We start from the raw sequence: 144,179 nt of genomic DNA on the forward strand, positions 1-144,179 counted from the left end.
TGCTATAAATAGTCTGGAAATGTTTTAAAATAGGAGAGGATATGGGTAGATTATATGCAAATATGATCTGGGTGCCTTTGAGTCTCTCTTAGGCTGTCTTGTCTGTCTGTCTGTCTGTCTGTCTGTCTGTCTGTATCTCTCTCTCTCTCCCTCCCTCTCTCTCTCTCTCTCTCTCTCTCTCTCTCTCTCTCTCTCTGTGTGTGTGTGTGTGTGTGAGTGTAGTGAAGGAAGAAGCATTGGACAAGACCCCTGAAACTTAATTTCCTACAGATAACTGGGGTTGAAATCCTGGGAAAATGTTTTTCCTTTATTAGCTCTTTAGTATCTGTAGAAATAGTTCAACTCTTTTCCTTTTCTGGTTCTATGGATATTTTTACCCATAATTCATATAAATTTCCAGGTCAATCCTCTATTTGTGTTAAGTATGATTTGCCATCTAAAGTCAGAAGAGTTCAGGACCATAGTTGGCCTCACAGAGAGGTAAAATTTACTACAGCACTTGAAAGCATAGTACATGCTATAGTTTCAGTTTGATTAAAATCCTACTTAGGAAATCTAGACCTAAGTTTGTACTTCTTTTCTTCTTCTAGGTCATTCCAAGAGCTTCCATCTGAAGATAAAATATTTGGTTAGTGATTCTTAAGGTGATTTGTGGAAATGTGCTCAGATTCTCCAAAGTTGTTCTTTTTTGCTCCCATGTCCACAAAGCCACAAATGATCAATGAGAGTCAAATCGAGTTGTCTTTGAAGCGTGTACAAAAATTAAAAGGAAATATGCTTCTGTTTAACATAAAACAACTAAAATAAATAAATCAGTGACTTATTCGGGACAATTTCTTTGTACACTTAAAAGGAATACTTTTGTTGGTGGTTTATCAGCTAATTATCTTCCAGCTCTCCACTTTTAGCTTGGTTGGCCCATGGTCAAGGTGACCTGTTAGGGAGCTTTTCAGATCTATGACTCTAAGAATAAATGGAAAAGAAACAGAATAGTTTCATATAAAAATTCTTTTATGGTTTTTCATGTAGAAAATCTGCTCAGTTTCCACCACTGTAACATCTAAAGTGATGACAAGGAGTAATTGGTTTGATTTGACTTTCATTCTAAAGTAAAAATTAAATTCTATCAATGTCTTTTAGAGAGATTATGGGCCAGTGCATCCTCTCTCTCTCTCTCTCTCTCTCTCTCTCTCTCTCTCTCTCTCTCTCCTCCCTCTCCTCCCTCCCTTGGAACACACACACACACACACACACACACACACACACACACACACAGCGCACACGCGTGTGTATATTTAGAGACAGGGTTTCACTATGTAACACTCTTAGCTGTCCTAGAATTAGCTTTGTAGATCAGGCTGCCTTCAAACTCACAAAGATCTGCATGCCTCTGCCTCCAGAGTGCTGGGATTAAAGGCACACAATTTTAATACATTCTCAATAGCAAACCATCTGGATTATACAGTAAGGAATTTATTTTGTACAGAGGGGGATACATCAGTGGCTAAAAGCCCCTGCTATGCAAGTATGAGGACATGACTTTACATCTCTATCATTCATGTTACAACCAGGCATGACCATACCTGCCTGAAACCCAAGAGTTGCAGTATACAGAGATAATAGGTTTCCTGGGGCTTACTGATTGCAGGTCTAGCTCCAGGTTTGGTGAGAGACACTGTTTCAAGGCAATTTGATGGAGCAGATATTCCTCTGGCTCAACATGTGTATATAGGTGTATGATAGATTTGTGTGCATAACACACACACACACACACACACACACACACACACACACACACACACACACACACACAAACATATACACATACACCTTGCTATTCCAATCCCTAGCAACAAGAAAAGGGATTTCTTTGTTTTACTGCAGTGGGTGAACCCCTGGGTACCCCTTCTTTCTTTTCCTCTGCAGAGTATAGGAGTTTGAAGTTCATTTCCCTTTCCCTCTCTTTTCAAAATCAATTTCCAGACAGTATCTAGAAGTTTCAACTGACCTAAGTGATGATCCCAATCTTTGAAGGACATCTGCATTTTAATCAGCTTTGATGGTCTCCCAGCAGTGGTGTCTACAGACTAGGTCTTGCCTCATTTGTCAGTGTCCAACAACACCAGTGACTTTAGACATACACAGAATGTTGAGTTTGTGTCTGTCCTCCATTTTAATTGCACAATTTATAACTCGTTTATATCATCATGTGACTCAGATTGTAGAATGGATAATCTTTGGTAAGCACCTTAACAAATTGGGTGTATATTTTCACATGTCAAGGCTGACTTCAATATACAGAGGCCATCACTGATCAGATCTTTGTAGCCAAGGATCTGATGGTTCACGAACCTCCACAACTCCATGTTCTTTCTGCATGCTTAATTGTTTTTGTAAATGATGGGGCATATTGAAAGTAGAGTTACTGTAATGTTGGATGACAATGATAGGAAGTTCAAGAAAACACTAAAGCACAATAGGAACATAAGCTACCAGGAAGTTCCGGAGTACCATTGTTCTGCCACATCTGTGTGAGTACTTAGGAGTTTATTCACATGAATGAGCCCCTGAAGTAGTCATTCAGTGGCTACAATTCATTACAAGAGGCTAATGTCTACCAACATACAACTGTGTGCTCAAATTGTTTGATGACACACTCCTTACATATTCCACAGTTATTACTGCAAATATTGGTAATAACGCTGGCTAATCCTCTGCCTTACTTCAGAAGGAACAACTGTGAATGACACAACCTGGCAGGAACCTGGCGAGGATGTGCATGACTGCCCCCTCAGGAGATCCTGGGAGCTGACAGGTAATTGCTAACCTCAGCTCAGTTGACTTTGTCTTTTTCTAAAGTAGTTTAAAGGGCAGTTAGGAAATTTTTCATGTTTTACTATGGAAATAAACTCGATATTGTAGTCTAGAAAAAGGAAAAGCGAACATGGTAAGCTAGAATAAATATGAATGAATTATTGACATATGTGTATAGCTATGCATGTATGTGTACAAAGAAACATACAGATCCATATGAAGAAGGGGAAGAAGATCCAAGAAAATTATAAGGTGAAGGCAAAGGCAACGAGTCAGTTTTAAATAACATGTGAAAGCCTTACTGGTTCATAAAGGTAAACAACGATACTGTGAAATTTGGCCAGCTAAGTACCCTACCTCTCAAAGTTATTGGAACAAGAAACAGCGCTTTTGCTATTGGTAAGTTAAAATTTTCTGATGATGGTTGATTAAAATTTTAAAAAATATTTTAGGACAAAAGAAATTTAATATATTTTTAAGTAGGTGCTTAATAATTCAATTGTACATTTTTAAAATTAATTTACATAATCAGACCAGGCACATACTATTGGATCAAGGCTGGATGAGCCAACCAGTAGGAGGAAAAGGGTCTCACAAACAGGCAAAAGAGTCAGAGACAGCCGCACTCCACTATTAGGAATCTTACAATAACAACAAGCCACTCAGCCATGACATATATACAGAGGACCTAGGGCAAGCTCCCTGATGTCTGTGAGCCTCCATGAGTCCCAGTCAGGTGATTCTGTGGGTTGTGTTCTTGTGGTGTCCCTGACCCCTCTGGTTTCTTGGATCATTTCTACCCATTGGCACAACTCCACATGCTCCACCTAATATTTGGCTGTGGGACTCAGCATTTGCTACTGTCCATGGCTGGATGAAGTCTCTCTAGTCTCATTGATGAGGATTTTGCTAGGCTCTGGTCCCAGAACTCGCAGACAGGCAGGACAGATTGTAGGTTGAAGGGTTTGTGGCTGGGTTGGTTACAGAAGATGGCCCAGTCAGGTTCCATGTCTCCCATTACTAGAAGTCTTTGATAAGGTTACTCTTGTAGATTCCATGGAGTTTCCAGTGTGCTAGGTTTCTACTTCTCCCCCAATTGCTCCCCAACTCCAGTAGTTTCCTCCCAGTATTTTCTCCCTCCCCATCTGTTTCCTGTTCCTAACCCCATCCACCTCTAGTTCACTGTGAAATATACTCTACTTCCCCTTCCCAGGGAGACCCAAGGATCCCCCCCCCAAAAAAAAACACTTAAACTCTCCTTGTTGCTTAACTTCTCTGGGTCTGTGGCCCTTAGTATGGCTATCTTTTACTTTACAGCTAATGTCCACTTATGAGTGAGTACAGACCATGTTTATCTTTCTGGGTCTAGGTTACCTCACTCAGGATGATTTTTTTCTAGTACCATCCATTTGCCTGCAAATTTCATTATGCCATTGCTTTTAATGCATTATATAAATATACCACATTTTCTTTATCCATTTTTCAGTTGAGGGACATCTAGAATATTTCCAGTTTCTGGCTATATGAATAGAGCTGCTATGAAAATAGTTGAGCAAGTGTCCTTGAGATAGGAAAGAACGACCTTTGTTTATGCCCAGGAGCAGTTTAATTGAGTCTTGAGGTAGATAGATTCCCAATTTTCTGAGAAACCTCCATATTACTTCCAATGTGGTTGTACAAGTTTGCACTGCCACCATCAGTGGAGTGTTCCCCTTGCTCCACATCTGTAGCATAAGCTGTCACTTGTGTGTTTTATCTTAGCCCTTCTGAGGAGTCTTGGAGTTGTTTTGATTTGCATTTCCTGTCATTTAGTAAGTATGTGTTATACTTTAGATCACTTTAGACTGATCTGTGGAAAAGGAGGCCAGATCTGTGTTGTGAATGCTTTTAGTATAAAACTTTGTTACAAATAAAAAACTTTATCATCAAGCATTCTAATTTCTACAACTGTAAAATGCTCTTTGTTTACATTTTGTAACTTAATGCTGAGAGGCAAATTGATCACTTAGAGCTAGAGTGACAAAGTTTCAAAGGTTCCTGCCATAGGAGAGGTGTTTCTGATCAGCAATCTTCACCTTTTCAAAAAGAAGCTTTTACATACTCTTACCAGCCTTCAATATGTTTCAAGTTATTTCAGGACTCTGTCTCTCTGTCTCTCTGTCTCTCTGTCTCTCTGTCTCTCTGTCTCTCTCTGTCTCTCTGTCTCTCTCTCTCTGTCTCTCTCTCTCTCTCTCTCTCTCGGTGTGTGTGTGTGTGTGTGTGTGTGTGTGTGTGTGTGTGTGTGTGTGTGTGTGTGTGTAGGAAGCTCTGCAGACACAAGAAACACCTGGGTCACAGGACATTACCTAGGGATTAATGCTCGGGAGAGTTGATGGCCTGAAACCAAGGCTGTCTGTGCCATTATAAATTGAAGGGAGAGATTGAGAAAGGGAGGAGGGTTGAAAGCTGCAGGCTCAAATTTTATGGGTGTACTAACTTCATTTGGAAGACTAAGAGTATTTCTAAGCAATTAGTGCCCTCCCTATCAACCCATAATATTTCTTTCTCATTTTAAACACTACTTTTGAGCCGTTAATTGCATAATTACTTAAGAGTGGTTTACTGTGCCTGAGGGTAGGCAGGCTGTGACAATGCAATAAGATGCACATGGGGGCATGCATGGTGGCTGTCATCACCAGTGCCTGACTTTATAGTACACCAAGAAGGAATTGGAAAGACAGCTATCACAGAGCAGTAGGAAATATGTAGAGACTGTTAGAGAATGGCATTACCACTTCCAGAATTGCTTACCAGCTCTAAGACCAAAGCAACTACAACCAAAACCATTTGCCTCATTTTCAGTTCTAAACAGCATTTCTATATGATTTATAAGTAATAGCAGTAGCATACTAATCCAAAGATTATTGTTGCCTAATGTTAAACATTTTTAATTTAATTTAATTTTATGTGCATAGATGTTTTGCTTACTTGTATGCCTGTAGCCTGTATGTCATGTGCACACTTGGTACCTGTACCTAATGTTAAACATTTTGTAATTTAATTTGATTTTACCTGTTTGGGTGTTTTGCTCATTTGTGTGCTTGTAGCTTATATGTCATATGTACACTTGGTTCCTGTGGAGGCAAGAAGAGGGCATCTGATACCCCGGACCTGGAGTTATAGGTGGTTGTGAGCCACCATGTTTGTGGTGGGAATAAAACCCCATTCCTAAGAGCAGCCAGAGCCCTTCTTACCTGCTGTGCCACCTTTGAAGGTCCTAATTTATAAACTGTACTTAGCTGAGGATTTGTGTTTGATAGTGTACTTGGTGATGACTTGACTGTAATGCAACATTAATATACTTTAGATTTGAAAATTATCATGAAAGTAAGTTTAGAGCTAGTAGCAAAGGACTTTAGTTTATTCCATTTCCTTTCTCTAAGATGTGTTTCATCTAAACTTACATCTGTGCTAATAAAAGACAACATCTGTAAAATAAACATGAGGAAATTGATTGCTTAGGGATTCCAACTGAAAAATTATGTTAGGTGTCAATCTAAATTAATCGGTAATTTAGTTTAATTGTATTTTTAGCTTCATAAGAAAGGGAATTATTCATAGTATCCACTTATTTTTTGTAAGTCAAAGTCAATTTGAAAGTCTTTACATTTATTGTGGCATTTGTTTTACGGATAGAAATCTCAAGAAAAACTTTGAAATCTAGGAATTGGAGTTTACCTAAAATCAAATTATGGTGTGAATAAATTTGCTTCAAGAACCACACTTCCCATTTTTATAGCACAGAGTATAAGTACTAGCCAGCCTTTACAAAATAATAAACATGAAATAAAAGAGTTTGGGGGATTTAGTGGTTTTATATCAAACAATCAATATAACTGTGATAGAGTCATAAATCATATTTGATAGGAAATTGACATAGGATAGTAAGGGTAGCAAGATGATAAGAAATAAAATCCAGAAGCCTGGTTATCAATGAAGTGAGTTTTAATTCCACCTACACCTTTAAAGAGTTAATTTTGAAGTAAATTTCATTTGCATATGGTTTTGTAATATGTATTATCAGAGACAACTCAGAGAGAAAGGTAGAATTCTTAACATCTTCTAAGATCTGTTTTACCACCTGAATGCTATCAGTTTGGAACCTTCATTTCTCCTGAAATTCAGCTAATATGATTATTTAACCTTTTTAAAGTTAACCACAGTTTTACTTGGCATCTTCTTTTTAATTCTTGAGATTGTATTATAATCACATTTCTCTTCTTCTTTTTTCCCTGCAAACCATCCAAAAATACCCTTCCTCACTCTCCTTCAATTCATGACCTATTTTCACTAATTGTTAGTGCACAAATATATGTTTATTTAGACACATACATATTCCTAAATATAATCTGTTCAATCTGTATAATATCACTTGAATCTGTATTTTCAGGGCTGACATTTTGGCACTGGACAACCAGTTAGTATGCTTTTCCTGGAGAGGACCACTTCCCCCAGATTTTCTTAGAGTATAAATCTCAATGCTGAATGGTGCATTCTTACACACACAGACACTTGCACACATGTTCTCATAATCTAGTATTCTAAACTAATGACCCTGGCATTTGAATGTTACAGAACAATGATTTATTGAGCTCATCAAATGCAGTCAGTGTCAAGAATTTAGTCAAAGGGTTCTTCACGTCTGATGCCTGAAGCTTTATTTGGCAGATGTTGATGTTTGGAAAGGGCTTCACACATTCATATATGCAGGCAAAACACCAATGCACATAAAATAAAAGTAAATAATTTTTAAAAAGTCTGGTGGTTACAATAGTAAAGAAGCTCATGTCCAGGATAGACTAGCCACTGCCTACACTCTACACTGCCTGTGCCCATTTCCTTTTAGCAGTATCTCTTGCTAGTGGTTGGTTTTCAAGAGTGAGAAACATACAACCATCACATGAGGACATGGCTAGAAATAATGAGCGTGCCTAGAGAGCAAGGCAGTACCCTCTGTCATGGGAGTCACATAGCGTCTTCTCCATGACACCTTGCTGTAAAAAGTCACTATGATTCGTCTAGATTCTCCATTAGTTGAGTCACACTCCATTTCCTGGTGAAGGAGAGAAAAGTTCACACCTGAGAAGAAAATATGACATAGAATGTAATGCTGCCTTCTTTGGGGACTTTCCCCTGCATGCTTCCTGATTTACTTATTTTCTTTTATGCTACTTAGTCCCAATTACTTAATGAGTCTTCATGAGGGTTTTCTCAGTGGAATAATATTTAGGTCACGAATGGGTAAAATACATACAGTAGACATATAAAATGGTTAATCATCTTTAAAAAGCAGTTATACTGATGGCCCACCCTTACTCCTGAACTCTCACAGGGCTCTCATTTTGACAGTAGAGATGTTAACTGGTACCAGTACATGGAAACTTATTCTGAAGATAATCTTATTTGAGACCCCTTAATATTTTTAAAGTAAAATGAGATTAGATCAAAACCCATAGCATTATCTTGAAAACATGAGAACATTCCTGAACTCAACTGTCAGGAGATTTCAGATGAGGGTCATGGCTTCCCTCTGATTGAGCTGGTGGTCCACTGGTTCATTATGGAAATTCACTGTCTCCTTGGTTAAAATGAATTGATTCACTGAAATACTTGTTTGAGACTTGTAGATACTTATATTTGCTACTCCAATCTAGTATGTCATGCTCAAGTGCTTGTACCAGATACTCAGGGCTGAGTAATAATTGGTCATAATTACACAGGAACCCTATATCCTCTTACATTGTATCAATAATAGCTCAGGGATAATCTTACTCTCAAACTTGGTCTAGCTCCATTTGTCCTGCAATATAAATCAGAGTACACCTCCTTTGTCGCTGTATGTGTAATGTCTGTCTTTCATCCTTTACGTTGAAGAGCACCCATTTCTCACTCCTTTGTGACCCTACTTCTCCATAAGAACCACCCACAGTGCCAAGCATTACTTACTCTTTGCTAGCTTGTGTTAATACACAAGCATATTGTAGCTAGTCATATCTTATTCCGCTAGCTAGATTCCAGATCTGAGAGTCTAGGCAGCCACTCCAATATTTTCTATACCTAGAAAAATGCCTCTACAATGACCTGTTCAAAGTTCATGTTAAAGACACCAAAGGACAGAAAACCAACAAAAGACTAATGAATATAAACAGAAAAAATATTTTGTTTAGGAACAGAAAAGAAAACCCATTAGTTGTAAACTTTAACATTCAGCATGCTGAACTTGTGGTGGAAGATCTTTCTTCACTGAATCAAATCCCCTAACTAGGTCCTTGTGAAATTCAAGAACCTCTTAGGATTTTGTACTATAGTTGCTTTGATTTAAATCCTGTTGTTGGTTCAAGTAAGTCTGGCACTTACCTGTAAGTTTTCTGTATCTTTTTGAACAAGGCCAGAGTTGAGTAGAGTTGGTCACAATCTATGAGCATGGATGACAAGGCTTGAGTGTGAGAAAGAAGAGTGGAAACTGTAAAAATGAGTGAAGGTGAAGGAAAAAGCCACCAGCCTGGTTCCTGGTGCCTGGTTCCAGTACTCTCATCTAGAAAATAAAATAAGGCCCTGATTAAGTGACCTGTGACATCTTTCCAGTTTTTAACACATGGTGTTTCAGATTTAAACAAATGAAGCCCCTTTTTAGAGAGGCTAGAAGACACTTGATACTACTTTTGAAAAGGTTTCATTTAGCTGCAAGCACATGGATGCCCAAATTCAAAGCTTTTACTAAAGCCTGTCCAGAGTAATTTTGACATAAACCATTCAGGTTTAGAAGATGCAGGTTCATGAAGCTCACGCTACAATAGCAGAAAACTTGTTTTAATAGAAACAGGTGAGGAGGTTAGTGCCTGGACCACAGTGTCTTGGAGCCAGAAGTCACTTTTGAAGGAAAAGAAAAATTGAGTCCCAGTGAACTCGCAAGGCTTTCTTAAGGACCCAGATGAGTGGTGACAGTTTTGAGTTGTTAAACCAGTACACTGTTTCTTAGGAAAAGCCATTCATCTTCATTTAACTAAAGAGAAAAACAAGAGCAAAACAACGCAATATCTTAATTGTTTAAATAAAAGTGTATTAGTAAATCACACTTAAACTTTCTACATGTGGACATTTTTCTTGCTTTTGCTCTTTTTAGTGCAGAAGCCTCTCGAATTCCAAGCCAGCATCCTATAACTGAGCTAGTCTCTCTCCAACTGTAAGTGCTGATATTTCATGTGTAACTTTTATCCCTTTTCATAGCCCTAACAAATGAAGATGGTTTTCTTTTGAAGAAAAACATACATGCTGTTCAAGGAAAAGAGTCACAGGGACCTTCACACCAGGTGAGAAATGTGGAATAGTTGACATTTACATAATTTGTGAAAACTGTTCTATTATGGAGCACCACAATATGGGGAGTACAGTGTGTAGGACTTAGATAGCCAGGCTGCTGTTTTGTGTTTTGATGTTCTTGTTTTTTGTTTGTTTGTATGCTTGTTTTTTTTTTAATTGCTATGCTTATGTCCCTGTGAATTGGGAAACAAATAAAAAAAAAATCAAATGTTGTCCTGAGATAATAAACCAAAAGCACTGTGCCCAGCAGCCTGTTGCCAAGCAACTGTGAGCCTATTAAATTAATCCTCAGGGGTGTGTCTGCTGAGACCTGCATTAAGGGCCTCGAACTCTTTGGCATCCTTCAGTGTGGGGCACATGCCTCCTTGTGTTCACACCTGACATAAACACATATACTGTGACTTCTGGTTTAGCCCTTTGAAAATTGCTTTGACTAACACAAGAATTCAAGCAATTAAGCGTGTCTAAATGTTGAGTCTCCTTAATAACAGTATTAGTTAACAGACAAGTAGTTGCTATTCACTCTATCACAAGAAAAAGGACATGAATCTAGGAGTCAGTAGAGCTAATTCGGGCCTCAGGCTGAGTTTTTGATATTTTTTTTTCTAACAGCCTTGGACCCCTTCTTCATCATTGTGATAGTTTTATTAGAAAATTTAGAACTGGCCTGCTTGGTGCAGTTGATTGATCAGTAGGCAGGAGATAGAGAGCACGTGAACTATAAAGGGCTGAGGTAGTGAGGAAAGAAAGCTCACATTGCTAAAGCCAGTCTTATTTCTTAGGCAATTAGAAGCCCTCCAATGAACTAGATAGTGGATCACAACTTCCAGTCAGCCAAAGCTTCCCTGTGTTGTTCCGATTCTGCTGGGATGAGTGCATTATACTCTGAGGCTTGCCAACACATTCTTAGAGCCCCCCTTTCCCCCCGGCCCACTGTCTTCTGGTGAATTCACCCTGAAGTGTCTGGCTGAGAGTGCTAAAATCAAAGCATTCCCTGCATCTTAGTTTGGCTCTTAAACCCCTATGTGACTTTGGGTAATTTATTGGATGCTTTCGGCCTCGGTTTTCATCACTGTAAAATGGTCCATAAAGGACCCTGCATCCCAGGGCTGTCACAAAGATGAAGTGAAATACTTTGCCAGGGCACTTTAGCTCCTTGGCTGGTATTTTGTTGATGCTTGAAAAAATATAGTTGGTGTCATTTCTTCTCTTTTCTCTTCCTCTGCTTCTCCCCTCCTCCCGCTATTTGTGCTCCACGATGACGCTTTCAGAAGGACAGCTGGTAGATTGTCTCTGGGATATGTAGCCCAACCTTCCTAATTTGTGATGAAGATTCTGATGTAGTGTTAAATGAAACATTGTCTAATGGTCAATAGGAAATAATGGCTGCCTTACAGGAAGAGCCATGGGCCCCGGGATGCACCGTGTGCCAAGGAAAATCTTTCTTTTGGATTTTAGTATCAACAGCACTATCTGTTAGAAAGGACAAGATAACATAGTAAGTCCTTAGAAGGAACTGCTGAGATATAAAGCTTTGTTCTCCTACCAGTGTCTCTGGAGGCTTTAGTTAGCTGCGATGTGGTGCTGTAGAATCTCCTCCTTTCAATTGTGCCACGTAGTTTATTGCTAAAGATTACTTGAATGATTCCTATCCAGCAACATATAAGTAGGCTCCATCTCATCCTGAAATACTCATTTGGAAACTTATCTATCTTTAATAATTCTGTTCTTATTTGTAATAGGCATTCAATTGACCTTAAGTAGGAAATATTTATCTGCATGATAGTATGTTCTAGCTTAAAAAAAAGGGGGGTGTTATATAAACTATTGGTTTGTTAACTCCTTGTGACTGAAGACGAAGATGAGGGAAGATGATCCATTTGCAGCAGAGAAGCCAAATCTGGGGTGGATGTGGATGCTGCTGTCACTGGCGAAAGTTGGGGGAGCAGCATTGACCCCGGGTCCCACCACTGTTTCTGTAGAGGAAGCCCTGGCATCCTCTGTATCAGACGCCCATGGAGACATCTGAAGACAACAGAACATTGAGACAGACCCCAGACAAGCTTCATTGTCATGGTATCAGCTTAGGCGGTGAGCTCTATGTGAATCTCCTGCTGAGGTTCAGGAGCTGAACCATGAAAGTCTTTGGGATTGGGACAGTTGGTGGCACTTGTCCATAGACATAATGCCAATACATTTTCACTGATCAAGATCAAACAGGGCTCAGGTCTGATCTTGGAAGACAAGAGTCTCCAGGAAAAAAGTGAAGTTGATTCTTTTCATCATCATGAAAGTTATGTGCATCTAACCTTTGGTGGGGAGAAGCAGGAGGATTGGGAATCAAAGTCATGCCCTGGACTACATGGGACCTGTTATTAAAAACAAGAAGAAAGAAAGAGGAAAAACCCCCACAAACTACCTAAAAAATAGAAGACCATTATTAGCAGAGCATATATATTCATACGAGCATTTTATTTTACTATCAGTAACATGCGGCAAAGTTCATAAAATGTTAGATACATATTTACAAAAAGAAACAGACAGACAGACAGACAGACAGACAGACAGACAGACTGACTGACACACACACACACACACTGAGGCAGGGTCTTACTATGTAGCACTTGCTAGTCTGGAACTTGCTAATTAGCCCAGGCTGGCCTCAAAAATCACAGTAATCCTCCTGCCACTGCTTCTTGAGTGCTAGGGTTACAGGCATGGCCCATCATAAGAGATTTAAACATAAATGAGTTTCTCAAGTATTTACTTCCTGTCCCCCCAATGAGGGGGAGGTCTCCAGATGAAAGACATTATGAAGAGCTGGGCAGCATTTGGAGAAGATGCCTTTGAGTGCTTGCTCTAGCACCTGCTGCCCAATGAGGCTGTGTGCATTCTTGGCTTGGGTTATGTTTGCTGGAGAGCCAGATTTTCGGAAGTGCTGATGGTGAGAGTTTGAAGCAAAGCAGTCTGCTCAGCTCTGTGATCATTACGCTGACCGTAAAGACCGTGTTGCAGGGACTTGGCGCTCAGCATTTATTTTGTATCCCAGCTCGTGTTTGTTCTTTTCTGGCAGCCTTCATTTGATGGCTCAAATCTTTTGTAGCATATTGAAAAGGGCATAAAATATGCAGTAATGCAGACTTTGGGCTAATATATTTTCAAAAATGTTGCATGCCTCATTTCTCACGTAAATTTTTAGGTTACATTCAGCCTTCAGAACGTCATTCATATTCATGATAGAAACGAGGGATAACATTTATTACCTTCATTGCTGGTGATATTAAACACTGTCAGGCACCCCCCCCACTCAGAGCAGAACCAAATATCTTTTTCCTGGAGCTTCTTTACAGGGTAAGAAATATCCCTAGGTTAATCAACTAATTAAAATTACATGTGCATGTGTATGTATGGATATATGCATGTACTCACTTACTCCCTTGTACTGCAACTATTAAAATATTAATGATTGTAAGGTGTGTTTGCTCATGGATGCAATCCCAGCACTCTGAAATCTATGAGTCCAAACACAGCATGGGCTACATAATAAACCAATGTCTCAAAACATATTAAGGATTAGATCACACTATACCCCTATGAAGCTATTTTCCTTGAAGATGGAGGCCAGGGTTGCAAGGTTAAATATGTGTCTTTTTAATCTGTCTGATGGTTAGAGGTGGCCAGGGGTATTAGTTCTAACCAATGAAATTCCCAGAAATTCCTTGGGAGGTCTTTCCAGGGAAAAAGTAACCAATCTCATGAAGATGAAACTGTTTTTCCTCTTTCTTGCCCTGGAGTTGGGCATGCTATCTAGTGAGTTGACAGCCATCTTCTGACTGTGAGGTCAATGCCACAAGAGAGTGACGGTGGAGCAGGCAGAGCTTGGCTGCTCCTGGATTGTGGAGTAGCAGCAACAGTATGTGTGACCCAGGTTTGCCCTCTGTTCATGGAACCCTAGCTCCTTACTTGTTTCCTGTCACTGTTGAGGTTTCTGTTTCCCAAAGCTGAACACATTCCGAACTCACCTACCTTATCTTTAAAAATCGTCACCTTTTGACAATTTTGAAGTTTGACAGTTGCATCCATGTAGAGGTTCGTCTCTACAGAGTGGAGGGTTGAGATTTCTCTCTAATTGCGAAAGCCAGACCCACCTCCTGCTCCGTGAGCTATAATCATCATCTGGAGTCTGTCATTTGTTTCTGAAGGGTAAAATTAAATCAATAACAGAATATGGACAAAATGCACCTTAGCTATATTCAGTAGGAAAGTGATTTCTATTGACACATGTCATTGCTAAGAAGGGTACCACTGATCAGAGTGGGGCTGGTTTTGGTGAGCTTAACTGATGTCATTGCCCTAGGTTACTGTGGAAACTAGAGATGTGCTGTGATGCTTTAACAAGCTGCCGAGAGAGGCACATCGATGGATTTTATCAGACAAACTTGAAAGATGAAAAATGTATATGGCAGAAAGAAAAACAAAAGATGCCAAGTTACCAGTTGTTCAGATAGCTAATACCTGCAGATGCCCAGGGCACTTTTTAGCTGCACTATGATAACACTGGAATATAATAAAGATATTGCACATTGATATATGTTTCTTGTATCAAGTACTTTTCTTAAAAAATCCTCTCTGTAACGGCAGCTATTGTGGTAGGAATCCACTGAACGTGGCAAACTGACCTAAACTGTGATAGATTAAAACACATTCCTTCCCAGGTCCTAAGGGCAAGGAATTTTGGAGTGATGTAATAGGCTCTTGGAGTCTTTCCTGTGGTTGCCAAGAACTCAACCGGGGCTGGAGCATTTGTTAGCAACTTCCTGTCCTGGTGTAGGCAAGCAACTCAGCTGTTTATTAGGAGCTGGTTAAGGGTGGAGGTCCTTTCCCTACTGTCCATTCCTTAGGGCTGTCCAGTGTCCTCATCGATGACTTTTGGTTTTTCCCAGTGTGATACCTAACACAAACCAAGGAGAGGCCAAAAAGTCTGATGATAAGTCTAAGTGACTGCAAACATCTGCAGACATGGGATGATAACCACAGGGATGGGAGGGGAAACCTGCAGGCATGCAGTGACTTCCAGGAGGAGAATCTGCAGGCATGCAGTGACTTCCAGGAGGAGAATCTGCAGGCATGCAGTGACTTCCAGGAAGGGACTCTGCAGGCATGCAGTGACTTCCAGGAGGAGAATCTGCAGGCATGCAGTGACATCCAGGAGGAGAATCTGCAGGCATGCAGTGACTTCCAGGAGGAGAATCTGCAGGCATGCAGTGACTTCCAGGAGGAGAGTCTGCAGGCATGCAGTGACTTCCAGGAGAGCATGCGATGACATCTAGCAGCAATGTTCTCCAGGTCAAAGAAGACCATAAAGAAAGGGAAGTGAGGAAGAAGGAACTCAAATAGCCACAGGGATGGCCGGAGGTCTACTTATAGGTGCTTTCTTTAGTAGACACACACATACACAGAGCAATGAAAAAAAGTTGTTCATTCCTGAAGTGAAAAAATCTAATCCCAGAAATTACACACCAACTATTCTGTCAGGAGAAAGAGCAAGGAGCTCACTCTAAGAGGGGGTGTGGTGAGTCACTGTTAGAGGACAGTTTGAAAACACTTGTGGATACATTTAAAAACTATCACATCTCCCTGACACTATTTTGAAGTTAGGACTAGTACTGTGTGGAGGAATTTTACCACCCAGGAGCCAGGCAACACTAGCAAGTAGAAAGAATGGTGGGCAAAATGTGCTAATTAGAAAGAGATTTGAATCTCTCTGAACAGAAGATCAAGGAGGAACTTCAGTTGGTAATTGTATTAGTTACATTGTACTAGTAATGTAATGAATTGTATCAGTTTCATTGTACTAGTATTATAATTAACCCTATTAGTTACATTGTACTGGTATTGTAACTAATCCTATTAGTTACATTGTAACTAGTATTGTCTTAGTAAGATAACTAATTGTATTAGTTACATTGTATTAGTAATGTAATGTATTAGCAAGGTAACTAATTGCATTAGTTATATTGTATTAGTAATGTAACGTATTAGTAAGGTGACTGCATTGGTTACTTGTTGCATTGCTGTGAAAATTCCTCACAAAAGCGGGTAAAGAAGGAAGGCTTCATTTTAATTCAATCTGCTGATACAGTCCATCATGTGGGCAAGATAGCATGTCAGGAGTGCATCTTTATTTGCATATATCAAAATTAGAGTTCCTCTGGATTTCCTCTTCTCCATGTTCAAAGTTAAGCCACATCTACATAAAAAGTGCACGTTCCCCTTTAAAGCAGAATTTAAGCAGATTTTTGGCACAACTTTTATTCAAAGAAGAAATAGTTGATTCTGAGAAGTGAATTTTATGAATGAGCTACATCATTCAGTCAAATTCTAACTCTTAATACATGTGTGTATTTTCCCTTTTGGTCATTTTATTAAAGGCCTGGGGGGAATCTGTTGAAATTCCGTGACATTTTTCATACTCATATTTAAAATGACGAGTAAATATCTTCTATAACTTCCTTTGCACCAGACACTGGTATGCCCTCACAGTGTCACATGACAAGGAAAATGTGGGCCCAGTGATTGATGGTGCCACAGGCAATATCCGGTAGGAAAATGAAATTCAGTGTCTCAGTACTCACTACACTGACTTCAGCTATTCTGCTAGTTTTCTGTGTCCCATCTCTTACTCTCTGATAATAACTTTCCAGCTAGAAATGGAGACTTCTAGGTTTGGACTTTATAGTAAACGACTTGCTTTGTGCATTGTAACTGTTGCCCAGAATTTGTTGTTCAAACTCTGTCCTTCAAAATTGCATTGTGTCTAAGTTGCTAATAATAAAAATTAGTCAGGTTATCATAAATATTAAACAAAATAGCATGTTTACTGCTCCAAGGAGGTCTTCAAGAACCATTCATATTCTCCTCTCTCTAAATCCTTTATAATCAAATTTTGTAAACCCCCTTTCATAACAAAAAAGGAGGTATGAGTTTTAAGCTGCAAATATTCATTAAGTAAAATTGTGGAGGCAGGAAAGTCCAAGATCATGGATCTAACAGACTCACTGGCTGGTGAGGCTGCCTTTCTGCTTTAATGAATATGCTTTACAAAATTCAACCACTTAGGAGAAGGGGACAAATGACCTCTGCCCTTATTAATCTCAAATTCATCTTATTGAATTCATGGAAGAATCATTGTGTGACAAGTATCTGCTCTCGTGAGTTTGTCACTCCCTTAAAGAAAGAGCAGCTTGTTTTTCTGTTTCTGTTCATTTGTTTTGAGACAGGGTCTTAGAACATTTTGTTCTAGAACTCACTATATAGTTGAGCATGACCTTGAACTTTCGATCATCCTGCTCTCCCAGTGTTCAGATTACAAGCTTTCACCGCCAACTTCTACCTTGCTATGTGTTAGGTTTCAACATAGTCACTTGGAGAAACACCAACATTCAGACCATGGAATGCTTCTGTCTCTGTTATGAACTCCCACAGAGCCCATTCCTTCACTCTTGAGAGCTGGAGGAATGAGTTGAACTTGGTTCGTGTGACAGAATTTCAAAAGAAGTAGAAGTTGGCAGTAATGAGCTTATCCCAGGAAATAGCAAATATAACAGAAAAAAAATGTACTATGAATAGGGATATTATACCATTCCAAGTATACATCAGGTTTCTGTTAATCTCACTAGAGCTTAAAAATGGATGCCCATTTTGTACTAAGTAAAGTGTGTGCTAAAAGATTGCAGAGTACACTGATTCATAAAACATGTTCTAGGTCCATCAACCTTCTTTGGGATTTTGGATCATAGGCTGGGATTGATGTAAATGAGAAAGCTACCGTGTGTGTGTGTGTGTGTGTGTGTGTGTGTGTGTGTGTGTGTGTGTGTATGTGTGTGTGTATTCTATATAATATATATTCTATATTCTGATATACATATCCCATACTTATCTCTGTGTATATGGATATAACATTGAAACACTAATCTGTACTTTAATAACAGGGTGATAATAAACTACACAAGCATCACTTTCCAGATATTTTGGTAGCTCTGTGGCTTTTCTGTTTCAGGAGTTTTGCTTTCTAGAATATCAGTACAAGTGTATCCCTTTTCTCTTCTTATCTCAAAGGGGAAGACCTCTAAACCTAGAGTCCACTTCTTCCTCTGAAAACCATTTGTAGCTGTTGTTTCTCTTCATTCTTCCATGTCATGTCACTCTTTGCAACACAATGTGTTCCCAGCTGACTCATGAAAATGTTTCTACAGAAGAGGAAAAGAGTCTATTGTCTGTATTGAAATTTTTTATCATCTAACCCAAACATGAAACATTTCCTTCAAGGCATAGAATGCTATTTGAAAACCATCCCACTCAAATTCAATACTTTGGGGCTGGAGCAATAGCTCAATCAATAAGGCCTCATCTTGTAAGCATGGGGACAGAGTTTGATCCCCAGAAAACACATCCCCACCCCCCCCCACACACAGGCAGGCACACATGCACACAAAACCAAGTATTATAGTAGTACACTTGAAATGTGCAGAGGCAGAGACAGATGCCTGGGGCTCATTGGCCTAGGGCTAGCCTACTTGGCAAATTCCAAGTAGCAAGAGACCCTGCCTCTGAGTGCATGTGTGTAATCTAGTATTCCTGAGGCAGAGACAGGGTGATGACAAGTTCATGGCCAGTGTGGACTTAATGCAAACCCCTCTCTCAACAACAGCAAGATAGATCTTTGTGTGACCACTGTTTTTTTAATAATATTAAAATTCTAGATTCTGCCAGCCACCTTCCTATTTTGTGGAGCCATTGCTAGACAGGGATTCATGGAAGGGTATGTTTCAGAAGGTCTGGTAAATTTCCAGGACAATCATTCACATTGGCAAGGATTATAGATTATTAACTTGAGTAAACTCTATATCCTATTTATAGTCGGTGTTCCAGACAGGCTTGAGGGAACACTGCAAGCTAAATTATACAACGTATTTAATAACTGCTTCTCTTTTATGGAACTTGAATACAGACTTTTAGATTGTCTGCCAATAAATGCCATCAGCAAATCATGTTTCTTTATGTAAGTATGGATCTAATAGCTTCAAAATGTCTTTTTGCATACCTTCTTACAGATGGCTAACATGCTAACACCTAAGGGCTAGAATGGTTTTCTTCACAGTTGTTTTTTGAGGTGCTGCTGTTGTTGTTGTTTGGTCCAGGGGTTTGAGACCTCTGCTAAATAGGAAGAGATGATGAAAAGGTATGATTTAAATACCACTTCTCTTCCCTCGAGCTTGGTGCTTGCTCCTCTTGTGCCTTTTGAGTTTTTAAGAATAAATGGATCTCAGTGAGATAGGGTAAAAGCTACACAAAGTTTGTGATGCAAATGAAGCTCTGCACATGGGGGATGGGTGCCCCTCACCATAGAAGCAGGGAAACTGGATGAGAGAATGAATGCATCCTGGGCTCTTTGAGTACTAAAGTCAAATCACACACTCTCTGCTTTCCCGTGGTTTTAAAAAGTAGGCACTAGGAACAATTTATTGAAGTTGTAATGATCTATGATTCACATTAACTAATTTCTCCTTTGTCCTTCTGCCTTTCCCCTCCTCTATGCCCTCCCTCTCTCTTTTTCTCCCTTTCATCCATCTCTCCATTCGTTCTCTCTTTCCTTAATGTTGACTTTTGGGAGAGAGGCTAGCTGGGTAGCCCTGGTCTAATTGGCCTCAAGTTTAAAGCCATCTTCACACAATTACTGCTGCTCACCTAAGGACCAAAGGCTGGTGGAAAATAACAGAAGGAAGTATTTATGCGGCCTCATGTATCTGGACTTATTAGAGAAACAGTGACTTTCTCTAATGCAGTTTTTCTTTTGTACAATAAAGATGAATGATCTGTGGTGCAGACAGTGAAATGGAAGGGCTCACTTAAGTTCACATGGGCAGTAACAAAATAAAGCGTCAAGACAGAACAGATTTTATGGTCACACTAGGTTTTCCTCCTCTTTTAAATATTTTTACTATTACTAAATACCCGTAGGTAACTAATACAAATTCATTTATATTCCAGCTCCTAAATTCTTTGTTTTTAACATTGGGAGAGGAGGTACAACTAAAATGATAAATGTCTTATGAACAATTGTAGATATTTCTTCAATATTTCACAACAGGGAGGGAGGATCATCCAGGAAGTTAGAAACCAGTACAGCCCCCATTTGCATCTGTAGCTTGTGTAATCCTGGCAATTTTCTGCTATGTTGGGTGTGCCTTCAAGAACCCCTCATGTAAAGGTCAAAAGGCCCAGAGCAGTGCAGCTCCCCTTAAGGAGGTGTAGAAATAACATGAAGTTGCACATTTTGCATGGAAGAGAACACTGCTTGCCTGCGGATAACCCTGCTCTCCACTGTCTCCACAGAGGTGCCTTATTCTAAGATTAGATATGCTTGAAACACAGCAGAAGCAGAACCTCTACTGGGCCTTCATTGGGCAACTTGTGATAACACTGTTGGCTAAGACTGTCACACAAAGGACTCGGTTACAGATCCTAAATACCGAAAGCTCTAAAAGGCTTATAAATCCTCCAGCAAGGCACCCCACTCTCACCCATACAATCTTTCTCTTGTGTTGGAACAAACAAACAGCAATGAATGATGTTTGTAGTTCTATGACACACATGAAACTGTCCCACCCTGTGTGTTTGGGCTGACTAAATATATTCCTTGTACATACTAAGACACTGAGACATGTAAGACATCACCAGAAACCAAGTGTTCACCTTCTACAAGGGAAACACTGTAACAGACGCCTCTCATTTACAAGCAATGAGCTTCACAAATGGAGAAAATGTTTGTTTCTTCTTGCATTTTTCACAGATTAGAGCTCAGTAAATAAAGTTGAATGATAAATGGTTCAAAAGGCATATAAGAGCTTTGTTTTTACTAATTAATCTATTCCATTCAATTTTCTTTAATGACATTCTTTTATTGTGCTTAGCAATATTTTAAGTGCTGATCTAGACTTAGTTTAATTTCATTTTATATCATTAAATGATAAGTATATAATTATAATCATGTACGAATATCTAATATCTAGTATCAATGTGACATTTTTCCCTTCAGCTAGAATTATTTCTTTAATCAATATTATTTTGCATATATAAATAACTTTCAAAATGTCTTTGCAGTTGGATGCAATTCTGAGAAATAGTAGAAAATACCTTTGAAATGTGCTTGTTTTCATGAATTTGAATTAAATGATTGTGGTTGCAATCTTCATTTCATTAATCTCCAAAGTGTTATTAAATGTTAACTGATTTACTATGAAATTACAAAATAATTTTTAGAGTACGTTTTAGATCTTAAATAAAGACTCTATTTGGACAAAATGGAGATTTCAATTTGAGGGTCATAATTTAACAATGAAATCTTCTTTGTTTTGGTTTTTATCATGAAAACAACATCTGTGTTTGGATCCCAGGGTAGGAATAACTCACAACAGTAACCTCAGTTATTCCAGCCTGTTTAGCACAGACTGATTTGATTACTGAAATCTGAATCAAAGCCACCTAGCAATGTCGAATGTCTTCCATATAAAAGTAATACATCCTCATTGGAGCAAACTCAGAAATGTACAAACATGCTGGAATAACAAACTACTTGTAATGGTGTTCAGGAAAAATCATTATAAAGACCTTTATACTTTTATATACATTATTTTCATTTAATATTTATTGATTTTAACATAATTTCTAAAGCTCTGTGAACTGCTAAAATTTTAATAATCAAGCAAAGAGTCATAAGATGAGGCAATGTCCTGAAAACTGTCAATGGCAAGTCCATGAAAAGTGACAGGCAAGTGCATGAAAGCTGCCATGCCAACTCCATGGAAACTGTCAGGCCAAGTCCACAAAACTGTCATGCTAAGTCCATGAAAACTGTCAGGTCAAGTCCATGAAAAGTGTCATGCCAAGTCCATGAATGCTGTCATGCTAAGTCCAAGGAAACTGTCAGCCCAAGTCCATGAAACTGCCATGCCAAATCCATGGAAGCTGTCATGCTAAGTCTATGAAAACTGCCATGCCAAGTCCATGGAATCTGCCATGCAAAGTCCATGAAAACTGTCTTGCCAACTCCTCGAATACTGTCAAAGTCCAAGGAACCTGCCATGCCTGAGGATTCAAGTCATAGTTTGTATTACAGGTTCATTCAATATTTAACCAATATATGAATGTAATAAAATAATCCAATTGCCTACTTGAAGAAACCATATAAGGTAACTTTCAGATGACTGGGATTCTCTGTATCAATGCTTTTGAAAGGTAATGCCTTAGAGAGAAACATGTTTCTAAATCAGAAATTAAGACAGGAGAAAGAATAAGAATAAGGAGAAAGTTTTTATTTGTGCAAGGATTGCCACAAATAATTTCCAGTCTTGGTCCATTAACTGTGGTTCAGACAGTTCAGTGGGGTAGGTCAGTGAGTCTCTACAAGCCTGTTTCATCTCTGAAGTAGAAATGGGTAAAATCAAGAGATCTGAATGTCCTTCCAGCCCATGCAAATAGTTATAATGGCTATATCTCTATATTTAAAACTATGCAAATTAATGAGCCTACAAATCCAAGAATACATTTTGACTTACTTGTATTGGAAAACTGTTTAATTAACAAACAACACACTGAATTTGGTTAGTCTTAATTTGGATATTAACACTAGACCACTAGTTATGCTGCCTTATAAAAAATGTCTTAGAACAAACCCTGAACTAAGAGCTAGAACACTTGATTGTCATCCCAATTTTATTATTAATAAATCACCTTTCTTTGGTAAAGTCACTTAGGGTTTTCTCATTTTTTAAATAGTCTAGCAGACTTTTTGTCCAATAATTTCCACCTAAGTTCTTAAAATGTGGTTGTGTGTTCAACTCAGTTCAAAAATTGTCTGATACCAGTTTCTAATATTTATTCTGAAATCCTAAGTCAAGCAAAGTATTAAAAATGAGATACACTTAATTTAGCATTCCCAACAAACTTCTTACAATATATAAAAATGTACAAGCAAATGAACTAAAAGATTTTAGCATTCACATTTCTAAATATATATGAAAGAAAAAATTTTACATACTAAGTATGTACATATAAAAATCACATATAATTACCATTTGGATGGCGATTTGCAGCAAGAAGACTCTACATTACAAAGACAGACATAAGTGAAAATAAAATCACTTAAAGACCTGGCAAATGAGAGAAAGCTTTTAATGAGAGAAAGCTAAGCTGGCATGGTTGTAGTGAAGATGACAACTCAAGTTGGAGGAGAGGTAGACTGTGCTCTTCTGATTTACGGAGTGTTCAGTTAGATAGATGAAGATTGCACTCAGTGAGGTGACAAGACTGGATGGGAATCCTCTTGGGAAAAAAAGCTACCAGCGAGTTTTGATCATCTTTATAAATCATTTTAAAAGGATTGTCTGTGGCAGAAATCTGAATCTCTGAACAGAGTCTTGGAGGCAGGTACAGCTTCTGAGTCTCTGTCATTTAGGTCATAGGGACAGACTTGCATGTGGCTGTGCACATGTGAGTGCACACATGAAAAACACGGTGATGATGATGATGATGATGCTAGGAGAGGCTTCAGAGCTGGCCTGAAGGAATCTAAGCATCTAAGTACAGGAAAAGGAAGTTACCAACATATACCAATTAGGAAAGGAAAAGCTGAAAAAAGAATGCAACCAGGGGAGGATCATGTCACAGGTGCAGAAAACAAAGTATTTTAAGAAGGGCTGCGCCCAAGGTTACTAAAGCCAAGGAGCAGAGGAGCTTGAAAATGCTCCCTAGGATCTCATAGGCAAGTAAAGGGATAGTGACACAGACTGATTGACAAGTCACTAAGAGAGCTTGAAACAACAAGGGATTGAATACAAGAAAGTACACATAGTAATAAACACACACACACACACACACACACACACACACACACACACACACACACACACCTAAAAGAGTTAACTGAAAAAAACTGGTAATACAGTGAATATTTCAATATTACTAGGAAAGTCCATGAAAAAGAGGTCAAGATTCAAGTGTGATGAAACTGTATAAACCAAGTTGCGACTCTCCCCTTACAGTCTGAATACCCTTCAATGTGCTCTACAAAGACCTTCTTGAAGGGCTTTTGTCCATTTTTGGGATTTTTCCTTCTTTCTCTTCTGGGGCACACATGTAAGACTTCTCTTAGGATCTCAGTTTTTGAATCTTTGAATAGTAAAATTTTCTTCTGTCTGCTCTTTGCCTGGCTGACCCACTTCAGCTGGAGTCTTAGTTAGGGTTTTGTTGCTGTGAAGAGACACCATGACCACAGCAACTCTTATAAAGGAAAACATTTAATTGGGCTTGGCTTGCAGTTCAGAGGGTTAGTTCATTACTGTCATAGAGAGAAGCATAGCTGCCTGCAGGCAGACAGGTGCTGGAGAGTTCTATATTTAGATAGGCAGGCAGCTGGAAGTGAAAGCCACACCAGGTGTGGCTTGAGAACCTGAGACCTCAAAGCCAGACCCCAGTGACCACTTCCTCCAACAAGAATTCAGACCTGTTCATCTGTTGACTCCAAAATTGTCCTTTCATCGTCACATGTTGGCCACTTTTCCTCAGTTTGGTCTGTGTCACCATTAGTTTTGATTAAAAACCTGACCCAACCTAAAAATCACTTGGGAAGGGTATCTTAATGAGGAATTATCTATTCCTATGGTCATTTTTGAGGAATTGTCTTGATTGTTGGTTGTTGTAGAAAGATCCAGCCCAGTGTGGGCAGTACCATTCAGTAGGCCTGGGATCCCGAACAGTATGGGAAGAGGATGCTAGATGTGCAGAGTCAAACAAACGATGCGCATAGTTCACTCTGCTCTTGACCATGGAATGTAATGTTACTAGCTGCTTCAATCTCCTGTCACTATGATTTTCTTGCTATCATAGTCTGTAATATGGAATCGTAAGCTAAATAAAACCCACAAAAACAGCTGACCTGAACAAGGGAGATCTCTTGGTCCCCAGATTGATAGCTGGGAAACCAGCATGGGACTGACCCAGACCCCATGAACGTGGGTGTCAATGAGGAGACCCTGGAAATCTATGGGGCCTCTTGCAGTGGATCAGTACTTATCGCTACCATAGGAATGAACATTAGGAGCCCATCCCACATGGACGGATACTCCCTGAGCCTAGACACAAGGGGGTTGGCCTAGGCCCTATCCCAAAGAATATGACAGACTTTGAAGACACCCTATGGAAGGCCTCACCCTCCCAGGGGAGCAGAAAGGGTAGGGAATGGGTAGGGCATTAGTTGGGGGGGGCAGGGGCGGAGAGGAGGGTGAGGGACCTGGGATTGACATGCAAAATAATTTTCTTTCTAATAAAAAAGGAAAAGAATAAATAAATTCTTTCTCCTCTGAGTTGTTTCTTGCCAGGGCATTTGTCAAAGCAACAGAAATGAGGCTAAGACAGGCCTTAATTCAGAGAATATGCTGAATACCTAGTCTAAGCTAATGAACCCCATTCTCTGGCCTCATGTATTCACCCCCTTAGCTCTTAACAGAGTACTTCTTCTGTCACATTTTCTTTTTACTATTTTTCTCCAGGCTTATGTAGAATACAGATTGTCTGAAAGCAGTGATCTTATCTCCTTATTCAAAGCCATAACATGAAGAGAGTGCCCAGTGTATACAGATGTTGGACAAAGTTTTATTGGTTGGCTAAATATCATTAAGTTGATTCTATGGGGTGGTCTTCTTAAAGGAAAGATTATTACAAATTTGGATCATAATTATTATGCACCTAAAGGTAACAGATTATGAGATAAAGATGAATAAGATTATTTTAAATATTTTTATTAAATTTCTTTTTAAAAGATACTTTAGTATTTTAAAACTCTGGTAATAATGACTTATACTACCTAATAACAACAGTCCAGAAAGTATCTAGTCTGTGTAAAAAATTTACTAAGGAAAATCTATTTCTTAGGAAAAAAATATATCTAACAAATAGTACTGTCAAACTAAGTATGTAGGGCTAAAAACTAAATGCGGTAGACTGGAAAGTGGTAATTCAAAGATGAGTAAGTGAGCATAATGCAGAAAATAACAATACCTTGCTTTAAAAAGGCTATTACAGAGTGTGAAGAAAACAATAAGAGGTCAGTTTGTAGTCAAACCTCTGGGCCATAAAATCTCTCTTCTCAGAATTTGACACCTTGCAAATGCTTCTCTTTGTCCTGGGGGCAAATCATTAACATGAAGTTCACCATTCCCTTCTATACCACACCTTTCCCTAAATCAAATGAAAGCCTTTCTCACAAAAATGGGGAGAGGAAGCCTATGGAGCCAGCATTCATTGTCACAATTAAACTTTGGCTGCAATGGGAGGAGGCTGCCATAAGCAAAGAAGCACAGAGAAGAAAAAAATCCATCTATGAGATGTCAGCTCATTGTTTGTGGAAGGGGCTAAAGATGAGAAAATAGCTCTCTTCGAATTGTAAGAGTCTATAAAGCAGAGTGGCTCGGTAAGTACTGGGAAGGAAGACTGAGAAAATAATACCCAAAATAAATAGCAATGGAAATTGTGTTGAACCAAACATGACCTTTGGCAAGTGAGGGGGGATTTTGCATATCTAAGAATATCGCATCACAGCACTCTCTGAAAGATTAAAGCTATTTCAATATTTTCCCATTTATTTAATGTAAGCAGTATGGCTTGCACTGACAAAATGTCACATTTCTTCCTTAGGTGCTATTATACACATACGGAACATGAGGTTCCTATCGGTTGTTCAAAGTCATTCTTAAAGAGCAAAAGAAAATCTGATTATAAATATTGGAAATGCTTGTACACCCGACAGCCTTTACTTTCGAACACGTCTTAAAGCATATAGAGAGTGCCTTCTGAAGGGACAGAACGCATCTTCTGATATGCCACAGTCACACACTGATGAGGAAGTAAATGAGTCACTGCTTAAAAACTGCAGTATCTACTTAGATACCATGAGTCAGCTGATTAATCAGAAGAATGAGATGAAAACAGAGGGCAAAGTATTTTTCAGTCCAGGAAATCAATCGCTCTATCTATCTCCTATCTATTAGCTATCTACCTATCTCTCTAAATATATTCCCCACATTATGTTAATATAACTATATAGACTTAAAAATACAAATTACTATGAAACTTGGCATAATGAAGTATTAAATTTCAAACTCTTTCAAAATCCTTAAAGAAGAATATCCTTAAAATTTAATAAATAAAAACACCATGAATACAGATTGATCTACTGGCTATTGTTATTTTTTTTCAAAGAAACTCCAGAAGTCATTGGTTCAAAGCAGGTAAGATGGCTTAGCAGGTGAAGAACTTGCCACCAAGCCTGACAGTTTGAGTTTTATCTCTAAAACACAGATGGTGGAAGGAGGGAACTCATTCCTCCAGGTTGTCCTCTGACCACCACAGGTGCTCTGTGACAGTGCCAGGACTCTGTACCCCACATACATAAAATAAATGGATACAATATGAATTTAAAGTCATGCATACCTTGTTAATTCTTTTTATCCATACTTTGACATAATAAGAGATGCTGATACATTAGAAAAAATGGTATGACTATATTCTTGTTCTCATTCAGTGTGTATCTTTTGGAAAGCAAAGGTCTTTTCACGTGACTTATTTTTGAAAATATTTCATACTTGAAGTCAAATGCAATTTCTCCAGAAATTAATTGATTACTTGATTCATTTTTGAGAGCAGTATTATTTCTCCTTGGCTAGCCTGGAACTCTGTGGGGATCAGGGTGACCCAAACTCTAAGAGATTCACCTACCTCAGCCTCCATTGTCATGGAATGAAAGATATCATCTAAGTCAGCTATAAAGTAATGTCTAAATAGGAAACAAAGAAAGTTTGCACTTTTCTTTCCTCCTTACAGTGCCCTCCTGCCTTGTGTTCTCTCTGTTTCTTCCAACACTAACTAGCAGCAATGTGAAGCGTGACTACCCAAATCTTTTGTTGTGAAGGACTTAGTTCTTTCTACCATCTCACACTGGGCAAGAGTGAGGCATTTCTACATTTCTCTGTGCTCATCCCATTTTGTTGCATTTTGAGGTAAAAAACAAATTGCTAAAACTCCTCTGCTCTAGTTCACTAGATATGACATATTTGATGATTTTTGAACTCCCCCAACATGTGGTGGGCATTCGAGTTATTGCTTAAATTGTTCAGACTTCAGGTTTTAAGAACACATTATTAATTTCCTCACATTTATGATCTTGGCATATTTTACATTTAATCTTTTATGAAGAATAATTTGACTTTATCTTGGGCTGTGTTTGTGCTAGGCCATAAAATCAAGTGGTGACCCAGTGGGATCAAGGAGCACATTAAAGGGACTGCAGAAATGGCCATGGATCAAAAGAGCCAGAGTGCAGAGCCTGGAAGAGATGAAGCCGGTGTTAAGAGATCCCCGTGCGTAAGCTCAGCAAATGTTCCAATGTCTCTGAAGAGGGATTGGCCACTCTTGTATTCATGAAATCTGCTTTGATGAGGTCTTAACAGAATTATTGACTTTGAGCTTTCCTTTATTGTTATTTGAAAACAAATATCCTAGCTGCATTTCCTGACTATCACCTCATCACATCCCTCTTAAGCAGGGCCTGGGATCACGTGAGAGTACTGTGGATAAAACTCAGAGGGAAAGTAAGGGCTAGTGGTCCTCTGTTTCCATTTCTAGGTCATAGAAGACAGTATTTCTAAATGGTCTTATGTGAGTGAAGAAAGGTGCTATGCCTGTGCCATGCAGTGCTCCTTGTTCAGTTACAAAACCCTGCAAAACATATTTGTGCTTCTATTGAGATTCAAATATAGAGCAACTGTCTTTGAGTGATCCCCATTTTTGTATTTGTAACTATTTTACATAGGAGAGTAGTCTCTCTTGATCTGCAGTTTTATTTTCCACTGTTTCAGTTGCTTATAATTAAATTGGGGTAGAAAATATTAATAGAAAAATCTCAGAAATAAACAATTTATGAGTGCTGACATCTGATGATGCCCTGGTTCTTCCATTCAGGGTCACAAGCCATTTCTTTATCCAGTATATTTACTTTCTAGGCTATTTGTACTGGAGAGAGAGAGAGAGAGAGAGAGAGAGAGAGAGAGAGAGAGAGAGAGAGAACATTCATGTAACTTCTAATACAATATATTATTTTAACTTCCTATTGCATAAATATTTTAGTCTCTGTGTCTACTTCCTAAATGAAGCTTAATCAATCATAATCTATATAGGATTGCATACTACTCATAATTTTATTCATAGGTCTTAGGAACAATTGCCCATGGACACTGGCTCTTTCATCAAACTCACTGCCATGGTGTTCACATATAAATCTTACTAATGCACTTTATAATTCTGAAGATGTTATACCCTTTTCCTCTTTCCTCCACATTCTTCTTGCTTTTGCATAATATTTCACTTTGAGATATATACTATGCAAAGTATATCTGAAGAATAAAATTAAAATATAAAAATCTGACTGCAAATATTATTTACATCCCATCCACTGAGATTTCAGTTCTTTAAGTGAGTCAAATGATTTAATTTTTTCCTTATGATAATTTTTATACATATGGCCTCAAAAATTAAAATATTTATGAATAGAAGCACTCCAAGTTATGTTTTAAGATGTGGGAATCTGTTTTAATTTGTAGTTTTTCCTCAAGTGTCTTTCAAAATGCTTTTTGCATGTAGGACTATTCATTCAAATCTTATTAATGTTAATCAACAGATATCATTTAAAAATGTTTGAGGAAAATGTGACTTTTACAAAACAACTTTGCATCCCAAAAGTACTTATTTCTTTAAGGAAATATGATTGTAAACTTTGTGAAACTTAATGACCTCCCGGGTTAACCTGGGTGTTCATTCATTTCTATTAAACAGGAGAAAACAGTACATACACTTTCTACATGTGGGGAATCGTAAGTCTCGACTTTTAACTCATGCTCTTTTATCATTCAGAAGGTGATGATCACACATTGCTGTCCTGTGTGAAATTTACCAAATCACAAGACAAGAAAGATGTTAACAAGTATACAAGGAAAAGGGAGGAACCGGATGCTAGACCAGACTCTCCCTGGGAGCCCAGGGGTAGAAGCAGCACTTCAAATGGGCACATCTTGGAAAACACAGTGTCTTCTTATGAAGCTGGACTTCCAGTGTGGAAGACCTGGCAACCTTTTCCAGAAAATGCACTCTGGACAAGGGCTGATTTCCCAATTGCCCAAGGAGGATACTGGGGCGGATGTTGCTCCTGCAGTCATCATCTGAGTCTCAAGTCTTCTTACACCGATACGGATCTCTTCAATACATGGGTAAGTGTTTGACGTTAAACGTAAGTACACCATCGTCATCTGAAACTTTGTACCAGTGTGGGCAAACAGATAACTAGGGTGTTATCTGTTAACAGGTAAGGGCTGTCTACTGTCCTACTAACATTCCCCTATTGTTGCACAAGTATGGAAACTAAAGCGTAGAAAGATCTGGAAAAGTGTCAAGGCATATAATGGAGAATCCATTTTTAATTAATATTTTATTGTGTTTTCCATGTACTTAGCTACACTGTAGGATTATGGAGTCTTTGAGAAAGAATATAGATGTTGTTGAGAGACACATTTGATTTGGTTTCTAGCTCTGCTACTTTTTCAGTTTAGACAAATTACTCAAACCGTTTAATCTTAATTTTTTGACTGTGATGTGAAAATAATGTTAACCCTGCAAGGTATCTGAGAAGACAAAATCAAATATCATAAATCCTCTAGGATTTAGGGGTGTCTCATCTTGTTAGCGTGGTTCTAAGTCCCTTCCTTAGGTGTGCATTTTACGTTAATTTCCCTTGAGTTGGTTCTGTGTATTCATGCAGGATTAATGGGTGCAGCTCTGTATATCTAGGAAGCCTGTTCAATGTCATTTTCTCTAAAATTAATCTGCCATTAGATAGTAGCTGTATTTTATACTACAGTAACAATCTCTGGAAAATCCCATTTTGTGTGTGTGTGTGTGTGTGTGTGTGTGTCTGAAATTCTCCCCATATTTTAAGATTTGTTCATTAAATCTCTAAATATTGAAGCTGGAGAAAGGGTCTCTGGAATAGGACCCATGTTCAGTTCCCAGCAAACCTACTGGATACTTGGAACTCCACTCCAGAGAAACTAATTCTTTCTGGCCTCTTCAGAGACCCACACTTCCATACACATACACACAGAAAGACACCCATGCATACGTTTAATTAAATATAAACCTAAATACTAAAACCATCTTTGAGGATATAATCTAAGATCACCTGCAATGAAAGTACCATGATGTATCTCAAGGTCTCCAGTAACAGTTGTGAAGAGCGAAAGCAGCCGAATGAGAGGCGCTGCCTCTTGGTGGTCGCTTTCAGGGATGTATCTCATCCTGCTTCATTCATTCCCTTCTGGGGCAGCTAGACTCAGCAGGCACCTCTTCAGCAGCTTCTTCGAGAGGAGCTGTCAATATAATGAATTAGGAGCAGTTTTTGAAGACATTGATAGCTTCAGAAGCAAGATCAAGGATGTTGATGCCTTGGCAAGTGGCAAACCTGATAAATGGCACGACACAGAAATGCACAGGGCTTTCTTTCCAAAATAAAACCCACACCCCTAAGGCAGCCAGTTGTAGATTCAGCAGGCCAGGTTCAATCTAATTTTGCAGTCTCATCTAATTACTGTCCCTGACAGTTTTCCTGTTCTGTACTGCCTAAGTAATGATTTGGTATTTCTAAAATCTGCCTCACACTTCCCTGCCTCTGTATCTGTGTGATGGTCTCTTCCTGGTGTGTCAGTTTCTTTTAGAGCCATTTCTCCATCCCATGAGCTTACACCAAATGCATTGTCTTTTAGAAAGCCTTGTTGAGCCATGCCAGACTGGAGTCATTTCTCTTTCCTTTAGACTCCTATATCATCTAAGTACCATTACTGTTTTGCTATATATTTACCAGACACATATTAATACCTACTATGTGGCATTACAAAATTGAAAACTGCGTTAGAGAGCTAAAACATGTATATTTACTTCATGGCAGTTACCATATTCTACCATATATGATATTTGTTAAGCGTGTCTTTACTTCCTGTAAGTAATTTGTAAGTCCATTGTCCCTAGAATGGAATGAAATAAATGTAAGAGCAGCACTTATTGCTTCAATGAATATAGTTAAAAACAATGGACTTCGTTTCTAATTGTCTTCTTAAAAATTCTACACTATTTATTTTATGTGTGTGGATGTTTTAGGAAAGGGGGTCAGGTCCCCAGGACTGGTATTACAGATGGTTATGAACCACCGTGTGTGTGTGTGTGTGGGAATCAAACCAGTAACCCCTGGTGAGCAGCCAGTGCTCTAACCTCTGTATCTTTCCATGCCTTGTTTCTAAACATCTTGATAACAGCAATTCTTCTTGCTCTTTCATCCATACAACCGAAGTTTTTCTAATGAATCCAGTTATTTGTAATCTTGGCTTTTGGGTACATAAGAGTGCTTGCGGTAGGTAAACATAGGAATGTCGTTGTCTTCCTTTTTATTTAGCTGTTCTTGTGTGTCTTAGTATATGAGTGAATGGCAAGTTTATCTGCCAGAAGGTCAAACAGATCTTCTGAATACTTGGAATTTTAAATGGTAACATTGAGCATTTGTGACAGGATGGCCTCAGTGGATTTGGAGAGTGAGTCAAGATCATGTTAGAGTTAAATTGGTTTGAGAAACTTAATGAGACCACTTACACTCAGGGACTTACGGCACTATAGCAAAAGAAGTGAGATGAGCACGGATTATTACTTTTATATTCAACACCTATGACAACAAGTAACAGCTATCTCGCTTCATTTTAGCATAGCTGGTATTTTCTTCTGTAGTAATTGGGGAGTTATTATTTGGGTTATTTAACTTTTATTCTAAAGAAGGTGCAGAAGGTAGACAGCATTAAGGGAAAGGGTGTACTTTGGAAATGAATGTTACTATTAATGACAGGTAGTTAGAGGTGACACTTCTCAAATTTTAAAGAGTAAAAGTATAACTGTATCTATTTTTTAAGTGTGCCAGCATGCTCAGATATGGTGGATCTGGGTCTGAGTTCCACATTGCTGTTCTAACGCTTATTCAGTCAACTATGACCCTACAAAGTCCCTTTTAGGCTCAGGTCCTCAAGGATATCTCCAGAGACCCAACTTAGCACAGACATGAACACAAGAGGGAACCTGAGAAGACTTCACCTTTAATTTGTTAACTGCAATTATGTACAGAAGCTTCACTCCACATCTCCCCATTGTTTCTTGATGAATCTGCATATGCAAAGTAGCCATTTGCAAAGAAAAGTTGTCAGTATTTCCTAAACAAGACCACTGAGATGACTGAAATGTGTAAGATTTCAGCCAACAGCAACTAAGATTAATCCTCAATCGATACAGAGGCTTGTGCTGAGATTAGAAAGGAGCGGTGTTTTACTTGGTTGAGAATATGAGCAAACAGAATCAGAAGTGGAGATGTATTGTTTGTGAAGGGTCCTTCCCAGAAGTCAACAGGTGATATCTAACAAACAGTTTAGTTTCTTGCAAGATCTGAAGGGTCTTAAGAGTGGGAATAGATAAGTGATTATGAAATTGATCTATGCTGAGATGGGTAATGGATCAGATTTAGAAAAATGTGTACTCTGCAAGAGAAATATTAAAGTGCTTTTGAAAAGGGATTTTTTGATGCATATGAAGAGAGATGATGATTCAGGCAACCCCAAACGATGCTTGAAGCCAAGTGCTTTGAGCCAATTCATGAGAGACTGAAGGATACTTATGGTGCTTTGAACACTGACAGCTTGGGACATCTAGAGAGTGAAATAAGGGAGCATGAGCTAGAGGCTCCAAGAGAACTATGGGTAAGAAAGCAAAGTGTTCCTGTGTTATCAAAATGGTGGGACATGTAGTAGAATCTTATGACAAGAGCAAACATATGTTTGGTAATCTCCACGACATTTTCCAGATTGATAAAAAGAATAAGCAAAACATTTTTATCACATTAAAAAATAAAAGTGGCTTTTTAAAAATCAATTTCAAAAGAGAAAAGAAAAGGAAAAAAAGTGCTTTTACTATGAAATCAGAATGTCAGGACAAAATCCAGAGCATGGAATACCCGGAGCACCCTCTGACCCTGTTCAGGATTTGTGCTTTAAGACAATACAAGTGTTCAAATACAAAAATAAAAAGAAAGAGAGAGAGAGAGAGAGAGAGAGAGAGAGAGAGAGAGAGAGAGAAAGAGAGAGAGAGAGAGAGAGAAAGGAAAGTGGCTTGAGCAATATGGCTCAGTAGGTAAAAGCACTGGCAACCTAACCTGACTGCCTGAGTTTCGTTCTGGAACCCATAAGAAGGAAGGCAAAAACTTATTCTCACAAGCTGTCCTTTGCCTTCCACATAAACACTGCGGCATCCCCCACACACACTTACATACATAAGTAGGTGCAATTTTAAAAAGGAATAGAAGTGATCTAGATACAAGAAAGTAAGCTATATACAGTTTTGTCCTTACCGCTTGGAACAACATAGTGTCATCTAGGATGAGGGAACCAAAGTTGTAGAACTGTCTCATCAGATTGAGTCTATGGCCATGTCAGTGAGAGATTCGCTTAGCTGATGACTGATATAGGAGATGTCAACCACTGTGGGTGGACTCTCAGGAAAGTTGACTATATATGAGTCATAGAGCAAGGAAATGAGCTGCATTCTTCCACGGTCTCTGCTTCAGTTCTATTCTATCTCGACTTCCCTCCATGATGGACTATTACCTAGAAATATTAGACAAATAAATATTTTCCTCCCACCACAATACTTTTGTTTATGGTGTTTATCACAACAACAGAAAGCAAACTAGAATGCATGTCTAAAACACATTGAAATTTATTTCTATAGAAACAATGCAATGTGATTTGAAAGTAATAGCAAGTAATAAACTTTGACGAACAAGGAATTCAGAAGCAGAAAGAATCGAAAGGAAAGTGAGAGTCCATAAAGAATCCAAATCAGTAAGAGACAATAAGAGAGACCACTCAACAAAAGTCAGACAGGTAAGGTTTTGATGCAATATCTGAAGCTAGGAAAATAAAGCACTGTGTAAAGTGATCTGTGGATGACAAAGTCTTCTAGGATACATCACGCATGAGCTCACCAACAGTATAACAAACAGAAAGTATGAATAAGGATAGTATTTTTAATGAAGCAAATTCAGTGTCAAGAGTAAGATCTGTGCTAAAGCTATCCAAGCAAGAAAGTAACAAAACTAACGTTACTATTTGTCTCCTAGTTATAATGGGAAACAATAGATCAAATTTATCAACATGTGAAAGTATTGGAATACACAGCCCTACTCTCACATGCTATATACAACGTACAGAGTGCCAAGAAAACCAGTGGTCTATGAAAAGGAAGGTGTGTTAGCTAAATCAGTTTATCTCTAAGCCTGTAGTTGTCAAGGGAACTCTTTAAAATGTGCAAGGTTTCCCATGAAACCACCCACCATAAGTGATTTGTCATCCTCTTTGTTTACCTGTTTTGAAATTTTTGGGAATCTTTTCCAGTATCATTGATCTTTACTTGATCCTCCAACCAACACATCCCCCACCCCCGCTTTTTTTTACCTAATTAATTTATCTAATGTTTAATCTGGTCCATTTGATGGACTTGAGATAAGTAAAACACACCTCTGGGTGTATCTGTGAGAGCAATTTCAGAGATAAGCAGATCACAATTCTTAAATAATCAATGATTTATGCATTGGTGGATTCTACCTTTTATCAGACTACTCAAACATGACAGAATCCTGGAAGATGATGCCTAGATAAAGTAGGCCACACCCTTATATTGTGGCTCAACTTTTCTCTGGCTGCTATGGTGTGAAGTGCACTGCTCCATGACACCCTCCCAGTCATTGTGGACTACCTCTGAAACCACAGACAAAACAAACCCTTCCCCCTTGAGATATTTCTGTCACCTCTGTTAACCACCTACAAGAAATCTAATATAGCCAATTTAAGCTAATAATTTCACTTGACTAAAAATTTAGTCACATCTAATGCCACTGACACCTTGCAAAGTTTTAAGAGTGCCCTCAACATCTACAGGGCTCGGGGATACAAGAATTTATCAAATATGCCCTCTTACCAGGTCCTTTGATGCTTCACACAAAAATGCGTGCTATCTCTTCCAATTTTTAATATATGGACTACTTCCTCAGTTTGGCCTTTCATTTCTATTTATTTGATGACTTTTTAGGCATTTAATCTATTGGGCAAACACGAATTCAAGGAGTGCCCTGCAAATTAAAAACTATTGTGCAAAGGAATACCATTAAGGGGCCACACAAAGAAAGCAGAGTGATAGACAGGGAAGATAAAAGGACAAATCTAACTTCACAAATGTTTTTTTTTCTTATTAGTCATATTAGGTCCTTACCAAAAATGTCTGTGGTCTCATTGAAAGGAGTATTTTTGACATTATTTTTAACATATGATAGGAAGACAGCTTACACATTTGCCTGGGGGGATCACAGGTATAAGCCATCAGTGAATAATTCCTCACAATTTAACAGGCTATGTTTCAATTCTGCAGCATCAAAAATCATTTGTTGGCAGAGCAGTAAAATTTGTTTATGCCGGAATTCCATGGGAAGAGAAGTTTTGCAGTTATATTTGGAGAATTTGCAAAAGTAAAGGCATTGTACATTATAATATGGATTGAGAATTTTGAAAGGAGAATGGAAAAAATGCGATACAAGAAGATAGCTACTCTTCTTGCACTCAGCACTGAAATTAATGGAGTTCAAAACAAAGATTCTAAAAATAATTTTAAAAGCTTTCAAGGAGCAAGAACAAAGCAGCAATTATGAATAATCTACATGACAAATTTTTAGTTATAGTCAATATAATAATGCTCGATGGAGGGAGACAGCATTTACCCAGGAGAAAAAATTTAAAAAGATACCATATTCATTCTTTTTACTATTTCCTTATACACCAAATTCTTATCAAGCACTTTCCGGGCTGCTAAGTGTGTGATTCAGTGAGGTTAGGAGAATGTGAGTGTGTTTTGGGTGGTGTGGTGATTGAATGAGCTACTAGTTCATGTTTTTAATACACAATCTGTATTATCTCATTTAAAGGGAACATTTAAAACAGAGACCAAATAAGTACATTCCTTCATGTAAAAATTAATTGGGCTGCAAACACCTTGCAGTATTTGTATATAAAGTAACCCTAGAAAATATCTAGCCAGATGTGCAAACATATTTTATGATATTTAAAAGAAAGCCTATGAAAGAAACACTTAAAATACAAAGTATTGCAACAGTATATATTGTCAGGTTTATGGAAAATTCTTTGGGTGAGTTTGAAGAAAGTAATTTCTAAGAGTGTCTAAATTTTTTAAATGTCATTTCTAATAAAAATCTTTTACAATAAGAAATAAAGATAGAGTGAGAAAATGTAATTGCCTTGTGTGAAGTATTATTCTCAAAGTCCAAGATAAATAGAGATATTATTAAATTAGACTTTTGAGACATAACAGTAGAACATTCAAGTCAATGAAATATTTTGGGTTGAAACTTGGCCCTTGCCAACCACAAAATCCTTGTGGATGTTAGTTAGAAACACTTATCTCTGATGGAATTCTAAAACTGGTAAAGAAACCTAGACTTTCTTCCTCAATGAGCTACCTTTCCATTTTGCAACAGTTTTCTTGTGGTCATGACAAGATTTCTGGTAAAAGCAATTTAAGGACAGAAAGGCTTATAGTGACTTACGGTTGGCAGGTCCACTGTAGAGAAGTCGTGGACACAAGTGCTTGAGGAGGCTGGCCCATTATGGCCCTAGTCAGAAAACAGAGAGATGAATGTTAGTTTTCTCTTTTTCATTCACTCCAGGCAGCGGTGCCAGCCACTTGAGGGTGGGTCTTCTACCTCAGTTACCCAAGCCTAGAAACATTCCCACAGACATGCCAAGAGGGTTGCCTTTCTGGGAATTCTAAATTCTGTCAAGTTGACAGAATGGACCAGCACAAGACACCCCTTACCACCACTCCCATTTCTTGTTTCCTTATACAACTGAATTAAATTCAGGAGAAAGTTGAGTTGATATCCCATGCAACAAAATCTTTCTAAAGATAACAGAAAATAGCATGAATGGTATTGTGACAATTAACTGTAGCTATAATTTGGCTTCCCCAAGAAAGTTGAAATCTGTTTTGCTGTTGGCTCAAATGGAATAAGGACAATGACCATCAATCTGAAGTGCACTTTAGTCACTGGGAAATCGAGCCTCCTTAGCTGGAGCTCAACATTCTCTGTGGTCAATACTATAAAGCACATCATCAAAGGTGGATCTCAAGTTCTGGGTCTCTTGAGAACAATGAATGTGAGCATTCATTTAGGAGTGCAGTCAGCTGAACACATACTGTTAAATTTCCTTCCATAGACACATGGGGAAGGGCCTAGGCCTGGCCCAGGATTATGTGGTAGACTTTGGGTAGCCCCTTTTGAGGGCCTTACCCTGCCTGGGGACTGGAGGGGGGATGGCTAGGGGCAGGGATGTTGGGGGGAGGGGAGGGAGAGGGAGAAGGGATTGACATGTGAAGCAAGCTTGTTCCTAATTTGAACTAATAAAATAATAATAAATAATAATAATAATAATAATAAATTTCCTTCCATGGCACAGGCATTTCCTAATTCAATATTACTAAGCAGGTTAACAACAGTGGCAAATTGTGTGTGTGTGTGTGTGTGTGTGTGTGTGTGTGTGTGTGTGTGTGTGTGGCCACCATGGATGTTACCATCCAAAGGAATGAAATTTTCAAGAGAACTCAACTGAGTTTTTTTTTCTTTTTTTTTATTAAATTATTAATATTTTCACATGTACTTTCCCTCTCCCTCTCCCTCCCCCACCCCCATTCCTTCTCCCCCACCTCCAACCTACCCCCCACCCCATCCACCCGCCACTCCCCAGGCAGGGTAGGGCCCCCAACCAGGGCTCCACCAAGTCCACCAAATCTTCCTGTGCTGGGCCTAGGCCCCTCCCCATGTGTTCAGAGACAGAGCGAATCCCTTCAAGTGGGATGGGCTCTCGAAGTCCCTCCCACCCACCAGGGCAAAACGCCAGTCCACCTCCAGAGGCTCCCAGGAGTGCAGGGGCCTCCCCATTGGCATCCATGATCAGGGGGCTGGATTAGTCCTGTACTGTCCTCCCAAAGAGCATCTGGGGTCGATATGCTTTCCCTTTTTCAGGCCAACTGTTTCTGTGGGTTTCTCCAACCAGGTACAGACCCCTTCGTTCTTCATTCCTCCCTCTCTTCAACTGAGTTCCAGATTTCAGCTCAGTGTATTTCTGTGGATGTCTGTCTCTGCTCTCATCAGCCACTGGATGAGGACTCTAGAATAGCATAGAGAGTATTCATCAATCTCATTCTAGGGGAAGGGTTTCTAGGCCAACTTCTCCTCCACTGCCCAGACTGTCAGATCGTGTCATCCTTATAGGTCTCTGGAGATCTTCCTAGTTCCAGATCTCTTCTCGGACCTATAGTGACTCCCTCTGATATGGTATCTCTCATCCTGCTCTCTCTCCTCTATTCTTCCCCCAACTCAATATATCTGCTCCTCCATTTCTTCTCCTCTACTCTTCATCTTGTGCTCTTATTGTGGCAGCACCCACTTCCCTACCCTCATGCTCTCAATTAGCTCGGGAGTTCATGCCATTTCCCATTCCTGGGGTCCATTTATCCCTTAGAGTCATTCATGATTTCTAGTTTCCTTGGGGTAGAGGATTATAGGCTGGTAAACCTTTGCTCTATGTCTAAAAATCATATATGAGTGAGTACATACCATGTTTGTCTTTTTGTGATTGGGTTACCTCACTCAGGATGGTTTCTTCTAGTTCCATCCATTTGCCTGCGAATTTCAAGATTCCATTGCTTTTTTCTGCTGAGTAGTACTCCATTGTATAAATGTACCACATTTTCTCTTTCCATTCTTCAGTTGAGGGGCATCTAGGTTGTTTCCAGGTTCTGGCTATTACAAACAATGCTGCTATGAACATGGTTGAACATATGTCCTTGTTGTATGGACAAGCAGTATTTGGGTATATACCCAAGAGAGGAATGGCTGGATCTTGAGGTAGATTGATTCCCATTTTTCTGAGCAACCGCCATACTGATTTCCAAAGTGGTCTTACAAGTTCACACTCCCACCAGCAATGGAGGAGTGTTCCTTCTTCTCCACATCCTCTCCAGCATAGGTTGTCATTGGTATTTTTGATTTTAGCCATTCTGACAGGTGTGAGGTGGTATCTCAGAGTTGTTTTGAGTTGCATTTCTCTGATGGCCAAGGATTTTGAGCACTTTCTTAAGTGTCTTTCAGCCATTTCAGATTCCTCTGTTGAAAAATCTCTGTTTAGTTCTGCACCCCACTTTTTAATTTCATTGTATGGTGTTTTGGTGGCTAGCTTCTTGAGCTCCTTGTATATTTTGGAAATCAGTCCTCTGTCAGATGTGGGGCTGGTGAAGATTTTTTCCCATTCTGTGGGTGGTCGTTTTGTCTTACTGACTGTGTCCTTTGCCTTACAGAAGCTTCTCAGTTTCAAGAGGTCCCATTTATTAATTGCAGACCTCAGTGTCTGTGCTTCTGGCGTGATGTTCAGGAATCGTTCTCCTGTGCCAATTTGTTCAAGGGTTGTTCCCACTTTCTCTTCTAAAAGATTCAGTGTGGCTGGGTTTATGGAGAGATCTTTGATCCATTTGCACTTAAGTTTCGTGCATGGTGACAAGTATGGATCTATCTGCAATTTTCTGCATGTTCGAATCCAATTGTGCCAGCACCATTTGTTGAAGATGCTATCTTTTTTCCATTGTATGGATTTAGCACCTTTGTCAAAAATAAGGTGTTCGTAGGTGCGTGGGTTAATATCTGGGTCTTCAATTCGATTCCATTGGTCTATCTGTCTATTCTTGTGCCAATACCAAGCTGTTTTCAGAACTATGGCTCTATAGTAGACCTTGAAGTCAGGGATGGTGATGCCTCCAGAGGATCTTTTATTGTAAAGAGTTGTTTTGGCTATCCTAGGTTTTTTATTTTTCCATATAAAGTTGAGTATTGTTCTTTCAATGTCTGTGAAAAACTGTGTTGGGATTTTGATGGGGATTGCATTAAATCTGTAGATTGCTTTTGGTAGAATTGCCATTTTTACTATGTTAATTCTGCCTATCCAAGAGCACGGGAGATCTTTCCATTTTCTGGTATCTTCTTTAATTTCTTTCTTTAAAGTCTCAAAGTTCTTATTGTACAGGTCTTTCACTTTTTTGGTTAGTGTTACCCCCAGATATTTAATGTTGCTTGTGGATATTGTGAAAGGTGATGTTTCCATGATTTCTTTCTCATTGAGTTTATCATCTGTATACAGTAGGGCTACAGATTTATTTAAGTTAATTTTGTATCCTGCTACCTTGCTGAAGGTGTTTATCAGCTGTAGGAGTTTCCTGGTAGAGTTTTTCGGGTCACTTATGTAGACTATCATGTCATCTGCAAATAGTGAAAGTTTGACTTCGTCCTTTCCAATTTGTATCCCTTTGATATCCTGATCTTGTCTTATTGCTCTAGCTAGAACTTCAAGAACAATATTGAAGAGATATGGAGAGAGTGGACATCCTTGTCTTGTTCCTGATTTTAGAGGAAATGCTTTGAGTTTCTCTCCATTTAGTTTGATGTTGGCTATTGGTTTGGTGTATATCGCATTTATCATGTTTAGATATGTTCCTGTTATTCCTGTTCTCTCCAAGATCTTTGTCATGAAGGGATGTTGGATTTTGTCAAAGGCCTTTTCAGCATCTAGTGAGATGATCATGTGGTTTTTCTTTTTCAGTTTGTTTATATGGTGGATTACATTGATGGTTTTTCGTATATTGAACCATCCTTGCATCCCTGGGATGAAGCCCACTTGATCGTGGTGGATGATTTTTCTGATATGTTCTTGGATTCGATTAGCCAATATTTTATTGAGTATTTTAGCATCAATGTTCATGAGAGATATTGGTCTGTAGTTCTCTTTCTTATTCTTATCTTTGTGTGGCTTGGGTATCAAAGTGATTGTAGCCTCATAGAAGGAGTTTGGCAATATCCCATCTGCTTCTATTGTGTGGAACAGTTTGAACTGAGTTTGAGTTCAGCTGCATCCTTAGTACCTTCTCTTTGGGGAAAGTTTGCTTAATCTCTATCAGCTTCTAGCTCATGCTCAGGACAGGAAAGAGCTATCAAGTTCTTTTAATCTCTCATATTTTGTGATACAATGGTACATGGAGGAAAGCAGTCTACATCTTGAAGGAGAGTCTTAAAGATTTCCTCCTGGATGCGGGGTGGTGTTGGTGGTGCCCACCTTTAATCCCAGCACTCAGGAGGCAGAGGTAGGCAGATCTCTGTGAGTTTGAGACCAGCCTGGTCTACAAGAGCTAGTTCCAGGACAGCTTCCAAAGCCACAGAGAAACCCTGTCTCGAAAAACCCAGAAAATAAAAAAAGGATTTCCTCCTGGGCTTTCCAAGCGGCCCCGCCCACTTCAAATGACTGTTGTTGGCCCTATTCACATGTGAGTGTGTTTCTTTTTCTCAGGCTAATTTTAGGTTTAGAGTTTTATTTTTATATTTCACTGACAGACTCTACTTCCTCTGTCCTATCTTCCCCCCTCCCTTTTGTTCTCTGGATACAACACCGGTTATAACTCAAACAAGGTCAGAAAAATCAAGCAACCAAGCATGTGAATTCACTTCACTTGTGTTTAGGACTTCCTGACCAGGGAAACCCAACTGTCAACATTTCATTCTTTGGCACTAAGATGGGTCATGTCTCTGAGAGAAGTATGTTAAAATAATTGTGTGTGTGTGTGTGTGTGTGTGTGTGTGTGTATGTGTGTGTGTGTGTGTGTGTGTGTGTGTGTGTGTGTGTGTGTATGTGTGTGTAAGAGAGAGATTTTAAAGAAGTCAGTTCTTTGAAAACCAAATGACAGAAGCTAAACTGTAAAAGGGGATGGAAGAGTAGGAGTGTCATAGTGTAAAGTGCTGGATTGTAGCCACCACATCTACCATACACACATGCACACATGCACACATACACACATACACACACATGCACACATACACACATGCACACATGAACACATGAACACATACACACACATGCACACATACACACATGCACACATGAACACATACACACACATACACACATGCACACATGCACACATACACAAATGCACACATGCACACATGCACACATGAACACATACACACATGCACACACATGCACACATACACACATGCACACATGAACACACATACACACATGCACACATGAACACATATACACACATGCAAACATACACACATACACACATGCACACATGCACACATGCACACATGCACACATACACACATGAACACATACACACACATGCACACATACACACATGCACACATACACACATGCACACATGCACACATACACATGCACACACATGCACACATACACACATACACACATGCACACATGCACACATGCACACATACACACATGCACACATGCACACATGAACACATACACACATACACACATGCACACATGCACACATGCACACATGAACACATACACACACATGCACACATACACACATGCACACATGCACACATGCACACGCACACACACACACATACACACATACACACATACACACATACACACATACACACATGTACACATACACATGCTTACCGCTGCCACCTTGACTGGTTTGTATCTGTGCACTTTAGTTCTGATCACATGTGTGAACTGACACGATGATATTCATAGCCTCGAGAGACAGCATTTGCTTACTGTGCCTTCAGGGGCTTTCATGAATGTTTTATTTGTATCAGGAAATCAGTGAGGTGGGATTATTTTCCTTATTTCAGTGATTGAAATTTGGAGCTCAAAAACATTAAATAAATAATTCACACAATATAGGAACTGGTGGCAGAGCTGGAGTTTTAAGATAAAACTTTTAAGAGCCCAAAGGTTTCTGGAAAGAGTTTGACTTTATAATTTTTGAGATGTGGTTAACATACTTACTTTACTAGCCTGTAATAAATGAAGACATTCATTCCCAGCTTACTGTATGTAATGGAATGAAACAAGTGATCACACAAAGTCCACATGGTGTTTGTGATCTTTATAAACAGAGCTCCTACCTTCAAGGAACAATATGCTATCCCTCAGTCTTACACTAGCTCTATGAACTGGGAAAAAATGATTGCCTTTTACAGATGGAAAAATTGAACCCTATAAAATTGAATGTATTAACTGTAGTTCTATAGCTGCTGATGACAAAACATAAACCCAAATATTAGTCTAAAATATAACTAAATTTCCTGTAATTATACATTAGATGGGGACAAATATGGCATTAAGGTATACTGTGTGAACTCTGTATATGGAGATAAGTGAGTCTGGCCTTGACATATACCTGTCTGATTATTTTTAGGGAATTGGTAAATTACTTATGTCTCAAAGTTTCTATTTTCTACATATTGACTGGAAAGAACTGAGTAAGAACATTACATCTATGAGAGTTGGGGTATTTTCTCAGATGTGGGGCTACAAAGATGACTGATATAGTTACTATTACAAGTGTACCATTAGCACTTCTCAGCAACTGGCCATCCCAGACCTGAATGTTGCTTTGAATGCACAATGATGGGTTTGGTTAGTTTTTAAAATTCTTTCCTATAGTTTATCCTGTTTTCTCATGGGAGATGCAAACAGAATTACCTCACCATGAATGTTCAGAGTAAATATTAACAAGGTTGCTTTTGCCTTTCCAGAGTGCTCCAGTGACTTTATGCCTGGGTCTTTGGAGAATTCAGACAGAACACGGGACAGGGGAGCATGCTGGCTTTCCCATTGTGCCTCTCTGACATCCCAAATTATCACTGCATTAACGATGTCTTACACATGTAAAATGACTTAGCTTTTAAAAACTCATCTACTTTATCATAGTCTGATGTCGTTCGTACACATTTCACGGTATTTTATTTCAGGGTAAAGATATAACTCCAGGTCATAACAGTATTTTTCATAGGAGAATGAAAAATGAAGGAAAGAAATTCATGTTCCCCTTCCTTCCTGGGTAGTTGTAAAACAAGTAGTTGAATTCACTCTAAAATTCCTTATGAATATTCAGTGTACAATCTTTATGCATCTCATAGTTTCCTGCTATTAAATACAACCATACTGATGAATAATTGGGTTAGAAATATGTCCTTATTACAGCTAACATCAAGCCCAACCAAAGTCAAGCCTGCATGTCACCCAGAAAAAGGACTCTCAGATCATGTATAAAAATCATCCAAAGCAAGAACTTATTTATTTTTATGCTTAACAACTGAATATTCACATTGTTCCAGATAAGGATTAAAATATTGAGTACTTCAAATGACTCACAACTTAAATAATAGAAACAATGAAAATATTCACACAAAAGCATGAAAGGGTAACTGTGAGAGTAGCTATTCTCTCTATGTGGTTATGTGAAGGTCTTTAATGGGCAGATCTGACCTAGTGAAGGGATCAGAAAACTCTTTGACTATATAGAAAGTTAAGTTCAAATCTAATGAGTTGAACTTAATTAACCCAAAATAGAAACAAGAGGAAAGTGGGCAGAACGGATGGGGAAGAAATCTTTTAGGAGATAAGGCACAAAGTAAGACCGAGAAAGGGACGCAGTGGCCCTTGTATGTTGTCCCGAGTTCTATGGTTTCTCTTTCTAAAACAGCAGAGAGCTGTGTAAATGGAGGTGATGGCTTTGGTTTGCTTTTTCTTACTTACTTGTTAAGGTATGGAGAGAGGTAATTAAGCTTGCATTTTAAAGAGATCACCACATATGGTGAGAACAGTGCGGAGGGGGAAAACAGATGAAAGATGATGGTGACTTGAACAATGGTTGAATAAAGATAGAGATTAATGAAAATTCTCAGGCTCACAGACTATATCCCCAGAATATGCATTTCTCTAAATGAAGGAAATGTCAGGTTTAAAAGTCATCTTTTGTGATGTCAACCAAAAATCCCCATTCACTTTAGGACATATGGTCACAGATGACAGCAGAGAAGTGATACAATGACGTGACTGCATATTCTGATTCTGCCCTTTGATTTTTAAACTCAGGAGCTCAGAGCCACCATCATGGCTTAATGGAATCATTACCAGTGGATAAGGAAATGTCATCCATTTGCTTCCCCCATTCCACTTGGACATAGGCCATTGTTTCCACATAGTGGCTGGAAGCCATGCAGGGTTTCAAGGGAAATTGGCCTTTCAGAGGGGCATCTGAATAGATAATGCATATTGCCACCGTAAAATCTCTAATGAATATTAAGGGTGGCTTTCATTTGTGATGATTGAAATGAACTCATAAATTCTCTCTAGGATGCGGGAATTTTTCCCTCCCCGTGGAGAGATTTAATGGATTTGTGGCATTCTGAATGATTTGGCAAGAAATCAGAGGTATCAGTGCAGTCACCCGCAAAGGGCATTTAGTTTCTAGCATGTGATAGTCAACCGCCACAAATATTTTCTGTAAGAACTTAGAATGATTGATGCAACCCACCGTAAGTCATGACAGGGTGTCAACTGAAAAACTGGAAAAAGAAGTGGTTAAAGGCGCCACAGCCTTAAAAACAAATTTGACTTTTAGAGAAGGTTTATTTCCTCTTAGAGAAAAGAAAAGTTAGAGCTGCCAGTTGCAGGAAATTTAAATCAGTTGTTTGTGGCAAAGGACATCATATTTTGAGGCCACTGAGAGTTCCTCCTGCTCTCTCTGTGTGGAACAGATTAAACTGTTCCCACTCAGTGATAAATACATCAGAAAAAACTGTAACAGGAATACAGTACTTGGAGCAGTTAATGGCACAGCTTCCCGGTAAAACAATATTCTTTGGGTTTCTTAGGCCAGTTCCCATTTTATGTAGGCTATTTTTTCATGAGTTAATTTTTTGCATTTGCATAATCAATAACTTTCAGAGTTCTCTAAGACTGAAGAGGAAAACTGAAGGCAGAAATTCTAAGGAGCATTGCTGTCTGTGTGGAACTGGGAGAGGAGAAGGGCAAGAGAAATTCTTACTGTATATATGTGTACATGTGGAAAGAAAATAGAAAACAACCCAGAGAAGAAATTGCCTTCAAACATCTTTAGAACAAGCAGCAATTACCTAAAACTTATACTGCAATGATAAAAATGGAAAAACTCCTTTTACTATGCGAGAGTATTTCCAGAGAAAGCAAATTTGTATCATTATTATTTAAACTGTCAATACCCAGAGAAAGAATAGTCCCAGGGGATTTGATTCTCTTGAAGTGGTGAATTGTTTCCTTAATCAAATCTATGACCCTATTTCCTTGTGTAAGCAAATCCACAGGACTTCAACTCAAATGTTCAACATTTCCTTACGTGAAGAAAATCCACCATGATTTAAGACCTGACTTCCTTGGACACTGGATAACGAAGCATGGCTCACTGGGGGGAAAACTTTCTGATTGGTTATGTAGCTTTCAATGGGCTTCCCTTGAAAGGAAAACCCCTTCATTTGGAAAGATGCTAGGCTGGAGAATATGTCAGATAGTATTAGCTATTGCTTCTTTAGTTGTAACATATAACAGGTGATCATTAAGACCCCTCCATGGGTCATCTTTGTAACAGAGGGCATAACAGTTGCCTTCTGTTTCATTATTTAAAAATTACCACTTGGGGAAAAGAGCTTGATTGCCACAAAACCACTAACCAACAGTAACAGAATCACCTATGATTTTTTAATGCTTACCTGCTTATCCTGGTTTGCTTATCCAGAGTTTTGTCTCTGGACATTTTTCACAAGTTCCCTATATGACATTGTTTGCTTGTTTGTTATCAAAGTTTGCTAATAGCCAATACTCTAGAATATTATGATTAGCTGAAAATGGACCCAGGCCTCTCATGGTTGCCACAGATGAAGGCCCGAGGAACTTTTGTGCTTTCCAACTGCTTGGTTAAAAATCCCATCAGAGTTTCTGGGACTTTTTATAAATCATGAAATAGAAAAATTTCCAAGCTAAGGGTAAAATAAACCACAAGGCTGTTCACCACATATCTTGCAGGTTTTGCAAAAATAATTTTGGATGTAAGTAGCTTTCCTAATTGTAATAGTTATTTTCTTTGGTTCCTATGTAAATGAAGTCTGGCTCTCTTGAACAATTATTGGCTGTTTTCTGATTTAGTATCTAAACTTAAGAATACCCTCTAACTCTATTTTGTAACTTCCTGCCTCTTTCATTTTCCTAGCTACTATTTCCAATCTTCTCCATGAGTGCATCATTGGACTGCCTTCACTGGTTCTAAGAACCATTAAGACTCTGTCAGCACCACTTCTCTATGACCAAAGGACCCTAAAACTGTATCCTCCACAGTTCCTGAAGAGTGAAAGTTATTCCCTCTTTTGGAGAGCTAAAGAAACCCACGGTTTGCTAATTATAAAGCCTGATTGCTTAGACTAAGTCTTTAACATGGTCTGATCATGATCTTTAAATTCCAAGATGTTTGCACCATCCCTTTAGGTCTGAATGAGATTTTGAGGCTGTGTGCATACTGTTTGTGGTGCTTTGCACTGGATAATACTGTTACCCCAAAAGGCATGTGCCAGAGATCTCAGTTGATACAATATGGTCCTTACTCTGCTTTAAATGTTTTGTTTATCTCATTCTTTGTTTTTAATTTCTTCATTGAGCATTTCATACAGCATATTTATATCAAATTCTTTCCTGTCCTCCAGTGCCTCCTAGATACAACCTTCCCCATGCAACTCTCTGTTCTCTTCCTTTAAACAAAAACAAAATACCAAGTTATAAAAAGACCGAAAAAGCCTGGAATCAGATTTGTGTTGGCCAACTAATCCTAAGTATAGGACCTGCCTGCCCTTCAGTGTGGTTAATATACTCAATGTCATTCCATTAGAGAAAATTGATTTTCCCTTTTCCAGTAGTTATCATTTGGCAATATTTTCCTGGTTGGAAATAAGACTTTGTGCCCATCTCCCCCATTCATGCTGGGATTTTGTCTGGCTTGAGCTTCTTGTACAGGTCTCGGCATGCTGCTCCAGTATCTGTGAGTTCCCATGTTCATCAGCCCTGTTATATCTGGAAAATGTGGCTCCCTTGATGTTATTCACAAACCCTGGCTCTCATAATCTTACCACCTCCTCTTCTGCATAGATCCCTGCACCTTAAGGAGAGGGGCATGATAAAGACATTCTGTTTATGGCTGAGTAGCCCAAAGTCTCTATTTTCTGCATGCCATCCAATTGTGGGTCTCCATGTTTTCCCTGTGTCATTTCCACCATTACCCTCTCCTGTAAGAAGCTACTCTGAAGACTACTGAATGATGCACTCATCTTTGTGTACAGTGGTATTTTATTAGGAGATATTTTATTGCTGTGTTCATTTGCAGAATCACAGTAGTAGGTCTCCTGAACTATCGAGTCCAGGTTGGTGTCCTCAATAACTGTATTAGGTATGGGTCCTCTCTCGTGTAATAGTCCTGTGGTGGTTTGAATAGGACTGGACCCCATAGACTCATATATCTGAATGCTTAGTCATCAGGAAGCGGCACTACCCATGAAGGAATAGGAGGTATTGCCTTGTTAGAGGAAGTGTGTCACTGGGGGTGGGCTTTGAGTTTTCAAAATCCCAAGCCAGGCCAAATGTCTCTCTCGACTGACTGTGCATCTGGAAGTAGAACTCTCGGCTACTTCTCTAGAATCATGTCTGACTGTAATCGACCATGCTCCCCACCATAATGATAATGGACTAAACCTCTGAAATGGTAATTAAGCCCCAGTTACATTCTTTCTCTTATAAGAGTTGCTTGGGTCATGGTGTCCCTTCATAGCAATTGAAAACTGACTACGAAAAGCATCAATTCCAAACCAAAAGGTGATTGGTTACCCCCCTAACGTTTGTTTGGTTATTGCACCAGAAAGCATATCTTGAATGCAAGTTGTCATCATAGCTTGCAGAGCTAGTGGCTAGGGTAATGTTGATGATAGCATTGATAGCACATTCTAGAACTACGAATAATGGCTAATGTGGGCGGGGGGCTAAAGCTTCCAGTTGTCTATGCTCTGGATTTCTCCAAGATCTAGGCCATAAATATGTGGTGTCTTCAGCAATAGAGTCTTGCTGTCAAGTTTTATGGAGAGAAACCAATAGTATTGGCATCAGCCTATAGTGATTTCTGGGGCATTCTATGGCAACATTACTGCCAACAATTCAAAGAGACACAAACAAATTCTGATGCATTGGGTTAAGTGGGAATAATTATTTGTTTTTGAAACTAAGTAATTCATTTTTGTATTGTATGTACTGTCCCTGGCAGACTTTCAACCCTTGGATATCTTTTACTTAATGTAATTATCAAGCTTAATTGCTGGGATCAGTGTAAATTAAATAATTTCTAATAAAAAATTATGGGATTTCTTAAATTATCATACAACTTAAATTGAACCAAAGGAACTCCCATGCAAACAGGGTCACAGGCAAGGTAAAAACCAAATGGCTTGTTGATCTTTGCAAAAATTGTTGGCTCATGCAAGCTTCTCTTTTGTTGCTTGTGTTCAAAGTTCTCCAGCCAATTAGTCTGTGACATCAATGGTAGGGTTTCCCCCCTGACATTAGATCCAAATGTCAGTCATTCCAAGGGGGAAAAAACCCTCCAGCTTCATTATTTCATTTATGACTCAAAATGTTTCTAGATAAATTTTATGATTTCATTTATTAGTTCAAAGACAGATCTAAGTACTACATCTTTAATGCCAGGTTTTCATTTATGTTTAGAAAGAAGACTCTTAGCTGAATAACTGCATTAATTTTTATTTTTTAACCATAGCTTTCACATTTAAAACAAATAGAAACCTTGATTAACTTTTATTTCAATGTAATTCAATCAGAAATTCCCTTTATACTTCTTATTATGTCACAAAATACTTTATACCACTATTAGTTATACACTCCCAGTAACAGAAGTATATATTAATTAAACTCTTTACATGTATGCATAAGTACAGCATGAGCATGTTGTTTGTCAGTAAGTCATAACAAAATTGCACAATGAACAAAAATGCTTATGGTGGCTTATTGCTCTTTAGTGAATTCTATCACTCCAGTAATAATCTCACACTTATAAAGAGTTCGTAGATGTGTTTTATGTTGTTGATATATTGAAAACATATTCTAGTTTTCTGAATTTTAAATAGACCTATTTAACTACTCAGACTAGAGATCATTAAAGACTATATAGCCTTAGGAGTGTTGTAATTTGAATGCCATCTACCCAAATTAGAAAGAAGCCACCTGCAATAAAATTCCTAACTATCATTATTTATGACATTTCGAGAAAGGAAAAATAACATCAGTAATTCCGTATTCTTCATATTGATCCTAGTTATATCAGGCTTCATGGGCTTTTTGCTTGCATAGGAATGGACATTTCTAGATATGTATATAAATCACTTTCTTCAATTAGGATAAATACCAAGAAAAACAATTCTGGGAACTCAAATGGCTTTCTACTGGAAGGTTAATTTTATTTCATGGTTATGAGGTCTCAACTGAATTATTTTTATCAACATCAAAATATCAATATCAAAATAATTTTAATGTCCATACCTAGTATCAGTACTCTCATTTTTCATTGTGACATTTCCATCACTAAATAAGGCACTCTGGGAAGACTTAATTTCAGTGCATTCCTTTTCTTTATCCATGCAATATCATGAAGACAGGGGAGCTTGGAGATGACAATTTAGACCACATATAGAAAAAGGAAAGGGGAATTTTTCTCCTCTTTGCTTGTTTATTTTACAGATGAAGAGGTGCTAGAAAAGCATAGTAATAAAGAAGCATTGAAAACTTTGCAATTGGAGGAGAGGTTCCTCCAATTTCCTCCCTTGTATTGTGTGTTCCACATTCAACCAGAGCTTTCCATCTGTCACATTGTTCTGACTCCTCCTTTGGCTGGCTGGAACTCTTCTATAGTCTCACACCCTATAATGTAATGGATGCACATTACAAATGCATTCACTCCTCTGTCAGATGTGGGGCTGGTGAATATTTTTCCCATTCTGTGGGCTGCCATTTTGTCTTGTTGGCTATGCCCTTTGCCTTACAAAAGCTTCTCAGTTTCAGGAGGTCCCAATTGTTAATTGTTGATCTCAGTGTCTGTGTTACATGGTATTATGTTCAGGAAGCGATCTCCTGTGCCAATGCGTTCAAGGGTACTTTCCACTTTCTCTTCTAAGAGGTTCTGTGTGGGTAGAGGTCTTGGACCCATTTGGACTTAAGTTTTGTGCATGGTGATAGATAATCTATCTGCAATCTTGTACATGTCAGCATCCAGTTAGGCCAGTATCATTTCTTAAAGGCGCTTTCTTTTTTCCCTTTCATAATTTTAGCTTCCTTGTCAAAATTCAGGTGTTAATAGGTGTGCGGGTTAATATCAATTACTATAGCTCTATAGTAGAGCTTGAAGTCAGGGATGGTTCCTCTGGAAGTTCCTTTATTGTACAGGGTTGTTTTGGCTATCCTGGGGTTTTTGTTTTTCTGTATAAAGTTGACTATTGTTCTTTCAAGGTCTGTGAAGAATTGTGCTGGGATTTTGATGGGGATTGCATTGAATCTGTAGATTGCTTTTGGCAAGATTGCCATTTTTACTATGTTGATCCTACCTATCCAAGAGCATGGGAGACATTTCCATTTTTCTAATATCTTACTTAATTTCTTTCTTTAAAGGCTCAAAGTTCTTGCCATACAGGTCTCTCACTTGTTTTGTTAGAGTTATCCCAAGATATTTTATGTTGTTTGTGGCTGTTTTTCTGATTTTTTTCTTAGTCCATTTATTGTTTATATATAGGAGGGCTACTGATTTTTTTTTTAGTTAGTCTTGTATCCTGCCACTTTACTGAAGGTGTTTATCAGCTGTAGGAGTTCCCTGGTAGAATTTTTCTGGTCACTTATGTCGACTATCATCTCATCTGCAAATATTGAAAGTTTGACTTTTTCCTTTCCAATTTGTATCCCCTTGATCTTCTTTTGTTGTCTTATTGCCCTAGCCAGAACTTCGAGTACAATATTGAAGAGATATGGAGACAGTGGACAACCTTGTCTTGGTCTTGGTTTTAGAGGGATTGTACTGAAATTCTCTCCATTTAGTTTGATGTTGGCTGTTGGTTTGCTGTATATTGCCTTTATTACATTTAAGTATGTTCCTTTTATCCCTGATCTCTCCAATACCTTTATCATGAAGGGGTGCTGAATTTTGTTGAATGCTTTTTCAGCATCTAGTGATATGATCATGTGTTTTTCTTTTTCAGTTATGTATATGGTGGGTTACATTGACAGATTTTCATATGTTTATCCATCCCTGAATTTCTGAGATGAAGCCTACTTGATAATGGTGGATGATTTTTCTGATGTGTTCTTGGATTCTATTTGCCAGTATTTTATTCTGTATTTTTGCATTAATGTTCATGAGGGATATTTGTCTGTAGTTCCCTTGTGTCTTTGTGTGGTTTGGGTACCAAGATAATTGTAGACTCATAAAAAGAGTTTTGCAATGACCCTTCCACTTGTATTATGTGGAACAATTTGAAGAGTATTGGTATTAGCTCAACTTTTTATATGTGGTAGAATTCTGCACTGAAACCATCTGGCCCTGGGCCTTTTGTGGTTGGGAGACTTTTGATGACTGCTTCTATTTCACTAGGGGTTTGAGATCTATTTAAATTGCTTATCAGTTCTTGATTTAATTTTGGTAAGTGGATACATATCTGGAAAATTATCCATTTCCTTTAAATTTTTGAATTTTGTGGAGTACAGGTTTTCAAAGTATGACCTAATGATTCTCTAGATTTTCTCAGTGTCTATTGTTATGTTCCACTTTTCATTTCTGATTTTATTAATTTAGATATTGTTTCTTTGCCTTTTGGTTAGTTTGTATAAAGGTTTGTCTATTTTGTAGATTTTCTAGAAGAATCAACTCTTTGTTTCACTGATTCTTTGTATTGTTTTCTTTGCTCCTACTTTATTGATTTCAGCCCTCAATTTGATTATTTGCTGGCATCTACTCTTCCTGGATGAGTTCCCTTCTTTCTGTTCTAGAGCTTTCAGGTGTGCTGTCAAGTCTCTAGTGTGACTATTCCCCAGTTTCTTCATGTGGGCCCTCAGCGCTATGAACTTTTCTCGTAGCACTGCTTTCAGAGTGTCCCATAAGTTTGGTTATGTTGTACCTTTATTTTCATTTAATTCTATAAAGTCTTTAATTTCTTTCTTTATTTTGTCCTTGACACAGGAGTGATGCAGTTGAGCACTGTTCAATTTCCATGAATTTGTAGCATTTCTGCAATTTGTGTTGTTGTTGAATTCTAACTTTAAACCATGGTGATCACAACTTCACTATTTAGTCCATATTATCAGTTTCTTAGGGCCACTGTAGCAAAAGAGTACACACTAATTGGCTTAAAATAATGGATAGTATTTTCTCACAAATTCTGTAGGCAAGTAGTTCAAAATCAAGATGTTGCCAAGATCACTCCCTACTTCAAGGAATTCCCATCATCCCTTATAACTTCTGTCTTCTGGAAGTCCAAAACAGCTTGATATGTGGCGATCTAACTCTATCATTTGTCTTCACATGGACATATCAATCTATACGTTCCTATTTAGTTTTCCCATTGTTCAGGTCCATGTACTCCTTCTGCCATGCACACATTAAAGTATACCAGTCGTGTTAGATGACAGACTCAATCTATTTCACTACAACCTTTTCTTAATTACCTTTGCAACAACTTTATTTTCCTATAAAGTCACATTCTGATCTACTATGCACAATGAATTCAACACATTAATTTTAATCTTTTTTTAAAGATTTATTAATTTCATGCATAGGAGTGTTTTGTCTGAATGTATATCTTGCATCATGTACACCAGTGTCCAAGAAGGTGATAAGACTCTGTCTGATCCCCTAAGTGGCATTATGGAAAATTGTGAACCAGCTTTGTGAGGCTGGGAATGGAACCTGAGTTCTCTGCAAGATGAACAAGAGCTCTTAACTTATCTCTTCAAACCACAACCGTAACTATACTGTCTTGCTGGATATAATCCAAACATACTACCTAAAGCTTCTTAATCTGATGTTTAGTTAGCACCTTCTAAACCTTTTATTCTTCTTTAACAGACATTTTCTGTAGGAAATTGCTTCCCTTTCCCAGACCATGCCCAACACTCTTATGTCTAATTCTATCATATTCCCTGTTCATTGTTGAAATGCCTGTTCCTTTTCTTTCATCTCTAGGTATGTGGCAAATTCCTATCTTGCTCAATATTTCCTCACGCCTTGTACGTGAAACATTTCCTTACCTTTCTAAACAGATTAGCAGTTTTCTTTTTCTTCTTATTTTTCATGTACAGCGCATGTTGCCTTCACTTTTACTGTGTCACCAGCCTGTCTTCCCACTAAAGTCTAACTCTTGGAAAGCATTGCACACATCTTCCTATTGCTGAAATCCCGGTGAAGCATTAAGGCAAGTGTAGTCAGCCAGTGCATTTTAAATAAAGTAAGGTCATCCTTTAAATTTTTTTGACACAACAAGGCTAGCAGGCAGGTACCAGAGGCAAATGTCTCATTCCTATCATTTGGAGTTCTTCTTAGGGATCTCACAATGGGAGATACAGCAAAGGCTTAGCAGTGAGCAACAGACTCCTACAGTCTCCAACTTGGTGTCATATCTAAGCTGTCATTACTGAAAGGAATTTGTTCATATAATAATCTCCAGCAGAGATGACCTTGGGCGGCTGCAACCAAGAAGCTGTTTCCATGTAAACAATATGACACAAGTACTGAGTGCATAGTGAAGTCAAAAATCAACACTCCAGGCTCCTCCCACTGTGTCCCCCCCTACAGTGTTCTGTTGCAAAAGAAGGATCACCTTTCTTTCTTTCTTTTTGAATCTTTTATTTTAATTAGAAAGAAGATTATTTTACATGTTAATCCCAGGTCCCTCTCCCCCCCCCCAACTAATATCCTATCTGTCCCATAACCTATCTGCTCCCCAGGGAGGGTGAGGCCTTCCGTAGGGGGTCTTCAAAGTCTGTCATATCCTTTGAGATAAGGCCTAGGCCCACCCCCCTTGTATCTAGGCTCAGGGAGTATCCCTCTATGTGGGGTGGGCTCTCAGAGTCCATTCCTATGCTAGGGATAAGTACTGTAAAGATCACTTTTCCAGAACACCATATCCACAGGAGAGCCTGAAGATTCAAGGCAAGACCCAATTAAAGTTTTTAGTGCCATTTGTTACTACAGATGGGACCTGCAACTTCCATCACTAGAGAAGAAATTTTGTTTCTTTGAATACTTTGCAGGAGAACTTGTGGATCAGAATCAGGAGTTCTGTGAACAGGAGCTGACTCAAAGAAAGGGAAATTCAAGTTTTCAGGATCCCATATGCATAAAATCAGGGTAAATACTTCACATGAAGGCAGTTAGGGGAAAGTAATGCATAAAATCAGGGTAAATACTTCACATGAAGGCAGTTAGGGGAAAGTAATATATGTAAAAAGGCATTGAAGGCCTGGGAGAGAATGTTATATAAATCAATAATAGATCATTATCATCATTGGAAGATATATGAATATATATTATGGATTTCTCCATAAAACTGAAAGTAGTTTTTCAAATGGTTCTTGGCCTGGGTTTCAATAATTTTTTCAGTACCTTTCTATCATTGAATTCAGCATCGATTCTACCCGCCACATCCTTTTCACGCTGGAGGCCTATGGATTCTGAGGTTTTAATCATGATGCTTGTCTAAGAAGATGGTGGGCACACCTATGGAGAAGAGTTTACGAATTCATTTAACCTAGCACTGCCTGAACCAGCATCTGTACTAGGCTGAATGACAGTGCAAACTTAGGCTTGTAGCCTGACTTCCAGGTATCTAAAGTAACCAATAAAACACCAAGAACCATGAAGCATCTCCAGGTAAGTGCCTTAAGAAGGTCCTATGTGGAGACAACAAACAGAACAGAGTCTTACTAATAACAAGGAGCCAGACATGTCCAAAGTATAAAGAAAAGAATTCCAAATTTATGTAAGTGCCAAGATAAGAGAGAAAAGAATGGTTGTCCAAACACACAAAGAGAAATGCACCCGGTTAGACCAGGGCAAGGAGGACAGTACTGAGGCAGGACTCAGGCTTTCTGAGGCAGGGGAATGACTCTGGAGTCTTAAGGTCATTTGCAAACCCACAATTAAATGTTAACGGAAATGTAAGTGAAAGCAGAACTGACTTCCCTCTTAGAAAATTCCCCTGGCTGGGAATAAACAGTGTAGTCAAATATCATGTCACCATGTGACAGTAAGAGAATAGCAGCTTAGAATCAAAGATATGCACTCAGGCTTTGGAAATCAGGTGGGGCACATTACCAGGAAGTTGTGTGACATCGTGACCACATCCTGGAAGGAGAGTGGGGCCCATGTATGAGGCACGTCATGATTTATACTGCTACAGAGGATGAAATACAAATTTACTAAGCTGTTCTCTACATCAGAAACTTTGTCTGTATTATGTGATTTAATCCCAACATCAATCTCACAAGGAAACAGCTCACCGATTTACTAATAAGAAAGTTAGATCCAGAGAGCATACATCTATCCCAAGTTCACACAGCATGTGTGAACGCAAAGCTACATTACTTCTACAAAATCCCATCACTACTGTCACCTCAGAAGACCTCCATCGATGACTACCACAGGAGAAGCAGAGTTCCCAAGCAAGCTTTCTCCACAGAGGACTAATTGCCTAAGTGCATAGTTCATTGTAAGGGCAGTCTAGGTGGTCAGCATTCTCTGCCCTGCAAATAGAACAAGAAATCTGATGCCTCTCCAACCTGATTTCATTTTTTTTAAATCAATTATTTGTCTTGGGGTACTGAGCACAAATGTTAACTTGGCTGTTTGATTGATCAGACTACTCAGTTGACAGTGAAAATCAAACTTCCCTTTCTCAAAAATACAGCTTTTAGGGAAAAGTTTTCTTATGGGAGAGAAACATAATTGAGTTGTACATAATGTAGTAATAAAATCTTGTAAATGATCATTTGAATTTGCCTTCCTATTAATGACAAATACAAGTGCTTTCTAAAAAGAGCTCTGGATGGGGTTTGGAGTGGTTGAGCTTCACTGTGGCTTTGTACTTTATGTGGAATCCTCATTATGTATGTGTTAGGGAAGGGCAATGTGTAACTATATATAATATGCCCGTTTCTTTAAAGATATGCTATATTAGCTTTCATGATCAAAGTAAAAGTAGAATTCCAATTAAATGAAACTTGTTCATATATAAGAAATGACAAAAATTTGATTTTGCTCTGGTGCATAGTTTTACACTAAAAACATTCACAATTCTATTTTGTTTCTTTGTTATTGAACCAACACACAAACATTTCATCTTTTTTGTATTGTAGTAAGACAGGAGGACACAATGATGTTAGGGATCCTTTTAATAAATGGCTTATATAATTATCGTCTCTAGTTTTACAACTATAGTGTACTCTCAAGTGATAAGATCTGAAAAATATTGAGCATTCATGAAATTGTCATAAATCTCTGATGAACAAAGAAGCTAAAAATGATCTTTATCTTCCTGTTTAAGAATTGCTTTTCTAAGGAAAGGAAGTACAGATATATCTCTTCAGCAATATTTTATTAAATACATTTTTTTCTTTCAGAAGGTAGACAGGAAATCACACTCTATCGATCAGCGTAACCTACCTTCCTTTTGAGATTCTGAGGAACAAGTGTGAACTTACCAGGGGATTGAAATAGCACCTGTCAGGTGCAGTGCCTTCCCACTACAGTTGACTTAAAAAGGGGGTATTTTGTTCCAAATCTACTTAGGTTTCCTTGATCAGTGTTGTTTTAGGTGCAGAAGTTGCTTTCAGCCCAATGAGCTAGGATTTGTTTGATACTAAATTATATTATTATCTTAAAGGTTATTTTCAAATTTTTGTCATAAAACCCTGAGTTTTCAGGTATCTTACCCTGTGAGAATGCAGAGACAGAGTGTTCCAGAAGATGTTGTCAGTGTAAGAGAAGCATATGAACGTGTGGGATAACACCAGTTAGCATGTAAGAATGGCTTTCTAGGGAAGAGCTTTAGCCTTGAGTCCTGTCCTTTCCTACTGAGTCAGACCTGTGGCCATATCATTATGTCAGTTTTGAAAATTACAGAGTAGAAGTGGTAATGACTGGAATCGTGTTCTGTAATTAGCTACATATTTCCTACAATTAGGAGGTTAGCAGATGAGACGATGTTTCAAAAGGCAGAGTGAAGATGCCTGTGACAGATTACATACATGTGATTACACAGCCTTGTCAAAATGAGATTCTGTTTCTTGATAGTCTTCAATTTTCATCAGAGGCACATAGGTTGGCACTTTGCTCCCAGTCTGTAGTAGTGTTGGGAGGTGGAGGAACCTTTTAGAAGACAAGGCCTGCTAGAAGGAAGTGACATCACTGGGAGTGTTCTTGAAGAGAATGTTAGAATTGTGTATTTCCTTTCGCTCTTTAGTTCTTGACTGTCACGAAGTGAAGAAGCCTGTTATGGAGTAAGCTCCTACTATGATGTTCTGTGTCACCAGAGGCACAAGGCAACAGAATGGAGCAGAAACTGCAAACTCTGAAACCATGAACCCATGGAACCTTTTCTGGTGCCAATATGATGAATTCAATAATGTATCAGTTACAATGTTTATCACAAAGTTGCAATCCCAAAGAGACAATGCAATTTGGAAACGAGACAGGAGGCCAGGATTCATTTAGTTTTCAGGATGATGGAAGTTGAATGAAGGTTGAGAGAAAGTGACAGGGGGAGACTCCGATGCTAGAAGCTTGTGCTGGTTCATTTTCGCCTGTTAACTTGATGCAACCTTGAATCATCACTGCAAAAGGGAATCTCAGTGAGAAATTGCCTACATCATTTTTGCCAGTGGGCATGTCTGTGAGGGATTGTGCTGGCAATGGAATGGAAGAAGACCCATCCCATTGTGGGAAGCACCTTTTCATGAGCAGGCATGTAGACTATGTAAGAGTAGAACACGAGCTGTGTAGCAAACAGCAAAAAGGAAGCATGGGTACATTTGTTTCTTTCTGCTCTTGATTGTGGATGCCATGTGAATGCCTACTTAAGTCCCTGCCTCGCTGTCTACCAATGATGGACCATAGCCTGGACTTGTGAGCCTGATAAACTCCTTTCTCCCCACAGTTATTTATTTCCATGCATGTGAGTGTATGCCTTGTGTGTAGGAGTATCCCTGGAATCCTGAAGATTCTGGATCCTCTAGGGCTGGAGTTACTGGCGGTTGTCAGCCACTGAACATGCGTACTGGAAACCTAGCTCAGCCCCTCTGGAAAAGCAGAAAGCACTCTTAGCTACCGAGCCTTCTCCCCATCTGCAAATTTCATTGCTTTTGTAAGGTTGTTTTATTACAGTGACAGAAACGAAACTAGAACAAGGATGTCACAAGGCAATGCATGAGTCAGCGCGGACCTCAGAGTCCCTGAGAGCCTGGGTGTTTGTGAAGCTCTGAGGGAGATTCTTCCTACAGCCGCAGCAGGGTGATTCGTTTCCGCAGAGCCTGTAAGATGTCAAAGAATTCTAGAAACTGACAACCTTTTTCTTATGGTAGCGTATTTGCTGCCAGTCACATAGCAAGCAGGCTGTCTTGTTAGTTTTTATTGCTATGATAAAACATTACAGAATCAAACAACTTAAAGGAACATGGATTTATTTTAGCTCCCAGTTCTAGAGTCTGTCACAGTAGAGGACTCTTGGCTGCAGCGTGAATCAGCTGGATATATCATATCCAGTCAGAAGGAGAGATGAATGAATGAAAACGAATACTGAGCTTGCCTTTACTAAGCCAGCCAGACAAGATCACCTGCCAGGGAATGGTAGGACTCACAAGTGAGTTTAGTCTTCACAAACCATTTACCATAATCAAGATATTCTTCCACAAGCATACCCAGAAGTCTTTCTCCCTGCTGGTTCTAGATTCTGACAGGATGGCAATTAACACTAACCACCACATACCATTTTCACAGAGTTTCCTGTTGGGTTTTCCATGCTCTGATTTAGTTGTGAATCAACAACCACCAATAAATAGACATTTTACACTAGTCTTGAAGCTGAAACCTGGAAATCAATGTAAAAAAGAAAACAACCTCAAAGAAATGAAGACGGAATGTAGCAAAGAGTAAACACAAGGGAACATTCCTACCCATTTCTTAGGTTATTGTCTAGTGTTGATTTCATGTCAGGTACTTGAAATGTTATGGGTATTTTATTTTATATTTATATCAACACAATACATGTAAAAATCACTGTCATTCCCACTTTATGGAAAAGATAGCCAAGGTCACCCAACGAAACAGAAAGTGAGGATTTGTACTTAACAGCGTGGTTAAAGCTTGCTCTTTTAACCATTGCATTTCATTGATTCTTGTGAGAGTACAATGTGGTACATGAGAACAACCAGTAAGAACTCCCACAAACTAAAATGATTATAGCTAAAGTAAACTATTGATAATAACAATTAGTGGAGAAGGTAAGGGAACTTTCCCAGAATATAAGACAAAAAGTCAAAGAAAGGAAGAAGGGAATAATGTAATAAGCATGAAAGTATCAATCATTCATCTTCAGAATAATTCTTCAGAAAAGGAGAATTAAATATTTGTTCTTACACCCACAAACATCTGTAGTCTTCACCCCTCATTAAGGAAACTTCATTTTGCAATAGACAAAGGCGACTATGGAAAACCAAAGCCAATCAAAATGCAAAGATGTGGAGCCTAGTCTCAACGGCACAATTACAGGACATCTCCACACCTAAGGGTCAAGGGATGTTGAGGAGGAGGGAGTGGAAAGACTGTAAGGTCCAGAGGATTAGGGAGTTTGCTGTGAGAGTGTGTCTCCTGGTAATGCCTGAAGCTATACACATAAAGTCTCACTGACATGACTGTCCAAACGTGAGTCAAAGAATGATGACACCAATGGGCCTGCCAGTGTGTACAGGAAAAAGCCTCTAAGGCCTCAACCCTACACAAATAACTATAGGCAAAAGAGTAAAGCTGGGAGCAGGAGAAGCAGTCTTCTCCAGGGAAGAGCACACCCATTGTTTGTCCAGTGCCAAGCGTAACTGGAAACATGCATAAAATTCACATTGTACAGACTAAGAAGGTCATATTTAGGAATACATAGATATTCAATAACAATTAGGAGAATGAGGACAGGTATGTGGGAGGGTTTGGAGAAAGAAAAGGGAAGGGAGACATTTTGTAATTATATTATGATCTAAGAAATAGTAAGAAAGAATTTTTAAGAATACAAATGTGTGAGGAAGGAAGGAGGATCCTAAAAATGTAGCCATGGATAATGGAGAAGTACAGTGAGAAAGAGGACAGAACTGAGAGGAGGGACGGGGCAAATCAACACAACCCATGTCGTCGAGAAGACAGGTTGATAGATCTACATTCTGAGGGGAAAAAATTGGCAGGCACAAATTCTGTGTACTGCGAAAGCAGCACTCAAATGTAAGGAGTCTGGAGGAACTGCATCTTTTCCTTTATTATGTCCGAATGTACATGGAATTCTGCAGAGAAGTGTGAGACTGAAATCTGTCTCAAGGGAGACAGAAATATGTGAGCATCAGGTACTTAAGTTCTAATTTCAAATGCTCACCTCCAGATTCTCTAGTGCTGCCCTGATCTCAGAATTCCTGGTCTACATGGTTCTGAGAAGTCAATGTTTATGGCTTACAACCTTCTCTTTCATGGCATTTTATTACACCAACCAGAATGGACTAAGACACCTGATAAGGCCTACCATCCATTGTCTATCTGGGAAACTGACATTGTCTTGGTGCCCATTCCATTTTTTAAATTTTTTTGTTTTAATTAGAAAGAAGATTATTTTACATGTCAATCCCAGGTCCCTCTGTCTCCCCTCCTCCCCTCCCCCCCAACTAACACCCTACCTGTCTCATACCTTTTCTGCTCCCCAGGGAGGGTGAGGTCTTCTGTAGGGGGTCTTCAGAGTCTGTCACACCCTTTGGGATAGGGCTTAGGTACACCCTCTTGTGTCAGGCTCAGGGAGTGTCCCTCCATGTGGGATGGGCTCCCAAAGTTTATTCCTATGTTAGGGATAAGTACTGATTCTCACTCTCTGTTTAATTGGGTGACCTTGGATATCTTTTCCATAAAATGGAAATGACAGTAATGTTTCCATGCATTGTGTTTATATAAATATGAAATAAAACACTCATAACATTTCAAGTACCTGACATGAAATCAACACTTGATAATAACTAGGTAATCTTTTGCTCTATGTGTAGAATACATATATGAATGAGTGCATACCATGTTTGTCTTTTTGTGACTGGGTTACCTCACTCAGAATGGCTTCTTCTAGTTCCATCCATTTGTCTGCAAATTTCAAGATTCCATTGTTTTATTTTTCCAATGAGTAGTACTCTATTGTGTAAATGTACCACATTTTATCTATCCATTCTTCAGTTGAGGAGCATCTAGGTTGTTCCAGGTTCTGGCAATTACAAAGAATGCTACTATGAACATAATTGAACAGATGTCCTTGTTGTATGAATGTGCTTCTTTTGGTTATATGCCTCAGAGTGAATTGCTGGATCTTGTGGTAGACTGATTCCCATTTTCCTGAGGAATCGCCATACTGATTTCCAAAGTGGCTGTATGAGTTGACACTCCATTTCCAGCACAAACTGTCATTCATGTTTTTGATTTTAGCCATTCTGGCAGGAGTAGATGGTATCTCAGAGTTGTTTTGATTTGCATTTCCCTGATTGCTAAGGATGTTGAACACTTTATTCTGTTTTCTTTTGCATAAGTTACTACTATTTCAAGAGAGATACTCTGCCTAACATACTCTGCCTCCTTTTCCTGCCTCTCAGGGAAATAGTACCTTCTTTTGAAATAGTATGTCTTCTGTTTTCAAGTAATTTTAAATTTTCAAAATTTACCTTTTTGAGCCTGAATATTTTATGTAACATTGTCCTCCAGTTCCATCTATTTTCATGGATGATGAATGACTTTCTTTCTTCCTTATGACTTATCATTTTTTGGTTTTTGAAGGACTCTCCATATTGTTTTTCATGCTAGCTGTACCCATCTATGTTCCCAACACTAAACACTAGTATATAAAAGTCCCTCTCCACATCTAGGTTGAAGATTTTAACATATAAATTCTGAGATTCTACAGGCTACAGACATTCAGACTACAGCACTAGAGAACTTCAAAACTGAAAAGACTTTTACAAAGTATAGAAAAGATTAAGTGGTATTCTTACCCACATTACACCAATTTGTTTAAGCAAAAATTAGGGAAGATGATTATGATGTAATTAATGTTAGCACTGAGTAGTGATAAAATCTACAACAAAGAAATTGAATTGAAAGATAGCTTTGTCTTCAATTTTTTATAATTCTTGAATTGATTTTCTCTACAACTACCCCAAGAAGCTCAGTATTAACCCTACCCACACCTCTCACCATTCCTGATCCCAACTACCCCATAAATCACAACCATTCTCTGCCAGTTCCCTTAGTGTGCCAAGACATAGTTACGACATAGAGTGATGGTTATGATCTGAGAGTTTGGATTGAATCCTGACTTCAGCACTTCAAAGATGATCACATTAGAATGAGCCCAAGATAATGTATAAAGATTGCATGAAAAACACACAAACAAATCACACAGCATACTTCATGACATATAATGAGCACTTAAAATCATAATCACTTCATAAATATTATTAAAATTGAGGATGAGATTAGTTCATGAATATTATAATCCTTAATCACACATGGATAAAGTTTTATATTCATTGTGGAAATCACTATAATGCCATTATATGATTTGAAATTACACAGAAAGTATGTATCTTTAATTTATTAAAGTAATCATAGTAGTTTATATCCATGTTTTAACTTTATCATCTCTCCTAATTCATTCAGTTTTAAACTTGTCTTTCTGAACTAAACATGTTCACCCGTTCTATTTTCCCCAGTCTCCCTTACCCTGTTTCTCAAGCACCTTCAATGTGTAAACATGAACTAAGAAGTTCTGTAGCCTTTTCAAGTAAGTTTCAATCCGTGTGATTCTTTGAGCACTTAGATCATTGTGCATTCTTACTTTATCCTAGAACCAAGGTAACAGCATCTTGTGTTTCATTTTCTCTTTAGAAGTTTAAAATAAGAAATAATGTCTCGGAGCTAGGCTTTCTCCAAGAAGGTTCCCATAGATCCAAAGCCTTCTTATACACCTATGTTTTATCTCCCAAGAACATTATGGGAGCAAGAGTGAATCCCTTTGTGACAGACATAGACACAGACAGACAGAAACACACACACACACACACACACACACACACACACACACACACACACACACACACACAAGGGTGTATGCATTGGAATTCACTTCATGGAAAATTGTTTATAACAGAAATAACCATGAAGTTTCAGGCTGATGCTCAAACTGAATGGCCCTCTTCCTTGCAGATATCTGTCCCTCCCTGAGGAGACCATTTTGCTTTAAAAGGAGCCTAGCTAAGAACAGAGGGAAGGAGTTAAGTAAATCTTTGTTTTTTGTTTGTTTTGTTTTGGTTTTGGTTTTGATATCCAGCCAGAACTCTTATATACATCCATCTCAACAGTATGCACTTCTTTTGGGTGGAGTTGTCAAGAAAGTTAATTATTTAGGCTTTGAATTTCTGGAACCTACCAGCTGAATGGTCACTACCAAGATTGACCTCTGTTATTTATACAAGGCAAAACTGATTAAGATTCTACTCCTCTGTTCTAAATTATGTGGGAGAAGATCTTGTGGGCCTAGACAATCACTATTTGCACAAGTATAGGAAATACCTTGCAGATCTCAGGTAAGGCAGGGCAGTGTAGGAGAAATCAATAGGAAAGTGTTTTAATTGCACATGTGGGCTTGAAAGGACTTCAAAAGTCTGGAAGATAGAGTTTCTATGGAGCAGGGGTTAGTAAACAGCAGCTGCAGTGACCTGGTGAATGACTCCCCCAGAGCCTGCAGTTCAAAGCCTGAAGTGAAGCCACCACAGAGACAGATTCCTGTGGTAGCTTACTGCCTGCACTTGCCACAGGCAGGCATTTAGCCCCTCCCACAGACACTTTCTGTAAATTGCCCTCCCCAGCACTGCTGAGTAAATGGAGCCTGGTCTGAAGGACCAAAGACAAACAGGGCTTATCAAGTTGACTCTTTTTATTCTTGCAATATATTTAGTCCTGCAGATCTTAATGGAATGAGCTCTTCTCTTTTGGTTGTCTGTTTTCCATGAGGCCTTTCAGAGATGGAGTCCATGAGGTCAGTCTTACGTAGCTGATTTTAAAGTTCTTGAAAGGTACTTCCCCATTGCCAGGTTCTAAAGAGCACTTGAGGTACAGTCATCACTGTTTTAGGTTGTTTCTTTTCTTTGAGTGTTACTATTCTTTTATTGTTTTCTTCTCTTTTATTAATTTAATACTTTCATTATTTTCTGTCCTGACTGCAGTTCCCCATCACTTTTCTCCTCCTATCCCTCCCCCCACCTCCCCTTTGCACTTCCCATCCACTCCTCTGTTTCTGTTCAGGAAAGGCAGCCCTCCCATGAGATCTATAATTGGTCTGAGACTTAGTTGTCTCAGTAAAGTGTGGTAGCAAATGATTGTATATGACCAAGCATACAGGCTTGAAAAAGGCACAACCATGAAGTCTATTCGGGGCATCTAGACCCAATCTAAAGGGTCTTATTTCAAAACCATTCATAAATTGAACAAGTAAAATATACTAAAATTAAAACTGTAAACTAGAAGCAATAAGACACTTCTATTTAATTATATTCTTCACCTTATAATGGTAAAGGCAGCAATGTGGAATGAAGTGTTCAGACAATAAACATCTTCAGATCACATCCATCAGACAGATATTTCCCATGATAACTACTTTTCTGCCAATTATGATTTGTCTTTGATAGTTACTGGATAAATGTTTGGTGGATCAAGGAACAACTTGCATAAATCTAGTTTTGATTTTCCAAAATAAATGCTTCACTTTCTCATTTCACTGCAATTTCTTCAAAAGTTTGACTCACCATCCATGACACAAATAGGAAGTGGCCATGTACACCTCGTCCCATACTTGTTTCTTCCTACATCTGTTATAAAACCCTTGAAGTAGCCTGTGAAAGCAAAGTACCAAGAGGATACTTTCGCAATTTCCTTCTTTTGCATGTATCTGAAGCAACACATGGCCTAGTGGTTGACCCTAATCATGATCAGAAATTAGGTATGCTCAGTCTTGATCCTCCTCCTCAGTCTTGTACATCTGAACTAGAGCATTTTGGGTCATTCATTAACTCTCTGAATTGCAGAATTCCCTAACATACAAGTAGGCTAATGGAAGCATTTGTTACATGATGTCTTCTAAACATCCAGTAACATGGTTATATCGTAAGAACAGCTCAAGCATCTTTTAGTTGCCAAAGAACATTTTTCTCATAAAAGAAAGATTGGAAATCACTTCTCTCATTTATAAATTTGAGACAAAATATTGACTTTATTTACATTTTAAATAGACCTTATGGTAATAGAGCTAGTCAAATGCTTAGAAATATAAATGGAAGTTTATATGAAATTCTTAAGTATCACATTGCTTACCTTGAAAAATAATCTTATACTCTGATAATTTCATATGTGCATACAATTAATCCTGATACACACACACACACACACACACACACACACACACACACATATCCAATTCCCCTTCACACTTCTTCTGAGATCCCCAACTGATACCTCTCAACTCCATATCCTTTTATCTTTTTTTAATAATCTACTAAGTCCAATTAGGTTATTTGAATGCATATGGACCACCTGCCAATAGCCATGTCCATAAAGAAAACAAATACATACATACATACATACATACATACATACATACATACATACATACAAATATATGCCTTAAGTCCAATAGAAATACATTCATAATTTTCTCTCTCTCTCTCTCTCTCTCTCTGAGTGTGTGTGTGTGTGTGTCCAGCAGCAAGGGTACTGATTCTCTGGCTCTTATGATATTTTCACAACATCTTCCACTGCATCCCTGAACCCAGGTATAGGGCTGTATTGAGGTTAGCCACCCCATAGTCACTTATTCTCGACATTTTTACCAGCTGTGAATCTTTGTAGTAAGCACCATCTGCCACAAAAGGAAGCCTTTTGATGGGAGGTGAAAGCTACACTTTGGGCATAAGAGCAAGCATTTAAAATACAGTTGGAAATCACACTGCTTTAGGAAAATGACAGTAGTAGCTTCTTCTCTAGGGTCCATGACTTCTGCAGCCTCAGGCATTTCATTGTGTTCACAGAATCAGGCATGGATTTCCTCCTATTGAGCAAGCCTGAAGTCCAATGAGAAAGCTGTTGGTATACTAAGATAACTGTGCTATTATTGTTATCATTAGGCATTTTTTTTTTCTGGGCAAGTAATTGTTGGCAGCTTACATAGCACCTTGTGACACTATTAGAGCCAACCCTCAGAGAGGAGGCATCCAGGTCAATTCTAGCTGGGTTCATCTAAGTCCTGTGTCTCGAGTGTTTGGTGTCTTCATCAATATGGTATTACCCTCAAATTCTGGGAGCTAACCAAGGGTAATGACAATGGTATGTATTGTTTTGTGAATTTCTTTCACTATGTACCCACCAATCATGAACTTATTAAAAGGGAGATTTCCCATGACTGGCACAGGGGTTTTTATTAAGAAGTTTATAGCTCTGGGGGAATATTACTATTCCATGTTGTGTGACCCGATTTAAACTGTACAAACACACACACACACACACACACACACACACACACACACACACACACAATTGTGGGTACCAGGGATATAAGTATTCACTATGTTTTAGTTGTCATTATAAAAATACAAACTATAGCAAATACTCTAGATATAACTGTGTGATATTTCGCATTCATTTAGTATTCCCCAATAATTATTGATGTAAAACTAGTTGGAAGTGATGCTGCATAAGGATGACCTATTTTGTCATTGGCTTTTATTCTCAATGAAACTTTCTTGCAGTGGGTTCCACCCACCTATCCCTCTCATCTAACTGACCAAATTCCATCACTGCATTGAACTTCTATCTACTAGACAAAGAAGTAGAACACAAAGAGCACACAAATTCAGGTAAGAGGAGAATTTCTTCATGACTTTCAATTTCTTAGATGATGGACTAGCTTACCACTGTAGGTTAACGGAGGCCTACCCAGAAAGTTTCCAGAAAGGCACACTTCTAGGAAATCACCCAGCCTTGGAGTTATAAGGGTTTCTGATGTTATTCCCCTGTCAGTATTCTGAACATACTAACCCTTAGTTCTCAAAAGACCTCAGTAATTGGAGCAGTCTATTAACTTTAATACTCATAAGTGTGTTTTCTTTACCCAATTCTATGGTGATGTATAAAATACTGTCTACTCTTTTTAGTTAAGATGTTTGATATATTGTCCAATAGCACATAGTGAGTATTCAATTTAGTATTTCTTAAGTGAATTAGTGAATTCTAGCTGGGTCTCAAGGAGGAAGGCACAGAGGTAGGATGGGAAACTGAGAAAGAGGAGCTGTAGATTTGGTACCTCGATGCTTTTTCTGAGAATACCGCACTACTGTTTTTAACCCAAGTAACTGATAAACAGAAACTTGTGCTGAGGCATCCGGCTAAAGTAGAGTTGGTGTCTGCAGCACACTGCACATGCACTTTGGATAAACACTCCTTTTGTATGAAGGCATGAGCTTCTCCTATTTACTTCTGGACAACTGGATTTGGCTTTTAATAAAAACCTTTAAGATATATTGGTGCTATTCTAGGCTTTCTTAGTTGACACTAGAAGCCTTATTTGAAGGAAGCGCTGATCAGCAGCGAGGTCATCCACCAACCAGCAATTATCAGAATACAGAATTATACTATGTAGCAGGAAGTGGCTCATTTTTTAAAATCAGGGTTATATAACAATGATACGTTTGCTTTCTAGAAAGGATTCCTGTGCATAGTCATTTATATGTGGTGTTATAATCCTATTTGTAGCTAGGTAAATTTAATCTGTACTTTGTAGCATAGGGATAGTGTTAGGAAGAATTAATATGATTTGTGTCAAATTGATCTTTACTTAGAAATGTAAAATTACATATTTAGAAACACACACATATGTAGCATTAAAGAAAAATGGACAATGAACATGAAAAGGAGCAAGAGGTTACCTGGGAAAGTTTGGAAGGAGGAAGGGGAAGGGGTGACATGATGAAATTATAACCTCAAAAAATGAAAAATTATAGAACTATAAAATTAAATTCACTAAATAGTCTTATTTTTGACAATGAAAATCGACAATATTCTGTTTGATTTCATTGTTGGCTCAGACCTTTCCCTCTTGTACCTTCCTATATAATATGTAAATTCTTTTATTTTTATATAAACTGAGAAAATAAGTTTTATCAGATCATTAAACCCTTGGTGATTTGTAGGCACGTGGGATTATGTAGGCAAGCTAAAGAAGTGAGATGGGAAGCATATCACAGTATATGGCCCTGGGAAGGCAGTACAGAGTTGCCAAATAATTACGGTAACGTAGGAGAGGGAAGAAAAAAAGAACCCTTTACCCAAGTAGACACTGGAGTCATATCCTGACCAAAGGAGGAAGTGGCACGTCACAGGGCCCACAGCTATCAGATGCTGCACATCACAGACAGCAACTGCTGCTGTCTGTTTTCAGTTGTCTCCGTAACAGCAGAAACCACTGACTAGAGGTGGCCCGAATTCAAAATGCTAAAAAGGAAGCCATCCAATGCCTCAGAGAAGGAGAAACACCAAAAACCGAAGGTAAGATAATTTCTAACATCACTAAATAAACCAAGACATCTTACTAGAAAGTACACACATCCATACACATAGCACACACACCATATACACAACCCACACACATACACATAGCACATATAGACATATACATACTCACATACATAACTCACTCAAATATACACTCATCCAGACATACTCACATACTGACACAACACACACACACATCTGTGCACGCACACATGCACACAGACAAATTACACTATCACCCCCACATATACATGACATTTTTATCTGTCATTTGTAAGTTAATTCAAGTAGAGAGCTCAGGGCATCACAGGACCTCTGGAAAAAATTCACCTGGCAAAATTAGATGCCAATAGGCAATTATGGTCTCACAATTGTGTATTAGATTCAATTCTTTGTTGGGAGCTAAGTCTGTGTTCAGATAATGTCATGGAAATGTGTTTGGTGATCTCTGCTTAAGCCATTAATATCATGGACTCTCTTTGCACAGTTTTCATTACTGAGGTGTTCAATGTCTTCCCAGAGAACTGAATAAATTATTTTATCTGTTAAATTTTAGTCATTTAAAATATGTAATTATAAGAAGACTGTAATATGGAGAGTTTGGGGCTTATTTTTTCTTTTTGTATTTTGGATGTTATACTATGATATTCTATTGTAGACATGCATTTATACATTGTCACGAGAGAGAGTATTGTGTCCTATTTTGAGAAGCAACGAAATATATAAGTTAGTAAATTTGATAAGGCAGACTTATGTAGAATGTTCTTTTATTCTTTCTCTTGATGATAATTGCCACTCAAAAAGATATAGAATACTCCACGTTTATATTTTTATAGCACTGTGTTAGTTTACCAGTAACATTAACTTATTTTGCATGAAATTCTGGTGTCAGAAATATTCTGTTATGTTTATACATTGCTAAGGTTTCTCAAGTAAATGAAAATTCAATGTTTTTCATTGTTTATGAGACAAATAGTAGTAGATCCTGAACATCTTTAAAGAGTTGATATTTTCTTATCGGCTTTTATTTGTCATTGTCAAAGAAACAGTTTGGAAAATGATTGTGTCCTTCTGAATTGAAATGGCATGGGATGTTGCTCAATGTTTTGAAACCCCTCCAACAAATTTGAAATAAAATGAGAATAAATTATTTCCAAATGTAGGACATGATTTTCAATATTATATTTTTCCAATACAAAAATCAAGAAAAGTTTAGACAAGCCTCTTATAAAAATATAGCAGAATAGTATGCTATAATTTCTTCCTTTTTCCTACTAAAATGGAAATTCAAGGCAACTTATCCCCAAATATACAAAAATGTTTTTCCAAGTTTCACTTATATTTCCTCATGTGATTACTTGTATGTAACATAACTCTGATTAAATGAAATAACAATATCCAGTTGACAATAGCTTTCAGAAAGATTACAAAATGAAATAACAATATTCAGTTGACAATAGCTTTCAGAAAGATTACAAAAACTAAAATAAAGTAGTAGTTTTCCTCCAAATGTCTCAAGTATGGCATCTGACTATTTCACAGGACTGGATTACACAGTATGTTAACAGTATATTCATGTCACTGAACTGTTTCCAAAATGATCTTTTATTGTTTGCAATGGGCTTTATCACAGTAATTACTATAACACATGTGAACTATCAGTCATCTTGTTGACTTCCTCATATATAAAATAAAAATACACTTAATGTACCTGAGAATAAGACACAAAAATAACCATGCAGAAAATATGTAAGCATATGGATTAAATTTTTTTGTTATGGAACTAATAGTCCTCCAATTATTGCAACTATATTATTATTATTATTATTATTATTATTATTATTATTATTATTGTTGCAATAATAGGAAGAACTCTTATTATTCACATTTTTACCATAGAAAAGCTTTGTATTTTTTATGTGTAAAGTGTATAATCCACAAGGGATGAAAAGAACAGATTCCATTCTGATTCCTACACACAGATGGCTAATAGAAGGAGTGCTCCTCCATGTACCAATACCTCCATATACAAGACAGGAGTGTGACTCCTATCTAAGAAAGTCACAACAGAGTTGTGGCCTGAAATGCAGGATGTTACTGTTTATGCTGACTATATATCAAATAATATTTTCCATATCCTGACCCACAGGCATTCCTTCTTTTAGTTGTGCTCTCAAGAGTATGGAGGGGATTTCCTTTTTCTTTATTGTGACATCAAAATAAAGGAAATAGTATCTAACCACCTGGGGTATTTTAAACCTATAAATTTAGGGCTGTGGATATAGCTGGGTGGTACAGCTCTGACTGTGCCCATAGGTTTCATCCTCCAGTACCACACACACAGGAGAAACCTATGATATCTAATGTTACCTTAAATAAAAACTAATGATTTTTAATTCAAATAGAATACCAGTGGTTACTGAATCAGGTGGGAGTAAGAAGTTCTGGGAGGCTATTGCATAATAAGATGACTATATGTAACTAAATGAAGCATCTTCTAATGAAATGCTAAGTTGGGGGACTGTGTCAAGCTCAGTCTATAAAGTGCTGTCTATGCAAGCATTTTATCATTAGAACCTATGTAAAAAAACACAGTGTGGTATTCTGTGCCTACAATCCCAGCATAATCCTGGAGCAGGCTGGACAGCCAGCCTAGCCTAATGAGCAAGACCAGGGACTTTCTAACCAGTGAGAACCACTGTTGCAAAAACCAAGACGGACATTGACCTAGGAGGAATAACACTGAGGCTGCAGAGTGGCCAACATACTTACATGCACATACATATAAGACACCTGCACACATACTCGCACACACACACACACACACACACACACACACACACACACACACACACACACGAAATAAATTGATGGATGTTTGAGAGGGGTCATGATTAAACACTTACAAATGTTATGCATATACCAAAACATATGGTAGCCAGACTATGCACAAATTTTTCTTATATATCAGCTAAAAATAAAGTTAAAGAAATAGACTGTCATTAGTATTTTCTAATAGGTCTTATAGTTGTGACATTAAAATGTTCATTAATGTAATATGCAATGGACTTTAGAGAATACTATATACAAAATAATGTATTATATTTTGTTTATAATAATCAATAAATATGCCAATGAGTAAAACTTTAAAACAAAAAATACAGTTGTCCTACATCTTATCATTTATGATGTACCTAACTTTAATATACTCCTTATCAATTTTGCTAAGTTTATTTTATTTTAGTAGCTTATATGTAAGATGAATACCATTCAAATATATTATTAAACAATAGAAAATAGGTTGAGAGTGAGAAACCAACGTTTTTCCATTGGTTTCTCTTAATTATTCTACCCCAAATATCTGAAGACATAAAATACCTAACTATATATAAAACAAAAGATTAATGAATACTTACAAATTTAGTGTGGCCCAGAATTCCATCTGGAATATAGGTAATTTCCAAATAAAAATGAAGCTTGATGAACAGTGGCTAAGTATTCTCCACTTATGTTAGTTGAAAGTATGTACCATACTTCTTCTTGAGTTTTATTTTTACTACTTTAGCTCTAGTGCTCAATGCTGACAGTGATGCAGAGACTCATAAGCATATCCATATGCAGACTCAATAACCTTTTATCTATACTGTTTATATGATCTATAAATGCTCAAATAATTATAGGACATAGTCTTTCTTGTGTTTGTCTAACATGTTTATTTTTGGTGCCTCTGTTTATTATATAACAGTTGTTCTACATGGATTTTCTACTCTATTTACTACTTGCTACAGCTCTGTTATAGAATAACTCTTGCCAAGCTTCATAAATGATGGCAAAGGCACATAAAAGATTACATATATTTAACAAAATCAATTACCTTAACCGAAGATACATAGATGAAAACAGTGTGTTGTATAAAAGAACATATGATGCCAATTTCCACTACTACAATACTGGATGTTGTATTGCCACTGTCTCTGTCTGTTTTAATGCCAGACAAATTTTAAAAAGACCAGGCTGACTCCATCTTAAGAAGCATAAAATTGTACTTTGAAAAGGAATTTAGGGTCCCTCTCCTTCTCCAACTAAATTCAGGATCTGTACCTATGAAATCTCTCCAGTTACCATATCTACCCAAATTTTAGCAGTGAGAACTGTGTACATTATTTTCTTAATTGCCAAGTGGTTTCAAAATATTGTCATTTGCTTTCCAATGTAGTAGGCCCTTGACTGATATTTGACAAATGAAAAGTTTCATGAGTCTATTCACTGTGATTCTTGGTAGCAAGTTGTTTGTATGTGTTTAAAGCCATCTTTTGTTTATTTTGAGTGTTAAAGGATAACTCCAATATATCCAAGGCTGTACAAGATCATTAGAAAACTTATTATTGTTCTCCCATGGTCAACCTTTGTTCCAGGTGAAGGAAAATGCTAGAAAGTTTGAAAAGAAAAAGGGAATGGACCACACAGATGAAATTTGGAAGTGTAATTAGGACAAAGCAGTCTTAATATGTCCAGTATGGTAATTTGGGTAAATGCATTTTAACAGGGATCTTCTTTGAGTTAAGGAGATTCAATACCACTGTCATTGTAAAGGGAAACAGTGGAATAATGGCACTTCTTGAAATAGCTTTTTAAAAAAGGTTCTTTTTAATCTAAAGTGCATACAAAATGAGACACCATTAGTGTCACAGATGCTAATTTTCACTAGCAGTGACTGAAGTGGCATTCTTTCCCATTTGCATCTGATCCCAGCAATGATGAGAGGTGATGAGTTGATTATGAGCTGTTTTCACTGCACTGCCCGCTGTGCAAATTTATGCTCCTAGACAGGGATGACACATAGTTGTGGCATTAAAGAGCTGTCTGCATTGCTTTTTTGTATCTAGACTGTTAAAATGCACATTAACTCTTATTTAACCAGGTACAGGAGAATGGAGGTCATTTTCATGACCTGGTACTTACTTGAGACAAGACACTGCAAGAGGAGCCTATGTCCATTAATTGTTTTGTTAATTCCTTGGGAATTTTATATAATAAATTTGATTATACCACCCCCTAGATACAGCACAGGTATTATATTATATCTGTCTAAAGTTCAGCATTTAGAACTGTGTTAATTTTTCTTATTGGTCAAAAATAATCATTTGTATCTTTTTTTTCATAACCCACTAAGTCCGATTTGTGTTGTCCATGTATTCACTGGGTTAGGGTTATCCACTAGGGTGCAGTTGACCTACCAGGGCCACAACTGTAAAGAAAACTGACTTTCTCTCCCTCAGACCATCAACTGCCCATAGCTCCTCAGTTAGGGGTGGGAGTTTGTGAGAGTCCTTTGACCACGCTAGACGGTTGATGAGCGTCATCTCCTTCAGGTCCTACGCAGACAAACACGGGTGCTATGTGCTCGTGAAGCGGGGGGTTTGTCATGAGCAGAAGACACTGGTTTGCTCTCTTCTTCCTCAACATCTCACTCATACAACGCTTCTATTCCCTCTTCCATAATGGCCCCCAGTGCTTTGTGGGTGGGGTGATACAGATGTTCCAATTTGTGGCTGAACAATCCTCTGACAATCTGAAAATTGATCTCTTAAGAGTTTACACATTAAGCACCACCCACTGCATAAGGATGCCTCTCTGATGAAGTCTGAGAGCTGCACCAGTCCATTGGCTTAAAGATAAACATTTAGAGGACATTTGGTACTATGTCCACTTCAGAGGAGTATTCTAGGCTAACCACTGTGGCTTGTAAACTCCTCATCCATCAGTTCTTGGGAAGACTTACAGTACCGGGCATGAATCTCTTCCTATGAAGCGGGCCTCAAATTCAGTCAGAAAACAGTTTGTTACCCCACTAACAATTTTGCCTCTATTGCACCCAAGGACACATCTGACCATGTTGTTGATTATTGGAGTTCATGGGGTTGACAGTTGGTTACACTGTTGGTAACTCTGTGTCCCATAGCACACAGATTAATTTCCAGTATTATGGAAACAGTGAGAGGAAGATTCCTGGTCAGTACCAACTGGACTTCCCAATATCCTGTCACCAAAATGTATGGTGTCTACAGAAATAGGGTTTCACCATCAAGTTCTGGTAGGCAACTAAGAGTACAGATGATAGCCTGTACTTTTGGGGGATCCCAAGAACACCCCTGACCAACAACTCAAAAGAGGTATCCCACACCTGGTACCATTACCTTTAAAAATCTTCCCAAGACCTTGATGAGGTAGCACTATTTTCCTCATATAGAGAGCGGTGTAATCCTGTACATGTGAAATATTTCACTCAAGGTTAAAAATTATTTTGGATTTCACATGATAGTGCTTCCATGACTAATTCTGTGCTGTTTGTCCTTGCGTTTAATTTGAAGATACTAATATAGATTAATCCAGTTGATGCTTTAGTTTTTCAAATAATAAGGGTTGAAAAAGTTTGGATCCATCAAGGGAAAGTAGCATCTTGAGAGGGCTGTGGAAAAGACTTAGAACCTGTCTTCCGTGAGTATAGAGGGCATCCCTTTGAGCAGTACACACAGTTTAAATGCATCAAACTTCAAGCCTGCTGCTACCCTACATCACCCTTGTATTTAGCCTGTGCCCATATTCTAAGGAGTAATGGCTCAAATTGACTGCTCACTGATTGAAAACAACCACAAACCTGCCATTAACACACAACTTCTGGAGAGCTTTTACCTCTTTCTTCAAAATATATTTATTTCTACTGAATTTTTAAGGCTTGTCAATTGAAAGATGAACTTAGAGCTTATTCAGTTCGTTATTAAATTTATTAAATTTTGAACTATATTTTTTAGTGGTGATCACTCTTTCCAACAGATCACTAATTTGCTTTAGATTTTCCTGTGTTATAGAACATGAATTCAAAATTAAATTTTAATTTCAAGCAAGTAGCAAAGGATTTGGGGTCAAATAGAAAGCCAATATTTAGAAAGTACGAAGTAAGTATGCAGGAAAATCAAAAGATGGTGAGGGAATTAGGATAGCATAGCTTTCCCTTATTCTAGGAGTTGGATATGATATCCCATCGGACGAGTGTACAGCCAATACCTTGACTACCAATGCACTCAAGTGTGTTACAACTAATGTACTCAAGCATCTGTACCTTAAGTATCTCCCTAATTTAGACATAAATGGCTTCATTATCTACAGAGGATCAAGTCCATAAACAGTATATCTAAGTTTCCAAGTACAGTTTTACCAAACTGATCCATTTCTCCTACTAGCTAGTGTTACAGGCTCGGGTAGATTTTTAGAAGCAAGCCATTCACACTCACTTCTTAGTAGAGAAAAACAGCTGCCCTCTATTAGGAAAAATGGATGTTCTGAAACTGTCTGTGGTGGTATGTGATGTGGTTCTTAGATAGATGAAGAAAGCCACTGTCTGTATAGTTAAGTCCACCTCATCCAATTCTTACATGTTAGGGGGCTTGGTTTCCAAAGAGACCTGCAAGAGAGGAGCCTGTCAGAGCTTCTAGTTTTCACCAGTAGATGGATGCTTTCTTGTTGTCCTTTTCTGTTACAGGATCTCTTTTTGTATCACTGACAGCATCCTATGAAGAAACAAATAGGATTTGATTAGTGAACACCCAATGGTTACATTTTTTAAATGATCTCTTTGAAGTTCCTAACTTCACACACAGATGCCTTGTGAAATTCTCAAGTTAGAAGACAACACAAAGATTTGGGAACAACACAGTTTAGCCACTAATAGTGGACTAATAGTTTCCACTAGTAGAGGTGAGGTTTTGATTTTCAGCTGCTTCATTTCTTCCAGTCATCTGTGGTTCCTTTCTTCTGGCAGATGCCCCATACTTGACCTGCACTCCCAATTGCGTTGCATGTTTCCCCCTCCACACGCCCTCCTGCTCACTTCACACTCTCATTTTTCTCATGCAAATGGACCTCTGCTATATTCCAGTAGCTTCCATAAGTCATCATTTAAAACATCTAAGAAAAAAATCTGCTCTGTATATCCTTAGGCAATCAATGCTTTAGGATTACACCTTAGGATTCTCTGAGGTGTTTCATAGTAATGCTCACTACTTTAGTCTGGTTTAGGTGGCTCACAAAGACCCCTACTCCTGATGCAATGACCACACCCTCTGCTGCTCATACTCTGGAAGGACCCTGTGTGTTCATGGACTCATACCTATTTTATTACCTAGCTAGACTATCATCTCAAGAGAGCCAGCATCAGTCACTCCAATACAGTGACTGGCAAAGCAGTAGGCAACATGGATCAGCCACACAGAACTTTTGACTTTGGTATTTCCCTAACCAGAGGATCATGAGGAGTTTATTAACCCTCACTTAAGCCTTGGTGTTGTGATTGGAAAAGGAGGATGTGTTAAAGCCTGGCATTTAGGTTTGTTGTAACTTATTAGCACATGCATAGTTCCTAGCCTTGGTCTTGGTCTATGTTCAGTAGATGATATTTCCACTTTTTCTAATTTTGTTATACTTGTCCCATGCTTGCTGTATTTTCCTGGCCATAGTTGGCTTCACTTCAACTAACTCTCTTGTCAGGAAGAGGAGATATACATCTTACTCATATTTGTATCCTTGGACTTGGGGGCAACTCAAGAAGGATTGACTGCAGTCTTTCTGACTTCCGGACTACACTGGCTTTCTAGTCTTTTGCTGACTACTATCAAAAGCACTTATAAAATACAAAATTGTAGTGACTTTTCAGTAAATGTGCACCAAGTGTGGCATGAGTAATGGGCAATATTACTCATTTACAGAAGTAACCTACTTCAGAGAAACCTAAAAACCCATCCACGATAAAGATCTGGCCAACACACATATAAACAGAGCAACTGTTTCTACAGTCAGAATGCAACAAATGATATATTGTGACGTATAAGGAGTAAAAGATTGTTAGCAGGACAGTGTTGCTTTGTAGGGAGCATTACATACATACACACATACATACATACATATATACATACATAAGTACGTACATACATACATGCATACATACACACACACACACACACACACACACACACACTTTAGCTCTACAGACTAGCTCACTGGTGTGAGCAATAACACCATGTCTTGAAGCCACCTAACACACTTCACCATTATCCAGCTAACTAACCAGGTCCCAGCAGTGATCTGCTGCCTCTGCTGCCCTTTCTTCCAAAGAAGACATTTTTGTCATTAGTCTGGGGTATGCATTCTCCAGTGTCAACATCTGGTACTCTTGTTTGTAAGTGAGTCAATTAGTTGTTTGTTTCTGTAAGCTTGACAAAATCCCCAGACCTGATCTAGAAACTCAACCAATGTATTGGTTTCCTAGAAGGACTGACCCCAAATTATGAACTGGTGTCACTTCTAATAGCTTTTCTCTATGGAATAAAGTGAAAAACAGCAAATAATGAATTTTATTTATTTCTGCAATTAATGTAGTTTTACTATCTAGAATAAGAATCAAGGTATATTTAGCCAATATATACTATTTATTATACACAGTGATTGAAATTGGATATTAAGCTCTAAAGATCACTCTGAAATATTAAAGGGATATTTCCAGGAATATTTTCCTGTCACAGTTGACTTTCTGAAGTAAAAACAATAAACATGTAATATACATTTAAATTTTTACATTTTGTAAAGCTTATGCTTATATGTGTTCTTTATTAGACCTGCATAGCTATCATTTTCCTTTGGCTCAATGATAGCTTTTGTTTGGGTTGTTTAAGTCAAGGGATCTTCAAATTACTCGAGGATTAGCTCATTATTATTATCTCATTATTAATATCTACCAATATTAAAGTAGGCATTAGCAATGAAACAAATGTTTATAATTTAAGAAATATTCCTTCAGGAGTACATGTACTATAGTTACGAAACATGACATTGTAGGTCATAGAGTATTCATTAGCTCATTTGTTTCTATCACTGCTATGCATCCCTCAGTACACTGAAATACAAATGCAGCCAAATGCAAATTTGCCAAAATGAAAACAAACATATTAGATAATGAAAAAGTTACAAAACCCAATGGTCTCTTCCAAAACAATCCTAGCACCCAGGCTTTCTACTGTTTTTTTCCTACATATTCTTTCCCTGTTTGGGATTGCATATCGTATATTTACCACACATAAACATGTCTGTTCTTACTGAGAAAAAAAGAAAGAAAAAAGGGTTTAAATTCCTAGGACCCGTGGCAGCAGTTGCTGCCTGCAAAGGGAATGTTTACAAGCTTTATGATATTAACTGCAGCACTCAACCCCAGCAGCATAAAGCATGCAAAGAAGAACTTTCTGTCAGTTTTATTATTTCTAAAAAGGTTCCCCTTGAAACAGAAGAGTGACCTTGCTTTGCTGAGCTGACATATGCCACTGGATTAATGGCAGAGCTCGGCTGAAGGGAAGCTCACAGACACATTACAACTCCAGAAGCTGGGCTGCTGGTGCCCATTAATCAGGGCCACCAAAATCATGCATCAAACCCACCCATTTATAAGTAGTAAAGATGACTTAAAGAAAACTTTTTCAGAATTAGCTTATTGTTTGTCATTACTCGTGTTCAAGGAGATCACTGCATGACTAAAATACCCTTTGAGGAGACCTTTAGAAAGGTCATTGTGTACCCAGAGGCCACCTGAAAGAGGAGCTTGTTTAAAAGGTAGGATCTTACATGGTGTGCTTCCCAGTGTCTTCTGGGAAAATTATGAAGTAGATTCTGTCTACTCAAGTTAATTTCCACACCTTTAACTATGATTTCTTAGGGATGGGTACTATACATGAACTTCACCTCTTTGTGATCATATTTATCACATTAATACATAATATTATATTATACTATATATATTAATGTATTAACCCTATGATAGATTAAGGTGTAGTAATACATGACTGACAAGCTTGTTAGAGAATTTTTCTGAGACCTGATGTTCAAATCAACATATTACATGATTTAATATTTTTTAAAATAGTGTCTTAGGCTTGGAAGAGGCACACATCTTTCCACCTTGTTGATCATGATTTCATTACAAAATTTCGGTGGGTTTTCCACCTCTAATTATTGAAAAGGTTTAAAAAATGTCTTAAATATTAAGCCAGTGTTGGTGACGCATGCCTTTAATTTCCAGGATTCCGGAGGCAGAGGCAGGCGGATCTCTGTGAGTTTGAGGCCAGCCTGGTCTCGAGAGCGGGTGCCAGGATAGGCTCCAAAGTTACACAGAGAAACCCTGTCTCAAAAAACCAAAAATAAAATAAAATAAAATAAATGTCTTAAATATTAGCATCTACAGGAATTGTTCAATAAATAAGTAGTAAGTTACTTTTATCTTTTTTGAACTCTCCTAATACCAAAAATTTATTGGGTTTAACTTCCGTTACATATGTTTTCATTTAGATTAATGCTGTGTTAAATAATGCTATAATATAATTAAATGTGCAAGTGGTACAAGTTGAAAAATTAGCCACTTATTAAGGAAAACCAGAGACAGTTTTTTTTAATTTACAATTTGGACTAATGTAGCAAGGTAACAGAATTTGAAGTTCTTCTGCTAAATAATAGTTGTCTTTCTTTTTTCTCTTTTGGATTTTTTTCTTCTTTTCTTTATTAGAAAGAAAATTATTTTACATGTCAATCCCAGGTTCCTCTCCCTCCCCTCCTCCCTTTTCCCCCAACTAACACCCTACTTATCCCACACTCTTTCTGTTCCCCAGGGAGGGTGAGGCCTTCCATGGCGGGGGGGTCTTCAAAGTCTGTTAGAATCTTTGGGATAGGGCCTAGGCCAACCCCTTTTATGTCTAGGCTCAGGAAGTATCCCTCCATGTGGGATGGGCTCCCAAAGTCCATTCCTATGCCAGGTATAAATACTGATCCACTACAAGAGGCCCCATAGATTTCCAAGATCTCCTCACTGACACCCACATTCAGGGGGTCTGGATCAGTCCCATGCTGGTTTCCCAGCTATCAGTCTGGGTACCAAGAGTTTTCCCTTGTTCAGGTCAGATGTTTCTGTGGGTTTCACCAGCCTTGTAGGGACCCCTTTGCTCATCAGTCCTCCTCTGCTACTGGATTTCAGTTCAGTTCAAGGTTTAGCTGTGGGTGTCTGCTTCTACTTCCACCAGCTGCTGGATGAAGGCTATACTATGGGGCTTCTTTTGTGTTGTAGCATTGGCTGTCCTGGAACTTACTTTGTAAACCAGACTGGCATCATACTTACAGAGATCCATCTGCGTCTGCCTACCAAGTGCTGGGATTAAAGGCATGCACCACTAAAGTTGGCCTTGGTTGTCTTTTTTTTACCAGGGTCTTAAATATTACTTTGATTGTCAGCCATATCATATGCAAAATATTATAAGGCATAACTACATTTTTGCTCTTGAAATTTAGTTATCTGACTAAATAGCTACAATATTAAATTCAGTAATGGCATGAACATTTAAAATCATATTTGATATTTAGTCATAGATGTTAAAAAATTAAATAGGCACAAAAATTCTCTCAATTATTGGAAAAGAATATATGTTGTTTTTGTCATTAGACATGTATATCATCCATCCCTAACACAGCCTTCATGTACCACAGTACACAGAAACCAAGATTAGTAATGTGAAAGTTGCTAAGGAAACTGTTCATCTTTGGCAAGGATGGCAGATATATGCCCTGTTACCTGGGATCCTCATGTCTTTCCCTCCTCTGTGTTACATCTTCCCAAGCGCTACCTACATCCTGTAACCACTGTGCACATAGGTATCCAGGAGTTCTTAAGCCTAGAGATGACTTGTGAACATTTCTCTATATTGCTCCTCACAAAGCTCTGAAACAGTCTGTCCATGGTATATGAACTTAAAACTAGTAGCTAATTTTTAGTTTGACACTGTTTATTCCTCAGTGGAGGAATCTAAAATGGCTAAAAGACACATAAGAAAATGCTCAACATCCTTAGCCATCAGGGAAATGCAAATCAAAACAACTCTGAGATACCATCTTACTCCTGTCAGAATGGCTAAAATCAAAAATAAATGACAGTTTATGCTGGAGAGGATGTGGAGAAAGGGGAACACTTCATTGCTGGTGGGAGTGCAAACATGTACAGAAAACATTTTAGTGGCACATCAAATTCCAGAAGTTTCCGTGTGGAAATTTGGAGCAAACTTTAGAGATCACTGGCAGCACAGGTATCTGGCCACCCTTCATGCATTCTACAGTTGCTATGAAGTTAATGAGGGAGGGGAGGGGCCAGCTAACTTTGGCTCCTCGAAAGGCACACTGAAAATATCCATAACCCTAATTTGTGTTGTTTTGATTTGATCTTTTTGTTCAGCTCTGCATTGCCTTCATACAAGGTTGTAATGTTAGTTTGGAGGCATGAATTTGCAGTTCTGTTTTTTGGCTTTTTTTGCTTGAAGTTTCCTGACAACCCACACACCGTCTTCCATTGGCACCACATGACACTATAATTCTTTAACACTGAGGCAATCCTAACAGATTATTTTAAGTGAGTTAAATTGGATTCTCACTCTCCAACATCTTAACACCTGAGTCATCCAGGACAATTAAATCCTCGAATGCTTAGGGATAAAGGATGACAGGCTTGTTGAGATTTAACATATTCTATCATACAATATTTATGGTGAGCTTAAACAGGATTTTGATCTGAAGAGTGGGTACTAACAAATGTCTTACGAGTAATATTTAGATGTGAGAGCTGGTTGGCAGTAAGTATGTATAATTTTTAATTTGCCAGTATACTTTAAAATACTGTGGGTGTCTGACTCAAATATGCAGATATTTCCTTTGAAATAGATTGACATTTCTACTGGTGCCTTACTCAAATTTTAAAGTCATACCAGTAGATAAGATTTTATCTGACAACCCTAAAAGCTGGTAGCTGGTAAGAAAGAAACATAAGTTTAAATCTCCTGGTTTGGGGCAAAAGGTTGATTCATAGTTTTAAAAGAGACTCCATGGCTTTCTTTCATGAACATAATACATAAAAGTGAGTGATAGTAAAAGCCTACTTGGTTTTATCCTTCCAACCTGTTCAGAGAACAGCTGATCTGGAAAAAAAAAAAAAAAAAGACTGGACTAAACTTCTGTGAGGATGGCAGGCAGAGAGGACCACCTCAGTGTGGAGAATGCTAAAGGAGGTTTGGTGTGGTTGTTGCTTTAATTTTTATGCAGGTTGTGACCCTTACACCAGTCTCTTGCTCCAGAAGGACCATTGATGTCTCAGAATGCTGTGATTTGCATATGAAATAACAGTCTGTAACAACTGAGGTTCTTAGGTTTTGCTGTCTGGGGGACCAGCCTCTTAGCAGCACAGCCAGCCTCAAAGGGAATCCCCAGAGTCTGGAGTTCTGACATTTTATCTGAGGTGATAAACAGAAAATGACACCCACACACTCTTGATGGTTTCCTTCAAACCTTGTCTTTATTCTTCTTCTGTATTCTCTATTTGCTTGTGATTTCCTTCTTTTATTCTTGATGTTTTCCTTCTAATTCCTTTGGACTATCTCATTCTTGAAGTTTTCTTTTTTTGTTTTTAGAGTTCTGAAGTTACTTTTATTTTTTGATATGGAAATTTCTTTTTTATTTTATTTAAATTCTTTAATTACTACTCATATTTGCTTATCTATCCCCTCCATTCCCTCACCATCCCATCCTCCTGTGTTCCTCACCAATGCCCCCAACCCAACCCCCAACTCCTCCCCAGGGATAGTGAGGTCCTCCACCAGGGACCTTGAAAGGGTGCCATATGGTTTAGGGGAGGGCCGAGGCCCTCCTTGCTGTATCTGGGCTGCAATAGTATCCCTCCATAAGGAATGGGCTCCCAAAGTCCATTTATGCTTTAGGGATAATGACTGGCTCCACTGTTAGAAGTCCCATAGACTGTCTTGACCTCCTAGCTGGCACCCACATTCAGAGGGCTTGGTTTGGTCCAATGCTATTTCCCCAGCTTTATGACAAGGGTCTCCATGCTCTCACTAGATCAGGTCGACTGTTCTAACTGTATCTTTATTCTTGATGTCTTCCTTCTAATTCCTTCTAACTCTCTCATTCTTGATATTTTCCTTCTAACTCTACCTTTGCTGTTGTTGTGTTTCTTCTGTATGCTTACCTATGGATGGGGTGTGGGAAGGGGGAAGTGGGGGGGAGCAGGAGAAGGGGATGGATGTGGGAACTTGGGTTGGTATGTAAAATGAAAAATAAATATTTTAAAATAAAAAACAATTAATTTTGACCTGTTAAGATATATTGCAATTATTTCATAATATATTACATGTGTTACTCATACTCAAACTAAAATAGCATTTTTTGGGCTACAATCTATCCAGATACTGAAAATGTCCAGTATAGCCCTTAGCTATGTGGAAGGCATGTGTGTGGGTTGTCAAGGCATCAAGCATCCTAGTGTCAAGCTGTTTTTTCCAGAGACAGTTATTCATATAATTGCCTTATTTTGATGGGAGCTTCTAGTATCTGAAAAATGATTATGCTACAATACAAATTTGTGAATATTCAAACATATTCTCGTTTCTTAAAGAATACTATGTAGGAAGCAGGCTTTGTAAATCCATCCCTTGTCTATACCTCATAATAGGTATTCACCCCTTTCTAACATAAGCTATAACCTATAAATATGCTATGAAACTATCTGACTTTCAGACTGGATAATAAAATACGTTAAATAACCTTAAAATAAGTACTGAAATTTACTTCATAGGAGAATCTTAGAATTGACAGACACACTCATCTGCCTTAAAGTTGTTAGGGGATTAGTTCTGCTAGGACTGACAAGACCCAAAGTAGTAGGTTGTTTCTTTTTTTTTTAAATCTTTTTAACACCATTATTCCTTTTCTATATTGGTAATGGGGGCAGAATTAATTTTAAAAGGTGGTGGCTACTGGAAGAATATAGTGTAGAGAAATGCTGAAGTCAATCTACTCTGTGCCCTCCCGTGCAACAGGCCCCATTATCTAGTAGTGGGAGGCACTTTCTAACTCTCATTAATATGTAATAGGCAGCATCAGGCTGCATATATAGGCTACTAAATTGCCATAGGCCATAAGAGTGTATCAAGTATACAACAGAGTAGCAGATGTCCTTGATGTCCAATACAGGACAATAGTTTCCTTACTTCCTCAGACCTCAGATCAATGATGGTTTGATGGGAACCCCTTCCAGGCAACTCAAAGTGGATTTGTGCCCTAGGTGTATCTCTAGTTTGGTAAGCTCTGTGTGAGATGACTTTGTATTTTCCCATATGGAACACAATTTCAGCCATCTCAGCTTTCCTCTCACCCCAAGCATGAAGAACTCTGAGCTTGTTCAACAGGGGAGGCAAGTCAGAAAAAAAAAAGTATTTTGTCTGCCACAGCCATCATTTCTGGAGTAATATTCTGGAGCACAGAGTCTATTCGGCTAGCCACTAGTCACATGTCCAGCATCTTTCTCATTAAATGGGTTTTACAAGGGAAATATGGAGTTTTAAAGGCGGTGGTGGTGAGAGATGTTTCTAAAAATGAGTCTAAGGACTAGGATTTTCTGGCAAAGATTGATTAAAGTAAGCTCTGATTTCTGTGTGGACAAGAACTAATTCTATAGATTACTGACTACTGGTATTTGCTTTTTTTTCAAATTACTAGGTTACCTTTTCAGTAAAATCTATTCATTTCTAAGGTAGATTTCCTTGAAATGATATATAATCCTTAGGACAAGATACCTTTTTTTTGGAATTAGAGGTATACACACACACACACACTTGCATGTACACCTACACAGTAAAATTAGATACCACCATCCTAAACAATGCATAAAATCAAATTGATAGTGAGAAAGTCAATTTTTTGAATCAGTGATTTTGAAGAATTTTGAAAAATGTATAAAGGACAGCCATTTACTTTGAAGCATTTTAAGATTATTTCTAATTACCTACCTAGAGTGAGTTTGCAAAAGAATATAAATTTTACTTTGCTAACAACATGTGAAGCTTGTCCTTGAAATCAGTGAGGGAATAAGTTGACCTGCGCAATGGGGGAAGGAAAGTGGGTCTCAGTGCAAGTCCATGAGAAATGTGAAGAAATTACACGCAAGCTTACACTGTGCATCCGTCAGAGTTCAATTTATTAATAGGCCCACATCTACGCACTCTCATTCTCATTTCCGGCAGAGAAGTTAAAGTTAAAAAAATTTGCTACTGGGAAATGTGCTTGTGTTAATTTTGTTTTAAAGCAAACTGATCCTAGGAGGCACAAGAAGGATTATCACTCATACGTTTCCTTTGTTTCATTGTTGCATCTTTATTGGTTGTTGGCTTTGTTTGCAAATACTGCCTGTCCTTTGCTAGTATAAATAAGTTAGTGTTCATGTTATTTAAAGAAAGCTCAGTTTAGAATCTTCAGAGGCTTCAGTTGCTTGTGTCATGAAGCTAATACTGTAAATAAATTTTGAAAAATTAACCAAGGTATTCACCACTATTGCACAAGTCAAAAGAAGACATTTTAGCAAGCTTTAGTATAAAAATATGAATGATATTTATATCATTGACTTCAATGACTTTTGAGAGTCCAGAGAAGGACTTTTCATAGCTTCCGTATTCAAAATGCATTTCTGAGAAGCTGTAATAAATTTATTACTTTCAGTTGTGAAAGTCACAAACCTTAAGTTTCTTTCCTTTTCCAATTTTACAGCGCAGCAGCAGTTTTGGGAATTTTGATCGCTTTCGGAATAATTCCATATCAAAATCTGATGACTCAACTGAGGTTAGTATTTTATTATATCTTTATTAACATAATGATAGCATATTATGAACGTTTATAATGCTAGGTAAGGAAATTAGATACATTTTTCAAGACATGTAGACATACACAGAATTTTGAAAAAATGAGCAATTGGGGCCTAGTTCCCTGTTGGGTATTTAGCAGTAAACAGCTATCTAAGAACCCTATTCAATATTTGGGCTGGCCATGAATTTCAAAGTAGTTACAATTTAAAGATCATTATAATTCAAAGTTACACTGACAATTTCAAGTCCCCCAGTCGTTTCTATGCTAAAGCAATGCACATGCATGAGTTGACAGCATGCAGGTTGTGAAATGGGCATGCTGGTCATTCTGCTAAGATGAGTCACTTCTTGTGCACACTTTGTGTATGGTCAAAGCAGAACTCAACATAACATGAAGTTTTGTATATAATAATAATAATAATAATAATAATAATAAGTAATAGCAGTACCAGTGATAGCTATGTTTAATTGAATGTTTGTCATAAAGGAAATATAGTGCTACCAATTTACTTATCTATTTGGGAACTATTGGTGTTTCAATTTTACTGTTGAAGGAATATATCTGTCCACTGAGCATAATTGATTTTCCACTACAGAGTTAACAAATGACAAAGGGAGGACTCAGTCTCTTCTTTGACTTTAACATCTGTCACTCTGTTATGCCATCTTATTTACTGGGAGCCACCTGGGATAGGTAACTAAGGAAAGGTCCAGCAACTAGTTAAATAATAGGAAGAAGTCACACTGAGAAAACTAAGAAGGCAGCATATATTCATTATTAATCCTAATCTGCAACCTCACCCTAACTCAGTGAACTCACTAACAATTCCTTTTAGATAAACAGGTTATATAAATCTTATATACAGATGCATCTATTATCTACATTATTTTTATTTCAGCAAGGAACATTCTAGATAAAATGATAATAACATTTCATATATTTTAATATATCCATTTAGATATACCTTTATGCATTATTATATTTTATCAATTTAGGTAATATATAAGATATGTAATATATACCATAATATATATTGTATATTATATATATACATATATATCATCACACACACACACACACACACACACACACACACACACACACCTGTTTGAGTTTCTTTCCCTGCTGTTGTGATGAAATACCCTGCCAAAGGCAACTCTAGGAAGAATGGGTTTATTTCAGAGCACAGTCAAGGATGACAGTCACCATGGTGGGAAAGTCAAAACTGAAGGAACTTACTTAAAACAGCAGGTCATATCACTTATATAGCCAAGAAGCTGAGAACAACGAATGCATGCTAGGTAAAGCCCAGCTAGTGTGGGTGGCTCTTCCCATCTCACCTATATAATCAAAATCATCCTGCACAAGTAGGCACAGAGGTTCAATTCCTAAGTGATTCTAGATCTTGTTAAATTGACTGGAAATAGCAACCACTGCAATCACTTCTTACTCTCTACATATTTATGGGTGGCTATATATAATTACATATGTACTCATATACATACATGCACTTGTTTATGTATGTGTGTATACACATTTGTAGATACACAGAGGGGGACTTCTTTGTGTGACTTTATTTTCACTTAGTATTTTATATAAACTCTTAACTCTAAAACCATAAATAGCAGTGTTCTGCTATTTCATTTATAACAAACCTATGAAAATATCTCAAGTTCATTCATTGGAATAAGTGGTAATAGCCTTGTAATTTTTCTAAAGCATTTAGCAGAGCTGATAAAGTAGTTTCCCATTTTTCAGAAATCCAGTATCATTTTTTCATCCTTTTCACAGATACCTACACAATGACAGGGTTTCTGTTAGCTACTCTAGAGTACTATTGCAATGAAAGATGAAAATGCCTACTTCATAGGGCTGGAGTCTGGCAGCAATATCACTTAAAAAGATGGTAACAATAACAGAACTGTAAATTCTAAACAGAAATCTAGTTCAGGCTATGGGGCTAACTTCACAGAAAAGAAAACTAATTTAAAATATATAGAGAAAGTTTCTCTGAAGCCTCTATAAGTAATGATGGGAAAAACCAAGCAGTACTTGTATTACATTATTTGAAGCTTAAATAATAGTAACAACATCAGTTTTAACTAAATAATATATTTCATATTTATTTTAGTTGGTAAAATAATTTTACAATTAAAACAAGAAAGTTTAAGCAAAGAGAATAGAGAAGAAAAAGGCTAACTAAAATTTGAGTGCTTCTGAATTATATTTTTTTCTGGTATTTTGAATTAAGCAAAGACTCTGCCTTTATAACCTTGAATGTAGAAATTAATAATGTGCAATGAGGGCTTAAATTGGATGTCCATTCATATTTATCATAGGCAATTTGGGGTAAGATATGAAGCAAAATATAATATTGATTAATAATGATGTTAACTATGTGGTTAAACTCTTATATTAAAATATTCGAGCTCACTAATCAGAAGTTTCCCATCATTTTTTTTTTTTTTATATTCTGGGATAACAGGCCATCCACCTGTCAAGCATGGTGGGCAGTACTAAAGCCGATGACATTCATAGTTCATTGTGCACATCTGAGGTAGCGAGAACATCTAATCCAAACATGTCCTCTACGGGAGAGGAAGAATACCTTAAATTTCCACGTTAGGAATTTCATTTACTTATAGGATACTGAGCACCAGTTTACACGCCTTGAAGTACACTTGGGACTAGAATGAAGTATCCAGAGAAAGCCGTTATTCTCATGGAATATGAATCATATGGGAAATGCAGATAGCCACTGAATGAGCAAACAAATTTTCAGATAAAATCAGGGTAGAGAAGATGAACGTATCAGGTAAAGCAATGGGCAGTGTGGACAAGCATGGCAATGACAACACAGACAACTTCTTTCCTGTTACTATATATTAATTGAAGCCTGGATAGCTTATGAAATGTGTGGCTATCTAGAGGTACCCGTGGCAAAAGTATGTCCAAACTGAGATGAGAACCTTATACAGTAAAGGAGATGCACAGTCACGACAATAGTTTGTTACAATTTATGTCAACTTTTATTATGTATCTGAGTCAGAATCATCACAAATGACTCATTTAAACAAACTGTTCCCACATACTGAAGATGCTGTTTTGAAAAGAATAAGTTCATAAAGACATTTTTATTTTACATAGATTCTATATGATGTAACACATTTTATAAACATAATATTGATTAATAATAATGTTAATTATGTGGCTACGCTTTCATATTAAAGCATTTAAGATCACTACAGAGACATTTTCCATCATTCATTATATCATACCATATTAATTTATGGTATGCTGTTTAGCTTTGTAGGCAAACACCAACACTTGTTTTGCTCTGAGTAGAGAAGAAATCACTGTCTTATCACGAAGATTATTAATGAGCACAAGTTAACAGGAAACCAAATAAAAGCATTAATTATTACATATATGCAATCTATTAATCATGTGAGGATTTTTTTATCAGTGGATTGAGCCAGATACTATTTATTACTACTTAAAGTGAACAATGAGCATGCATAAGCACCTGGTCAGCTGAAAACATTGTAGATTTCAATTGATTTAATTCACTTCCAAACTTCTTTAAGAACCACTATGACCACGCCAATCTCTTTGAGGGGAGCTGTAATCACGCGTGCTACCTGATGGTAACTTCTGTATTTATCAACTACAAAACAAGAACTAAAATGATTGTTTAGTAAAGCTACTAATTCATAGCTGAAATTCTCCAAGAATTTCACGTGCAAAGATGAGAACTTTCAAGCAAGTTTCTTATGCAGGTAGCCATCTGTAAATGTGTAATGATATGTGTTATGTCCAGAATGCGTACAGCACAAAATGAACAGAAAATTCAAATTTGATTCTCTTTAAGGGGGTTCTCAGTGAAGGCTCCTAGGGTTGGACACGGGGCTTAGGTGTGGTACCCTTGCCTAGCATGTGAAATCCCTAGCACTGAAAAACACTGGACTCAAACAAATTATCTTTTCTCCCTTATCATTTCATCTTTTGTTAAAAAAATTCTACATTAGGTCCATGAAGGGGAACTAACAAATGGAAGCGAAGAACAAAATAAAACTTCAAATACTGGAGGAAATCTAGGTAAAAAAATGAGGGCTATTTCATGGACAATGAAGAAAAAAGTGGGGAAAAAATACATCAAGGCCCTTTCTGAGGAAAAGGTAAGTATATTTTGACATATATATATATATATATATATTATATATATATATATATATATATAATTTAGTTGGCTCTTTCTCTAGATCTAGACTATTTGGTCCTTTATGAAGCACTTAGACATATTTTTTCCTTCTACTGTCATACTCAGAAATTCTGTAGTTCTTTAAAAAAAAAAAAAAAAAACAGTGTATTCTCATGCACGTGAGTGCCATGGGGTGCATGCCGGCATCAAAGAACAACTTTTTAGTCTATTCTCCCTTTCAACTTTTACATGGGTTTTTGGATCAAACTCAAGTCCTCAGGCTTGTTCAGCAAGTGCCTTTACCCAGTGAGCCATTTGGTTGGCCCAGTTGTATGGCTCTTAAAGGATTACTGCTCCCATTTTAAAAGAAGAAAATCCACACATCTAGCATGTCAAGAATAGTATACTGTTTAAGTTGTAGCAAGCATCTGGAATTCATTTCTTCTTATTGCCAAATACTATGCCATTTATAAATAATCTACATTTTTCCACATTTACTGGCGGGTATTTGGGCTGTTTCTACTTAGGGCATATTATGATTAATGATTCTATAAACACTTGTGTGTGATTCTCTGTATGAAACTATTTTTGCTTCTATTTGATATATGGTAATTCTGTATCAAATATTGTGAAGACATGGCAACTGGTTGCCCAAAACTATGCATAATTTTACTTACCCAATATTAAAAAAATAAGTGGCTCCAATGTTCCTATATTATTTCAGCTCATGGTACTTTTTTAAGTATCAATCACTAGTGAAGATAAAGTAGACTCACACTGTAATTTTTCATTTACATTTCTCTTATAATGGATGATACTGAGAAATTTTAATGTGCTTGTTGGTTGTATCTATTTCTATTTGGAGAAATGTCTTTAAATATTTTGTCAGTTTTTTAATATTTGGTTATTGCCATTTATTAAGTTTTAAATATTTATATAACTTCTGAATGAGTCTTTTATGGGATATGTGAATATATATATTATATATATATATATATATATATATATATATTATCCTGTGCATTGTATTTTATTTTTATAGTATTATTTGTACCTCAAATGTTTATAATTTTATAATAGCTCAATTTTTCTGTTTTTCTTGTTATTTTGCTTTAGGCATCATACTTGAAATATTGCTTAACTTAATATAATGAAGATTACTTAATATAATGAAGCCATTTTCTCCTAATGGCTTTATAATATTAGCTCTGTTAGTTTATGACCCATTTGGAGTTAGATATGCTATGTGTTGTTTCAGAAAAATAAAACTTCCTTCTTTGTCATGTACCTATCTAGTTGACTCAACTTCATTCATTGAAGACTTTTCTTTCTCCATTATATTGTCTTGGCAGCAACACTTGAAGTCAGCTGACCATAATACTCCATATTGTTATAAGCATATAGATCATAAATATGAAGTTGTATGTCTAGACTTTTAGCTTTATACTGTTCATTTGTATGTCTTATGCTTTTTTTTTCAGCCCTCTTCTACTTGAATTCCATCTCCACTATTCATTCTGTCACAGCAGTAGTAGCTTCTGTGATGTCAAAGAAGATGACATTTTACTCCTTAGCTATAGGCAAAAGTAGTGACATGTTTACATGTAAAACTTCCTGATTTTTTCTTTGAGGATTCTTTGAACTTTTCTCTTTCACAGAATTCTTCTTGGCTTTGCTTCTGTTTTTATCTCTTTAAATATTAAGTTTCCCCAAGGCTTCTTAAAGTCTTGGACAGTCCATTAACTATACCCTCTTCTCTCTTGTGATCTTAGACTTTCTTACACTATTGTTTTCCAAAGTATCTCTAGACATGACTTCTTCACTTGATTGCTATAATCAACTGGCTGGCTGCTGCATTTGTTTAACTCTGTGAAGGTGTGATGCTTTGCTTGTCTAAAACACCTGATGGTCTAATAAAGAGTTGAAGGCCGATAGTGAGGCAGGAGAAAGGACAGGCAATGCTGGCAGGCAGAGAGAATAAAAGGAGAAGTCTGGGCAGATAGGAGGAAGGATCAAGATAGAACAAGGAAAGGAAGACATCAGGGGCCAGACACTCAGCTACATAGCAAGGTATGGAGTAACAGTGAAAGTAAGATTTATAGAAGTAAAAGAAAGATAAAATCCAGAGGCAAAAGGTAGTCTGGATAATTTAAGAAAAGCTGGCAAGAAACAAGACAAGCTTAGGCCGGGCATTCATAAGTAAGAGTAAGACTGTGTGTATTTATTTGGGAGCTGGGTGGTGACCCCCCTGCAAAAGCCAAAAGAGTAAAAACAAAGAACTACATCTGACTACTCATTTTGATGCTATTACAGAGATGTCCAATAGATACCACAACCTAATATATAAAAATATTGAAGTTCTCAGCATTTATTTGAGAAAAAAACTTATTTCTCATCCATTAGTTTCAGTGGCAAAAGACAAAACTTTTATGGTTCTAGATATCAACGAGAGTAAGGGAGAAAAAGAATCACTCCAAATTCAAGTTTGAACATAATTATCATAATATAATAATAACTATTCTCCTGTTTCTAATATCCAAAGAATATTCTATTTGTTTTCTATTCAAATTGTCTCTGATTTAAACTAAGTCACTAGCTTCCCCTGACTGCATAACCACAACCACCACTTAAGTTCTGTCTATTATCTCTCCAGTAAGATCCATTCTGGATAAGAAAGTGTGAAAAGATCCCCGAAAGGCCCCAGATTAAAACGTTGATGTCTTGTAAAGGATCTAGGGTCTGCTCCAAATGATATGACAGACTTTGAATATCCCCCATGGAAGGCCTCACCCTGGGGAGCAGAAAGGAATTGGGATAGGGGGTCTGTGGGGAGGCAGAAGAGGAGGGGAGGGAAGTGGGATTGACATGTAAAAGAAGCTTGTTTCTAATGTAAATAAAAAAGAAAAAAACAAAACAAACAAACAAAAAACATCTCTCAAAAGATGCCATGCCAAAATCAAAACAAAACAAAAAAAAAACAAAAAAGGGTAACTGCATATGATAAGCTTGCAATGACAGTGCAAATCTGACATCTGTAAGAGGGGGAGGAGAAAAGAACCAAAGTTTCTCTTTTCTAAGAATGTTTTGGCCAGATTTGTGGGGAATTCTTGAACTAAAACTTCCCAGTAGAAGAGCTCTTTTTTCTCCTAGCAGAATAGGTACCAATGTTATTCATAAGTATTCAGCTACCGAGGCAGTGGTGGGTCTGGCTTCAGTGCAAACACAGCGGTAGATACAAAGAGGGATAACTGGAGCTTCTAGAGTGTATTAGTCATATTTCTGTTGCAAATGGCAATAAACAACAGACTGGTTATTCACAAACAACCTGATTTTGGGTCACAGACATGGTCCAAGACAGGGTTACAAGGAAACAGAGGCTACCATGCAATGACAAATACAATACATATGTAGATGTTTTAGTATGTATCCCTCTGCTAGTAAAGCCACCAATACCCAATCATGGGTCTCTATAATGATGACCTTATCCAGTCCCAATCATCTCCCAAATGCCATTACCTCTAAATATCAAAGTCAGATTAAGTTTCCCTTTACAATATCTCACAGTGAAATTTTAATGCACGTGTGAGTTTTTGGAGATGACAATATGGAATCAAACCATTCAGTGTCCAACACCAAAGTTCCTGTGTTTCTCACAATACACATGAAGATATAGGTGTCACATTCCCAAGGCCATCACAGTAGTCTACGGCGTTCTTCATGAACTGGCTCTCAATCACTGCTCTGAGTTGTCAGTATGTAATACCCTCCTTTCTCTCATGACATTGACCTGTACACCTAAGGCTACTTACGAATTCAATTTTGTTCTTATTTTAGAAAAGTACATTTAGAAGAAAATAAAAGTGCTATTTTCCCGTAATTCAGGCTTACATATTATAAAAAAGGATATCATAATACATCTTCAGATAGATTCTGGGCATTTGTTACCTTTTAGTTGAAGTCTTTGGAATTCATTTTGCTTAAATCAACTAACCTTTCTCATTTTTGATCAATTTACTAATTCTCTCACATTATACAGCCTATCTCCACAGTACTTGCATGTTTCATGCTAATACTTCCATATACATATGTGCAACCCCTATAGTCATATAAACACATAGCTTATACAGTATGCCCAGTCCATTTAGATTAGAACATAATGTATTAGATCCAAAACCCCTTTACTCTGTGATCTTGCTAATTAGAGTATCCACAAATTTTAGAAACTAGGCAAGTACCTAGGCTGTGCTTGATAAAACTTTCCTGAATGATTGAATGGATAAAGAATAGATAAAAGCAGAGAATCAAACTAAGTCTATGTTTATTATGAAGTTTTATCAATGCTCAGTAATTCTCAAAAATAAGACTATTGAATTACGATATGATGAGTATTAAGAAATTCATAGACTTTGTCCAAGCTTTCTAAAAATGGCAAGCATTTGAAATGTTTTCAAGAAAATGTAATTTGTTTTGAAATTGTCTGTCTTTTCTAATTTTATGCAAGATTTGCTTTTCACTTGACTAGGTGGCAAGCACAGTATGAGATTTGTAAAGCTCCTGAGATAAGCCTTGCTTTAGAATTGCAAAGTGAGCATGTTTTATTCATATCTGGTGATCTGGTGGCGTGCAAATAACTGACATGAAACAAATGCGCAGAGTTTAAACCTGTAGTATCAGATCTCAAAGGATTAGCAATGGTGGCAAACAGATAAGAGGGAGAACATGAAGAAGTAACTGCACTTCAACAGAAAAAGCAACGATGCCAATACATCTAACATTTCTGATTAAATAAGTCTTGATATGATATTCATCTTTATTTTCAAAACTAGGCCATTATAATTGCAGTTGAATTCCACAATAAACGATGTCTCATCTAGGGAATTTTTCCAAGTATCCTCTAAAGTGTTTTCCTAGAAAATGAACTGAAGATTAATGACCCTCATATATTATGCTGATGTATTCATGAGTGTTTTATTGTTTAAATGTGTCTTGCTTGTAGAATTGGTGAACACATTGAACATCTCCATGGAAATCTGATCTGCACCCTTAACCTCTGATATGTTCTCTTCTCAAGGAGGAGGAAAATGGAGAGGAAGCCCTCCCATATCGTAACAGTGATCCCATGATTGGAACACATACAGAGAAGATCTCTCTCAAAGCCAGCGACTCAATGGATAGCCTCTACAGTGGGCAGAGCTCATCAAGTAAGGTTAACGAATAAGGGGTTTCATCTAAGAAATGAAGCCTGGGTTAAACTAATTAAAAAACAACTAATGATCACGCTGATGTTATTTATCAGATTAGAAGCAAAGATCCAAACATTTTATAACAGAGAAGTTGAAAAGGTTGGATACATTGAGTCTACATGGAGTAACTGATTGTGATACATAGCATAAAATACTTTGAGGCTATATTCTGCAGGGCTCTTGTGAAAATGCCTTAAAAGTTGGGCTAAGTAATAAAACGTGATACCAAAATTGTATGCCCAGGAAACCTAGCGTTGAGTCAAAAATTATAAAATTATTTAAAATAAGTAAAATTTGGTTCCTTATATTTCCTCTATGTCCCTTCTTTGCTCCTTTTCTTTTTGTCTTTGTCCCTTCCCCCCTCCCTCTCTCATTCTGCCTCTTCTTCTGCCTCCCCCTCTTCCTTCCTTTCTTTCTAAAAGTTTCCGGATTTTCTGCACAGTGCAGGCCATTTGCCTCAATTCTGTCACTCACATTTACCATTAGTAAGGAGAGACCGAAGTAATGAATTGATAGATATGTCACGGAAAGAAGATGAGTAGGCAACTACAAGGATTGCTGAGTCAACATTGATATTTGTGTAAGCAGAATATTACTCAAGACTCAGTGATTTTTTTTTTCTACAATACTTGCAAGAAAGTACTGGCAGGGCGGTGCCTTGTGTCTTTTATATGTAAACTGCTATCTTTCCTCCAGTCTCTTCATGACTTTCAAAGTCACTGCAAATTTATTTTCCTTTTAAATCAACTACTGTTATTTCAAGATGGCTCACAAAGAGCAGATATTTTGAACATCCTCAATTTTATTCATATGAGCTCTAGAACATTTTTTGTGGTGAAAATTAAGGCAGAAACATTTGAAGGATGGTGTGTGTGTGTGTGTGTGTGTGTGTGTGTGTGTGTGTGTGTGATTCAGATTTCATAAGTAAACATTTGAAGGATGTAGTGTGGGGGGGGAGGGTGTGGTGTGTGGTGGGGTGTGATTCAGATTTCATAAGTATCCATTTTTTGCTGAAAGTTTTCAAATTCAAGTTGTGATACTGAACGTGGGAAGAATTTTATTACTCCAACCCATGAGGCAAAGCCTGCCCCCACACATGCAACTAGAAGAGAGGCATGCGGAGATAGTGTTCCACTTACGTGCTATATTTCTGTTCTTACACGATGTAGAACGTCCTGAAGGGTTTTTACCTCATTTCCTAATGCATGGTAGTGAATATGCTATAGCTTTTCCTCCTCTAGCAGCAAAGTGCCGGGCTGAAGGAAAACCTGAGGAGACTGAGTGTGTGGGAGATACAAGGAGGCATTTCCCTTGGTGACAGAACTGACACCACGAAAAGGAAACAAACTGGAGGAAAATGGAATGATTCCTTCAGTTAGCTTTGTTCCATTTTGTTTCCTTACACCTGAAATTCAAGATCAGAAAGGAAGGGGACCAGAAAACAAGCATCCAGGCAGTTTAGGATAACTTGGAAGTTCAGACATTTGGGCAATCTTCCTCCCCACCTCATGACGAGCAAAAGCATCACCTTTTATAAGCAAAATTTTTTCTCTTTCCTGGCCTTTGGCACACAATCAGAATTTAGGGAGGACATTTTTTTTTTTTACAATTATGTAAGTTGTAGGGAACTCTGAAATGTTATGTGTTGACCATTTCTGATCAATAATAACACATAATGATTAAACTACAACTATCAAATTCTCTTAGTGTTCAAGTATGAAAATATCTAGGTCAAAGTTTGACCCTATAACTTGCTCCAATTTAGCAGACATTCTTTTTTAAAATTAATTTTTATTTAAATTAAAAACGATCTTATCACACATACCAATCCCAGTTCCCTCTCCCTCCCATCCTCTCATTTCCCCCACCAATTCCCCATGGCAACCCCCATCCATTCCTCAGGGAGGGTGAGGCCTACCATGGGGGATCATCAAAGTCTGTCACATTATTTGGGGCAGGACCTAGGTCCTCTCCCATGTGTCTGGGCTGAGAGAACATTCCTCCATAGGGAATGTGCTCCCAAAGCCCATTCGTGTACTAGGGATAAATACTGGTTCCACTGCCAGAGGCCCCATAGGTTGCCCAGGTCCCCCAGCTGACACCTACATTCAGGGGGTCTGGTTCAGTCTTATGCTGGTTTCCCAGCTGTCAGACTGGGGTCTGTGAGCTGTGGGCATTCTTAATGCCCTTTTTGATGTATCATATCATAGACTCCAAAGTGAGATGGTATTGGAATCAGAGTGAGGGGAGAATTCAGACTGGCAGGGAAAGAGTCACCACTAGCTGAGGAGAGCGAATCACTGAGGCAGAGTGATGAGCAGCTCCATAAGACTGGCATCCATTGCTCCAGGTCTAGACAAGGTGTAGGGGGCTAAGAAGTGTCGATAAGAACTGTTAACCTTTCCTTCACCAGGTGGAATAACAAGCTGTTCAGATGGAACGAGTAACAGGGACAGTTTTCGACTGGATGATGACAGTCCCTACTCAGGGCCATTCTGTGGCCGTGCCAGAGTGCACACTGATTTCACACCAAGTCCCTATGACACCGACTCCCTCAAAATCAAGGTGGGACCATCTTTCATATGCTTCTGGGTTTGTCAAATGCTAGTTGCATGATATAATGTAGGAACAACAGGAAATGGAAAGCAAGGGTGAAGGGTGTGTATTCTTCCCATAGTAGGTTGGACTGGCTCCCAATCGGAAGAATTTGAACTTAGTGTGAACTGGGATGAGAGGAATCAGTCTATTCCTCTTCCTTTTAAGGGATAACGACCACACATGGAAGCTACACCCTAAGAGTCCAAAACTTGAGAAGAATCAGTCTATCCCTCTTCCTTTTAAGGGATAATGACCACACATGGAAGCCACACCCTAAGAGTCCAAAACTATTGGTGGAAACAAATTCCCACTACAGGGTATGGTCTGCTGTTATCTTCACAAGGGTACCCCTGACTTATATTAGGCTTGCAGACATGAAGTCCTTATCAAAGCTCCCATGTGTTAAGAGAACACAGTTTCTTCTGCTTCCCTATGAAACTATGGCCTTTTGCCATTAAGGTGATTTTCTGGAGCTCCCATAGAACACAATAAAGATCCCACAGTTCCTGAGGAAGGAAACTGAATCTTTGCCTGGGTCACCTGCCAGCTTTGCTGAAATATGCAAGTTTAAAAGATACAAGAGACAAGACCACAAACGTAAAATATTTACATTTTGTAGGAAAGACCCAGTGAAACTTGTTAGCCATCCTAGCCAGTTTGCTGGTTTCCTGAGTGGACAGCATCTGGCCTGCCATTTCATTTTTGCAGGGAAAAGTGCAAACACCTACACCCAAACCCAGAAGATAGACAGGCACATATACTATCCCAAATCAGAGAGATCATATTTTTCAATCAAAATCATACTCAATGATATATTACTATTGCAAATAAAATTTGTTTTTCACTTCAATCATATATTCACAGACCTGCAGGAAAACATAGATTTAAGCATAGCTCTAAGGATAGAGCCTTGAAGGAGCAAATATCGGGATCTATGTCATCTCTTTGGGATGAAAAGTTATATCTCAACAGAGTAACTATGATTCTTATTTGAATAAATGTGACTCATAAAATAGGCATGTACTTCCCCCAAAATGAAATTTCCTCATAAAGAAATGTCCCGAGGAGAATTTTTACTCTTGTCAATAATTACATCCTACAGCCAAATGATGACTTGAATAGGAATACACAAAAATGCTAGTTGGTTTGGCCAATTCAATCTGCTTAGTTCATGCTCCATTGAAAACATTGTTGTAGATTTTAGTCTACATAATATTTTCTTTTGATGTTATCAGAAATTTTGGGGAATTCCAGTGAGGTGACAACATGTTTCCTGGGAAACCGAGGTCCTTATGTAGAGTTCTTAGCCTTGCTAATACAAGAATTTAAGAATGGGCTCAAAATGGAAGAAAACTTGATTGTATCTTAAGAGAAAAAAATCCAGGGCAGCAAGTTGTAAGTCTCACTAGCTACAGGGAAGAGGACTATGAAGAACAGAGAAAGCCATGGCATTGCGTTGGTTCTGCATGGAGGTCACCCACCTAGCAGACAAACACTTGCGTGGTAGAGATGGGCACTGCAGAGAAAGAATAAAGGGAAAGCGTTAGGAAGAGCACATTTAGAAAAGAGACATGAAGAGGAGAAGGAAAAGTTGTGCTTTTCTGAGTAATTCAGACAGACGTGGGAAAGTGTCTGCAGCTCTATATGAGGGGTGACAATTCTGGGAAGTAACAGCACTTTTACCTCACTAACGGGCTCATTATTCATTGTCTCCCTTGAGCATGGCTTAAGGTGAACCCACTTCCCAAGGGGTGATCCTTTGGCTAGATGATTGACCAGACCAAACATTAATTCTTTATAATTTTAGTAGCCTGGAAAGTGAGGTCTCCACCCAGGCCAAAGAGATAGCTTTCCCCAATGGGTTTCCATAGGTCACAGAAAAGTGCCACTGTGGTAGTGTCACTGATAGGAAGAGTGTCATCCGTAACTGAAGAATTAAGCAGCATACACCTGGCTATCCAAATACTTCCATTACATATTTAGTAAATCCTATACATTCATTACTTTAGCTAGATAAAACAGTTCACATGAGCTGACTTCAGACTGTCACTGAATCCTGTCAGATGAGATAAGATCATGGGCAGAGTCCACGTGCCTTTCTTCTCCCGTTAAGATAGCACATTTGAATGGCGGTCTGATGCCCTTAGTCCTATACTGATTTGGGAAAGGGAATAAAAAGGAATCATTTTTCAGCTCGCACAGCTTCGGCTTGAGTTCTGACCCCATCTTTAACTTAGTTTAGTGTTGTGAAAAGTCTCTTAATATCAGTGTTTCTTTTCCTGTAACACTTAGAGCAATAATCTGGTACCTCAGGCTGTTTACCCAACACATACCTAGCAAGCATGAGCTAACAATATATGTAACATATGAGGTATATTGTTCTACCATGTAAGTTAGTGCGTTAATATGACAAGGAAGAGAAAAGCATAAACAAGCGTGTGGGTATGTTCTTTACTACATAGTGAATACTTTTAGTGAGGAAGTGAACTCGAGTCTGTTTCCATAATCTCTGGACCTTTAGCATTTTACCCTCATTCCTCTGAGGTTCCTACACTTCCATTCGTTTTCCATATGATCAAAACAAGGTGATGCTTTGGAATTTGACATATATATATATATATATATTATATATATATATATATATATATATATATTCGTCCATATATTTTTCGTCCACAGAAAGGAGACATCATAGACATTATCTGTAAAACCCCGATGGGAATGTGGACAGGCATGCTTAACAACAAAGTAGGAAACTTCAAATTTATTTACGTGGATGTTATCTCAGAAGAGGAAGCAGCTCCTAAGAGAATAAAGGCACAGCGAAGCAGTAAAAGAGAGAGCACCAAGACTCTGCAGGAGTTCCTGGAGCAGATTCACCTGCAGGTTAGTAAACCTTTTTTTTTGCTGGAGAATGGGTAGAATAGGTCAGGAGAGTGGATCAGTATTTTCATAGGGTTGTTAAAAGTGCAAGATTTACAGTGTGTGTGTGGGGGTCTGTTTTCCTAGAACAGCTCTTCTATCTCCTTAATTACTTTTACTATTTTAAGGACACGTCTTGATGTAGCACCCTTTGGACTAAACCCTAATGGTACTTAGCAGCCAGTGGCAGTAGAGATTAATGCAGAGAAGTGGCAATGAAAATAAAAGAATATATATCTAGGAGACCAGGCGACTGTGGAAAATGTTTAAGTGAGAATGATAAAGAGAATGTGAAGACTCCAGTGAAATTTGAGGGACTGAGAAGAAAAATGAAAGGCAGCTTGTATTTTTTATAGTAGAGGGATCAACATGAAGTGCAAAGAAAATATAAAAATAATCATCTGAGAAGTAGTTTCAGAAATAGCAATCATTATTGTTCACATGGTCATTTCGTAGAAAAGTTTGTTTTATAAGCACCTCACTTGAACCTATCGCACCACTGGCACTCCAATGGTCTGTTTTTATAATCCTATTTTTATTCTATGTGTACCTTTGAAAAACTAGCTCTTGTTAAGTGGTAGAATATACTACATAGTACAGTACACACCCTAAGTAGTACCACTCCATTCTCAGTTTTGCCTCCCATTTGTAAAAGTCACTCGTCAGTACTTGGAGAGCGCAATCCATCAAGACAATAGCAATTATATTTTTCTTAATTGGTATTTCTGAGTTATTAACTTACTCTCCTGTCTTCCAACATACTGTTTAGGTTTCATTATAGAATGATTGGTATAGTGTGATAGTCCTGGAAGCAAACACAGTTTAAAACCTGCCTTTGTCACCCAGGGAAAAACGCCTAAATGTATTAGACTTTGTACTCGAGAAGTCATAGATTGCTGTGTAAGAATGGAAACTTGGGTATTCTGTGTTATTCTAAAACACACTGTTTTTAAACAAATTATCACTCTTCTCCCCCCTCTTTTTTTGGTTAAAATGTGCTTTGTGGTAAGTTTTTCTTGATTACTTAAAACTTTCTGACATCATATTCAAATTTAGTAACTGGAATAAAGAATTGAAAAACTATGATACTAAAACTATGACATTTTTGAGGAAGCTGAAAACAAACTAACTTCACTTTGCATATTCAGTTTGCTAGGACAGTGGTTATAGAAATAACCCAGAATAGGGATTCTTAACCTTCCTCATGGTGCAACACTTTAATACAGTTCCTCATGTTGTGATAAACACAATCCTAAAATTACTTTTGTTGCTGCTTCATAACTATAATTTTGCCACTGTTATGAATCCTAGTGTAAATATATGATATGAAGGATATCTGATATACAACCCTAGTGGGGGGTCGAAACCCACAGGTTGAGAATCACATAGATACTTTATGATCAGAAGTCTATGAATTTTACACTAATATATGTCATTGCAAATGACAGACAAAATATCCGTACTGAGGAAAGGAAATAAACACTTTTCTTAACTGTGAGCCTTTCATATGTAACTAAAATTTTAATTTAAAACTTAAGTACACATCTGTGATTCATTAGCTACGTAACACCTTTCAATCAGTCAAAAAGCTAAACTCATTTTGTATACAGAATTGTTTCTGTTTCAAGTTCATTTTTACTTTTCACATTTATTTATTCATTCATTTAGTGTGTGTGTGTGTGTAAGAGGACAGTTTCAAGAGTGAATTTCTTCTCTTACCATTTATGTTCTGGGACCCAAAATACGTCATCAGCCTAGGCAGCAAGCAGTTTAGCTACTGACCCATCTCACTGGAGATCAAGTTCATTTTTTAGCTACTCTAAGAAAATAGAGTAGATGTTTTCATGACCAAGCAATCAAAAAGAGAGACTTGCTCAGAAATATTACTATAATGTAATTGATTAGAGATACTGTATTGAAAAAAAGAAAATGCTGTGTCAATTTAACTAGGTAAGAAGTAAAAGTGCCAAATGCCATGGACAATTCAACTGTTAAATGATCCAAGCTTTCCCACTATTATAGATCCAAGTGATTATTTCTTCTTTACAGTTGTCCTTCTGAAGGTTAAGAACTTACAGTGCTTTCTATTACGTGCCCTAGAGTTTGTTTGTGGAAACTAGTGTAAATAAAATGAGCTTACACAAAAGTTCCATTGGTGTTTTTGCTATGATAGGCATTTCTATAGTTACTTTCATTTAGATATAACACAATATTTGAGCCCTACTAGTTTACAAATTAAACACTTTCCCTCCTCCTACAGGAATATTCTTCAACACTTCTGCTCAATGGTTATGAGACCCTGGAAGACTTGAAGGACATTAAAGAAAGTCATCTTGTTGAATTAAACATTGCCAATGCAGAAGACAGGATGAGGCTACTCTCAGCTGCTGAGAGTCTCCTGGATGAAGAAAGTAAGTGTACACACCCATTTCTCTCCCTTCTGACCATCATGCCTTGAAAAAATAGTGAAACTGTTACAAGCAAAGCCACAATGTTACTTACTAAGAATCATATAAAGCATTCTTCCATATAACATGAGAAAATTTTTATATAATACCAGATACAGCTCTGGTCAAAATGTGTAATTAGGGAAAAGATTTTTCACTGTTTTCTTACAAAAGGAAAATATTTCTCTGGGTCTCTTGTTTTGGTTCTCGCAAGCTATTAAATTACACACAAGTGGATGCCTGCATTCTCAAAGACCAGGGGACTCAGAGGCAACTATTTTAGTGACAGCATGAGTCATTAGTGAGAAAAGTCACACAAGTTTTGCAAAAAACAACACAGAGCCTGCCTCTAAGGTAATGAGCTATCCTACCATACAGGAAAATTCATTTCATTACCATATAGCCACATCTTGTGTGTGTTTATAGTACTCTTTATAAATGTTATAATAGCTTGCAAAAATATTCAGCATTCACCTTTATTATCAGGAATGGCTCTCTGTATTTGTAAATATAAATTAAGGATGAAATAATAAATGCTGATTCATCTATGGCTGAGTACAAGTTATGCCAGCTGTGTTTATAAAATGGAATATCTTTGATTTTTACAATTGCCCATTCAGAACACCATTTCTACTAAGTCTAGTCAAATATCCAAACCCTGAGTTTAGGGAAGGCCAAGTACTGCAGAGTGTGTTGTAATGGAAAGAAGAGGGATGGAGCCTCTGCTCTAAACACATGCAAATAGGGCAAAACTAATAGGACACCACAGTTATGATACATAGTTGTTATTGCTTGCATGCATGTGAACGATTACAGATGGGGATGTTGGGAAAGCATGGTGAGAACTGGAAGAGGAGGAGAGGAGGGAACGATGTGAATATAGTGTACTCATGTATGGAATTCTCAAACAATTTTTTTAAGAGAAAAAGACAAAAAGTGAATGGAATCTAACTTCAAAGCTTAAAACACATATTTTAAACCACTGAGTCCAGTCTTCTCTTTCAAAACTAAAACTGACAGTAGCTTTTAACTACTTGCTTCAAACATAATACTCTTACTAAAGCTTCAGTGCAAGGTCTTCACATTTATTATTTTCCTGTGTGCTGTTCCCAGCTTGGCTAGACAGTTAACCTCCCTAATTACGGTGAGAACTGCCTTGGACCTTAAATGAGATCCTAGTGATTTCAGAGATAAGATCCCAGCCCAATGTGTGGGAAGCATTGCTGGGCTTAACACTGCAGAAACAGTTCAGATGGCGAGCAAGGGGGAATTCTGTATATAGAACCAGACCTCTTGACTTCTTTTGTGGGTTATCCTGTACCTAATTTCAAAAGTCCTCCAAACGGAGGTGGAGTCTGGCTATACTTGCTTCATGTGTGGTAAGAATTAATGTAGTTTTTCAGAACCTTTCTTACTTTTTACATACGTGCAATCTTGTGTTTGCACATATATCTATCCTTTCCCAAAGTCTTTGGGTAAGCATGCCCAACACCAGTAGAAATGATTCTAAGTCTGGGTTTTAAAGTTTTATTTGAAGTTTTGGGGACTGAGAGATAAGCACAGGAGAATGAAGTCTAAAGGCAGGTAAAGACTTAGAAAAGCAGATGGCTTATCCAGTAGCATGAGCTCAGATAAAATCTGCCAGGGAGAATTGATGCAGAGATAGCTCTTAGGTAGATGAGGTAGCTTCTTTTTCATCCTGTAATTTCAATTCATGGCTCCTAACTAAACAATGCGTGCTAAGAAACCAAGTCTGTAGGTTTGTTGTGTTGATCATGTGCAGTGACATAGCCAATCTCCGAAAGAATGTGACCATGAAATATAAGGAGGGAGAAGAGTGGTTTCTAAATGTTTGAAAATACTTGCTATTCTTCTACAATTCAAAACCCTATCTTGTCCTATTTCCAGCTGCAGAAAATAATAAGAAACGAATTTTCAAGAAGTCAAACAAATAGATGAGAAGGAGAGGTAGGACTGTGACCAAAGGCACACTGCTGTAAAGGTCAAAGTTGTACCTTCTGTATGTGTGACCCAGTAAAGATAAAAATAGATAAATATTTTAACATGGAAAATTTCTGCTCCTTTATCAGTTTCCTAAAGGGTAATATTCACAAGATAGAAAAACTAAAACAAGAAGAGCTAAGTAGATTTTTCGAGTCATATATCCGAGACTCAGTCTCCTATGCCTATGAGATTGCAATCTTTCTTGGTCCCTGAAAACAAAACACATCACATCATGTGACTTTGATTATTGGACATATAAAGAGGACAAATGTCAGAAATGATTTCCCTGCATACGACTTTTTAGAATGAGGTACTTGAAAGTCAAGCAGTGCTGAATATTCAACAATAGCCTCTTATATATAAGCATACCCTCAGAGAGTCTACTTTCAGCAGACAAATACTAGAAAAATGCAGATTTGACTTGTGTCACTTTCAACACACAACCCTGAGATTATTCTTATTTTAATCTTATGGTATAAAGTAGTGTTAGAATATTCATGTCAAAAAGATGCATATTGTGTGTTAGGCTATTCTGACTGAAAGCTATTTATCTTATATGAAACTGCTTCGCTTATGAAATAAAGAAGAATGGCTTCCATTTGTTGATAAGATGGTGAATTCTGATGATGTGGCACCATGCTGCTGCAGGCTTATTTTTATCTATCCTACTTTGTGAATCAAATCTTCTACAACCAACCTAAGGATTAAATGCACAACCTTCATGTTCCTTGAATGATAAAGACCTTGAATATATGGTTATTCAAAAGTGTGACATTGTTTAATAAAACAAATGCATGTCACAGTCACAGGCTAAAAATAGCTATCTGAAAAGAATGGGATGCACAAATCAGCCCCATATTGTGTATGTGTCTTTATTACTATCATTGAATAACACCAGACCATGTATGTCAGTACATTTCTAATATGGGGTTCCATTCTTAGGTTGAACATTTGGAGAGTTTTGGCTTTGCCAGTCATTCAATATAAAAATTAAGCAAACTGGGCATGTGTCTAAAGTATTAAAAACCTTGTGATTATTCAGGAAAGAACAAAAGCCCAATGTAAATCCTCAATATATATGGACTATTAAAGAGGATAGGAGATAGGACAAGGGAAAGGGAACAAGAATCTATGATTTAGACATTTTTATTTTCATTTTCTCTTAACACAGAAATAGACAGTATTGTTCTAACTTTGACCTTTATAATTTAAAGTACATTAGATATTTTAGGACACTACTTGGGGGGAGGCAAGAATCTTTACCAACTAGCTGACATAAGGGCCATGAGAGGTGTTCAAGCTGGTCACGAGTGGACAATGATGGACAATGGTTTGCTGTTGGACAGTGATGACTTTGGGACTCTTCGGTCCCAGCAAGATAATTAGGGGTATTTGGAACCCACTACCATGTTGCATATCACTCAGCAGAAAAAGGTCATTGGCTTTCTCACCTGGGAAAGTAGATAAAGTGTGGGACAAAACGGGGACAGTGAGTGAGTTCTTGAAGGGACAGAGAAAGCAGGATCTGTTTATTTTCTACATATAAGGGTCCGTGAGTTGATGATGGGCTTTAAAATTGGCCTTTGCTTCTGGAGGAAATATTCCCACCAACTTGAGGAGAGGTGTGTGTGTGTGTGTGTGTGTGTGTGTGTGTGTGTGTGTGTGTGTACATGCTTTGCTGTACATACAAAATCTTTAAAGACCCCTTTACCTTACTCAGAAATGCTTCCTTAGAATAAAAGAGTTAACGCTGTTTATAGTATGTTGTTTCCATATCCTCTGCACAGTTTCTTTCAGAATATTTGGAATTATGTTGACATGTCTTCAATGTGTCTAGCAGATTATGTACAACTGTCCTTGGGGTAGAAGGGTGATGGGAATACCTTCCTTTCTTAGCATACAGGGCTAAATAAATTTTAAATTGTAAAATTATGGCAACAAATAAGAAATGTTCACGGGATTGGTATTCAGTATATTTTAGTTACTTGTTAGTTCTGATTTCAGTGCCAAGTCAGGAGGAAGGGCAAAGGATGGGTTGTGTGCCAGGTTGTTGGCACAGGCTGTGGTCACAGCAGCTCCTCATTGCTCTACCGTCCCCAGTTGTGCCTTCCTGCCTGCCCAAGTAGATGCAGGGCAAATGGGAGGGCCCTGTCAGTAGCTGGGATAAGAGCCACCAGCAAGAGAGATCTGCAATGATGGCAGACAGCAGTCCAGCATTTGGCCCAGCAGTGTGCCAGTCTCAGCTGGAGTCTAGCCCCTGACATGTGTACCTGGGATTTCTGACCCATCTGGAACATGATTTGAATCTGGATACCAAAAAAAGATACATAGTGTTAGAAAATATACAGTAATTGCTCACATAAACAAGCAGAGGAGACAGATATTTTAATGGTATTTGTTTACACACACACACACACACACACACACACACACACACACACACCTAAATATATTTCTAATCATAGCTGCTTGTCTTTAGGATTTAATTTTGCCAGATTTATTTTTATTGTTACTATCTAAGATTTCATTTATGGCAAATAGCGTATTCTACACAATAAAACTTAACTGCAATCAAAACATTTTTACCCTTTCTTCAGAGAGTAATTTCTAGTGAGAAGAACTTAGAGACTTTTTACAACAGTCATATAAAGACTACTGCAATGCCTCTGTGTGTGTGAGAGAGAGTGAGTGTGAGTGTGTGTGTGTGTGTGTGTGTGTGTGTGTGTGTGTGTGTAACACTCTAACACTTGCTTTTATAGTACAGTGAGACTAATCTAACCTTGCCATGGCTTTGAAAGGATCATCTTGATCAAACAAGATGAAATCCTCTAACACAAGTGCTTTCCTAATGATCCCAGTCTTGTTTTCAGCTGGTAGGAGTCTAACAAATACTTACAGATGCAATAGATATTGAGTGAGGATTCTAAGTGAAGAGACTTGCAAAAAGTGAGGAAGACTCTTTCCTGATGATATAAAGTGACATGTCCTGTAGTCCCACCATACATGTTTGAGTTCTGCAACAGGGAGATGGGTAGTTTGGTGTCTGGTCAACATTTATTTCATTAACATGTTAGCGATGTATACATGTGTATACAGAGTGTAATTTTTTGGAAAGCAATCATGTATAAAATAGAAAGTTTAAAATATGAGTAGTTTAAATATGTAATAGTTCAAATTATAAGGTTTTTCCATTAAATTTACCAAAAAAAAGTATTAGCTCAAATGCTAGAAGGTCTAGTTACAACTTAAAATTCAACCAATTAATTTGCTAAGTGAATCAAGACATACCTTAAAAAGCAAGGTATTTTTAAGATATTAAGAGCCTGATATTGGTCTCTGTACTGCTGTGAACATATGTACAAAGCATTAAATGATATAGAGGACGTTTTTATTATTGCTGTGGCTAAATCCCTGACATGAGGAAACAAGGGAAGAAGGGGTTTTCACCTCTTAGTTTGAGGGTACAGTCCATCATTTTGGGGAAGTCTGGGCAGCAGGGGCATTGCCAACGTATCACACATTGCATACACAGTTAGGAAGCTGAAAGACGGATGCTGGTGCTCAACCCACTTCCTCACACTTATTCTCTCCAGCATACGAAATAGTCTCACCCACATCTAGGGACCATTCCCTCACCTCATTCAATCCAATTCAAAAACTACCTCACAAATATGCCAAAAGGCATGTTCCACATTGATTCCACATCCTGTGTAACTGACCAAATTAAACATTATGAATGATAAAAAGCAAACAAAACACAATTCATATGTGGGTAACCTTATTTTTTTATAAAAATCATAATTTAAGGAATGATGATGTTATTTTTTGCCATATTGCTGAATCAAGAAAAATGTACCTCTAACCTCTTAGAATTTCATTTTCTTTTATTCATTTACCTTTTTTTTTTTGCTAAACCTGAGAAGTAAACTAGCATAAGACATATCAAAAGATGTCAACATATTTTAATATGTTTTATAAGTCAAGGAGCATTTTATAAGGAATTAAGAATCCAACAGCTATAATTGAACTTGTATGCATTAATTTTAAAAAGGGCAATAGATTAATACTATAACCAGGCCAAGGGTCTTGGCATGGATGACTAGTCAATGTGGTAGAGAAAGGGCTTGGAAGATAAAGGTTCATGTAAAGGTTTACCTTGGCCTCAATCTTGCCTTTGGTGTGTTCCTCACATGGGACCTTCCACTCCTTCACTAGGAAGAGGAAAGTCCTCTTGCACCTACTGCTGTCCAAGTACATTTAATTGCTAATAGTCAACATGCAAAGTAGCACATTTTGAGAAGATGGGATCATAACTTCATCATTTATTTGAATTATAAAATTAATTTCCAAAGCCTGTTGTTAAATAATGTATCAGAGTTGGGTTTCATCTCTTATTTGTTATTAGCAACATAGTCCACTATGACATCATCTCAAATAAGTGGAGTCATTTCCCAAGACCAGAGTCTCACAGGGTGTCATTGAGACAGTGGCATCACAGCGGTGAGGCCCACGGTTCTGCTTCCTGCTCACCGCGTGGAATGACTATGCCTTTCCCTGAAACAGCGCTCAGCACTGTGCAAGTGATAATTGCTGCAGGTGTGGATGATCAGAGTTTCTCCTGGTACATGTGGCACTAGAGGGTGACCACAATGCTAGGCTGCAAGCATAGATGGGTGACTTCTGTTCCATCTTCTCTCACGCCTCAGAAAAACAGCCACAACCAATTGTGTTCCCTTGAATGGATATCTCATATTTTGTTCATCATTCTAAAAGTCAAGTTACTATAAAAAAAATAACCAATGTTACCATATAATCTAGGGGCATACTTAAGATGTACTAGTTATTAAAGTTTCCTCCATAGATGAGGCCTTGCCATACAAATACTGGCATGGTTATCTGTGGAATGGCTGAGTTTCAGGGTTAGGGACTCAAATGGGGTTCAAACAAGAGGAGGCAGCTATCCTAAAAGGTGTGTGGCTGTTCTTCGCTGGTGACTGTACAGCCACAGAACAAAGGCAGGAAGCCAAGCAGAGGCTTCATTTCTCTCAAGACTTCATAGACTCCTTTCTGGTCACCTTCAGTTTTAATTTAAGTAGTGTAAATATTGTTTTGTTAGTGGAAAACCACTCTCCATCAATGCTTCCTTTGGCCAGGCACTCCCCTGAGTTTCTCAGCTCACATTATTGAATAGTTCAGGGGGGTCACAGAAACAGATATTTCTTACAATGTCAATTTTATTATTTTTTGTAAGATGCTTATGATTATAGGTTCTGTTTTCCTTTGTTTTTAAAACTATACTTTTTAATTTTACATACTAATGCCAGTTTTTCTTCTCTACCCTCCTCCTGCTTGCCCTCTCCTCACTCCATTCCCCATCCACTCCGCAGGCCTCCCAAGGAGAGTCAACAAAGTCTGTCACATCTCTTTGAGGCAGGACCAAGGCCCTCCCTGCTGTGTCTAGGCTGAGCAAAGTATCCCTCCATAGGGAATGGGCTCCAAAAAACCAGCTCATACACTAGGGATATACCCTAGTCACACTGCCAGTGGCCGCATAAACTGCCCAAGCTATCCAATTGTTACCCACATTCAGAGGGCCTAGTTTGGTCCTATGCAGGTTTCCCAACTGTCAGTCCTGAGTCAGTGAGCTCCCACTAGCTCAGTTCAACTGTTTCTGTGGATTTTCCTATCATACTCCTCCCTCTCTTCCACCAGACTCCAGAAGAGCTTATCTCAATGCTTAGCTGTGGGTCTCTCCATCTGCTTCCATCAGTTATCGGATGAAGGCTCTATGATGGCAATTTAGGTAGTCATCATTCTCAGGGGAAGGCCTGAATTGTCAAGCACTCTCTCCACTATTGCTATGGTCATCCTTGTGGATTCCTGGGAATTTCTCTTGTGCCAGGAGAAACAGATATTTTTACATCTAAAGCAAACGTGACAGTAAAGTTGAAATCTGGGAAATTTTGGGTTAAAAAACTTGGAAGGTCAAGCAAAAAATTGGAAGTTCTTACTTTCACAGAACCTTTCACTTCATAATGTGTGAGACTGGGAAGGCTGAGAAGGTCTTCCCAAGAAAAGGATCTAGTTTTATGTCTTCAAAGTGTTCTTCACTTTTAATAAAATTGAGACTGTCTGTACTTAATTAATTAAATGTCATAACTCCAATATAATTATTTTATGAAAAATTATATTGGCTGTCTTATTTTTTAATCACCATGCCATTTTTCAATATTGATGGCTATCTTAAATCTATGATTTTTGATTCATGGACATTATATCATTCTCTAAAAATTTTTGTAGGGAATAAAATATTTTCTAAATAATCTTTTCTTAGTATGGCAAATATAATTTCATTATGTGGCATATAGAGTTTAATTGATGAAGTTTTATTTTGGCTGCTATTAATTGACTGTAATAAATACTTGTCAATATTATACTCACTTATGCTCATGTTTACAAAATGCATAGTCTTTGGGAAAAAATCTCAAAGTATTCTGTGGCAATTCTGAATAAAAATACTATTTGAGCATGTCCACAATCTAAAAATAAAATGCAAAATATAGTAGCTATCTAGGAAATAAACAGAAAATCCAAATCCATCTATATTTGAATATATCCATTTGTTAATTAATTACATGAACACATGCCCTTAATAGCTTGAATAACACAGCATCAAAAAATATGTGTTGTTTATTTTGTTGTTGTTGTTGTTGTGTTTTAAGTTATCACCAGAAAGGTTTTAGTGTGTAAATATGCACTCAAAAATCCTCCAAGAAGTCCATAGTTTCAGCAGAAAGCATTTCTTATTACAATGTGTTATTTGCCTGGTTTGTTGAGATCATTGGACCACAGGACAGAGTGGATATAGATTGTGGTATCAATTTCTAGGTAAGCCAGTTAGCTTTGCTCTGTTTCACCAACACATGAGAGGTCTAAATGTCTTAGAAAGAAAATGTGAATTACTACCGTGAGTTTTCTCTCTGTAGGTAAAACGAAAACCCAAACAAATAAAACAACAACAACAGAAGTCCAAGACTTACATCATTTATACCAATCCCTGACATTAGTATCAGCATGACAAGACACAGGAAGAGATCTGGGCCTCTATATCCAAAGCCAGGGTGTTATGGAGCTGTCCCCTTCATAATGCTGTATGATGACCTGCCTTGTCTTTTTATAGTTACAGTTGAGGGACTCCAGCTGATAACCTGCCTGAAATTATTGCAGGCCTGGTGGGAAGCACCTAAGGAGAACAGGCATGTTTTCACTTCATGTGGAATCCATTAGCAAATCACTGCTGTTCTGTAAATTACCTTGCTGCTTAAGTCTCAGGCTGAGAAACTACTTTCCCTTTTCATAAAAAATGCAGATGGAAGGGCTCTCACAATAAAGAGCCTGTATTTAAAACAAATCAATTCCTAGAATTCAGAGACTGTGAGACAGCATTTCCCAGGTGGAAACAAGCAAATGCTCTTTCACTACTAAAACAGTGTATATGCTCTGGAAAAATCAGCTTTTCACTGAGTGTTGGATGACCATTTGTAGTGAAAGTGTAGAGGCTTGTGAGGATGAAGAAAAGAAGCTAAGTGTTTGTTTTTTTAAATAAATAAAAAGGAGACAATTTTGGAAATTAGAGACTTCAGAGACTAAATTTTCTATCTTGAAAATTGCTCCACAAATTCTCCTCAGCCTGAATAGGATACAGGGCTAGGAACAAATGAGTCTGATAACTCCAAGATTTGCTTAGAATGTCATTCTGATCAGAAGTAGCTCGGGCTTTGCATCTTACACTGAGGTAAGAAGCCCACACTTAATCTAAGATTCACCAGCATGACTAAAGGGGTCACACTCAAATCTCTGCAAATGTAGCAGTGTGTGTACAAAAGAACTCGTCTGGCTCGCCTTCTCCAAAAGTGCCAGGATAATGGAACTGAACTGGTCCCTTTCTTTTTGATAGCAGTAAGATGAAAAGGCAGAGGCAACTCTTAGAAAATGATGCCTGAACTCAGCTGTCTGTCCATAAAAGGAGGGCTTGGAAACATAATGACAGATTTTCATCAAGTCCTCTTACTAAGTAAATCTCCTACAGCTTATGGGTCTTTGCGAATAAACAGCAAATGCTCCAAGGCAGCTGCCTTTTATGATCTAACTATTAACACCCCCAGGATTCAAAGGTCAGATAGCAGAATACTTAAATGTTATAGCAAATATTTTCCAGGAGAATATTACTATTATATTATATTAATATTATACATCAGGAATCATTTACTCTGGAGAATGGGGTAAATGTGGCATTGATCCTCCAGGAAAGGGTTAAAGAAAATGGTCCGTTCCATTTTGAAGATGAGTAGACTAGGAAGTGTTTTTTTTTTTTTCAGGCTTTCTGAACAAGTACTTATCATGTAACTACAGAATCAGAAAATATGTTAAGCATTTTCTCAATTTATATAATTGTGATGCATAACTACTAGCATTCTGATTCAAGAAAGGCAAGTCTTTCACTACATACAGGCATCCCTGAAATCACCAGGGCTTGGTTCTCATGTCTATCAGATGTTAGTGAGGACTTATTGCCTAGATGGCAGACATAAACCAACACTGTCAAGGAGGAAGCTAGACAATGTTCTCGAAACACAGATGACGTGGGAGATGAAGCTAGATTCCTAGAGATAAGGTACTTAGTCTCATGTGAGTCAACTGAAAACAGTTTTGGACTTTGAAGCTCTGCTGTATTTTCTTTTAAACGGAATTGGATAAGTGCACAATGAGGCACAATTCTAGCCTCACCTGTAAATCTACTGGCTTGTTCATGCCAGTGTGGGAACAGTGAAGAGTGAAGGAAGAGTCCCTGCTATTAGGTGAAAACAGGATGTGCTAATGTTGTAATGCAGCTAAGAGATGACAGCTAGAGATTCATTTTCTGTCTGAAGAACTTGGCTCACATTGCAGAGAAATACCTACCCCTGGTCTCAAAGACGACAAAGCCCCTTCACATTGACAAAGAGAAGCCTGATGACAAAGGATTCCTGAAAGGAGTCACAGGATACAAGGTTGCTTAGGTTCTTTAGAGAAACCTTTTGTTCGAGTTCTGATATTCTTCATTCTAAAAGATAATACCTTTTTATATATAAAACTACTTTAGTAAATAAACCTTGAAGTAAACTATTGTTATTTAGAACTAAAAACGAGCATAAGACAAATTAAATTTCAGGAAGCAGTTCTGGGAAATTTGGAATTTTATACTCAAAAAGTGCCTAGTTTTCTTATGTCTGTTTCTATGGTGAATGCAGACATAGGAAATTTTTGCATATTTCAAATAATATTAGCTAAATGCAAAGTGTTTGAGGACCTGCTGTACATTTTCTCATGGTTAGTGATCTTTTACTTACATATCTACATACAAATAATTCCAGAACTGTTGTTCATCCAGATCACTGGGATTATACTTCAAACTACATGCAACTTTTCTAATGATCCTTTTAGAAATATTAGGATCAGGCATTTGTCACACCGTGGATACAATCTGTGTTCTTTGGCAACTTTTTATTAATGTAAAAATGCAGTCCATATTGGTCTTTGCATGTGTAGGCAGTTGACATGATTAACATGAAACTAGAAGTGGCCAGTGATGAGCAATTGCTAATTGCCAAGAGTATGAATATGGGAATGCACATGCCTGTTTTAAAACAAATAAATCTGCATTTTATTCACAAGAGTTTCCATTGAAATAAAGATTGGAATAGTTAAAATAGGATAATGTTTGCAACTGACAATCATATAAAACTTGTCTTGGCTCCTCCTAACCACCACACTTTTTTCATTTATAGCCAACGAAGAGCAAGAAAATGAACCTCTGCCTTTGTCCTTAAGACCAGACATCTTAAGTAAGTCACAGTTAGATGACTGCCCAAGGGACTCTGGCTGTTATATCTCATCAGAAAACTCAGATAATGGCAAAGAGGACCTGGAGTCAGAAAATCTACCTGACATGGTACAGAAGATGGCCATCAATGAACCCAGTGTCTGAACACAGGCTCCCAGCTCCGGATCTGCAGCAGAACTCCATTGGAACTGTTCATCTGCTACAAGATCAAAGGGAATTGTTCCACAGGCATCCCAGAGTACAAAGTATTCTAATATGAATGACTGCACATAAAAGTTTATATATCTAAATTCCCATTGAGTGTGCATACAATGCATATTTGTTAAATACTATGTGTTAAAATTTATCTGTCAAAAAAAAAGAGTTCCTCTGTCTATACTAGAAAAAAGACAATGCAAGATACCATGCCTGTGCATGTATATGCTGTTCTTGCATTTATTTCGTAAGTGTAAAAATATAGTCATGAAAACTGTGTATTTATAAATATATTATTGAGTACATTTTTGAATACATTTCAGCTGAACTGATTTCCACAGGCTGCATAGCACTCATTGTTTTTAATTGCTGGAAAATGTAGGCTGAGATTAGATTTTTTTTTCTGATCAAAGGTGGAGTTTTAGTAACAATTTTCTGTTTATTTCTTCGCTCTGTTCCTTGATTTGCAGAGAGTTAACCATATACTTCCTGTTTTGATTTAGTAAAAAATAATTATAGAATGTTTTATTTTATATGTAAATATTTTTAATTTTCCTCAACCCTAATAATAATAAAATAAACCATGTATATACTGTATTGCTGGACTAATGTTACTTAAGTTATTATAATACTATATCTAGAGAAAGAGAAGGTTTCTATTAGACCATGTCCTCAGCTAAGAAATTATACTGATTTGCAAATCATCTCCTAAACCCAGATCCATGTTCTGAAATCCTGAATGCTTCACATTTCAGCTTGACATGCCCAAACTCTTCACTCTTACTATAAAATTCTTTCTCCTATTTTCTTTCTACCCCACCATTTTTTTTTTTTTTTTTTTTTGCCAGAAACCAAGAGCTGGTCACTGAAATGGAATGTTATTTCCATCTTTGGTCTGCTTTTATCTTCCTCAGACAAATTCAGAAATGTGGAAAATCTTCTAATACTCATAACATTCCATTCATGCCCAAGGTGTGCTGCTATTACATTCCAGACTCTTGTGTGGAGGGTTGTAATGTCTTTCCAATGGATATCTCATCTTCAAATCCATCCTACAGTCTCTAAAAAAATCTTCATGAGTCAAATAAAATCATTCTCCTTGCTTGAAACATTTGATGGCCTCTCATTAACTTTAGCATAACACGTAAATATGTCAGTTGTTTGCCAAGGACTTTGAACCTTCCATGTGAGTCATCTCGCTGACCTCACCTTGCAGCACACAAACTACCCCCCAGACTTCCAGATCCACTATTCCCTCTGTGAGTCTCCATGTGTGAGGTTGTTTTCAGTGCCTAGCCTGATATTTGTTTGTAACATGAATATAAACCCAGAGACAGAGATGTTGGGGCTCAAGCTTCAAGCTGAAGCTCAGAAAAGCAAAGCAGCCAGCCACTAGCTCTTACTAAGCCTGAAATGGCCATCCTGCCTCCACAAATTATCAGACTGCAATGCAGACCGCACTGCTCTCCACTGAGCCTCAGACTGCAATTGCTCAGTTCCTGTTTCCTCCTGCCTTATATTCCAGCCATATCATCCTATTTCCAGCTTCCGAGTTCTGGGATTAAAGGTATGTACCACCACTGCCTGGCTCTATTCCTAGCTAGTGTGGCTGCTGGGATTAAAGGTGTGTATCACCACTGCCTGGCTCTCGGGCTGTGGCTAGCTTTGCATTTTGAACTCCAGTGGGTTTATTAAATCATATATATCTCCACATTATTTCATCCAAATCATCCCTTTATTGTGTCATCAAACTACCAAAAAAAAAAAAAAAAAAAACTATTCAAAAGTTTCGTGAACCCATTCTGTGCTTTCTTCTTTGTGTTTTCAAGGCCCCTGAAGGAGAAGGCTTGTAGATTCAAAATACGTTTATTCAGATAAATACCAGCCAAGCACAAGCCAGGGCATGCCCAGAGGCAGCAAAGCAGGGAGGCCAGAGAGAAGGGGTCCCCAGGTGTCTGCAGTCCCTTTAGAACCTAACACACGTCATCCTGAGCTTCCCTTGACCAAGCCCTGACAGAAGGCATGGTTACGATGTCTCCCTACAATTCCCCTTTTAGTCTAAAAGAGGATTAAAACTTAATAGTGTAAAATATCCCAAATTAACAATTATAAAGGTGAAATACAAGAATATACAATAATCTGTTATTGCACATCCTAACTATGTCTATTCCAGCTAAGCCCTAAAGTCATCTGAAAGGGGTGTCCAACCTGAACACCTCCTTCCAATCCCAACCCTAAGCAATCAGAAAATCATTCCTAACTAGGCTTACACTACCCTAATAAACAATAATGAGTAAACGGGGCATAGCGTCTTCCAAGTTACTTCCTGCTGAAATGGGACGATGGTAGCCTTGTGAGGTCCTGTGGGAAGAAAATGTTAGTATAGTGAAAGTCTCTAATGGGTTATGTCCAGTTCATGTTAGATTGTATTTGCTAGATTGAAGATCTAGGTTGAAATCCTCAACTCGATTGAAGTCAGTACTGGAAGCTCTGGTTGGAGTGTCAGTTGAAACGGAGTAAGTTGGATCCAGTGCAGTCTAGGGGTTATGGCCCAATTTTTTTTCCGGAGCATCCAGGGATTGCTGTCAGGCGGGTCTTCATTGGCTGTGTGGGACTCAAACGTAAGTGTTAACAGAGAAATGTTTGCTTGTATTTGTATGTATGCTGGAAAAGGCAATCGTGGAAAATAATGATTGTGAGACGGTGTACACCTTGAAGGAAAGAGCCAAGAAAGACAAAGACAGTCCCCAAATTCCTCTCTCATTCTGTATTACATCAGGCCCCCTTATATATAGTTGGTTACAGAAATCCTCTGTTTATTTACATGATACCTGCCTTTACTCAAGAATGTAATCCCCTCATGACAGAATTTATTTGCTTAGGCTTTTAAGAGGAAAATCTGGCCCAGGAAGAACACTTCAAAAATATTTTCTAGAGTTTTTTGTGCATGGTGATTATTTCCAATAAGTCATTCTTACCAACCTACAGGTAAACACCTCCAAATTATCTAAAAGATTTGTTTGTTTGTTTGTTTTGTTTTGTTTTGTTTTTTCTTTCAAGACAGGGCTTCTCTGTAGCTTTGGAGCCTGTCCTGGAATTCTCCCTGTAGACCAGACTGGCCTTGAACTCACAGAGACCTGCCTACCTCTGCCTCCCGAGTGCTGGGAATGAAAGCATGTGCTGCCAAGGCCCGGTGTATCTAAAAGTTTTAAAGAAAATGTGGAGTTGGAAAGATGTCCCAATGTTTAAAAAAGCACTTGCTCCTAAATCATGAGATCTACAGATTGGATCCCAGCAACCAAGTGGGTGGCTAACAAACATTTATAACATCAGCTCCAAGAAACCAGAGACCCTCTTCTGACCTCCATAAACACTCTTACACACATGTGCTCATAAAGTTTTACACACACACACACACACACACACACACACACACACACACACACACACACTTAAAATCTGAAATAAGAGGCCTGGACAGATAACTTGGGTCTTTAGAGCAGAGACTGCTGTTTCAGAGAACCTGAGTTCAATTCCCAGCCCTGGTCAGTACCAACTGGAGACTCAAGATCCAGGGGGCTCCATTTTCTCTAGCCTCTGCCTGTAACTTCATCTCTATGAACATTTCTCAAGCCAGACATGTAAAAACATACAATTAAAGTAATAAAAATAAATCTTGAAAATGAAATAAAAGGTAATAAAGAAAACACAGGCAATGTTATTGTGAATGCTGAGGAAAACATAGTAGTTCTTGTCTCTTTAAAAGATCTAATCTCACCAGGAGTGCCACGTCAGATATGATGCTCATGGTTACCTCTACTTCCTCCTCAGCAAAGCATGCTTTTTCCTGACTATGGTTACCACTTTTAGTAGATTAGTCTAGAAACTGTTTTTAGACACAGCACAGATATACTTGAAAGGTTCAGGCATTATGCTGGCCTGTCCCTGTTACCTGGTGGAATCCACTCAGGCAATACCCTGGTCAGCCCAAGGTTCCATGGGAAAGAAGTCTGCACGCAGGTGCAGAGGACCCCTTTAAAAGATAGGCCCCTGCACCTTTCTCTCTCTCTCTCTGTCTGTTCCCTCTCTCTCTCTCTCTCCCCCTGTTCCTGCTCTCTGTCCCCTCTCTCTGTTCCCCGCTCTGTCTCTCTATGGCGACCGGCCATGGCGGTCAGCCATTACCCTGTTCCTCTTCTTAGTCTCCCCATTCTACCGGGCCTTATAATAAACTTATAATCTTATGTCCATCTCAATATTTCTCTTTTCTTCTTTTTAAACAAAAGAATAACATTTGGCGCCCGGACGTGGAAAGGCTCTGCCCTTATACCTTCTCGAGACCCGCTGGTGGGCGCGTGTTAGGCAAGGGCAACCTTACAACCCACTTTCATCTCCGCTTTTCCTGGCACTCCCTCCTGCCTGCAACAGCCTGAGATGCCGGAACTCAACTCGCCGCTTTCCAACTAAGGATCTCTTAAACTCACTGATCTGCCTATTCGCTACAATCCGGTAAGAAACCCAAACCGTTCCCATGGGGCAGACCCAGCGCTGTTCAATCTGGGTCCATTTTTCAGTTTCGGGCCGGGTGCTCTCAGACAGGGCAATCTATGCATTTTTCGGCCTTGCCCACGGGAAATACACTTTTACGGGATCTTTCGGTTACTGGCAGCAAATAGGTAAATTAGTGGAGTTCTGCCTCCCAGTGGGAACTTTCTTTCACCTGGGAATGTCCCTCATTGTTCTGTTTGTTCTTTCTCTGACTGTTTCTTCTTGGTTGGCAATGTCTGCTTGAGATGCTCTGAGAGTTTTATTTGCTGGTTTAAACTTTTCTGGCAATTGAGAATGTGCTTACGGGGGTCGCCATCGGCCACGTGGGCTAACCTGGGGGCCGCCATCTTGGTCATAACCAGGTGACCTGGCTTAGGCCTACCCACTCAGTTCAATGACTTCCACCGGCAAGCACTGCCACCTGACATCTTACTTTTTATTTCTTTCACTTGTTGGGTGCATTTCCTAAAGGTCAGGCATGGGATCCCGCTCCAGGAGCGGTGCTTTTTTGCTTTTTTCAGTTCGGACTGCTGGGTCCTTTTTCGGTTTCGGGACAGCTGTGTCCCCTTCGGGGCCAGGCCCCTGGCAACTCCCACGGGCAGACGTGCATCCGTAGAGGAGCTTTTTGCCGGTTCTCCACCTGCCTCACCCATGGGAAATGCACAGAGGAACCTTTCTGGTTTCATCCAACAAGCAGGTAAACAGACAAAAGCGGCTTACAGTTGCCGCCGTTTTGGTCATGTGACCTACCTGTAGGCACGCACAGCTCCAGCGGCCTATCGAGCAAACCTGTCTGCCAGATTTTTGATTTCTGCCAGATCTTTTTGCTTTTTATTTTATTTTTGTCTTTTTCTTCTTATTTTATTTTTTGTCTTTTTCTTCTTTCACTGGCTCTGTTGTTCATGGCTTGTTTACTAAATACTGTGCCTTTCCAGGACCCTCTGTTTAAATCTACTCTGTCTCTTTAAATCTCCTGTCTGTTTGCTACAATGTACGGATCAGAGATTGCATTCTAGTTCCCCTTTACTGTTATCCAATGCTGCTTGTCTCTGTACTTGTAATTTAATTTTATACTTATCTAGCTCTATATGCAACTTAAATTAAACTATACTAAATGTCTATTTGTAAATTACTATATATCTTTAAATGATGGTCAACATTTTAAGTCATAAAGTTCTAATCTACCTTTACTTAAAATATAAGCTAAGTCTATACAACTTAAATTTAACTCATATCTTTAAATGATGATAAAAGTTTACAATCATAAAAGATCTATTTCAAATTAACAAAATCTTTACACTCAGTCTATCCTGTAAGCCGTTTACAAAGGTACAGCTTTTATTACAAAAAGGTATTTTTTCTTTAAAGGCAAACTTAACTGCTAAGTTACTAAACAGACAGCCCTCAAATGCTCAGAGATCTAGAGAATATGGCATTTAAAATGTTTTGTTAAAAAGCTTTTTATAACAGAGAGATAGGCCAGTTGCTGGCCCCACCCCATTTCCTCCGAGAAGACTGGGCACTGAAGAAACTTCATCTTGACTCAGTGACAACTCTGGTCACTGAGCAACCCTGCCCTTCACCTCAACTGGTACAAAATATTCCAGACCATGGACAAGAGGACAACGGAATCGACTTTCCCGGCGTTGCTTGGGCCAACGGTAGGCGAGTCTTCCCAAAGTCTCTAATCCACAGGTCGCAAGTTATCAGCAAGAAGGCAGGTGTCCTGCAGCCCACTACTATGGATGGAGCACCTTGGGGATGGCTGTCCATGCAGCCTGCTGGCAAGTCTCTGTTATTCTTTAATCATTGATTCAGGTAAAATCTTATCCTTCTCAAGAACTCTGATGCTTTTGACGACTGATAGTCTTGCCAGCTTAAAGCAAAACAGATTCCAATAACAGGTATTTTAGGGTTTATCTATGTAAAGATAGGAAAGTCTAAGATGTATGAAGGTCTAAAAATGTAGTTACAAAGGCCTGAGGATATAAAGGCTTAAATGGTGATAAAATGAGTTGAGACATTAAAAAGAATAAAATATGTTCCTGATTTCTCTATTTCTCATGCTACTGTTCATAGTAAAGTTCAACAATACCACTATATGATCATAACTACAAGGTCAAGATTAAGATGCTTTTCATTGTCCTAAAAAAATCTGTCTATTTTTAAATGGTAATACTTTCAGCCAAGTTGCTTCTAACATGAATGTGCTACTAATGTGTCTAATACTTATGTTTCCACAAACTCTAAGGATTCTTATAAGTTCCAGGGAGCCGAATCAGATCCAAACAGGTCAGATTCACTCCAGGTAATATTCAACCTTTCCCCGGTCCCAAATTCTCTTCACTCATCTTGGGACTCCTCGGGTACCCCTCCCTCATCTTACAATCTTCCCCTCAAGTGACAGGACCTAAGAAAAAAATTTTTCTAAACTCAACCTTGTTTTCTGCTCTGTCAACATCTTGCCAGGTCTAAGAGGCGCCAGGGAGTTCCATACAGCTTGGACTACAATGAAACAACCAGCTTCCCCAGGACGTGGCAGCACCCCGACCTTCTCGGGTCCCCCAAAGATGGTCAACGCCCCCACGTCAGCAGGAAGCAGTCTTAAGAATTCGACGCCCTTATTCCTTAACCTGCCATGTCTAAACACCCCACCTTTTTTTAATAATAAGTAGAGGTGGGAATGAAAGGTTCAGGCATTATGCTGGCCTGCCCCTGTTACCTGGTGGAATCCACTCAGGCAATACCCTGGTCAGCCCAAGGTTCCATGGGAAAGAAGTCTGCACGCAGGTGCAGAGGACCCCTTTAAAAGATAGGCCCCTGCACCTTTCTCTCTCTCTCTCTGTCTGTTCCCTCTCTCTCTCTCTCTCCCCCTGTTCCTGCTCTCTGTCCCCTCTCTCTGTTCCCCGCTCTGTCTCTCTATGGCGACCGGCCATGGCGGTCAGCCATTACCCTGTTCCTCTTCTTAGTCTCCCCATTCTGTCAGTCCTTATAATAAACTTATAGTCAATATGTCTGTCTCAATATTTCTCTTTTCTTCTTTTTAAACAAAAGAATAACAATACTGGCCCTAGTTTTTCTCTTAAACCAGGTACCCTAGTCTCAGTTTGTTCAAGAGAGTGTCACATTTTTAAGGTAGTGAAAGGAAATTCTAGGTTGCGAAGTAACTGTGGAGCCAACTAATAATAAAACAATGCCAATCTCCTACTGAGTTAAACTCTTTCACAATTTCTTTCCCTTGAGAATTTTCATACCAGTTGAGGATTTGGGGACATCCTTTTGAAAGAGGCTTTAAGGAAACAATAGTAAAGAAAGTCTGGGCTCTTCCTAAAGGAAGAAGATGGAGAAGTAGAAAAGCAAGCCGCTTATGTGGCCAGCAGAAAGGGCTGGACATAGAAACCCGAAATGATAAGGACATGTCTATAGAAATATGCCCTATCCAAGATACTGCTGAGCTCCTTTACTTCCTAAGACCCTGGACTTAAAGCATCAGTTTGCTCAATGCAAAAGAGGTCAAATCAACAGAGGGCAAGCAAGCAGATTCTCACCCATTGATCCTATCTGCATCACAGAACAGAAAGAAGCAGGAAAGTAAGAGCTTTACCAAAAGTCATCGAGCTAAGGGAACTTTACCTTCTGCTGTTTTCTTCTAGAAGGGAGTTTGAGTCTGAGTCCTTTAAAAGCAGATGAGGAGATAGTTAGACAACCACAAAACTAATATTTACAGGATAGTCTCATTGGCTCTGTTGGTTTAAACCTGGCAAGATGCCCAATCACATATATTATTTAGATTTGGTCAATAAAGGTCTTTTGGACCAGGCATTGTGGAAAAGGAAGGCAGTGGAATCTACCTGTTGAAGCTAGTTGTTTACAGGTAGTTTAACAGAGCTCTAAAACCTTCCTAGCATTCAGGGATTACCTCATCACAGGGGGTTCCTATATTTGCAAGTTCATCTATGACAGTTGATATAGTCAGAGAAATTTTAGCCGCACCAAATTTTCTAATATTAAAACAATATTCAACACATCAGATGAATCCTGTGCCATGTACATGTAAAGCAAGAACTGAACACCCACATCTATCCTTTAATCTTTATTTTTTCATTCATTCATCTATGAGATAAGGTACACTAGATTGTCCAGGGTGGCTTTAATCTTTTAATCCTCTTGCCACAGTCTCCTGAGTAGCTGGGATTACAGCTAACCCATCAAATCCAGTTCAGTTTTTTTTTTTTGTCTTATTTATTTATTTATTTACTAATTTCAATTCTGATTTTCCATTTATTCTTTAACTGATATTTGTAAGTATGAATATTATCTTTAGTTGCAAATATATTACTAGTAAGTTTTTGGTTTTTTTAATCATATTGCAAAGGGGATGGATTAAAAAAATAAAAACATGATTGGTAGCTGTTTATTAGGTTTCAGACAAGTTCCATTTCACTGAGGTTATAGCCACGTGTCTTGCAACTTCCTGAGTGGGGCAAAATTGATGACATTTAATGTTGAGAAATTTCCGCTGCAAGTCTCAGTTCTGAGAACTTATGATGAAATTTTTAGATATTCCCTTGTCTGCCATGCAAGTACTACTCCACACTGCCACCAAAAGACTGCATAAATAATTAGTGCTCAGGCTTCAAATACTCTTGATAAAGTGAGAAACCCTGCTAAATTTATAAGAAGGTTCAGAGGTAAGTGAATAGAATCTAAATAGAGGTTAAAGAATACTAGCAGTTTGTAACTTTGATAAGGTGTTTGAGCAGGGGCAATAAAATAGAAGTCAGCCGATTCTGTTCTACCTCCATCTACCAACTGTGTCCTCTGAGACCTCCCTGTGGAAGTGTACCTGTAGACTAATGGTTATGGAGCTGAACCATCTGCTTTTAAGAACTATGGACTCCACTCTGGCATTTCTCATCAAAAGTGATCTTTAAAATCTAAAATTGATATAAATTACAGCATATTTATATGAGGCATTCAACACAGTGCATATAGTGTTTGTATAAAAGCCACTATGACTTTTAGACCCACTATTTCATTTTTCCCATGATAGGATGGAAGCAGTACCATCCTATGATCATACAGGTATGGACTAAGAGTATTTTGAAAGTCTTCAAGCATAAATGGTCTGAGGTCTACAGAACAATGCTGGGCAGAAGCAATGAGGGAGGGTCAGCTGGCTGCATAGAATGCAGGTCAAAGAGTTTTTCCATGGGACATCATGGTTTTTTTTTTGTTATACTGGATCAGTTCAGAAAGAGACTATACTGAACTTAGCCTTAGCTCTATATGCTTGACACATGAAATGAGTAATTATTTTTCATAATGAAATATTAAATATACAAATGATTCTATACTGTAATGAAATTTGGGATTCTTATTGCCATGGGTCTTGGTTTCTCAGCTGACTGGGCTACAGAAAGCAGAGAAGCCCTTAGAAGGTACCCTAGATATAAGTATTTACACACATACAAAGCTTATATACACACATTATATATACATATATACACACATTTAGGTAGAAGATTGTCACGGGAAATCAAAGTGCTAACAGGTTACAAGGAATGTAAATATGCTTTCTATTACCCCCTTCTATATCTGCATCATGAAACCCCTCACATCTCCATTTCCAACACTCAGTTTTGTTTTGTGTTGTATTTTACAAATTTAAAAACCACAAGAGAAAATGGGAAAAAAATGGCTTTAGTATATTTAATGATATCTTTTGATCTTCTGGGATCCCAAGTGAGCCTAAGTGAAGAATATTGTTTCCCCATAGGGCAGGGGTGGAATTGTGATGCACAGGCTAAGGGGATCATTTTCTCTTTCAGTTCTTGGGCACCAGACCAATAAAATGGGCAGGAACCCATGCTATTTGCAGAGGAAAATGGGGCGAAAAGCACTTCCGGCGTACATTGTCCATATAAATTATACTTGTTTGCAATTCATCGACTCATTCTTTCTTTTATATCCATATGTAATGTAAACGATCATCTTTCTCTGAAGCTCAATAATGATGCACAACTCAAAATGTGATAGAATCAGCTAAAAGAAAGCAGATGGAAGATTTTTTCCTCTATATGCATATTCATAAGAATACAGAGAACTCAACAAAAGGAGATACATAAGAGCTCATACCCGGAGGCTACATGGACTTATGTATGGCAGTAACTTGTTTTTCTGCAACTGTTTGTTCTTCAAACCTTTACTCATTTCTTCCTGAAGCAGTCACTAAAAATGCACTGGGAAAAAAAACTGCTTCCCTCTATACAAACAAACATATCCCCCTTTGAATTTTTATTATACCTTTGGATTCAAGATTCAGGAAGTAATATTTGTGTACTTTACTAGAGACCACAATTAGAAAGCAAACCGCACACCAAAGTGAGATCTTAAGGGCTGCTTTAGCAATGCAAGCTACAGACATTTCCAATCACACTATTATGTGACCCCCCCCCAAAAAAAAATGATAGAAAATAATAGTGAACTGCCTGGATCATGTTTGTCTCTGTTTTTAAATGTCTATAATTAATTAGAGATGAAGGAAGTTCATTTGTTGTACCTAGGAAGCAGGAAAGCTACTTGAAATTTTGTAAAGATAAAAAAGAAACCCTGGGGTAGGCTGCGGTTTAAACAAAAGACTGAAAGAAAACCATTCAAACAGTAGCTGTGAGTTTCAGGGCCATCACCAAGGGAGGGACACTCATGCCAAGCAATGCTTCCGACTACCTCCGTCCACTTCACTTCATCCAGGACACTGGAACTCAATGTGGATGCCCAGAGAACTTAAGGAAATATGTTCTGGCAGGTTTCCTAACATGGCTCGTCCCATGTGAAGGAGCTCCATTAACCACTCAGAGCGCATCGTTGTGGGTCTGAGCACTTGAGGTACCTCTTGAGCTCAGTGAACGGGCAGCTCCATCAGGGGACTGGTGGGACAGAGGGGAGTTTGGAACCCATAAAACCTATTCTACCCATAAAATTACCTTGTGCTAGCTCTCTTCCCTAATAAAAAGCCATTCGTCAGTTTCTGCCAGGTAACTAACTGTACACAGTATTCTTTTTAGATTATTTTTTCTATTTTCATTCCATTTTTTATTTGAACCAGAAACAAGACTGGTTCAACCCCAGCTCCCTCTCCGTCCCCTCCCTCCACCCTCCCCAGCTAAAACCCTACCTGTCACATACCCCCTCTGCTCCCCAGGGAGGGTGAGGCCCTCCATAGGGGATCCCCAGAGTCTGCCACATCTCTTAGAACAAGGCCTAGCCCTACCCCTGTGTGTCCTGGCTCAGGGAGTATCCCTCCATGTGAAATGGGCTCCCAAACTTCACACCCATGCTAGGTGTAAGCACTGATCAACTACAGGTGGCCCCAGGGATCTCTGAGGTCTCCCCACCAACCCCCCACATTCCCTGGGTCTGGATCAGCCCCATGCTGGTTTCCCAGCTATCAGTCTGGGGACCAAGAGCTCCCCAGGTTCAGGTCAGCTGTCTCCGTGGGTCCCACCAGCCTGGTCTAGACCCCTCTCATCACCCTTCCCTCTCTGCAACTAGATTCCAGCTCAGTTCAGTGTTTAGCTGTGGGTGTCTCTGCTTCTACTTCCACCAGCAGCTGGATGAAGGCTATAGGATGGCAATCAAGTCAGTCATCAATCTCATTATCAGGGGAGGGCATTAAAGTAGCCTCTCCTCTGCTGCTTAGATTGTTAGTTGGTGTCATCCCTGCAGATCTCCAGGCATTTCTCTAGTGCCTGATTTCTCTCTAAACCTAAAATGTCTCCCTCTATTATGGTATCTCCCATCTTGTTTCCTTCTATTCTTCCCGGACTCAACCCCCACTCTCCCATGTCCTCCTCACCCCTTCCCTGCCCCTCCCATTCTCCTAGCTCCCTCTCCCCTCCCCCCAGATTCTAATAATATCTCCTTTCCCACACTCACTCACTTTCTGCTAGACTTTTGGGGCTTTATTTTTTGTTGTTGTTGTTGTTTGTTTTTTCTCCTTTTTCTTTTTTTGTTCTTCTCTCAAATCTGTTCATGCCACTGAAACTAGTTTCCTTATAAATGAGACCCCTTAAGCGATCCCGATTTGATAGTGCCATCTGTTTTCTGTAGGGAGTTAGAGTGGTGCATTCATCCTTTACCCCTCATGACTGCCAGTTACTTGGGTCACTCATGAATCCAATGAGCAATGCTCTGTGCCTCTCCTATCACTTCATTTAAATGGTCTCAGTTCATTTGCTTCTACTTCCTTCCCAGCCTCCATCTCTATTAACAGGCAAGTAACTCCAGGAACAAAAAGGAGAAAGATAGAGCTTTCCCACACACACCACCAAAACATGTGTCTTGTGAATTTTCAACATCCTATTCGTTTCATGGGCCACATAGATAATTCTTTTTGCAAAATACTGCAAGTTACTGAAACTGGGGCAACTGGCAGGATGTAAGATACAATCACAACACTGCTTGTGCCAATCTAGAAGAAACACCCTCTTAGTAATAACCACACCCACCTCTCCTTTATATGAAATATGGGGTCATTTCTATTAGAAGAATAGACATCTTCCAACATCAATATTCACCCATCAACTGTGCTCTGAAACAGAATGATGCAAGTACACACTTTAGATGATTACTTCTGAATGAGAAACATCTGACATTCATAGCATTTTTAGTGAGTATAAAATTGATATCAGATGCAAACTATTATTATGTTAGCAACTTTTTATCTAAAATGCTTTAATTTAAAGTTATATTTTTATACAATATCACTCGCTAACATTGGTCACATACAAAACCTTAGGACTTTAAATGTTGGAGGAATTTATTTCAAAATATGGATGCCCAGATAATTTGCATGATTAATGAAAATACATTTTTGAATATTAAGCATTGAAGATGGTAGTATTTAGTAGGCTTTCTGACAGAAGTTAAAAGACTATTAGGATGACTGATGAATTGTTACAGTGCATTAGCTCTCAGAACATGGGAAGAGCTAGAGGACATTTATGCGCTTTTGAGTATTCTTGTTTTTCCTTAAACTACCCTTTCCTAACTGAACTGTCTGTCCCGTTGGGTGACTTTGGTTGTTTTAAATTGTTATGCATAGAGTTTTGCTATTGAGAAACTTACAAATTCCATAGAAGATCATGAACATAAGAGCAAAGATAAAAGCCATATTAGACAGGATATTGTACACAATATCAGTCACATAATAGGAGATTGATTAAAAGTACACCTAAGGATGCTGGCATAAATGGATGCAAACATGTAGAAGACTACAGATAGACCCAAGCTTTTCGCCCTGCACAAGACTTACGTCAAAATGGATCAAAGACCTCAACATAAACCCAGTCACACTGAACCTACTAAAAGATAAAGTGGGAAATACCCTTGAATTAATTGGTACAGGAGACTACTTCCTGAACATAACTCCAGTAACACAGACACTGAGATCAACAATTAATAAATGGGACCTCCTGAAACTGAGAAGCTTCTGTAAGGCAAAGGACATAGTCAGCAAGACAAAAACGACAGACCACAGACTGGGAAAAGATTTTCACCAACCCCACATCTGACAGAGGGCTGATCTCCAAAATATACAAAGAATTCAAGAATCTGTTCTTGGGGTACAGAACTAAATAGACAATTCTCAATAGAGGAATCTAAAATGGCTGAAAGACATATAAGAAAGTGTTCAAAATCCTTAGCCATCAGGAAAATGCAAATCAAAACAACTCTGAGATACCATCTTTCTCCTGTCAGAATGGCTAAAATCAAAAACACCAATGACAGTTTATGCTGGAGAGGATGTGGAGAAAGGGAAACACTCCTCCACTGCTGGTGGGAGTGCCAATTTGTATAGCCACTTTGGAAATCTGTATGGCCATTCCTCAGGAAAATGGGAATCAGTCTACCACAAGATCCAGCAATTCCACTCCTAGGCATATACCCAAAAGAAGCACATTCATATAACAAGGACATCTGTTCAACCATGTTCATAGCAGAATTATTTGTAATAGCCAGAAACTGGAAGCAGCCTAGATGCCCCTCAACCCATGAATGGATAGAGAAAATGTGGTACATTTACACAATGGAGTACTAATCAGCAGAAAAAAACAATGTAATCTTGAAATTTGCAGGAAAATGGATGGAACTCGAAGAAACCATTCTGAGCCAGGTAACGCAATCACAAAAAGTCAAACATGATATGTACTCACTCATATGTGGACCTGCTTTATGATACATAGTAGTGACCGTGCTTTATCAGAGCTATTTTTAATGATGTTGCTCAGAATGGTTTCCTTCCAGATGATGATTAAGAAGCTAATTTTAAAAAATGGTGCCAGGTACCACAAGGGTAACAGAACTTGTGCTGTTTTTCTGGAATTTTGTTTACTTTTTTTTTTTAATGGAGAGTGCTGGATGTCTCTACAATTTTGTTCAAATGACTGCAGAACCTGGAAAAGCTGTTGCTGCTATTGATGCATAACATACTGCCATTATTGGTCTTTATATATATATATATATATATATATATATATATATATATATATATATATATATATATATATATATATATATAATTTGAATTTTTGGAAACTTTAGCTGTGCTTTCAACTTTGGAAAAAAGTATCCCAGTTTACTGTGTTGAGTTGGCATTGTACAAAAGTTAACAGCCATATTGGTCTAGAAATGTTAAACTTAATTTTTTTCCATTTGTACAGGGGTAATGCACTGTATTAAATATGTAAGGTCTTAAAAAAAAGAAGGGATTTTGAGAGCCCATCCCATGTGAAGGGATGCTCTCTTGACCTGGACACATGCAGAAGGGCCTAGGCCTGGCCCAGGATGATGTGGTTGACTTTGGGAGCCCCTTTTGAGGGCCTTACCCTGCCTGGGGAGTGGAGGGGGGATGGCTAGGGGCAGGTGGGATGTTGGGGGGAGGGGAGGGAGAGGGAGAAGGGATTGACATCTGAAGCAAGCTTGTTCCTAATTTGAACTAATAAAATAAAATAAAAATAAAAATAAAAATAAAAATAAAAATAAAAAGTACACCTAAGGGAATAGCTACTCTCTTTCATGATTAGAATAGTCTTACTCAGCAATTAAATATAAAATGTCATAAAATGAAGTTGAAAATACTTTTTTGATTAGTAGTAAGGTTACTAGCAGTTCCTGTTCCAGTCAGGGAAGGGTGAAAGCATGTTCTTTCTATTTATTAAGAATTGTGTTTCCTTCTTCCATGTCTTTATATAGTCTTCTCTGGGATTCCAGAAAATACTGCAGATCAGCTGAGACATCCAGCCATTGGATGACATGAACTGAGCAACTACTGGATTTCTGAACTTTCCATTCATAGCCAGCCATTGTAGGATTAGTTGGACCATAACCTATAAGTCATTCTAATAAATCCCTTTCTGAATACACACACACACACACACACACACACACACACACACACATATATGGAGAGAGAGAGAGACAGAGAGACAGAGAGAGAGAGAGAGGAAGAAAAAAGTTGTTTCCAAATGATACTTATTGAAATTATTCTAGAACTTCCTTGTCTTTGCTTGTTACAGAGCTTACCATAGACTAGTTGGTCGTTTTTTCCCTCATCTTGGTATACTTGGAGATGAAATACACTGAAGTGAATCCACCAGGAGGTGTTTATATCCCATATGAGTAACAAGTAAATACAATTGCAAAGGGAGGGCAGAAAGGCAACCAAAATAAATTCTTAAGATGGGAAGAATCAATTAAATAATAACCTTGCTTTGGGGCTAGACAATATTTTGTAGGTCAGTGTCCTAAAGTGATGATTGATACCAAAGCCAACTATTTAAGCAGAATATCCATCATGGTGTTGCTAAGTGTATAATTCTCTAGCATAAATTATTCATGTGTCAATGGCTATGAGAAAAAAAATGTACTATTGTATATCATCTAGTATCCCCTGCTTGGTCAATAATGAAGAGTGGATAGAGCAAATGTATTAGGCTGAAATATTGCTCCAAAGATAGCAAACGCTAAATCAAGGAATCCTGCATATGCTACTTTAATTGAGTTAAGGGTCTCTATAAATGTAATTAAGGATCTTGAGAAAAGAATATCAAGCTGGATTGTGTGGATCCCTAAATACAATCATAAATGTCAGTATAAGAGGCAGAAGAAGGGTCTTAGAGAGATGACAGAGCCAGCATGAATGCTTGAATTCAGATACCCATAACCTACAGAACAGCCCAGCATGGCCCATGTCTGTGACCCCTACTAAGGAGCAGCAGAAAAAGTCACCAGACATGGACCACTGCTACACACACAAACAAACAAAAATAAAAACAAAAAACACCCATGCACAGACATTGGCAGTAGCAAAAAAATTCTAACATGTTGGAAACATTTCTTCCTCCTTACTTTTATGTGAAAATATTTTGGATACTCACAGACAGAATCTTATTCAAGGTCATAGTAGATAATGTTGAACAACTTCCAATCCTGGATAAGAGAAGTAAAGAATTAAAGTATTTTTCTCATAGTTTCAAAAGCAACCACTTGTACAATAAAGGTTGCTTAATTAAAATCTATCCAACTGAAACACCATTTATCTGAAACAAATGTTTGTGCTACTGATATCAACCAAGTCTACACATGAGTAGCTAACAATAAACAATGGAATGAAGCCCAGGGAAAAGCAATTAAAACAAATTGCTCCTAATAAAGTTTGCCCTGAAAATACACATTTCCACATGGGCAAATACACATATGCTTGTGAGCACACATGTCCACACACAAAGCGTCTCTACTGAATTATGAAGACTGGATTAATTCAGTATGTGTCTATTTATTCCTCAACTTATTACTGAGATACTAGTTTTAGTCACTGATGAAGCATGTAAGTCAGAAAGGGAGTGTATACATAATACAGATATTCAGAATGGTTAGACTCCTGGCCCAATGCAAAAGATAATGTGGGTTATCTTGATTCACAATTGTTCAGCGTTTTAAGATAAGCTAGAAGAGATTTAAGTCAAGTGTTAGCTTTGTAAGAGCATTTGAGTCAATAAAACAAGTTAAAAGACTTAAAATACATTGTGTTTTCAAGAATTCCTTAACAATACCAATTTCAGTTTTCTCAAGAAGCATAATATACATGGGAAAAACAGAAATAGCATGCCTAAGAGGTTAGGTTCATGTATCCTGTACGCAGGCTTATATTAACTATAAAGGCATTCTTTGGTTCCCATTAAAATAGTTATGATCAAAGTTTTTCACACTTGCTTGACTGCTTTTCATGTTCTAGAGAGTCTCACTCATGTAAGCAATGAGGCAGAGAAAATGACCCATGTTCACCAAAGTGTGTTTATTAGGCTCCTGGGAATACCTCAGCTCTCTTCCATTCACGGGAGTCCATAGGATGAGCTCTGGCCAAAGGCTGTGACTAGACCATAAAATCTCTTTTGAGACTCCTCTCCTCAGCTCTGAGTTGTCCTTACTCTTTCATGGACTCCTTTTACCCCTTCAGCTATATGGCTAGGCAAGAACCATGGAGCTGGCTAAGGAAGGAACCTGAAACCCTGGGTCATTTTCTGAGGAGAGTCATTCATGAATGATATGGGTGCAGGCCACAGTGTCATCTAAAATTAAATTAATTTCTTCAGCTACTTATGTTATACAAATTCTCCATGTTAGGGATTGTGAGAGCATGACGAAAGACAATACAGCCCCAGGGAGTATCAATATTGTGGAAAAACCCTGGCAACTATGAGCCATAGGTTATCTTTCCATAAATTGATAAAGTTTCCTTTTCAGTGGATGATTAAACAATGTGCTAGCCAATAGCCAAGACCTATATTTTCATAATAAAATCATGATCATTTTTAAATGTATACACTTATTTTGGATATAATACTAGAGGATTCTGGCACATTCTGAAAACTTCAAAGTCAATTGTTAAGGTTAAAATGACCAATAGCAGACATGATACATTGCCAAAGATCCTTTCAAATCTTACATGTCATCAGCCTTCTGTTTCTAAGAGTCACAGACTGCATAGACAATTCAAATTACCTCTGGGCATATCTGAATAAAATGAAACTCTGGGGTCTGGCTGACTCTAAGTTCTGGGGACACTGATCTTAAGAAACCCAGAGCCTGGTATTATCCAGAGGGACAAGGAGAGATGGCCAGAGTGCACAGGATAATGGCAAGTGTTCTTTTCCCTTTGGCTTCAGAATGTCAGCATTTATGGGAAAAAGTCGATCAAGTACTTACTGGATCTGCTTAATCAAGCATAATTGTCACCATGTGACTGGCAGTTATTGGAAGCTCCTATGTGATAGAGTGCCAGAGCCAGTATGCAAAGAGCTACCTAAATTATAGACAGCAAAAGTTAAAACAGCTTTTCCTTAGCTTATAAGTCAGCATTACACAAGGAAAGAGCCTGGCTGTTAAAATGGGAGAGGTTTGGTCAGACATGTTATTTTGTCACTTACTTCAAGTCCTTAAGCACCTAAAGGCTCCCTTATACAGAAGTAAAAATCATGGTAATGTCTACATGGTCTTTATATTGATCTTGAACAAAGAAGACACCCAAGGAGAATTTTCCTCTGCCAAATTCATTATCTATGTGGAGTCACTATTACTAATAACACTACCTATAAAAATTAAGAATGAAGTATTTACATCAGGTGATTTTGAGTTTATTGCCCTAAGAATACTATTTAACATCTTTCTTCTCTCTCTGAATTTAGAAATTCTCCTTCCCTGACTTTTTCCAAGGTACACTCACAATGACTGTCATCCTCATACTCTATTTCTCTGCACAACAGACATGTGTACATATGTTGCAGTGTTTCAATCTCTAAATGGTAGGGAATAACAACTCATTAAACATTTATGAAAGACTGAACCATCACTTTCACACCAAGTTTAATGAGAGAAATTATTTCCCCATTTTGAATATTAACTGTTAACATAGGAATCCATATTTATGTACACTTTCTGGAGAGTGTAGCTTTGTTTATTTTTGCTTTGTTCGGTGATTAAAAGATCTTCTATGAGTGTCAGTATTTTAATAAGCTTATTTTATATTTTTAAAAAGTGAAAGAAAGTTTGCTAAGTAATTAGCTGTCAAATACTGGGAACTGGGGATGTTTAGAGATTTAGAATCAGAAAATAACAATTCCAGACCCACACTGTCCTACCTACCGAGAAGTCAGGTTTCAATGTACAACACAGTAACATAAAATATGAATATGTAAATGATAAGTGAGCCTTTGGACACAAGAGTCTCCACAGTTATAATGGTACCCAAGCCAAAAAAGAGCCATTTCCATTCTAACCCTGTGAATAGAAACATGAGAAAAACATGCATATTTTATCATTTTACTTCCAACTTAGAAAAATCTCCATTATTTGTAATAATACCAGCAGTAAAGTCCTGGGAGAAAAGAATTTCCAGATATTGACAGCATGTCTTAAATAACTATCTTATGATATTATATAAAGAGTACAGTTTGCATGGGATTGGTTAACTCATCAGGAGGACAGTTGCACCATGGAGGAATGATAGATGTCTGAACCAGAGTGAATGAAGTCTAGTTCAATGTCACTACTTCATAGGAGAGATTCAAGCTTAGAGGAATGAAGCAATCTGTCTATGGGCATGTCTATTCACAAGGAAGAAGAATTCAAATTTGCATAGAAATATGGCATCAAGCTGGAGTAACTTCATATTATGCAGTTTAATAACATACAGAACAAAATGTTATGCCAAGTAGATATTTAACAAACTTCAGTTTGATGTTAGGCTTCATCAAAATAATAACATCTTCCAGTCTCACAATCTTCTGAAATGTGTTTTTCCAAAAGAAATGGTTCCTAATGTGAGACCAAAAGAAAAACCACAATAGTGAGATAGACTAGATGATAGGAGAGCTTATTTGCTAATGTGCTTGCCACAATAGAAAAACCTGACTTATACTCCCTGAACCCAAGTGTAAAAGGCCAGGCATGTTGCACTCACCTATGATTTCAGTACTGGAGAGATAGGAAGTCAGGCGAGGGAGTCATATCATACAGGGCTCACTGGCTCACTGGCATACAGCTTGCCTAATGAATTAATTCCAGGTCCTACTGAGATAAGAGGGTGGGGGGATCATGACTATATCCTCTGACTTCATGAATGCACACACATGAAGGCAGGCAGGCACGATTTCGCGCGTGCGCGCGTGCGCGCACACATACACACACACACACACACACACACACACACACACACACACAAACACACACACACACCAACCAGTCTGTAGTCTGAATATCAATGATCTTCAGTAACAGAATAAAAGAAAATCATTATGTGCTTGACTTTCAGAATCATTGGGTGTGTTATCCATCCTAGAATAAGAAATTTACTATGATAAATCTTTTCACAGCTTTCTATGAAGTACAGGATTTATGCCAACAAACTTAAAGAAAAGCAAAGCTTTTCTGTAAGGTGTCTTGAAGATTCTCTGTCAGGGCCTTGTGAAACATTTTTATGAGACAGGAAAAATGAATGAAAATTATTGGCAAAAGGTTATGTTTATTTTATTTTATTTTATTACAAATAAAAACTAATTAGTTGAAAAGAAGCCACCAAGAAGATTTCATTTTATATGGTACATTTCCACGAGGCTTCTGGAGTCTCAGATGCAAGATCCACACTTTTGCCTAGGACTCATCATTGCCTGATGGGAATTACAAAGGTATGATAATAGAAGTCCTTAAATCAAACCTGCATGTTAGATCTGCTATTACTGCAAGAACCATCTCCCTGCAAGCTGGCAGGGAACCATGTGCTTGCCTTTCAATTGGCAGAGCAGTCTCCTTGGCTGGCAAAGCAACCAGAGCTGCCTTAAATCTTCCTCAGCTATGCCCTATTAGGGTAATTTGGTTAATTGAAAACGTCTGTCTGTGAAGAAATCTTCCATGGTGTCAGTGGCATTTGCAGGTTGCTAAGGAAGATCTCCAGGACAGTAGCACTGCCTGGCTGCCTGGGAATCCCCAACTGATCAACCGCAGCAGCCAAAGTCATTGTAGACACATAGACAAGGGGCCATCCAATGGCAGGCCAGCTCCCCTCTCTTGCCAAATAGTATACATGAACAAATCGGCTTTGAGAGAATGGAGAGTCTTCCATACCGCTGCCAATATAGACAGGGAATTCAAGCATGTGTCGTTGAACAGTTCACTCAAGAAGTGGAGTGAAATTAGAATATTCCAAAAGACAATCCAATGAACATCTCTAAAAAATAAATTACATGTTACAGGCCACATGATAGGAATATGCCACAGAAGAAAAGTGAATAATAGGTATATTTGGATACCAGGCCAAAGATTGCTTGGGAAGTAGACTTTAATAGAAGTACAATGAATAAAAAGTTGTTTCTCAGTTTTATTTCCTAACCATTTCATTTTAAATGACAACAGCTGAGTGTGGTGGCACATGCCTGAAATCTCAGCACTAGAGAGACCAAGAGTACAGTGAGGCTAAGGTTAGTACCAGCTTCATAGCAAGGGCATACCTCAATAAATTGTTAAGTGTAGCATTTTAAGGTAAAATTGAATCAGAGACAGATACACTGATCCATTTGTGTAATTCAAGGATGGAGAGGCTGAGGCAGGAGGATAGCTGGTTTGAAGTCAACTCACTACACCATGGATTCAAGACTAATTGTGGCTAATAGCCAGACGCACACTCAGATAACTTCAATAACAAATCTGTTTACTTTTTCCTGAGCATTTAAAGCACTAGCCCATGAGTGGAAAATGAGAAAACGTTTGTAATTCCTGCATGAAATGAGGTAAGGAGTTAAATCACACACTGTCTACTGCCAAAACACTTCAGTAGATTAAAAAAAAAAAAAAAAGATAAGACAAAACAACCAAAGCAATGTGTTGTCCTTGTGGGAAAAAAGAATTCTAGCTCTGCGAAGCTGAATCCTCTGTCCTGTTCTTCCTGGGCCAGGTCAGAGGTATGGCCTCTGCTGCTCCTTTCCTGCTTCCCTGGCCCCTTAGTCGATCATCTAATCCTGGTCCCTTATGCTCCGTTTTTCACCCACTGGTATCCTATGGCAATTCTGCGTCACTTGTCCTTTGAGCATGCTAGGGATTCAGGCTTAGCCTTCTTCCTTTCAGAGCTTGCTATCCCAGTCTCCCCATTCACCCTACACTAGCAGTTATGAACAGTTCCGGAGAGCCGAAAAACAGCAATCTTCTCAGGAGCCCTGAAAACACAGTCCATTATTCTTTACCATCTGACAAATGCCAGATGTGCCTCTTCTCAAAGTCTGTTTCGGAAGGATTGAATCTTTATGAGTATCCTCTCATATGTCATGGAAATAAGCCCATCTCTTTGAAAGGCCTCTCTAGGTAGGTGCAGATGTGTTCTGAAGCGTACTCGCGTGTTGATTCCTTGAGATTTTAAATTCTTTTTCTTATCAAAACTATCATATATAGAGTGGCTTAACACAAGAAATTTCTAGGCCAGGTGTTGGTGGCACACACCTTTAATCCCAGCACTTGGGAGGCAGAGGCAGGCGGATCTCTGTGAGTTCAAGGCCAGCCTGGTCTCCAGAGCAAGTGGCAGGATAGGCTCCAAAGCTACACAGAGAAACCCTGTCTCAAACCCCCCCCCAAAAAAAAGAAAAAGAAAAAAGAATTTTCTAAATATACTTCAGCCCACAATGGATATGAAAAGTAGTGTTGAACTCAAACTATCAGAGACACGCTAGTTAGAGGTGAAAGAAAGTGGAGTGATTATATACAATAAATAGACATTAATAAGCTAGCTTCCATTTTGAAATGATGTACAAGAGGCAGAATGAAGAGTTTCCACTGAAAAACCTGTACAACAACTCAAGTCACCTTCCTGATAAGCTTCAATTACGAGTGTTATCCACATGTAGAAGTGTTCCTGCTCAAGTAAATTGGACAAAGCCATGTAGCCAGTACCTGTGGGAAGATAGCGCTGAATTCCCCTATTCTATGCAACATATATTAAAGGCATTATCATGTCCATGTTGTACATTCTCAGAACATCTGTCAAAACCCAACTGACCATAAATAGATACCAACAAAACACTCCACAAAAAATGGAAAAATACACATTATTAAAATCAAGGAGAAAAAAACCTCAATTAAAAGTGGACCAAATTTGGAACAGACATCTCTTCTAAGAAGATATACAATCACCCCATAGTACATGAAAGCACACTGAATAACACCAGACATTAGGTAGATGCAAATCAAAATGGCATAAAATGTTACTCCCAACCAAATGGGACAACTAACATTAAAAGGAGAGATGCTGAGCAGGAGGGAAACCTGAAACCTGGATGCACTGTGGTAGGAATGTAAAATGGTGTAGGTGTTTGAAAAATTAGTTCATCACTTCCTCTCTGAAAGCTCGTGTAGAGTTAGAATTAAAGGCAGGGTTACAAAATGAGTCAGCAATTCCAATACTTGGTATTACCTAAGATAACTGAAAAAAAAAAAAGTTCATGACAAAGCATAGACACAAAGGTTCTTAGTAACATTATTCTCCACTGCAAAATGAAGAAGTAACCCAAATCTCCATCCACCGATGAATGGGCAAAAAAATGTCGCAATGGAAAATTACGTAGGTTGGGAAGGAGTCTACTACTAACACCACAAACAGATGAACTTTGGAAACACTGTCCTAAGAGAAAGAAGCCACGTATGTGGTGACTTCATACACTGAAATTTTCACTTTTAAAATGATGAATCTGGACTAGAAATATGGCTCAGTGCTTACTTAAGAGCATATACTACTCATGGCGAGGACTCAAGATTGTTTCCCAGCACCTATGTTTGGTGACTCACAACCACCTGTAAATCAAGGTTCACAGGAGCTGACACTATTTTCTGACCTCCATATATACCTATATTCCTGTACCCATATCACCACACAACCAAATAAACAATCAAAGCAATCTTAGCACAATAAAGACTCTTAGTGTGCTGATTATATCTCAATAGACCTGATGCAAAATATTCCATGTACTTCAATTGAATTCATACAGAATGTGTTCTGGCCCTTGTGAATTTCAGAAGCACTTCAAATTATTTCATTATACACAAAAAGGTTAAAAGAAACATGTCTGTGTCACCAGATTGTGATCTCAGTCTTATGTGTTCATAGAACCATCTAGGGAATTTTAAAATCCGTTTAAGTTGATCTAGAGTATAGTCTTGGCAGTAGAATTTTTAAAATCTTGGTTTTTGTACATGTAGCAAAGTTGAGAGTATATGGCTCTTAGTCATGTTCAGTCTAAATTTTTAGCCAAGCATTAGAACCCAGTGACTTATTTTAATATGTCATAAAATGTCAACCACAGCTGTTCAATACATCCCACTGAATATAAAATCTAGCCTGTTCAAAAAAAAACTTATTTTCTTCCTAAAACCATATGCTATAGCATCACCTATCCTGAACCAACTTTCTTCCCCTCATAATTCACATGCGTCAGTCTTTCCCTTACATCAAATATTAGCAACCAAACAAATTTAATACACGTATTCTCTTCCCTTCACCCTCTCTACCTCTGTTTACACAAACACACACATACAAAATCAATAACAATAGCATCATAAATAATCCTTATCATTTCATATTTTTCTTTCTAATCTATTCCCAAGACTATTTGATAAAAATTCTACAATCCCAATATGATGATACAACACCCCAATTTAAAAATCCTTCCTTGCTTCCATTGTACTTTCTGGATGAAATTCAAGCATTCATTCAGACTGACTTAAATGGTCCATTTCTACCTAATTCTCCAGCATATACCCTTATGCTTCATTACCTTATCCTCTACTGTGGGCTGATGGCTTTGACTTTTTCCATGTGATTTAGTCACATGATATTTGAACTGATCAACAACTTCTTTGTCATCTCTAGGACACTCACCAATCTTTGCTGAAGCTCTTAGTCTTTCAGACTTAGC

At 38.1% G+C, this 144,179-nt stretch overlaps 1 protein-coding gene across 1 annotated transcript; it reads left to right on the forward strand.

The window, feature by feature from the left end:
- Positions 1–30,176: 30,176 nt before the first annotated feature.
- Samsn1 (SAM domain, SH3 domain and nuclear localization signals 1) lies at positions 30,177–119,173 on the forward strand. The gene is made up of 8 exons (XM_035443677.1): positions 30,177–30,548; positions 89,035–89,106; positions 93,159–93,308; positions 98,403–98,532; positions 100,988–101,139; positions 103,852–104,058; positions 106,355–106,505; positions 118,373–119,173. Exons 1-8 carry the CDS (start codon positions 30,177–30,179, stop codon positions 118,570–118,572), a joined length of 1,434 nt encoding a protein of 477 aa, XP_035299568.1. The 3' UTR covers positions 118,573–119,173.
- Positions 119,174–144,179: the final 25,006 nt, after the last annotated feature.

This window comes from Cricetulus griseus, chromosome 4 (genome assembly GCF_003668045.3).
Source record: "Cricetulus griseus strain 17A/GY chromosome 4, alternate assembly CriGri-PICRH-1.0, whole genome shotgun sequence".
NCBI classification, from domain to species: Eukaryota; Metazoa; Chordata; class Mammalia; order Rodentia; family Cricetidae; genus Cricetulus; species Cricetulus griseus.

Bases quoted from the DNA above. Each gene is read 5' to 3' on its own strand.
- Samsn1 (XM_035443677.1), top strand. From the start codon at position 30,177: ATGCTCTTTTATCATTCAGAAGGTGATGATCACACATTGCTGTCCTGT. The intron at 101,140-103,851 runs GTGGGACCATCT...TTTCGTCCACAG, and splicing joins CCGACTCCCTCAAAATCAAG to AAAGGAGACATCATAGACAT. The intron at 106,506-118,372 runs GTAAGTGTACAC...TTTCATTTATAG, and splicing joins GAGTCTCCTGGATGAAGAAA to CCAACGAAGAGCAAGAAAAT.